Source organism: Uranotaenia lowii, chromosome 2 (genome assembly GCF_029784155.1).
Source record: "Uranotaenia lowii strain MFRU-FL chromosome 2, ASM2978415v1, whole genome shotgun sequence".
Classification (NCBI taxonomy): domain Eukaryota; kingdom Metazoa; phylum Arthropoda; class Insecta; order Diptera; family Culicidae; genus Uranotaenia; species Uranotaenia lowii.
The window spans coordinates 59,846,704-59,990,882 of record NC_073692.1 but is presented as its reverse complement, the minus strand read 5'-3'; the positions used below and the strand labels follow the sequence as shown (position 1 = coordinate 59,990,882).

General features: G+C 35.6%; 3 protein-coding genes and 1 long non-coding RNA gene across 6 annotated transcripts; 3 read left to right on the top strand and 1 right to left on the bottom strand.

The window, feature by feature from the left end:
- The first annotated feature begins 35,318 nt into the window (after positions 1-35,318).
- On the top strand, positions 35,319-36,408 carry LOC129747383 (uncharacterized). Its single transcript, XR_008737498.1, has 3 exons — positions 35,319-35,748; positions 35,842-35,945; positions 36,022-36,408. It is a non-coding gene; the product is annotated as an uncharacterized LOC129747383 (long non-coding RNA).
- A 2,743-nt stretch (positions 36,409-39,151) lies between these two features.
- On the top strand, positions 39,152-51,754 carry LOC129741452 (tyrosine-protein kinase Dnt). The gene is made up of 6 exons (XM_055733188.1): positions 39,152-39,161; positions 42,227-42,593; positions 42,660-43,397; positions 43,468-43,687; positions 43,752-43,828; positions 49,597-51,754. The coding sequence occupies exons 1-6, from the start codon at positions 39,152-39,154 to the stop codon at positions 49,706-49,708; spliced, it is 1,524 nt and encodes a 507-aa protein (XP_055589163.1). The 3' UTR covers positions 49,709-51,754.
- Positions 51,755-65,753: 13,999 nt separating this feature from the next.
- LOC129746058 (uncharacterized) lies at positions 65,754-67,956 on the top strand. Its single transcript, XM_055739488.1, has 4 exons — positions 65,754-65,959; positions 66,021-66,539; positions 66,603-67,040; positions 67,304-67,956. Exons 1-4 carry the CDS (start codon positions 65,861-65,863, stop codon positions 67,430-67,432), a joined length of 1,185 nt encoding a protein of 394 aa, XP_055595463.1. The 5' UTR covers positions 65,754-65,860; the 3' UTR covers positions 67,433-67,956.
- Positions 67,957-68,221: 265 nt separating this feature from the next.
- On the bottom strand, positions 68,222-131,625 carry LOC129746057 (sodium- and chloride-dependent GABA transporter ine). Of its 3 annotated transcripts, none has more exons than XM_055739485.1 (10): positions 130,944-131,625; positions 130,614-130,839; positions 94,763-94,950; positions 94,157-94,291; positions 82,048-82,270; positions 81,719-81,986; positions 81,312-81,653; positions 80,911-81,252; positions 68,953-69,129; positions 68,222-68,895 (listed from the first exon to the last, which is right to left on the bottom strand). In XM_055739485.1, the coding sequence occupies exons 1-10, from the start codon at positions 131,461-131,463 to the stop codon at positions 68,653-68,655; spliced, it is 2,664 nt and encodes an 887-aa protein (XP_055595460.1). In that variant the 5' UTR covers positions 131,464-131,625; the 3' UTR covers positions 68,222-68,652. The 3 variants fall into 3 exon arrangements, with proteins under 3 accessions (XP_055595460.1, XP_055595461.1, XP_055595462.1); XM_055739486.1 differs by having other exon boundaries at positions 130,954-131,092; XM_055739487.1 differs by lacking the exons at positions 130,614-130,839; positions 130,944-131,625 and adding an exon at positions 102,371-102,774.
- Between the last annotated feature and the right edge of the window lie 12,554 nt (positions 131,626-144,179).

The window sequence follows — 144,179 nt, the reverse complement described above, 5'->3', positions numbered from 1 at the left end:
GCCTGATTTTCCTGATTTTATAGTTTTCACGGAAAATTATTAATTTTCACGGAAAGCTGTATGTTTCAATAAGCAAAATAGTGTACATTTGAACCTAAATCCGTCCTAGAGTGTCAATATGACACTTTTGAAAGTTTGGAGGCTTGTAACTTGTTTTCAAAAGCAATCAAAAATTTAAAAAATCTTCTGGGACGCCCAAAGAATTCATGAACGCTTCCTGAAAGCCCTGACAAAAAAAAAACAAGATTCCTTAGGGATATAGAGTGGTAATTTAACACTGTTTCGCTTTAAATCGCTACATCTCGCTTTTTATCTGATATTCAAGGTCAATCGAATGAAACATACTTCGTAATAGTTCGTAAAAAAGCTGTAGGTCAGCTACCAATTGCCCGAAAAATGTTGCATAGTTCATATGAAATCTATTAAAAGTTTTATGAATGTATTTTTTTTAAGATTATAGCCACAAAAAAAGTAAAAAAATTGTGAAAAAAAAAATGAAAAAAAAATTGAAAAAGAACTTTTCAATCGATCAACCGCCGAAATTATTTCATTTACTGAAGAAAAAAATAATGGATGGTGACGTGATTTTAAACATTTTGATACCATTAAAAAATACGGAACAAAAAATTTTGACGATTTTTTTAAGGTAGCTGTTTTTTAAACTAATTGTTTGCGTTTTTTCTGATCATTCCATCACCTAAATTTATTTTTCATTCGATTTTGATTACATAATCGCAATATTTTTCCAACAAAATCAACTGTGTCTATCGAATTTACAAGTTGCAAACTTAATTTGTAATCTTAGTTTTATTTTCAAATTTCAAATTTCATATCTGCTCTCATATTGAGCTTTTAACATGAACTCAAGTCCAGTTCGGAATTTAAAATGTTTTGTAAAATATGAACTCCATCCCTAATATTAAATTTGCAGTTCGAATCCCATTTCTGATTCGTAACAGAAGAAAGTAAGGAAATTTAAGGATAACTGATGTTGTTTATTTTCCAATCCTCTAAGGCTAAGGTTGTCAGATTGCCCGGTTTAATTCGGGTTTGCCTGGGTATTCAATATGAAAATTGAGAAAAATCCGGCTCGGCTCAGTTGCCCGGATTTCATTGGAAAAGCCCGAAATTTTCCCTGGTCTATTCTCATTGTCATTCTCAAATCCTATGAAAAAAAAAACAAATAATATTTCAGAGTTTTTTTTATTTAAATTTTTCGACCAAGTTTCATAAAAAAATTCATGAAAAGTTTTTTGAAAGCCTATATATAATACGATATAAAATCTTCTAATGAACTTCAATGAAAAATTGTTTTTTTCAAGTTTTTTTTCTTAATTTTGGATGAGTAATTCCTAGGTTTTGACCAAACTTTCCCGGATATTGCCTGGATTTTGGTCGACAATTTTGAAATCAAAACCCCGAATTTTACCAGGTTTCTAGATAAAATAGCCCGAATTGTCCGGCCCGGATTCATGCTGAAAAAATTCTGGCAACCTTATCCATGGCTACGCATACAATGCTGATCCAATTTATTTTCATCCCAATCGTATAAAGCTCTAAATATATGGAAAATTTCCACCTTCAAAAGCAAAACCGAATTGGTGATATTTTATCACTACTGATCTCAGAAACAACATAACAATAATAATCTCAACAGTCCGAAATTTGCGGAAATTTAACCTTTTTTAGTATGAGCAAGGATTTGTCATAAGTAAGGTTGCCAGATTGCCCGGTTTTATCCGAGTTTGCACAGATACAAAATTTGGGAACAATCCAGCCCGGCCCGGTTGTCTGGATTCCATTGAAAGAAGCCCGGATTTTGCCCGGATTTTTAAACTTCATTTGGCATATCAAACCAAAAGAAAAAAATGTGTTCTAAAAAATTAATATTAATGCCTCCGAAACGATATGTTTTGAGCAAGTTTTGCAAAAATAATCACGAAAAAATTTTTGAAGCCAAAAATACGATTTCAAATTTGCCGATGAGTTTCGATGAAAAATATTTTTTTTCAATTTTTTTATCTTCATTTTTTTGAGTCATTTCTGGGTTTGATTAAATTTGCCCGGTATTGCTTGGATTTTGCAGTCAATGTAGAAATGCAATGCCCGAATTTTGTCAGGATTTTATATGAAATTGCCTCGAATTTGTCGGTCCGGATACGTGGTGAAAAAATCTGGTAACCTTATTCTTGTCCGTTCATAGTCTTTGGATAAGTTCTTAGGACTAGTGTGCTTGAAAACTTAGAGCGATGTTTAAATTATCCTTTTCCATATTACAAATTCTTTCTTACAATTGAATTGGTTTTCTTACATTTGATTCAAGTCTGATTTATCATGATTTTTATAGTCACGGTTGGCTACCCTGCTGGGCAACCATTCTGACTACACCCAGCAAACATGAAATTGTATCAGAAATGATAACTTAAGTCGTTAACAATGGTATTTCAAATCGCAATTCCAACTGAATAGTAAAAAGATCGTATTAACACTTAACAGTCGTTTGAAGTCGGTTTTAATCAGATTAGTTAGGAAATCCGCCATGTTTGTTAATTGTTTTCAATGGTTTTGCTCATTTTTTCCTCCCGAGCGGGCTTCGAGTGAGAAAATCATTGTCTTGTTCTCTCTGCGACCAGCAGTGCAACCAGAAGACTAAAATCAGATGGGGATTTGATAATATTGACTAATGAAAGAAAGTACTGCCGCTGGCCAGTGATGTCAACCTTCCAGATTTTGTCTGAATCTTCCAGACTTTTTGGACTTTTTTCAGACATCTTTTTAAGTTTCCAGACGCCAGACTTTTCCAGACATTTTTTCAAAATCTTCCAGACATTTCTGAAAAACAGTAGACATCACTGTCGCTGGAAACGATTTGAAGATAACGCCCAACTGGCGTAGTTTTCATCGTTTTAGAAAGAAGTGAAGTTTATGTATATAGGTTTGGCTTCCACTTTGGTAGGTAAAACCTGTTGTTGTAACTTATATACTTACATATTCATTTGGACTATTGTCAACTCGGCTTAACATCCATTTGGTCTAACATCATCTCGGCCAAACAAGCTGGATAACCTTCGGCCGAGTGGTAGTATTATACATATATTTACTTCAAAAATCAAAAGAAAAGTTAACCGATGGAGCCTTGAGTGTAAAATTGAATCCATCAAAATCTTTACAGTGTCATCCGGTACCACTTTCTCAGTTTTTTTTCCATTTTCTCAACATGTCCTTCTCATCTTTGACTGCCTTCTTGCTCTTCCTAAGTTCCCGCTATATTATTGCCCAGTACTGGCAGAACGGCAGAAGGCGCTTCTCGAGGCACTCAGATTTGTAGATCTCACCATTTACTGTACCCTTTGTCACGAAAGGCTCACTCCACAGTTCGCAAGAGCAGATGGAGGCAAACATCGACATTTTCTTCTTCTTAAATTTGTCGTCCTCATCGAACTTTCTCTTGTCGGGAAAAACTTCAGTCCTGGAATTTGCCCAAAATCGGCTTTTATACACGTTTCGTCGTCCATCACACAGCAGCCATATTTTGTCAGCATCTTCTCGTAAAGCTTCCGTGCCCGAGTTTTAGCCTTCGATTGTTGTCGCTCATCACGGTTTGAGAAGTTCTGTACCTTGTATGTATGTAGTCCAGCTCTCTTCTTTGCATTCTGGACCTAGCTCTGCAACATGCCGATCTTTTTAGCCAAATCACGGCTTGAGACGTTGGGATTTGCTTTAATCATCCGTTTCACCTTTCCCTCCGTCTTTTTGTTCTCCGGTTCCGGTTTTCTTCCAGCTCCTTCGCCGTGGTTCAACGTCAACCGCTCTTTGAACTCTGGAGACGGTTGAATGGTGAATGTTTCACATTTTTCTCAACTGCCGCCGGTGCGACAGATCAGGAAATTCCAGGTATTCGGAAAGAATTTGTTCTCTAGACTCTTGTTGGTTCACCTCCATTTTCGTTGAATCGAAAAACACGACTTCGAGTTTGACAGCATGTAAACAATACACGTCAAAGAGAAAGTGTGCAAAATTTGGTAGATTTTTACCTAATAATGGTAAAAAAGTTATGCCCTGTAGAATGTGTCGCAATAATTTCGTGTTCGCCCTTCAGTTTGGGCAATTTTTTATGCCGCAACCTTTAAATCCTTGTATACTTCTAAGAGCGGGAATACAAAAAGCTGTCAAAAGCGCTGAGAAGAATATCAAAAACACCATTAACTTTATCAATATGTCAAAAAACTTTTGCTGTATTTCCTAAAATCTTGTTGTTCGGTTCGAGATCAACCGAAGCGTTAATAGCTTAAAAACTTGCCATCATTTATTCCCAAAAGCATATTGTACCCTCGTCTAGACAGACCGGCCCCTTTGGAGCCGGAGCTTGCTCCCAATGAATGAATGAATGAAGCAGAAGAGAGGAGGCCACCCCATTTGGCACCACCACCTACTTAGCGGCGATAACCACGTACTATGGATGAGTACTGACTGGGGGTACCCACAACGTGCACTTGAATGATTTTTTTCGACACGGAAGGACGACGTCGATAACACTGGCTGGGATATTGGGACCAAAAATACAATATGATCGTTACCGGGGCCAATTAATGAGTGCATTTGATGTTGCCCGGCAACATCGGCCCAATTTGAACTTCCCCATCATTCCAGAGTAGGTACTTTCGGCGTTGTCAAAGGCAAATATTTGGGATGGGATTTTTTTTTTTGTTTTAATGGCTCGCGGCGGGAAAGCATCTTTGGCCAGCCTAGAGAGCGTATGTTGAAGGTATCATAAAGAGCATTGATGTTTTCACACCGCGGTCTGGCTTTTATTGGTGGTTTGTCGCCCCCCCTGACAAATTAGCCTATTTGTGCAAACTGGTCTTCTACAATGGACGGTGATTGTAAAGTAGAGACGATTTTTTAAAATAATTTTGAACAATATTTATTTTTTTTGTATAGCGTGTAACAACTTTAAAAAGCTGAAAAATACTGCTCAAAATCTGTTATCAAACATAAAACTTAGTAAGTGCCACATTGTTCAAATTTTTTTAACCATGTCACCAAACGAGGCCCAAAACATATGCCGGTACACTATTTGATCCTCACCATGTTTTTGGGTATTCGGCAACCCAAAATCATTTGGTCGTTTTTGCTATTTGCTATTGAAGGTCCAACAAATTCAACAACACCGAAAAACATCGGTCGGCTGACTAGAATTGCATTTCCGGTGCGGAATTTTGCCATCGATGCTAATCGCTCGACACGACACGACGCCAAAAATGCGGTTCGTTGAGCTGAAGCGGGCGATCAAAATTTGAATGCCCCGAAAATGGGACTGATGAAGTGCTATATCTGTAGAAAATCTCGGTTGGAATTTAGATCCCAGATGAATTTTTGCAAATTTAGCGGAGCAAGTTTATTCTATGTGTATGGATTGTTTTGCTGTTTGGTGGCAACAAATTTATAGTTGGATAGTTTTCAATTTGCTTTTTCTTTTATTCAAAATGAAAGTTATTTTTAATATTCGATTTTAAAATCCAAACAACAGTTTCAAATATTTCTACAAAAATCAGTTTCAATTTTTGTTTTTAAATTACAGATTTAGGCTGAGATTTCAGATTAAAAAAAACCTTCGAAGGTAAATTCGAAGATGAAAATTGATAAAAAAAATAATGAACCAACGATGTCGCGTGTCCTGGACTTCAAACACAAAAATAAAACAAAACACAAAAACAGAACACAGAACATCGCCTTAAGAGAGGTGACAAACGAAATGAGCAAAGCATGTTCCATCAACATCTCCCAATCGAAGAATGAAAAAAAAAGGGAAAAACGACGAACGAAAGTGACGGAAAAAACCAATGTTAATTAAACACTACACATTTTACTTCACCAGGCAGCCAGCAACCATCAGAAGAGGTACACATGAATGACAAATTCCTTGGCGAGAACATTTGGACCGTGTGTCGTTCCTCTTGAAATACTTCAAGAACCGTGCGGATGAATTTTATTTTCAACCAGGTTCTGAGATTGTTCCCTCCCAGAGCTGCTGTTGATGAAGATGATGGAAACCGATTGTTTCATCGCTTGTCGCACTCCAAAAACAAAACAAAAAAAAAACAACAGAAAAACGGGAAACTATTCTTCATCGAGAAGTTGTTTTCTGGGTCTGGGGCTTTGATTTTGTGTATTTAATTCGTTCGAGTGGTTTGTTTCAAAGAGGCAGCGTGTCTGTCGCGGGTTTTCAAAAATTTAACATATTTGGAATTGCTGGGCCGGGTTTATTTTCGGGCGACAGATGCTCGTGACTTTCGTCGGTCTGGTTGTGGTAAGGTTAGATTTTTCGAATTCCCGGTAATTGGCTAGGAATCGGAATCGCTTTCCTAATTTGGCGTGTCACTTAATTTGCAGTTAAACGAGCGAAATAACTATTTCAAGCGTTTTTTACTATAACAAAACTTTAATCTGGTTTTCGACAAAAATACTTCATAGTTACTATATTTCAGGTGAAAGAAAATTAGAGTTCGTGTTTCAAAACACCATACTCATATATTAAAAATTGTGAATTTATTTGAGTTTCTTTCCTTGATTCTCGACTCTCGACTCTGACTTTCGGCTCTCGACGGCTCTCAGCACTGCAAATCTCAACTCTCGACTTTCAACTCTGGACTCTGAACTCCGACTCTCGACGCCTGACTTCTGACTCTCGAATCTCGTCTCTCGACTCTCGGTTCTCAACTCTTAACTCTCAACTCTCGACTCTAAACTCTCGACTCTCGACTCTCGTTTCTCGATTCGTCACTCTCGAATCTTGTCTTTCAACTCTTGACTCTTGGCTCTTGGTTCTCAATTTTCGACCCTAGACTCTCAGCACTCAACTCTTAGCTCTCGACTCTCGGCACTCGACTCTCAACTCTTGATTCTCAACTTTCAAACCTCATTCTCGACTTTCGACTCTCCTTTTTCAATCTTGACTTTCACTCTCGACTTTCGACTCTCGACTTTCACTCTCGACTCTTGACTCTCGATTCTAGATTCATGACTCTCTAATCTCATCTCTCGACTTTCAACCCTCAACTGTTGACTCTTGACTTTCGACTTTCGACTCTCGACTCTCGAATCAACTCTCGACTCAGGACTCTCGACTCTCGACTCTCGACTCTTGACTCTCGACTCTCGACTCCCGACTCTCGACTCTCGACTTTCGACTCTCGACTCTCGACTCTCGACTCTTGACTCTCGACTTTCGACTCGACTCTCGACTCTCGACTCTCGACTCTCGACTCTCGACTCTCGACTCTCGACTCTCGACTCTCGACTCTCGACTCTCGACTCTCGACTCTCGACTCTCGACTCTCGACTCTCGACTCTCGACTCTCGACTCTCGACTCTCGACTCTCGACTCTCGACTCTCGACTCTCGACTCTCGACTCCCGACTCTCGACTCTCGACTCTCTACTCTTGACACTCGACACTCGACTATACGCTCTCGTCTCTCGTACTCTCGAAATTCGTCTCTCAACTCTCGGCTCTCGACTTTCGACTCTCGACTCTAGACCCTTGACTCTCGAATCTCAACTCCCGACTCCCGATTCTCGACTCTCGACTCTCGACTTTCCACTCTCGACTCTCGACTCTCAACTCTAGACTCTTGACTCTTCACTCTCGACTCTAGACTATCGACTCTCGTCTCTCGACTCTTGACTATCGACTCTCGACTCTCGACTCTTGACTTTCGACTCTCGCATATCCACTCTCGACTATCCACTCTTGACTCCCGACTCTCGACTCCAGATTCTCGACTCTCCACTCTTGACTCTCGCCTCTCGACTCTAGACTCTCGACTATCCACTCTCGACTGTCGACTCTCGACTCTCGACTCTCGACTTTCGACTCTCGACTCTAGACTGTCGACTTTCAACTCTCGACTCTAGACTCTAGACTCTCAACTCTCGACTCTTGACTCTCGACTTTAGATTATCGACTATCCACTCTCGACTCTCGACTCTAGACTCTCGGCTCTTGACTTTTGACTCTCGACTCTCGACTTTCCACTCTCGACTCTCGACTCTAGACTCTCGACTCTTGACTATCGACTCCCGACTCTCGGCTCCCGACTCTCCACTCTCACCTCTCCACTCTCGACTCTCGACTCTAGATTCTCGACTATCCACTCTCGTCTCTTGACTCTCGACTCTCCACTCTCGACTACCGACTCCTGACTCAAGACTCTCGACTCTCGACTCTCGACTCTTGACTCTTGACTCTCGACTCTCGATTCTCGACTCTCGACTCTCGACTCTGAACTCTCGACTCTCAGATCTCGACTCTCGACTATCCACTCTCGACTCTCGACTCTCGACTCAAGACTCTCGACTTTCGACTATCGACTCTCGACTATCGACTCTCGACTCTTGACTCTCGGCTCTCTTCCCTCTCCACTCTCGACTTTAGATTCTCGACTATCCACTCTCGACTCTCGACTCTAGACTCTAAGCTCGGCTCTAGACTCTCGACACTTGACTCTCGACTCTCCACTGTCGACTCTCGACTCTCGACTCTAGACTCTCGACTCTCGACTAACGACTCCCAACTCCCGACTCTCGACTCCAGACTCTCGGCTCTCGACTCTTGATTCTCGACTCTCGACTCTCGACTCTCGACTCTCGACTCTCGACTCTCGACTCTCGACTCTCGACTCTCGATTCTCGCCTCTCGACGCTCGACTCTCGACTCTCGAAGATCGACTCAAGACTCTCGACTCTTGATTCTCGACTCTCGACTCTCGACTCTGGATTCTCGACTCTCAGATCTCGACTCTCGACTATCCACTCTCGACTCAAGACTCTCGACTTTCAACTATTGACTCTCGACTCTCGACTCTTGACTCTCAACTCTTGACCCTCAACCCTCGGCTCTCGACTCTCGACTCTCGACTCTCGACCCTCGAATCTTGACTCTCGACTCTTGACTCTCGACTCTCGACTCTCGACTCTCGACTCTCAACTCTCGACTCTCGACTCTCGACTCTCGACTCTCGACTCTCGGCTCACGACTCTCGACTCTCGACTCTAGACCCTCGACCCTTGACTCTCGATTCTCCACTCTCAACTCTCGACTCTCGACTCTTGACTGTCGTTTCTCGATTCATGACTCTCTTATCTCGTCTCTCGACTTCCAAACCTCAACTCTCGACTCTTGACTCTCAACTCTCGATCCTCGACTATCGGTTTTTGACTTTCGACGTTCGACTCTCGTCTCGAGGCTCAAGACTCTTGACTATCGGCTCTCTAGTCCCCAACTCTCGACTCTCGACTCTCAACGCTCGACTCTCAAACCTTAACTATCAAATCTCGACTCTTGGCTCTCGATTCTCGATTTATGACTCTCGAATCTCGTCTCTCGACTCTCGGCTCTCAACTCTCACATCTCGACCCTCGACTCTCGACTCTCGACTCTCAAACCTAAACGCTCGATTCTCAACCCTCTACTATCAACTCTCAGCTCTCGATTCGATGTCTCGATTCATGAATCTTGAATCTCCCCTGTCTCTAGACTGTCGGCTCTCAACTCACTCTCGACCCTCTACTATCTACGCGCGACTCTCCTTTCAAACCTTAACTCTCGACTCGTAACTCTCAACTCTCCATCCTCGACTCTCAACCCTCGACTCTCAACACTCGACTCTCGAACTTCAGCTCGCCACTCGTGACTCTCGACTCTTGTCTCCCATTCTCGACTTTTGACTCTCGACCCTCGACTCTCGACTCTCGACTTCGAATCTTGACTCCCATTTCTAAATTATCTCATCCTTCGACTCTCGACTTTCATCTCTTAATTCTAGAACTATCGACTCCTAGTTCTCGATTCTTGAATTTCGAGTCTTTTGACTGCGCATTTTGCAATCGTTTTAAAGTCATCTTATTCGTAAGTGCAAAGTTAATTCAGCAGAAAACTTTCAAATCCCTTTGAATATAAGTTTGCCTTCAAAATTTGTACAAAAGCAGATTTCTTTTGTAAATACTTGAACACGAACTCAGACCGTTGACCCTCACTGCTAGGCGATGGCTTCTCGAGTTTGTTGCAACTCATTTTACCATATGGTAATGCTGCCACATCTATCTTTCTCACTTTCCGGGGACCCCAAAAGATGCCCACCAAGAAAGGCAAATGCAAGCGGTGAAGGTGCATCACTTTTGGTCCGGAAGCTTTGATGTCCACACAAAAAGATGACCCTTCCAGGCCGGGGATGATGTCTTCAGGAAGGCTTTTGAATAACAAACAAAAAAAAACCAAGACTCTCCGTTTGCATGTAAATTTAGCAAAAAGAGACGACAACGACGACGACGACTCATACATATTCCGTTTCGAAAATTTTACATATGACGACGACCTGCGAAACCCGGAACACATTCTGTTCGACTGTTGCATCGCTCCGTTGTTGTCGCCCAGAATTTAAATATAATGGGTCTAACAATGTGAAGCTTATAAATGATGCGTCGTAATCAGCATAAAATGAGAACTTGAAGCAGATGAAAGCTGCTGCCCACAAGGGATGATCTTGGGAAGAAAAACGGAAAGTTTTTGAAGAGTCACAAAAAACAGCTATCAGCCGACAACAATTCTTCAACTTCAACCCAGAACAAACATAATCTGATTGGGATATTTTTTCTTTTTTTTTTTTTTTTGCTGAAGGGAGCCTCGGATTATTTTCTGGTGAATGCATTTAATCTGCATAATAGGATGCGCTAACTATTATTGGGCTGCCCGGGAAAGCGCAAAAAATCAAGTCAACAAATTTTAGCTAAAAAAAGGGCATTACAACTGACCGGATGGAAACCGACAGGAACGGTCAATTTGCAAAGGGACTGGGAATGGGTTTTTTTTCCAACTGAAGATGGCAGTTTTTAAATTATAAATTAAAATCGTCTTCGGGAGTCGCGCCTTTTCTAGGGGTTTTTTTTTCCTTCGCCGCCTTTTCCTAACACTAACGATGAAGTGTGGCAGAGACAACAAACTTTTTATAGTCGTGCTAATGCAAGGAGGAAAAATCTGCAACTGAGACCGGGTGCAGATGAAAAGTGTGAAATATTATGAAAACCTAATTACTTAGAGGAGACTTACAGTTGGATTCTGCTATGGCCGAAACACATTACGGAAAAAAATCTAAAAAATCTTGAAACTAGGTAGAGTTTAGTGTTAACATTACGCAGGAAAGAGAATCAAGCGGATAGGGAGGGAGTTTAGTAAGACAAAAGAGTCATCAGAGAATCGAGTCGAGAGCGTCGAGAGAGTAAAGAGAGTCAAATGAGTCAAATGAGTCTTAAGAGTCTAAAGGGTCTGAAAAGTCAAATAAGTAAAAAATGTAAAAAAAAAAAGTCAAAAGAGTCAAAAGAGTCGAAAGCGTCAAAAAAATCGAAACAGCCAAAACAGTCGATAGAGTCAAAAGAGTCAAAAGAGTCAAAAGAGTCAGAAGAGTCAAAAGAGTCAAAAGAGTCAAAAGAGTCAAAAGAGTCAAAAGAGTCAAAAGAGTCAAAAGAGTCAAAAGAGTCAAAAGAGTCAAAAGAGTCAAAAGAGTCAAAAGAGTCAAAAGAGTCAAAAGAGTCAAAAGAGTCAAAAGAGTCAAAAGAGTCAAAAGAGTCAAAAGAGTCAAAAGAGTCAAAAGAGTCAAAAGAGTCAAAAGAGTCAAAAAAGACTCACGAGAGAGTAACAGTCAAGAGAGTCAAAACAGTCAGAAGAGTCAAAAGAGCCAAAAGAGTCAAAAGAGTCAAAATTATCAAAAGAGTCAAAAGAGTCAAATGAGTCAAAAGAGTCAAAAGAGTCAAAAGAGTCAAAAGAGTCATAAGAGTCAAAAGAGTCAAAAGAGTCAAAAGAGTCAAAAGAGTCAAAAGAGTCAAAAGAGTCAAAAGAGTCAAAAGAGTCAAAAGAGTCAAAAGAGTCAAAAGAGTCAAAAGAGTCAAAAGAGTCAAAAGAGTCAAAAGAGTCAAAAGAGTCAAAAGAGTCAAAAGAGTCAAAAGAGTCAAAAGAGCCGAAAAAGTCCAAAGAGTCAGAAGAGTCAAAAGAGTCGAAAAAGTCAAAAGAGTCAGAAGAGTCAAAAGAGTCAAATGAGTCAAAAGAGTCAAAAGAGTCAAAAGAGTCATAAGAGTCAAAAGAGTCAAAAGAGTCAAAAGAGTCAAAAGAGTCAGAAGAGTCGAAAGAGCCGAAAAAGTCAAAAGAGTCAGAAGAGTCAAAATAGCCAAAAGAGTCAAAAAGACAAAAGAATCAAAAGGGTCAAAAGAGTCAAAAGAGTCAAAAGAGTCAAAAGAGTCAAAAGAGTCAAAAGAGTCAGAAGAGTCGAAAGAGCCGAAAAAGTCAAAAGAGTCAGAAGAGTAAAAAGAGCTGAAAAAGTCAAAAGAGTCAGAAGAGTCAAGAGAGTCAAAAGAGTCAAAAGAGTCAAAAGAGTCAAAAGAGTAAAAAGAGTCAAAAGAGTCAAAAGAGTCAAAAGAGTCAAAAGTGTCAAAAGAGTCAAAAGAGTCAAAAGAGTCAAAAGAGTCAAAAGAGTCAAAAAAGACAAAAGAGTCAAAAGAGTCAAAAGAGTCAGAAGAGTCAAAAGAGCCGAAAAAGTCCAAAGAGTCAGAAGAGTCAAAAGAGTCGAAAAAGTCAAAAGAGTCAGAAGAGTCAAAAGAGTCAAAAGAGTCAAAAGAGTCAAAAGAGTCAAAAGAGTCAAAAGAGTCAAAAGAGTCAAAAGTGTCAAAAGAGTCAAAAGAGTCAAAAGAGTCAAAAAAGTCAAAAAAGTCAAAAGAGTCAAAAGAGTCAAAAGAGTCAAAAGAGTCAAAAGAGTCAAGAGAATCAAGAGAGTCAAATGAGTCGAGAAATTCAAGAGAGTCATAGGGTCAAAAAATTGATGGAAATGAAAGAGTTAAGACTAAAGAGCTTCAAGAGAGTACAAAATTAACTAAATCAAGAGAGTCGATATTTTCATGAGAATCATGAGAGTTGTCAGAACTAGGAAAATCAACATGGTCAAAAAAATCATGTCAGTCAAATTACTCAATAATTAAGAGATTCAAGAGAGTCAAGAGAGTCGAAAGAGCCAATAAAAATAATACAATGTGCCGAAAGATTTGAAAGAGTCAAGAGAATCAATAGATTTCAAAAAAACGAAGAGAATTCTGAGAGTTTGTAGAGCTTAAGAGTTGAGAAGTCTTAGAGTTAAATGTGTCAGGTTAGCCAACAAAGTTACGTTGGCTAAGAGGTCCCAGAGAGTCAAAGTGCCGTGAGAGACAAGAGAAAAATGAAAAAAAAAGTGAGAAATGAAAAGTATACGAAATAGAAAAGTATGCCTTTTTCGGACATCTTTTTAGGTCAAATCATCAATAAAATATTAATTTCAACGTATATATGTTTCTTATATATTTCAGTATGAATTTCAAAACTCCTGCAATCGCAGTTTAAGGTTTCAGGCTTTCAAAAAAATGGTCTGTATCGAAGCTTTAAGATATCAAGTTGCACATTTTGTCGACGGATCAAATAACAACTCTCATCTAGCCAGATTGCGTGTCAGTTCACCGTTTGGGTTTTGCGCCAACCGCCAAAACTATCACTCGCGCGTCCGCCGGACGAATTTCGTGGCAAATTTATACCGAGAAAAATCTCTCACTACTAAACGATCCATTGTGATAGTTCCAACCTTTGCTTTTCGCATTCCACCAGCCATTCATTTCTTGTAGCTCTATGATGGCCCTCGAAAATTGCTCTATTATTCTATTAATAATCGTTCTTTAACATGAAACTTGAGCTATCAGTCGAGAGCGTTCCAGTTTTTCGTCTTACCGTGCCCATTTCGTCTCGTTTAGTTTTTAAATTCATCGTTTCTGAAAGGTTCATCAAAAATTTCTTTGTTTTCCCGAGCTACAAGCTCTCTTATCGGGGCGCTTCTTGAACGAATTCAACTATACAGACAGCATCCAAATTACTCCTGAATGTTGGCAGCCAGCAAGAAATACGAGCCCAACAATTTCTTTTTTTGTTTTTCGTTTCTTGAACGCCATTATTCTTTGGCAGACCGACAAATCTATTGTTCGGTTAGCCTTCCAGAAAGCCGATGAAAAGCGTTATCTAAAAGGTGTGAAATGCGTTAGATTTAAAGCTGCCCGGAGAAACCGAAAAGAAGGTGGAAAATGGAGCCGTTTGTCGTTGTCGTTTGCTTTATTTTTTCATTCATTCAGATCGGGCGTCACACCATTCAATAAAAGATGAATTCATCTCCGCCGAAACTGTGCGATATTCATCACGCTCGAAATCGCCATCCGGAGATTTGCCGGCAAACAAACGACTATTACAAAAACATTTTTTTCCTTTTTTTTCGTTTCAAGCAAATCGTGCCCCATGAGTTTGGGAAATAAAAAGCCGGAAAAAAGACTTGCCCAAGGCCCTGGTTGAATTAAACAAACTTTGCAGCAATTCGAAAAATGAGGGGAAAAAATTGCGCCAGGTTTTTGAGAGAAGTCTTCAACCATTGCCCACAATCACAATTCGATTCCGGGCGAAAATAATTCGTCCTATAGAAGCAAAAAAAACATAACCTCGTGTCGGCAAGTTCTGAAGAACCACCACCACGAGTTTTCTCTCCTATTTTGAATTGGACCCTCGAGATTGGATTTGTTTGCCTGCTTGCTGCAGAAAATTGCAGAAAGCCGGGCCAGAAGTTTGAATTGCATTTCTGATGCCTTTATTTTGCTGCTTTTTCGGTTCTATTCGGGTGGAAGTTTGGGAAAAAGTCTTCCCCACCCGAAAATGGATTAATTTTCCACCGGAAAGTTTTATTGGCAGTGGAGTTCATTGCGTTTCTTTTAAACCTCAATTTTTTTGAGTAAATTTACAAATTAAAAAAACCAAATAAATATTCAAATTTTAACAAGAACATGATTCGAAAAAGAGCTGTTATTATTTTTGTTGAAACTCATCATTCGTAGCCTCCGACAGGGCAAAGTTTTGTGTATCGGAACTATATATCCACCAGCAGATATCTGTACCAACACGTGAAAAGGATCTATCTCCAAAAGTAAACAAAAACCATTTTCAGTACCTCATGATAGGCCAACAGTTGCCCTACTTAACGGTAAAACCCTTTTTAGAAAATAGTATTCCATTACATTGAAAACTCAATTTGAGTAAAGGATCTATAAACATTCTAAAACCAGAACTGCCATCACATGGATATACATCCTTTACTCCGGATCAAATTTTTGCTACTACTCCGCAAACAAACTCAAAAAAATCAATTCGACTCTTTATTTAACATGAAAACATAGTTGCAAATGATTGCAAGCTTATAACTAAAGCTAAAAATAAGAAAAAAGCAAAGGGTGTATAAACAGGTTAGACAAAATATTACGTGAGCTACGTTCTATCTACGATAGCGCGTTGTTTTTTCATGAAAATTGATATTTCTCTATTCTAACATGGGATGCTTCTTAAAAATCGTTTGTCTTTCATAAAAACCAAAAATTTGAAGTGATTTTAAATTAGGGATTTAAAATAGGTTGTATTTTTTTAAACGCGTTTTTCTTGATACGCCATATATGCACTGATAAGATATATGGACATAGATGCTTTTTATGTGTTGGTAAAGATTTGACACTTTATTCAACATAAAATCATAGTTACAAATGAACGCGAGCTTGAAACTATAGCTAGAAATGAGAAAATAGCAAAGGGTGTATAAACAAGGGAGACAAATAATACGCAAGCTAGGTTCAATCTACGATAGCGCGTCGTTTTTTCATAAAAATTGATATTCCTCTATTCTAACATATAGGAGATGCTTCTAAATATCGTTTGTCTTTCATAAAATGCAAACATTTCAAGTGATTTTTAATTAGCGATTTAAAATAGGTTGTATTTTCTTCAAACGCGTTTATCTCGATTCGCCATATATGGAGATACATCCTTTTCACGTGTTGGTACAGATATCACCTAGCAGAACCAAAACACTGTTTGTTTTGTTTTTCCGCATGCTTTGGTCAATTCGCAACTGAACAATAGATCGATGATTCTTGATGACAGGGACAGGTGATGATGATAAACACACCGGATCGGAAAATTGGACCGAAATCGGTTGGATTTCAGTCCGTTCAACCCGTGCATCGGTTAGAAATCTGACCAGAAATCCAACCGAATTCGGACAAATTCAGTGCTCTGGTGACACAACTTTCCTGACGACGCTAAGTTTTTGCGATTGAGCTGTCAAAATAACCAAATGGCCAGGAAAATCTAACAGAATTCCAATAAAAACCGGACAGATTTAAACTGACAACTAATATTTTGACAGTAATCGGTCCGGTTGCGAATTCGTTCCGATCCGGGACGGTACAAATGTTTACATCATCACACGATAAACCTGAACGACTCAAACTGAGTTCGAGGTAACTCAGTAGTGTTGCCAGATATTCTGAGTGGATAACTCAGAATATTAGAACAGAAATGAGTAGTTTCTCATTTACTCATTCATAAATGAGTACTTTGCCGAATAGGGAATATGATAAGAGGAGAGTGCGACAATAGCAATCGCTAATGAATTGTGTAGTTATGTAATCACTAGACTAACAAAACATGACTCTTTTCCACCACGGAAACTTGCGTTGTTTACTCATTTCAACAATTTTTTAAAAAAATTATAGGAAGACCTCGTTAAAGCTCTACAGATTAATTCCATCAGCAAACTCGCATATCAGATCGGAAAATCTTGACGTCTGCTCGTTGACACAATGCAAAGGGTTAATAAGATGTTGAAGTTTATCGTCAACTTTCAGTCGGCTTTAATCAGAAGGCACATTTTGCGCCCCCTCTCTCTGGGAATAGATAAGAACGGAGTGCTGCCGTCGCATCATGACAGTGACGTTTATGAGTGCTGATGGGGGCACCGATCCAAAAGATAATATGGGACGTGAAAGGTGTTCGGATGAATCATGTTTCGAGATGTTGTTGTACATGTAGATTGTAGGTATTTTCATTCATGTTTTAGGCACAAAAACGGAAAGTGTTTTGACGGAAAAAACTTGATACTAATTGAATTTCATGTTGCGTTTATTTCGATTTTCCAAAACAGCTAAATCTTTTATGTCACTTTAAACTTATCAAAATCGAATCAAGCCTTCTTATGTTTTTGATTGACCAAAAAAATTGATTCTCAAAACCCTGTTAAACAAATCAGCGAATTCTGAAGAGCAAAAACCAAAAACACCAAACATCGGTATCATATTTCCTACCACACGGGTTCGAAACGGTGCTGCAATCTGATAAAGCTGTTTAAAATCACACCCTAAGTGTTACTTGTTTTGCTCTTGAAGCCCCCCCGGTGGATACGTATGAAGTAATTTTTTTGTCCGACCTAAGCCAAGTTGCAATTTTATGGCTTCCATGAGGTATCAAATTCATTCGACAGCTCCTTTTTGTCTGATCACATCACACCTCGTCCAGTTCGTTAAGGCAGCAACGTTAAGGTTCAATTCACAGATTTGTCACCTAACTTAATTTTGAGTCATCGTTTATGATGTTTAGCTCATGTTGTTGTCAGATTGGAATTTATCTCAAATTTACCGTAATTAGAACTGAAAATGTTGTTGAAACTTGAAAGAGAATTAACAAGCAGATATCTAAATTTATAAAGAAATTCTCATTGTAGCTTTCACAATTGGTTTCTTGAGTTTTTTTTCACTTCATTTTTTCCACTAGGATGAATGATCTTGAGCAGAAGTAAATGGCTCAATTCGACGCAACTCGGAACAGTTGATTAAGCGGTATGGATATGGGTATATCCAAACGATTACTTTAGTTCAGAGGGTAGATCATGGTTTCTGCCACAGAGAACAGAAGTAAAAACTCGAAGAAAAAATCTTCAAAAAAGTGTGTAGAATTTCAAATGCGGAAATAAAAAAACGTTGAAAATCACTTTAAACAGTGCCATTTATTGCGCCGTTTAATCAAACCTTCAAGTGCCCAGTTTTCGAAAAGGCGTAATCGTAAATGAACTCATTAATAATTAAACTAATGTTGCTCTAAAATAGACGGGTTCAAATTATTGCTAAAAGAGTTACTTTTGACTGCACAGAATTTCACTCCCTTTATTTTTGCAGAATTTTTTTTTTAAATTTTTCTCGTCATCGTGAGAAGACGAATCAGCTATATTCAGTGAATATAAGGAACATTCTTGACGATCAGTCTTACCCATCAGAACTCATTCTAGACATTCCAAAGCGAGTTACTTTCAAGCATCACTTTTGCATCCCATTGTTCAAAATTCTTCAAAAAACTTATAGCTTGAAGGAAATAAAGATTAACTTTTAAGATATTTTTTCACTATGCAACGTGACGAAAGTATTACGAAACTTCAAAAAGCGATTTTCTCGAGAGATGCCAAACAGTTCATACGTCCTGTTCAAAACTGACCAAAATTTTGTTTTTTTTTTCTTTGTTTGGCTTTGACAGTTCTCTTTGGTGAGTTTGGAGACATCAGGTGGCCCATCCAAAATACAGAAATTGGTTAAAAACGGTCGTTGGAAATTTTACACAAGTTTCATGGGCTAGCTTGTACGTCTTGTGGTTTCTGCTTTCTAAATAATGATGATTTTTTGAATATTTTAGAGTAAATCCTACAAATTCTAGAGCTGTTTTACAGAAGGAAGAATCCTGATCTTGAGTGGGACTAAAACATGATCTTGAGTGGAACTAAAATATCATCTTGAGTGGAACCATTTTGTACTTTCAACACCTTTAACAAATTTTGTAAAAATGTTAGTTCCGTTAGCACTCAAATACTGGCAAAAAGATTAACAAAAAGTTTTTTTGAATAATGAAGTTAATGAAAAAAGTTTAATATTGTGAATTTTTATAAAAATTTTATAAACGTCGCTGGTGAACTGGCAACGAAACACAAGACTTTCTACAATCCAGTACTTCACTTTTCTTTGTCGGAAGTCTTTCGGAAGTCCGGACTTCCGAAGAAAAATTTATTGCTGGCGCTATTATAATAAAACATGGGTGGATAATTTTAGATACCTCATCGGCATGACCCAGCATAAAAAATTCTTGATTCCTGACAAAACAAATCTGTAATTCTGTGGTGTAGGAAATAATGAATTAACATTGAATTTGACAAACAATGGCATCACTTCATCATTGAAATGGGGGTACGAATACCAAAAAAAGAGAACTTAAGAAAATTAAAAGAGAGAGTTTCTCTTAACGCTTATTTCAATGACAAGCATCCTCATTCAGTTAAACAAATTTGGAGATTATAGACGCGCGAAGTTTCAAAGTAAAAAAATACGGTTTAGCAAGTTTAGGGAAGCTAAATATCTCAAAAAAATACTACATGTGGTTCTCCAAAAAGTCGACGGTCATTGTTGTTACGCTCTTTTAAAAAAAAATCCATAGAAACATCTTGCCAAAATTCGATCAATTTAAACATTTTACTTGAAAACTAAAAATTCACACTCTATCCATAGATCAGCTTTATAAATCCTGTCCTAAAGGTTTTTAAATCGTATTAAAAAAATCCTCGAAATCTGAAAAAAAAATCTAGAATCTAGAATGCTAACTGTATTTTCGATGAAATTTGCAAAAACTATGTTTTATTGTTTTTATTCGTTTGTAAATCGAAAGACCAGGACGTCGACGACAGATTTATATTGCAAAAGAACTTCTCGAAAATACTCACGGACAAAAGAAGTTAATATTCAATAACGATTCAATGTCCAACGCTTGAAACAGTGATTTCCATGAAATATATTTTTCTCACTATAAGCTCTAACTGTGATATCGTCCCAGAAAACTTTTAATGGAAGTGATGACAAATAGTCACAACGTTATGAGAAAACAAGGATCCAAACTTTTTTCTGAACCATATAAAGCCCTTCAAAAATTTTCGTTTTTAATATCAAAGGGAAGCGAATAATGTCTCTATTTGGAAGAACGAATGTTCCGAAGAAGTGCAAATCAATTTGAAAATTAAGATTAATATAAAGTGATTAAGATGTACCAAGTAATCTAGCTATTCAATTTTGGTTGGTATATTGTCCGCATTAAAACAAATCTTGCACTTAAAAAAATTGTTGTCAAATTTAAGCTTTCCCAAACCTTGTCGTTTCATCTTTCCATTATTAAATTTGATTTTGTCAAAAATTGTTTATAGGTTAAGCTCTGCTGGTTATTAATAAATTTTATTTTGAGTGCGGCCCGCCGCAAAAATTTCAAATTCAAATTGGCTCGTGGGTTCAAAAGGTTGCTCACCCCTGGGTTGCACTATTTTGTTACAGATTCGTTTGATGTTCTCATCATTCAACTACAAATTCCATTCCAATTTAGATTTTTTTTTTTTTTAAATCAGGAAAACTCAGGACAAATCTTGAAAAATTAGTACACCTCTGGGACCTCTGGTTTGGAAAGAAGCGTCTAATGTAGTTATGAAGCAAATACTAGTGGCACCATGTCCTCCATAGCAGAGCTTAAATTAGTTAGGAGTTTTTTTTAAGCTTTTGAAAAAGGCCATAAATTTGTGCTAACTACGAAATGTCAAACATTTTCCTGGCATCGCGGAACCTAAGATAAGAGCCAGGGCTGGAAAACAGAAAAAAGAGAACAAAAAATCGCTCAAATGTCAAATTGGTCTGATTAAATCACCGACCAGTGAGTAGGTAACAAATTTTGTTTCTTGAAAATGATGAATATATGTATAACAATTTTTAAAGCCTTGAAAAAAGTTTTTCATTGAACAGGTTTGCAAATTCTATCAAACTGAGCATGTCTTATACATAAAAGAATAGTTTTGTTGATTTTGTTTGGTTCCAGCATCAATTTTTATTTCAAACGATTACAACTCTTTTCAAACCCTTTTTCCTCATTTTTTTGTCGAAAAGTAAAAAAAATGCTGCAAAAATGCTGCAGCAAATTTCTGTTTGCCTCGCCCAGGCCAACACGCTCGAAATTCATTAACCAATTATCGTTCAAAAGTTACCATTTTTACACCTTTCCGGTAGCACCCTAGCAATATGGTCCACTGCTCGTGGAAAAGGTATTATTTCCGATATGAACATTCCGACTGGCGGAAAAATAAAATAAAATAGTTAAAATACCGGTTCCTTTTTTCTGCTTCTTAGCGCTAATGCACCTGGCAGGTTCCTGTTGAGGCAGCTGCAGCCCAGACTGTATGTTGACCGCAATTCCACTACGGCCGGTGGTGAAGCTTTCCGGACAGTCTGACTCGCCCCAGCTCCATCCATCCGAATGTCACGGCACGGATAATGATCAGGATGGTTAGTTTTGTAGCAAAAGGCACTCGATCCGGTAGTAAATCCGCGCTAGTCGTTGCCATTGTGGCACCGGAACTGAATCCGGATTGTTGCGGAATCACCCAGCTGGTGCACTGCAATTTTAATTTTATGTTTATTAGATTGGGTTTTCATTGGATAAAATTTATTTAACCTTACCTTTCAGAATTTCTCCACGCACATCAGTAGGCTCAAATTTACTCTGAAACTTATTTTATATCGGTGCGAAAAAATAAAATTGTATTAAAACGCGTTCGGTTTGGTAACTTCCAAAATGGCGAAGAAAAAACGTCAAGTTTTTTAACCGTACCAAAATGGTTGAATTTTGTCATAGAAAAATTCTTAAAAAATAACCATATTGATAGTTCTGGAGCAAAAACTATAAAATGGTTATTCTATAACTATAAATGGTTAAATAAAAATGAGCGTGAAGAGAAAACTTCGTTAGCTCTCACAGATATCTCCTCAATGCAGAGAAGCTAATGTGCTTGATTTTTCAGGATTTACCTTATTTTTCGAGGTTCTACCTGACAACCTGATAAGCCATTGGATTTCTTGTTTGTTTTCAAATAAGCCTGATTTTTGCGAATTTGTTGAAAAATACCATTTCGAAAGTGAATATGTAGATCGACAACCAAAAAAAGAGGTCATCACTTTGAGCGAAATTTCCGTATTACTTTGACGTAGCTCGATTTTTATTTAATCAGTAACTGATTTTTGAACAAAAATGTTGACAACCCTGCCTCATTGCAATGCGCAATAGATTTTTCCGGAGAAGGAAATTCTCTTCATCAGCGGATGTGAATGCTCTCGCTCACTCTTATGCGTTGAAAATCTCACTCTTGATTGTAGTGCGATTTATACTCTCTTTCACCAGACAAGCCGATCTGAGGAGTTCTGCAATAAATGCTAATGACCCTTACAGGGAATATCACCAAAGCCCCATGAACTGTAGATATTCATAAGTTTTTGAGGTTCCAAACATTGAGATTTTTTTACATATCTCAACGAAGAAGAATTTTTTTCGTCGAATATTGAATTGGTTCAGAGCACCAATATAAAAGTCAAATTCATGATTCACATTAAATTTGATAAATTTTGAAGTCTCTTTTGGGGAAATAAACTGTGAATTGTAACGTTATTATAATGTTCAGGATCTAAAATTCATTTTTCAGCTAACCTGTAAATTTTCCATCTAACCCGAATTGAACCCTCAAATTATCACATTTTTTTCTGTTATCTGTTTTATCCTTTCAACAGTAATTGAAACCCCAAATCAAACAAGCCCCCCGTTTCCGTGAATGTTAATTTACAAACGGGTAGCAGGAAGCTGCTATCTCCCGAAACCTCCGGAGAATCTCACATTATCGCCCCCACAGTTGGTTGGGGAAAAATCTGCAGTCAGTCAGTCGGTCGGTCGCATCATCTTCATCATCATCAGCATCCGCGATGTTACACGACCCGGTGTGATTAGGCTGTTCACGATTAACTTCTTTCGGTTTTTTTGTGTGCCTTCTGTGTGTTTGATTGCTCTCCTACGCTAAACCACAACCATCATCTTCATCATCCAGCCAAGCAGTTGGAGGCAGTTGAAGTTGGTTGGTCTTTGAAAAATCTCAAGTTGCTGCTGTTGTTGTTGTTGTTTGGCTTAATCGTAGGCAATTATGTTAATTTATTGGAGGGGCTTTCACGTTCTACATCTTCTGGTTCATTTTCATCTTAATAATTTGCCGAGGTTTTTTCTTGCCCTTCCTGCAGCAGCCCCGGAATCGCCTTACGGGTAGTTGTTGAGAATCTTTTTCTGTATTCAGATCAGATGAATGGGTAGAGTTCCCAGATTTATTTTTATTTTTTAAGACGTCATATCTACCTGGAGAGTCTTTCGTGGTTTACATTCTGGAGTCACGTTAGACTAAATGAAATCTCTCGTTTGATATTGGTCATTTCGAAGAATTTAAGAGTATAACCCTCGTGGAACCTTTATTCAGCCGATATGGAACCTCAAATGCATACATTGAGGTAAACACGAAACTTTCGATAGCTGTTTTTGAAAATAAATGGTCACCTCATTGGTCAAAATTTGACTTCGGAAGAGAAAAATAGTGAGGGAGAGGAAAGCTGTCGCAAGTGGGATGTTTTGGACCGCAAGTTTGCAACTCCCTTCGTTTTTCACGAGAAACCCGAACCGGGGTTTCTGTTTGTTGGCCGCCTTGGCCGGGTGTTTAGATAACTTCGCCGGATTGTTCAAATTCGAGCATCGATCCGTTTTGTCCGTGGCCTTCTCCCCGCTCGTATGGAATTTTGTTCCGTCGAAATTAGCCACAATTATGATGATTATAGTGGTTATTTATGGTATGTTTGTTTGTTTTATGTGAATTGGGACGTGAATTTTGTCCGGAGCGACCAGTCAGTCTCTCGATCTTATTTTGATGATATTGACTCCCCCGGAATTTGAATGTGGCTTTGTGGGAGTTCAGTTTATGGCACCTTGGAGAAAGGGTAATCCAAATTTTATGCTCCCTTCCAAATGGACTTGGTAAAAGTTGACCAAACAAAGTCTTAAACGATCCAAATTCGATTCGCGAACACCCAATGAGTTTCTGAACGACATTCGGCAAAGGAAAAAAAACTGGATCAGAAGAATCCATTAAACGGTTCGTAACTAAAATGGTCACAAACACTTCCGACGTGACTCGAATAATGCCAGGAATTCCAGGCTCATAATTAAAATTAAACACACCGAAAAAATATCTCCGCCATTCCATTCCAAAACAAGCACACAACTCAGACAGCTCACGTTTGCTCTCGGTCGAAGGAAAAAGCAATCTCGCTCAGGAACAAAAAACCAGTGTAATTAAAATTAATTTCTTAATTTTCGCAAATCATTTGGCATTCTCCCTCGATTTGCACCCGTCAAAACATGGCGCAAACGAGAGCTGATCTTGAAGTTTGGGAGCCCAAAAAAAAACGAGAGGAAAAAAATCACGCGTAAATTCCACTAATTTATGCAGCTCACATCATCGGGAGGAAATTCGACGACGACAAAGACGACGACCGAAGATATTCGCGGCAACGGATTATTTTTGTTCTTTTCGCTTGTTTCTAAAGATTATTTTCGCCTTTGCGATTTCGGTGATTTTTTGTTTCTGATGAGGAGAAATTCAAAACCAGAAGCTCCAGAAAGCCGTTAAATTTGGCTTATCTTCCCGACTGAAGTGCGTTGTTTAATGGCGAGTCATTTGCTGCGCGGACGACACCAATCAAATGATTTGTTTTAGCCTTCCTCTTTTTTTATTAGTGGTTTGTTATTGAAAGCTGACCATCTTATCTCGATGAGCGCCTGTTGGTAATCCTTATCCTAATTCGAATAAATACATACATATTTTGATTCCTAGTTTGTCTACTAAAAACTACACCCAAAATTCAGCCTTTACTCCAAACATGAGTTTTCAATACATCAATGTCATTGGCATAAGATGTGAACACCAGCGGTAATGATTCGTTTTGAGACCGCCGGCATTACCTTCCAGCGCAACCGCATTGCGTTTGAATTGTTCATCTGGTTGGAAATGTAGTTACGTAGAAAAATAAATTTTAAAAACGTGCGCCAAAAGCTGAAAATCAATCCCTGTGTGGGGCAAGTTGAGTACCCACTGCTGGGGCAATATAAGGCATTTTCTGCCGTAGAATCTAGCAGCGAATTCAAATCGAAAAAGTCAACTGAATTAGAGGGTTTTTTTTGTAATTTCTTTATTTTAAACGGCTCATACCTTTAAGCTTTAAGGAGCCAAACTCGTTTTGCACTCTTTATGTATTAGAGAGGTAATCCAGGCCAAATAGACAGATAAATTTTGTCAAGCTGTAGCTCTGTAATTGCGTTGACTTCATCGACTGGAGTTCGCTGCAAGGTTGCTGAAAAAAATTCTGTGGTTTGACCAAAAAAACTGTATTTTTGTGATTTCATCCAAAAATTCTGTGATGGTTTTCTGTGATTGAAGCAGCAGTCATGAAGAAATTATTCCTTTTCACATTTCACGTAATTCAATTAACATGGCCAATCTTAAGATGATTTCCCAAAACAAAGTTGGAAATTCTAAGTTTGTATTGACAAAATATTGATAATTTTGGAAAAACTAACAATTTATTTTTTTTAATCTTTGAAATCTGTGAATATTTCCAAAATTCTGTGTTCTGGGACACAGCTTCTGTTTTAAAAATATGCTCAAAATTCTGTGAAATTAGAGATTTTTCTTTGATTTCAGAAACATTGGTTTGCTGCTAGATTCGACGTTAGAAAATGCTCATCGTGCCCCGATCAATGGTGCTCTGTCCGCCTTGTGTCAACAAGTTAAATTAAAAACGCATTTTGAAATTGATCTTAGCGAAAATTAAAAAATTATCTGATGGAGAAATTTGAGGAATACATCAAGTAGCAGTGCATACATTAAAGATCAAGATGATTTAACGATAAGCTCTGATTATTTTCCGATGCTCAAAAATTCTATTATTTCCGTCAATTGAGAAGCTAGTTGGTTTTTTTTAAATATTTCTGTAAAGATGATAAGGAGATTTCTTTAAGACTAAAAAATTAATACTATAAGAACTACAAAACTGTTCATATTTCAGGTGGCGATGGAAATCCCGTGCATGTGTTTGTTCGTCACCTTTCTTTGTACCTCATTGGTTTCATACTACCGACAAACAACTTCCGGCCAAGCAGTCCGGCTGTGCGTGTGTATGCAAGCAGGCAGTAGCAAAAACAAAAATAAAGTTTCTCGTTTCCAATTCCCTTTTCTATCAATATTGGCAAACCTCCGGCCAAACGCCAGACGCTGTGCGTTTATTTTTGTGATGAGCCGTGTAGAAACATTATGACAATTAACCCTCGTTCTCCATCTGCTCCATCAAGCTATCGGATGGGCAAGATGAAAGTAGAAAATTGTTGTGAGTTCGATTCTCACCGACGGCAAAGCAAACATATAATTTTTGGCGCAAAGCACATTTCAACACATTTTCGGCACAAAGTTAGCTCCGACCGGCATTAAAATTTTGCAACCTTTTCTTTGGGTGTACAAGCTGTTATCCGACTTTCGTCAAACTGAATTTAGTAGTGTGATTAGAGTATGCTGAATTTCGCATCCTTCATTTTGAACCCTAATTCTTCAACATGACTTATAATTTCAGAATATGGGTTCTTTTTAACACTAAACGTACCGGAGGCGGTCAAATGACGGTTTTCAAACTTTGAAGGATGATTACGCCTTATATAATTTTTTTTTCGCCAATTTAGCGACAGGACTATTTTTATTTTCAAAAGTGCAAGTATTTTTGCGTTTTTAAATTTTTTCTTCGTGTTGTGGTTTTCGAAAAACGCATGTGGTATACCTATTCATACCGCGAGCGGTCAAATGACGGTTTACACTGTTTTCGCCAAAACTTTCTTGTTTCTCAACCGATTTCTTTAAAATTTATAGTTTTGAAAAGCCTATAATGTGACTCAAATATGTTTCTCAGACAGTTTTTAGCTACAATCAATTATTTCAAAGATATTTTAAGTCCAAAAATTTTCTTAGGAAAAAACATGCTTCAGAAAAATTGCTATAAATCAGTTATTTAGTGCTCGAAAAAAATTTCACTTAGTGCCTGAGAAAGCTGAAGGTAGAAGCTATATGCTACATATACGCAAATTTTTATCAAATTTTTTTTAAGATCATGCCCACAAAAAATGTAAAAAAGTTGTGTAAAACCCGTACTTTTCAATCAATCAACCGCCAACGCTGTTCCTGTTTTAGTAGAGAAAATTTAAAAGGTGAATTGGAAAGGGGACGTAATTTGTCACATTTTGGCATCTTTAGATTTTGTGAAATACGAAATACAGAATTTATGACGACTTTTCAAAGGTAGCTGTTTTTCAAACTTTTTATCAATTTGGATTTTTGATACAATTCCTACACCTAAGCTCAGCTTTGCACTGGATTTTGAGTACTTAAACGTAAGGTTTAGGCGATAAAACTATATGCAAAAGAAAGCTAATTTCATACCGATTCTAGTGGTGTAACTTCATTGGCGGTGCAATTCTTACCAAAAATATGATAAATAAAACAGTGAAGTAGTTTCAGAATTTTGAAAAGTCAGCACAAATTCTTGCTTGGCAGACGGGCGCAGTGGGTGGTAATATTTCAAAGCTATTTTGCACACGAAGACGGGTGAAAGGAAACGAAAAAACAAACGAGCATTCGCTCAAATTTTTTGGTTTTACTTTCAGAAATATATTTATTATATTTTTGTCAAGCATCGCACCGCCAATGTAGTTACACCACTAGAACCGGTATAAAATTTTCTTTCTTTTGCATATAATTTTTTTGCCTAAACCTCACGATAACATACTCAAAATCCAGTGCAAAGCTGAATTTAGGTGTAGGAATTGTATCAAAAATCCGATTTGATGAAATGTTTGAAAATCAGCTACCTTTGAAAATTCGTCATAAATTCTGTATTTCATATTTTACAAAATCTAAAGATGCCAAAATGTGACAAATTACGTCAACTTTCCAATTCATTTTTTGAAATTTTTCTACTGTAACAAGAACAGCTTTGGCGGTTGATTGATTGGAAAGTACGGGTTTTACACAACTTTTTTACATTTTTTGTGGGCATGATCTTAAAAAAAATTGAAAAAAATTTGCGTATGTGCAGCATATAGCTTCTAACTTCAGCTTTCTCAGGCACTAAGTGAAATTTTTTTCGAGCACTAAATAACTGATTTATAGCAATTTTCCTGAAGCATGTTTTTTCCTAAAAAATTTTTTGAACTTAAAATAACTTTGAAATTATTGATTGTAGCTAAAAACTGTCTGAGAAACATATTTGAGTCACATTATAGGCTTTTCAAAACTATAAATTTTAAAGAAATCGATTGAGAAACAAGAAAGTTTTAGCAAAACAGTGTAAACCGTCATTTGACCGCTCGCGGTATGAATAGGTATATACACCCAAAATTCAGCCTCTGTGCCAATGGCGTGTAGTCAATTACATAGCATCATTGGTACAAGAAGATAACGCGATCGGTGCTGATTCGATTTGCTCCCACCGGCATTAATCTCCCAAGTTAACCGAATTGCGTATGTCTGAAAGAAACAAAATAAAAACGCTTTCACGTCCCTCCCTATCGCATCACAAGACGAAGAAGGATGGAAATAAATACCGGCCAACACCAGGCAGCCAGCGAACCGAGCACTGTGCGTGTGAATGTAGCAAAAGCAACAACAAAAACATCCTTCTAATTCAATCCCTTCAATCCAACAACCACGGCCGAGCTGTGCGTGTGTATGCAGTAAAAGCAACAACAAAAAAAACATTCCTTCAATTCAATTCGCCGGCAAACAACCACGGCTAAGCTGTGCGTGTGTATGTAGCAAAAGCAACAAGAATATATTCCTTCAATTTACCGGCAAACAACACCGGCCAAGCTGCCCGGCTTTAGCAGCTGTGTATATGTAGCGTGTGTATGTAATAACAGGCAGTAAGCAAAGCACAGTTCTCATTCAATGGGTTTCCCGTTTCCTCCACTCCCGTTCCCTTTCCCGTTTCCATCACAAGACAAATGAATACCTTGAAAGGAGGCCAAACGCCGGGAAGCCACTGTCGTGCGTTTCTTTTGTGATTGATCGGTGGCAGAATGCCTATGGCAAATATCCCTCTTCCTGCATGAAGCTCAAATAGTACACTGGTTAAGATGACGGTCTGGCAAGACCATTTAGTTAGTGATTTGAGTTCGATTCTCCCTACGGGTGCTGTGTGGTTTATATTTTTATTTTCTTGTTTCTGGGATGAATTATCCAATAGGAACGAAATCCCATAAAATGTTTTTCTTGTTTTGCTTGAATGTAGTGGTCATGCATCATTTTAGTTGGGAGCCGAGTCCTTATGCCAGTTACGGTTTTTCAAAGATATCATCTTCGGCACAGTGCACATTTCAGCGCATTATCGGCACAGAGATGTGCTAAATAGGCATTGGATTTTTGCAACCTTTTCTATGGGTGTACAAAGTGTCGGTATGTTTAGTGTTAACTAAATTCTTAAATCGTTATCAAGTTTCTTTGAGTGATGCTAAAATTTTGAGCTTAAATTTTTTATTTCATTTTTTTATTTTGAAGAGAAGTAGAGGAATCAAGTGAAGTTTCGTTCGGTTTTTCCTGTGCTAATAAATTATACACAGCAAAAAAATCTGAATCCTTAAAAACACTGAAAATGAAAACCCTTAATATTACATGACATGGAACACGTTTTTGTTATGTAAATTTACCAAATCAAATACAATTGAACCATTGAAAGCACTGAAATTGAATGACACTAATTTTACATGACAGAGAACACGATTTCCTAATGTAATATTCCGTCTTATATGATGCTTCTTTTTATTTACATCATATGTGATGTAATTTTCCAAATGTTATTGATCACACAAAAACAATATGAATTCTTAATAGCACTGAATTAGAAATATCTTAAAATTAAACGACACGGAATGTTATAAGGACATTGAATTTGAATTCAATCAATATCACATTACACTGAACATGATGATGTCATGTAAAATAACAGGCTGTCTTAAACAGGCACAACCAAAGTAATAAGTCGAAAGTCTTGAAGGTTCCCGAAGGTTTCCTATAAGCCCAAGTTCAGATGCGGCTTAAATTACTATCTTTTGGTTCCGTTACATCGAAAGAGTAAATAATTTAAAAGTGATTGATTTGCTCTTAAGGAATTCGTTGCTTTACAGTGGCACTAATTAGTTTTGTTCTAGTTACAGCGGTACAGACGGACTTGCATGTCATTTTCAGTGTTTTTGTTTACTTTCATCAAGCTAACCCGGACCGGATCCGAGATAGGTAGATCAAGTAATCTAGCTATCCTGGACCGGATCCAGCTGCAGGAACTGCTGCTCGCATAGCGTCTCGAAGTGCCAAAATAAAATCGTGCTAGTATGACCAGCTGCTGCAAACAAGCCTCCGATGAACCATGTAGAGGCGCAGCAGTAGTGGATGGTATCGACTTGCTTGCCGTTTGATCGTCTCAATTGTGTAGTATCCAAGAGCTGGATCAGTCTCAAAAATAATTATGTTTATTTCAATAAATTAGGACTAGGTACGAGCGTGTAAAACAAAAGTTTGAAGTTGACAGAATCCAGTTGAAACCGACTTTTACCAACGATTGAACGAAGCTAATGAATATAGAGTTAATGAAATGAGAGCGAGATAAGTTTAGATGACACCGTATTCACTCTCAGAGAATGCAAAGGTGTAAACGAATAGGCATGTTTTAGGAAACGACGAGTCCGATGCATTCATTCTGTTTCGTCATTCAGTTAACGATTTTTGGGAATGAAAGTTGCGCGTCCTGTTCGCGGAAAAAATAAAAATTTAAAATAAGTTACGACAAATTGATTGGTAAGTTTTAGAATATTTGTTAAGCTAAAGCATTTTACCGCAGAATTCATTTGTTTCAATAGTGGATATTTTCGTTTTAGTGCAGCCTGGGAAACAAAACCGCTGAATGCGATAAACAACGAAGGATCCACACTGTAAAATCGATACCGTCCGTCACCTAGTTGAGGTTGTAATATAATGCTGTCGGACAAAAATGTAAGTACAATCAAAAATCTTATTTATGAACACTAAAAGAGTGCTAAAAGTTTGCTGTTGCGAACAGAAGTTAAAAAGCTTCACCTCAGGTGAAAGAACAATAAATACCAGATGTTAAAAAACTGTACACAAAGCTTATCTCATAATATGCTGTAATTTAAGAAACACTTCTTTTTACTTTTCCTCCCATATAGATGGTAACCCGAGCAGACTAATATGGCAAAATTATAGCAAATTTTGCTATCACGCCTTGAGAGCCAAATGTGCTCTCATTTTGCTTGACATAAGGTGGTACACAGCAAAAATGAGAGCACAATTTTTCATACTTGGTTAGCAAAGTGATGCCTAATTTTGCTAAAACTGAGACCCTAACTACACCTCATTTTCTGAGAGCTTGGAGAGCACAACGATGCCAATATAAGCCATCCATTAAAACACAATGATAGCTATATTTGACATCAATATGCTTTCAAAACTTTCGGATGGGACAGCAGAACGAGGACTGTGTAGACTTTTTTACAAGAAAAATTTGGCAATACTTTGCTACCCGTGTAGGAAAATTTTACTCATGTTTTTGCTATGTATCACTTTATATCAAGCAACATGAAAGCAAAATTGAAACTCGAGGCATGATAGCCAAAGTTGCTTTGTTGTTGTACTCGGGATGTTCAAATCGGGTGTGAAAGAAAACGTAAAATGATATATGTAAAAACTTACCTAAATACTCATTTCATTTGGTCGAATCACTCCTTCCTATCAACAAGCGCTCCTGGCTCACTCATGTCGCTTTTCAGTCGTTTCGACAAACTCTTGTTGTTACTATTGGCAGTATTTTATCCAGCCCCACCATCACCGCTAACTCCAGTTCGGATTCCTCAGTTCCCCGTAACGCTTTTCAGCAGACCATATGCGCCTCCTTTTTTGCACTTCTTCGTAACACCGCAGTAGCGAATCGTTTGTTTTTATGTTTCAAACCTAAAAAATAAGTTTTGTTTCAAATTCAATTTTTGCTCTCGGAGATTTCAATTTTAAAATTTATTGAGTTCACTCACAATAGAGATAAACCCCAGATTTTAGATATCTTTAGCTTTATAACCTTGTTTGCAGGTGTTAGCAATACCAGCGGCTTCCGTTGTGAAATTGATGAATTTTGAACACCGCCCTTTTCAGTTGGCACAACTTCATTTACATTTAGTCTGCACGACTTGAGGCTGACGTACTTGACGTTGATCTGGATCAGTTCTAGGCAGCATTTACAGAAAGATTCTGCAAATTCGACAATGTTCAATGTTCTTTTAAACTTGGAAAGGTAGTTTTCAATATTTTACATTCAATCATCAGCAACAAATATTCAGCCTACCACTACACAGCACGACAGTTACTCCGGTGGCCAATATCTTTTTAATTTTATCTTATGTAAAGTTCCAGTTACGGACACGGACATTTCTTTCACTTTTCACGGACCTGCAATCAAAAAATTAAATAGATTTCGAAATCTTTTTGGATATCAGGTGCGAAAAAGCATTATCTTGCACTAGTTGACTTTTCACGAACTATAGTTAAAAACGGATTGTTCACGAAAAGTTGTCCGTGGTTTTGCACCATAGTATTCGATTAATTTTACCGGATGCGAAAAGACACTTACCTAATACATTAAACTAGAAACAGCTGATGATTCTTGGAGAGGGCTGATGGTTAGTTTTCCATAGATTCATTCGGTTGTTCAAACGGAGCGTTTCTGGCTTCTACCCTTGCGAGCTTCAATATCCCGAGCATGGCATTACTCCCATCAGTTCTGCTTGAACCGTTTCCCGCGTATAGCTTGTCTGCAGTCCATCGCGTCAGCGGTTTTACTTTTTTTTCTCTGAAAAAAGGTTTTCTTTCAAATTTGATTCTTAAAACATACTTTTTTCTCACCTCCGGACGTGATCCATGGATAGGGTGAACATCTCACAATCGGTAGCCTCGGTTTGGCCGAGCAGATTGTACCGGGGCCACGCCTCCGGTTTTGGTCGATATTTCGGTTGCGGATAGAGAACGTTCCACTCATCGCACAGGGCTAATAAGTAATGATCATATGTAGATCCGGAACCGGAACTTGACCGACGGCTTTCGGGATGTGACGCATCTAGTTGCCGTTGACGAAGCGGACCAGGGCCATTGTGAGCGAATTCCGTAAAATAATGCCTAACTGGAACGGGGTCTTGCTCTTCTTGCGCAACTTTTTGATATGCTTATCGTCTGCATTCAGCTTTAGGGCTCCAGCCAGGAGGGAACCGAACGTCAATACGGCAATGTCGACTGGAAACTATCCTCTCCGGAAGTGTGTACGCGACCCATTTTGGCAATTTATTTTTTTCACTCGCGCCGATTCCGGAATGATATTAGACCACACGACTAACGGCACAAAAGCACGGACGAACGGGACAAAAATTTAGTTCTGCGCAAACAAAAACAAACACTCAAAAAATTGTCAACTTGTACGCTTCGTGAAAATGTACATGGATTTGACACCCTCAAAATCAGGTAGCAAACAGAGCTCGCGCAGCCAGAAGAATTTACATTATTTTTCGTTGAGCAATGGGATGTTTACATTATTTTCATATGGATTGTAAGGTGAGAATAACGTAGATCGAATGTGAATAAAAATTCGTAGCGCTACATGCAGAAGTGAATTTTTCGTAACTTCCAATCAGTTAGAAAAATATTTTGATTTTCTAGGAATATTTTATTGTTCCTAATAATTCACGCACATAACACGTACGCAAAACCGCTCTACACTACACTTAACTTCACTTATTAATAAAACTCAATTTCGTCGCGAAGATTTCATTCGGTTGATGACCAATAGATGACCATAGATGACCAATTCAATATTTTGTTGAAATAGCAAAAGATGTTAACAACAACCAGATAACAACATTTAATTACTTACGATAAGTCAGCTCCTCAATGACCCAAAATATCTCTTAACGCCACCACCAAATATTGGATAGAAGCCGTATTGAGTACTGTTTTGTCTATCATAGATTACATCTAGAGTTAGTTTTGATTAAGTCGTATGAGCCAATTCAAGAGTTATATCAACATCAAGAATGCACTAAATCGGTTTATTCTATTACTATTTACTATACATAAATTGAATTTGTCTTCGTTTTGACCGCATACAATTATGTGATCTTCACATAAGCTTCTAAGTGTTTCACATATATCTACCAAAATTTTACTTTTCTTTTTTTTTCTTTTGTGAAAGGAACCTAAAATTAACGTAATGAGCACCTACGTGAAAATCCAGTTAAGTTAAACGTTTCCTTTTTTTAGTGTAACAAATCGCGACCGACCGCGACCAGGGTGCTTACAGTTAGGGTGTTAGCATTTTGAGGAAAAGTGGGCAAGGGGTACCAAAAGTTTCTCAGTGGTGGAGGGTGGAGACGGAGCGCTTTTTGACAGCCAGTTGCTCACCTACCATGCCTAATATTACGATTGCCTGTCACTAGATGGTCGATTCCGTGTTTTAGTATATTAACCCACCCGTAGTTGTACTCGCCCTGACCGCGACCTGGCGACAGATTGATTATACACGCTCCCAATTTATTACTCAGCATTAATTACGAAAAGATCAAAATAAATTCAGTAAAGGCCCTTAATTTTGTGCTTGCTCATTCTAAAAAGTAAGCTTTATTAATTTTATTAGACTCCTCAAACCCCTTATAAAACCAATACCTGCTATAAAACTTTAAATATTACTTGGGATAAGTTTGATTTCCATCCTCAAAATAGCGCTCGACAGTGTTACTAAAAATACAGTTCGCCTGTTTGCGCGTGGCACGAAAAGTTGAGAAAATTTATGATGCATCAATGATGCTTAATTTCGCTATAGAATTTATATCTCAGGTTTGTTTTTTTTTTATTTAAATTAAATACGTACCTTAATAATGTCTAGTTTTGCTGTCAGATTAGTTCTAAATTAAAAAATGCTATATTTTATTTGGTCTCGAGTTTGTTTTCATAAAAGTTAAGAATGCCTTCAAGATGTCATGTTTTGAATAGAAAGATTCCTTAATAATGCCTAATCTTGCCATCATTGGTCTAAGATTTGTTAACAAACAAAGATAAATCTTAAAAATAACTAATGGTACCTCAACGATGCTTAATTTTGCTATCAGATTTATTTTTACATCAAATTGTGCTAGCAGCTTGCTGTTGTTACCTAAATTTGGTGTCAGCTTGCTGTCAAATCGAAATTATTGACACCATAATGATGCCTACTTTTGCTGTCACGAAAATGTCAATAGCACTTGATGCTATCAATTTGCTGTTGACACCTAATTTTGGTCTTAGTTTGCTGTCGATTCTGGTATCAAAGTCTGCTCGGGAATGTCTTTCATAAATGATTGTGCCAAGGTACCAGTCCCAATTGAGTTGACGAAAATTAGTAAAGATGTCATTTTTCCCATTTCGAAACATAAACACGCCGACGATGGTAAGTGGACAGATCCTCAAGGGGATGTAAGACTCTTCCATCACCACCAAAAGATGAAGCCTCCTCCCACCAGAAGGAACGATTTATGTCCTTTAGAAGCTTGAATCTGGCGCGAGCAACCAGCGATTTTCATGATAGTTAATGGCTCAGTCGTCCTTCTGGAGTAGCACCAACAACTGGAGCAGTATTGCTTAGCCCATCCTACGGAAAACCAGCAATCAATCCGAACAGGACTTTCATAAAAGTACCATTTTTTTACAACAACGTTCGTGAAGAGAGGATCAGAAATAAATTGAAAAAAGAAAAAAAAATCAAATCAAGAAACGAAAAGGTAAATAATACTATCCTGAAACATTCAAAACCTTTCACTAAGCATTTATTTGAATGTTTCACTAATAATAATTTAATGTTTTTCTTTTTGCAGCTCAAAACATGCTGAAGTGAACTAATTCAAAATAGAATTTGTTTTATTTGATAATCAACGGAGATATTATTGAGTCCTTAATTACGAATGTTCAGAAAGAAGTTGTTAGTTGAATTGGAATCTCAATTTCCTCTATATTTCAGTCGTTTTCTAATCTTTTTTCGTATCTAACTTTTCTAGATGTGTTGCACAACATTCGTGATCAATAGTCCTTGGTTCGTCGCAGTGCTATCAATGATGGGCTGAGTGTGTATAATGAAGTTGATGTTAACAACACTGCGCTTAGGGCCGCCCTGGCTATTGGGAATGGCCGAACATTACTCGTTGCCGAAAGGACAGCCACGGATAAAATTAGTTATGCCGCAGCTACCGAAAAATCAACAATGGATGACCCCTGATCAATCCTTTTTTTGTTTTTGCAGCATTGCAACGAACAAAGAAAACATCTGAATCGTGCTTCGCAATCGAAGTGTCAATATAATTTAAGATGGAGGTGAGAGATTCCAATTTTAATGAATTAAAGTTGAAACAATTGATAATAATAAATATTTCAAAAGATTTAAAAAATTCTTTTTCTATTTGTTTTCTTTTTAATTAAAAGAAAGGAAATTTTTATGCCGAATGAAAATTCATGGAAGAAATCTGTAAAATTACATCCTTTTTTATGTAAATAAAACGAAGCACCATATTTGACGGAATTTTCAGTGCGAATGGAATATTACACGTTTATAAAATTTCCACGTCTGTTAAATTTTACAGGCATGTAATATTCAAACCACATTGAAAATTCCGTCATATATGATGCTTCTTTTTATTTACATCACATGTGATGTAATATTACAGATTTTTTTCGTTGTGTGTAGTTTATTTTAACGTGAAATACATTTATTTTGTAGGCTAAATAGTTTTCTGTGCAGTGATAAATCTCAATGCCACCTGTCGCCATCGGATGACATCGAGCTATCACCGCGGAGAACAATTTCCGGGACAATAACAATATTATATTGTTCCATTTTGGGCAAGTATCATTTCTGTTGTTGTTGTTTTTTTTTTGTGATGTCCTGTAAGCTCGAACGTTATGAATTGTGACATAAGGGAGGGGGGAGTTATACTCATCGTTACGTAACGATTTTTTCTTTCAAAAAATTTCATGCAATTTTTCCAGGGAATGCAAACCAATTTGTTCAACATGATTCTAGTTGGTTTGTATCTTTTCCTTTTCTTCTTCTTCTAACACCAACATGGCCAAAACTTGTAGGCATCCTAGAAAATGATAAACTTGTTTTCCTCATTTTTCGTTTAAACGTAGTAGATATCTAATACATGGAACATGCATTGCAGATCCTAGTACTACGGCCAGGCCAACCATGAGATGTAAAATGCAACTGTTACTAAAATAAGAGGGAGATATGAAGCGTGGAGTTCCTTGCCTTCTTCATATGATTCTATAGAATTCGGGTTTGAAGTGATAATGTTCAATTTGCAAAGTTAAAAACGAAAAAAAAATATCAAAAAATGGATGGATCTTATTCTAAACTCACAGTTTGAGGCTTGTTCCACAGGTTATCCAATATTTGCCACCATTCGCCTTTTTCAGTTCTTCTCAGTAAATGTTTCACAATTTTCAGTAAACCTCACCAAAAGCTCTTGATCCTTTAAACTATGCTCAAGATTTTTTTTTATCTTCATGAAGATGTCTTTATCTTCATTTTCGGAAGCGACTGTTAAACACATCTTTGAACGATCGATGCCTTCTTTTATCCCTCTGGTTTGTATTATTCCCTTTCATAAAGATTCTGAGAGAGACTTTTTAAGATTCGTTTTGAATATCCATGAAATAACCGTTGGAAACCCGTATATTTGACACCCAAGATTTTAACATGCAAAGTTTAATAGTTCCGACGAATATTACTAAGTGAAGTATATTTTACATAACGTGATGCTCCTTGAGTAGAATAAATTAATAAAGACCGTCAGCTAACAAGCACATAAAAACTCGGAATAAGACAATCAATAAGTGTTTATAGAGAGTTATCATTATTGAGTTCTATGAAGCGATCTGAACAGATATTAACTCAGTTTATTTTGTTGTATATAATTTGAATGATTTAAAAAACTAAAAACCTAAAAAAAACCTTCAAAAATCAAAATTCAAAAATATGATAAGAGGGGGAGGGGTATTAATCAGCGATACGTAATTTTTTATAGGGGGATACGTCGCCGCGTTACGATTTGTGACATACGGGGGGGAGGGGGTAAAAAAAGTTATTTTTATTTTTGCTTTACGTAATTAATGGATGTCGCCTAAACCAACCAATTGATCATTTAACCGTAAAAAAATCATTTAACCCAGAGAAAAAGCTTAACAAACCGTAGTTTACGTATTCGATAATCTGCACTCTAACCATAACCAAAACTTGATATTTAATGCGAGCCGGAGAGTTCATAATACCCGTCAATCTCACCATCTTATGCGCAGCACAGCCTCTACCTGTCTTAGTCAACGTCGAATTTCTTTCATTGGTCCTACGAAGTTCAACAGCCTTCCAGAAGATATAAAAAACAGCTCTAATAGAAACATTTTTATGATCAAACTAATACAATACTTCAAAGTAAACCTAAACCATATCCAACCACTAATTTAGCATTTTTTATTTTTTTTTTTTTTTTGATAATTTTCTTAGCAGTAAATTTAGTTCTAATTATTTAGTTTTAGTTTTTTTAATCTATTCTTATAAATAAATAATTAATTTGTTAATCATTTAAATGGATCTCTTCAAAGGAATATTCTTCCACTGAGATTCATTGAGTAAAATTCTCTTTTGTTTTTTCATACTTCCTCGTAGTAAATAATATTTTTTACGTTCTCAGCATGATTAAAGTTTGTCCGCGTTTGAGTTTTTAATGTTATTTTCTTGTTTGCTGCCAGACATGCTGAGAACAGTTAGCGTCCATTACCAGGGGGCTCAAATGAGCTTTTTGGTATGGGGGAGTGTGGTGGGCCGCTAAGAAAAAAAATGGATCTTAAGATAAAACGGTAACTTAAACTGTATTTTTTGGTGTTTTGCGTGAAGAGAAAGAAATTTTATTTACTCAAAGAGGAGTATAACGCCGCAGGATTATTCGTATTTTGAACATATTGGCTAAGCCTAACAATTTTAAAAGCATCGAGGAAAAAATCGGTATTCAAGCCGATTTTTGGAACTTTTAACACCGAAAACCGATTTTGTCAGGCTTGAATATACCGATTTTAATGTGGCATCACTGTTCGTGTATGTTGCCACAGCTCTGGTAGTATGACCATCTCAGAATGTACGAACGTACGTTCCGAGCTAGGTCAGGCAAATAGAAATTCGGTGCAGCATTTTTGTACTTTTCGACAGAAAAATGAGCACTTTTTTAAAAGATTTTTAATCGTTTATGTTAAAAAATCTTGCCGGTACCAAACAAAATAAACAAAGCTATTGCTGAATAGATGAGGTATGCTCAGTTTGTTGAAACTTGTAAACTTATGTAAACTAATGATCATTCTAATAAAATAAAATTTGATACCTGCTCACTGGTCGGTGATTTAATCAGACCCATTTAATATTTGAGTGCTTTTTTGTTTTTTCTTTTGTTTTCCACCCCTGGGTACCGTGGAGCTCTTCCTTCATACCTCCTGCAGCTCTACGATGTCAGATTTGTTCTTTGAAATTATCGACGTTTTCTTGTGAATTTTAATAATAATAAAACAGAATTAGTAACAAATTGACCATACGTTTCTAGCTACATTATTAATAAAACTGACCGAAAAAAGTCGATGATTTCGAAAAACAAACAATCGTGGTGATAAATCCAAAATTTGATATCGAATTTGCAGCTCTCCAATTCGTTGGAGAGCACAAGGGTACTGCCCATGAAATTTAAGAGATCGGCAGTTCCTTATTCCAAGTTTCCAATCCCTGGTCCCTTTTCGTCGCGTGGGTCTGTGCCGATCTCCCTCCGAAATTCCTTATTCGTTGCTAGGTGAATAATAGCACAGTTCCTCTGACTCTTAATAATAAAAACCTTAACCCTCTACTGCATGGACTATGAATCCGTTGAGTAAAAACGTCAACGGAAATGACTTTATTGTCCTCTAACTAAGCAAATTATGCAAAAATAAAAACAAAATTTGTTTTTTCAATAGTTTCTATTGTTACCTTCGATTGTGAAAAGAAACTTTAAAAAAATGCCGATTTCTAAAATAATGCAAAAAAGTGTTCAAAACACTCCCAGATTACGATGATTCGTGAAATATTTAGTCAGATTAAGGGATTCTCTTGCGGCTAAATATTCAGCAGTAATCTGGTTTAATTACACGTTTTTTTTTTACATATTTTTTTTTTTAAATTTGCAAAACAATCTAAAGCGTACTAAACCAACTTTCAGAAATGACAAAAGCTTAGCTAGCTCTGATGAAAACATAAGGACACGAGACGGTTATTGTGTTGTGTTGAAGTGTAAAGTTTTAGCTGTTCAAACTTGTACTCTTTCTATTTACAAATTCAATACGGACTTTAAAATTCTATTTTTGCAAAAATATCCCTAAAGTTTTTCAATTTTTTATTTCTACTTTTTTTTTTTGCTTAAGTCAACCCAGAACCCCCATACATCCTTGAATTATGAACGTTCTTCATCATCTCACTTTGTAAATCCTTTTTCTGACCGGTGCTGTTTAACCGGTGTTATATTCAAACTACAGTCTAAAAGCCCATGAACACGCAAAGTTTCTTCATCATCTGTGACAGCCGACCGCAGTCTGATATGTGAGATTACCTTTTTTGAACCAGTCCTGAATGTTACTGTTCTGCTGCTGTCCAGGAATTCTTCCACCTTCCGGAATAATGTACCAGTAATTGAAGCCACCAGGATGCCAAACCGTCGCAGCCGTCGCCCTGGCTCGTGCCACCACAAACCTTGAATTTCCAGAAAAAGTAACAAGAAAGAGACAACTGAAAAAGGTTGGCAAAAAACCTTAGCTCGTCCCAGAGTCAGTGTGTGCTAAAATTTATTTATTTACCTTTGCTTTACCAACTGGTTGAAAAATGTGCAACACATACGTGTGATTTATTTCAAATTGCATTTCGCCCCCCATCCCTCCATCCCCTTTGCCCTGCCCGAGGTTGTAGTGCTGGCTGATGGTTGTTGGGCCGAGAAAAATCAGTTTATTCTGTCCTGGCTGCTGCCGGAGAAATTTTGCGCCATTTTTTTCGGGGTGTGTATTGGTACATGAAAAACGATTATTACTTGACCGAAGACATGAACTTTCAGCAGGACTGCTTCCCGATAAGGGGAGAAAATCCAAAGAAAATACATTGAAAGTGAGGAGAAACATTCAGGAAATTTGCAATTTTTTCGACTGAACGTAAATTCAAGTTAACGATTGATTAATTGTTCTCATTGGAAACCAACTTGCTTGAATTTGAGCTAAATCAGGTTTGAATTTCAGATTAAAATCTCGGATCCAGAATAAAAATGTCCTTTATAAGTATTCAAATTAAGGATTCAGATTCACAAATCTTCCTCTAGTCTAAGATAAAGATTTTAAAAATTTTGTGTGAAATTCAGTATAAAGATTCAACACTCACACTAAACTTTTCTGAGTAAAGTTTTATGTGAAGAAATCTTCTTAATGCATATTTGAACCATTACTCAGCGTTATGGCTTCAATTTTTATTCCCTTTACGTACTCCCATCCTAACGACTTTCCACTTTTTGGTGTGCCGCAATTTTCTAGCTAAACACTTTTCCTGACTTGCGGCTAAATAATGTTGCATTTAGTCATATTTCATGATGCTTTTTTTTCCTTTCAACCATCCTCCATCATCAGCTCGGACTAGCAACAACCCTAGCTGTAGAAAGATTGAGGATTTGAGTAAATTGAAAAATCAATAACGAACTGGCTCCCCGGAAGCTCGAAGGTTGGGCTAGTTGGGAAGGGGGACCTTTCAGAAATATGTTGATTTAGATGCTGTTTAGATCTTTCCCCGATATGGAATAAATTTGAAGCAGAACAGTTTAAGGCGGGAGGTCTCTGATTAAGATATTTGCATTCTTAACAGTATAGACTCGTTTCCGAAAAAAATCCTGAATGATTCCTGGAAAATTGATTTTTCCTGTGTTTCAAGGATGAATCTTACTTGTTTATCACATTTACCTAAAGATTTTTAATTAAAATTCATATTTTTCAAGGAAGCTTACGGACATTTTTTCCATTATCCAAAAAAAACGATACAGAAAATGCTACAATTTGAGTTTTATGCCAAAGCGTTCTCTCTTTTTTGTGAAATTGAGATCATCGCAGTCGAAGTCACGAAGAACTAACGAAAATATTTTTTTCAAATCTCTCCAATCCCTACAGGACTTTCCGCCGAGCTGTACTACATTCGTGAGGGTCAGGTGAACGAATACGCCCTAAACTTCATCATCCCGGTGCCGGCAACGGTTCAGGACATCAGCTTCACGTGGCAAAGTCTAACGGAAAAGCCGCTTCCCTACAAGATCAGCATAGTCACATCGGATCCGGCAACGCTTCCGAAACCTTCGATGAACATCTCCCGGGTCGGCGAGATTCCAACGCACATCGAGACGTTCTCGATTGCCCTCAAATGTGCCGGTCGAGATCCAGCCGAGATTGAGGTCACCATTACGATCGAAGTCACGTTGAATCGGGCTACCGGAAATGCCACTGAATTGGTTTTTCGAAGAAAGAAAATTTGCCTGAATTCGTAAGTTTTTTTTTGTATTAACCCAAAAAACAATTTCGAGTAACACATTCTTCCGACCTTTTGCAGAGACACCCCGGATGCAAACCAGCCGGATCCTTATCTCCTGGAAACAGTGACTCATTCACCGAACGGTCTGATAACGCTAATCGTTGGAGGAACCCTGGCGATCATCTTAGTCCTAGTTCTCATAGGGATTGCGTACTGTGCTCGAGGGTCGCTTAAACGTAAGCCCCATCACGCTCAGCCTATTCGTACATCCAGCTTCCAGCGCCTACAGACACATCCACCTTCAGCACCTTCATCGATCGCACCGACGATCGCAACTCTTTCCCGAAACAAAATCTACGCCAATGCTGAACCGGAAGAACTTCAACGTCGCATCACCGAGCTCACCGTCCAGAGATGTCGCGTCAGGCTGTCCTCCCTACTCCAGGAAGGAACCTTCGGCCGTGTCTATCGAGGTTCCTACAACGACAGCCAAGAAGTGCTGGTCAAAACCGTCGGTCAACATGCTTCCCAAGCTCAGGTTTCGCTGCTACTCCAGGAAGGAATGAGTCTCTACGGCGCTCAACACCCCGGAATCCTCTCGGTCTTAGGTGTCTCAATCGAAGATCACACCGCACCCTTTCTCCTGTATCTCGCTCCAGAAAACATGCGAAACCTCAAAATCTTCCTCCAGGAACCGATCGCTCGATCCCTTACCACCATTCAAATCGTTAAGATCCAACTTCAACTAGCTCAGGCCCTCGGACATCTGCATAGCCACGGAGTCATTCACAAGGACATTGCTGCTCGTAACTGCGTGTAAGTACTTCACTTTAATAACCCAACCTAACGCTTAGTAACGCCACCCTCTTTTTCGCCCTTGAAACAGAATCGACGATCAGCTCCGGGTGAAGTTGGCCGATAACTCGTTGTCGCGGGATCTGTTCCCCGGGGATTACTACTGTCTGGGGGATAGCGAAAATCGTCCGATCAAGTGGTTGGCCCTGGAAGCAATCCAGTATAAGCAGTTTGGCGAAGCCTCGGATACGTGGGCTTTCGGGGTGCTGATGTGGGAACTTTGTACCCTTGCTCGGCAGCCTTATGCTGAGGTGAGTTTTGCTGATAGATTTTTTGATCAAACCTTGATTCTAAAGAGATTTTCTTCTATCTCAGGTTGATCCCTTCGAAATGGAACACTACCTACGAGATGGATACCGATTGCAGCAACCAATCAACTGCCCAGACGAATTGTAAGTATTTTGATCAATTGTGTGAACATCGTTTCCAAAAATCGTCTATAGTAGAGATCTGGAAATTGGACCTTTATTAAAACCATCTAGGCAGTCTAGAAAGTTGGGATCACCTACAAACAATACCTCAAGTGATCTAAGGCTAGGGAAGACGCCTGCAGCATTTGCTTTAAATTACCCTGAAAAGTTTTTTGATCAATAGACACGTGATAGTAATCAGCACTCAGCACTTTGTACTTCAGCCTCTAACATTGATCCGATCCGTGAACTGCTTCAGAACGACAATATTCATTTTACTTACTTACTTAATGATCCCGCGCCGATCCCTCGGTGCATAGGGCCGTGGTAAAGACCTCCACTGTTGACGATCCGAAGCCAGCGTCTTCATCTGGTCCCAGTCATGATTCTCGTCGACAGTTCGGATTTCTGCGACTAGGCTTCGCCGCCACGAGTTTCTGGGTCTGCCTCTTCTTCGATGACCTTCTGGATTCCAATCTAGCGCCTCTCTGCAAATCTCGTTTTCATCTCTTCGCAGCGTGTGCCCATTCCATCTCCACCTACGTTCCCGAATCTCGATCTCTAGCGCCCTTTGATGACACCGGCGATCATTTGAGATCCAGTTGCCAGGCCACCAAGCGCGGATGATATTCCGCAGGTTCACGAATACTTGCAGTTTTCGCGTTGTTACCGCATATGTGCACCAAGTTTCGCACCCGTACAGCAATACGGATTTGACGTTTGAGTTGAAGATTCGGATTTTCGTTCGTAGAGAGATCTGGCGTGACCGCCAGATGTTTCGGAGACTCGCGAACGCAAATCGGGCCTTTCTGATCCGGGTTTCGATGTCCTTTCTAGTACCACCATCAGGCGTTATCTGGCTACCAAGATACTGGAAGCACTCAACTTTCTCAACTTGTTGCCCAGCTACCATGAAACTGGAGGGATTTCCTGTGTTAATCTCCATCGACTTGGTGTTTCCGACATTGACTTTGAGACCTGCTGCCTTGGAACTTTCGGTGAGGTCGTCGAGTTTGCTCTGCATATCTGGTTGTGTTTGGGAGAGCAAAACAATATCGTCAGCCAGGTCAAGGTCGTTCAGTTGCTCCATTGTTGAAGGATTCCACGGCAATCCTCGGTTCGGTGCACAGTCAATCGATCCAATCAGAATCTCATCCATTACGATTAGAAAAAGTAGCGGTGATAGAATACATCCTTGGCCATGAATACTAATAACGAACTGATTTGAGGTTGGTATGGAGAACTTACGCTAGAATGCGTGGCCAAGGCTAACTTATCAAAATTCCGCCTTTTTTCAATTATCCGAATGTTGGACCTCATTTAAAGATAAAGCGTATCATTAATTTAATTGCAATTAACAATCTTCAATAGAATCCGCCAATAAAACAACAAATGAATTTGCTTCCTCAAGCAAACTTTGCAAAAACTTTTCAAAGTCAATTTAAGTTTCCATAAATTATACATTTATCCTCCCACTTGCATGAATTGTAGAGTAAAGATCTTCTTCTATGCATTTTTGCTCTTTTTCAGTTTGAGCTCATGAGCAGGAAACAACATTTTATCATTTATCTTGATCGCTACTGAAATTGTCAAAGAGATTATGGCTCTCTCACATCCATTGCATAGGGCTTAACCAGCTATCATTTGTCCATTAAATATCCTGTTACAAAAAGTTTAGGGAATTTTTACCCATTATGTAATATCGTAGTTTTCTTTCATATACATATGTCGCCTTTCACTTTCAAGTTGTCAACGCAAATATATATATATTTTTTTAATTTTATTTCGCTTGTTTTTTTTCCATCAATTACTCCGGCTGTTCTCTCAACTCGCCTTTCGATTCCAAGCTGTCCTCTCAACTCGCGTGTTTTCTCATTAAAAACTCAGGTTGTGCTCTCAATTCCCCTTTCGATGTTAAGCTGTCTTCTCAACTCGCTTGTTTTTTTTTATCAATTATTCAGGCTATCCTTCCAACTCGTCTTTCGATTTCAAGCTGTCCTCACAACTCGCTTGATTTCTAATCAATTACTCAAGCTGTCCTTTCAACTCGCCTTCAAATTTTATGCTTTTCTCCCAACTCACATAATTGTTTCTAAAACATTCAGGCTCAACTTGCCTTCCAATTTCAAGTTGTCTTCTCAATCCGCTTGAAATTGTGAAAGTGTTCAAGCTGTCCTTAAGAATCGCTTTAAATTTAATTTTTGTTCTAATTTCGGCATTATTTCAGAAGCCGCTCATTTTCCAAAAAAAAAAACCTGTTATTTATCACTGAATGACTGGCACTAAATTTTTACATTAACTACTTCTCGCTTAAGGAGTATTTGAATAACTCATTTCACTATGTTTTTTGCGTAATGGGTAATTAATAAAGTGTTAGATTTTTAAGAAACTTTGATTATAATTATCTCATCGTGAACCGTTTGTTTTCCTTTTTGGTTCGATTTTTCTTCATAATTTCTCGTTTAACTGAGATTGCGAGAAACAACCTGTTACGGTCGCCAAATGTGCAGACCTGTCCGGAGCTCCGAAGCTCAGACGCAAAACCGGTAAACTGCCGAATCACGAACTACCAGGGGAACACACACACTGATTGACTCACTCGCTGGATCGCCGACTGACTGACTGACGTCCTGCACGCTAAAGGCGAATGCCGCGATATCGGTTTAATCCGTTCAAACATCTTTAAAATTCCTTGACCTACGAAAACATGATAGTATTCAGCACTTTGCACTTCACTGTTTTAGAGCGACAATACTCATGAACGAAACCATCTCCAGTGTTAGTGTACCAGCTTATTCATAACCTGCCTTCTTGATAAATCAAGGCCTGACCTCTTCCCTAGCTACTCAACTTCCGTCATCTACTCGCAATATTTCTAGATCCGGTGCCCGATCAAGTGGCACCTGGGCCTTTACTATAAGACTTCGTGGATTCCTGACGAATACGACTGCAAAAAAAAATTGAAAAGAATTTGTGGGAGACTCATCAACCCTCCAATTACTTGAATTACCTGGGTTCTCCAAATCGGCGTTTGTAGGTCGGCTACCCCATTCCTCACCCTGGCTTTAATGTCCCGGCGAAAACCATGGAACTCCTACCTGTGAGCTCCCCGACGATCTTATCAACCACAGTGCCAAACATTTCAAGGGAAGCACTTGGTGAAGCATAGAAGTTTCCAAGGAATATCCCATTAATTTTGGCTTTCATGAAGCCTCAATTTTCTGAGTTCACTATGCCTAACTATCAGCGCAGATGAGACATCGAGCAACATTTGCTATTGCAACCGTAAGCTTCATCAACCCGATTTGTTTCCTAGTTTTGAGAAGGCCTGCCTTTGCTAGATCCCCTTCTAATCCAATCAGATTTGGTTTTGTCCGCCCAATGCCACCCACAAATCGATCTCAGTTGTGTTCTCTTCCAGATTATCCTTAGCTAGAAGCCATTACTCATGATTGTTAAACTGCGCTACAACCACAACTCAAGGGTCTTCACACCTCCCTATATAGGATTTGCTCAAGACCAATTTATGTACACAGCTCCCTAATAAGGACTTGGCCTCAATTAGGTTGAACGGAGCTAATTTATCCTGAAGGGTATCCACGATAAAATTGCCACACACAAAATTGATTCGCAAAATTCGAGATTTTATCCGATTGCCATCAAATTTTCAGGGATTGAAAAATAACTATTAAACATCATTTTACCATTTTACTCGTATTTTATTTACAGTCCATACGCAAATGCCCACACATGGGCTTAACCCCGGCCATAAAATTCTGCACAACCTGTGAATCAACCGTAAACCCATACTTTCTTCAGATCCTCGACTGTCTTCCCTACCTTAGGTCGTTTAAGAAGGTGCTGCTTCATAATCACCCAGTATCTTCTTCTCGATGGGGCGCGATGGAGCTCTGGAGTGTTGAGAGGGTTGAACATTTTCCGCACGAAATTGACCTTATTGTTCGCGTACCACTTCAGCTCGGCCTTGGAGTAGTGGCATAAGGGCCATTCCGGCCAGAAGATTTTTGGGACGTTGTAGGCCTTTAGGAGAGGAAGCAGCCGCTTCTGGAGGCACTCTTTCAGGTACAACTGTCCGTCTATCATGTCATAGGTCACGAAAGGTGCATTCCGCTTCCCACACGTGCAGATGGCTTGCCAAACCAGGAATTTATTCGCAAATTTGGACATCTTCTGACTGCGAACATGCTCCCGAATGCTGAACTTATCCTTGGCCGTGAAAAAAAGGTTTCCGGGGATATGTTTGAAGTCGGCCTTCACATATGTTTCGTCGTCCATGATGCAGCATTCAACTTTCGTCAGCATTTTGAGGTACAACTTCCTGGCACGGGTTTTGGCGAACTAGTTCTGCTTCTCGTCGCGATTAGTGGCCTTTTGGACCTTGAACGTTCGAAGCTCAGCCTTTGTTTCGGTCTTCTGGACAAAACTTCGGCTTAAGTTGAAGGCCCCAACTACGCGGTTATGATTTTTGATGTTTTACGAAATATTTTTCCTTCACTTCTGAGCTTTCGATCACTGGTCAATAGTTCCTCGAACCGCTTAATCACTCGCGATACCGTGGGATTCGCGATTCCCTAAGTTTTAGCGATGGAACGATGCGAGAGATTCTAGTTCTCGTGTTGAATACGCAAGATTTTATCACGCACGAGCTGTTCTTTCGACTCCATTTCCGCGAATTTTGATCACAGATCACAGGACTTGCTACGTATCGGGAATCAACTGGCGAGATTTAAAGGCGCAAGAAAATCGAATAAAAATATATAAAATAAGTGGCAACACAACAGACTTTAAAACTTGCAGGATGTAAACAATGCACTATGAACTAAATCCACCCAAATTTTCATTAAATTCTACTCAACGGGTAAAAAGTTAGAGCAATTTCATAGTGTGACAATTTCATCTTGAACACCCTTTAATGAGCTCCACGTCGAACAGATAGACGAAACCACTTTAAACAATACCTCTCTCCATTATGATTCGAACCCTGAACCCTCTTCCAAGGACTCGAGAACCGACATCTCCTCAAAATAAATCAATGTTTCCGCACAAACTTCTCCGCTTGATGACACGATCTCCTAGATGCTAAACAAAACTTAACTCTTCTCTACCGGACTCGAGGCCTGATCTGTCCACACACGATTCGATATCTCACTTCTCCTCGTAAGGACTCGCGGTTAACTCACACACCCTTCATCTTGCTGACTTAACGCAAGAGCTCTACGCTCGCGATTCGAGATCTGACCTCTCCTCATGAAGACTCGGGATAAAACACACAAACCTTACCCTTTTGTCAACTGGAAGTCCGTCTTCTTATTACTGGGATTCAAGGTTCAACACCTGTTACAAGTCGTGTGTCGGTCAAAAGCAGCTACTCTGGACTCGCGCCTGTCACACACGACTCACGAGCGAGACTAAACGGTGCTGAACGGTAGACTCAAGTGAATTTGGCAACGACTTCAGGCAGGCTTCCCAAACCAGGAGCTCTCCACTGCCGAACGGATTTTGATTTGCAACTTATTCCATTTCCAACTCCATCTTCTGATTCGACGTTTTCGCAAATATCTGCTTTCTGTAAATGCACTATAAAAATCTGATGGTCCCATGGGTCGTAGTCTAGGTACACTATTGTTTTGAAAGTGTCTCCAGGCTTAAAGTCAACTTGGTAACGCTTAATGACGAAATATAACATTTCAAATCTGTTAATTTAATTATATTTTTTTTTCTTATTTCAGATTCGCCATCATGGCCTACTGTTGGACCATGCTCCCGATGGAACGGCCCTCGTTCGAGCAGCTGCAGGTCTGCCTGCAGGACTTCTACGCCCAGATAACCCGGTACGTCTAGGGTTTGCTTCCGTCGTCGGTGGCCAGCGGCCCTGCTGCCGGCACCGTCGATCGTCCTCAACTAGCCCCACCGGTTCCAGTTCCAGTTCCACCACCACCGCCACCACTCCCACCACTCTCGAACGAAGCGGCACTGGTGGCCAGCATGGCGCCACTCATTCCTCCCTTGCCACCCACTACTCAAATCAACAATCCGGATCAACATTTCTACATGCTTCCAACGCCGCGAGCCCTCTCGCTAAGCTTTAGATTTAGAGTTAAGAACCGGCATCAGCAGCTGGCAGCACTGGCAGCCGCCAAGGCGGACAACAACAACCACATCTACGAATGCCCGGACACCGTCATTCTGCCGGCAACGCAAACGCTTCCCCTCATCAACGGAAGTGCGGTTTCGTGACATAAGGCCAAAGGCGCCAGCACTGCAGTGAGAGCTCGCGCCAATGGACAACTGGCAACCATTCGGGAAGGAGGCCGAAAACGTTCCAAACACGCCAACAGGAATAGCATTCAAGCGGGCAAAGAGTCTAACCATGGCAACGGAAACGCCGCCGCCTTCGTTATTCCCTATAGTTGCGAGGTGATACCCAGTATCGTTGCCAATGCTGACGCTGCCAATGGGAATTGATGCCGGAGTAGATATGGAATCTCACTAATATAAACACACATGTTAACATACTCGTCGTAAGGAAACACACCAATACATCCAGGAAAAAAATATGTTCGTTCAGTCGCAGGGATGGTTGAAATTAGTTGTTTTTTTAATTGTCTCGCTTTACAGTGTACTTAACCCTTCTTTCAAAGAAGCAATAGAAGAGAAAGAATTAAGACCTGGAAAATGTGAAATTTACCTATGATGTCGGTAATCAAAAAAACTCACTGATCTGAACCATCTCTGCGATTCCAAGAAGCATCAGACTTACCACACACACATACACATGATTTGTGCCAAAAACTATTTGCTAGCTAACACGTAGGATAGAAACCATAACTCAACGCGAAAGTAAACTCCAATCTCGATTTTAGTGCAAGTAGTTGAATTTTAGATAACTACGCTATAAATACAAATAGATATAGACAGACGTATATGACAAATACTAGATTAGTTTGATGGGATCGTCAAACATATGATGTAGAAGTTGTCGAACTATATAGGATGTAGAAACATTGTACTCACAATCACAAACCTTCAAAGTGAACCATTCATATCCATTCCCGTGATTGCGAGCTATTCTTGGTCGAAAAATGTAAAAAGTCATTGTAAATATTTGTTTTTCAAGAAATATTTTATAAAAAAAAACACCACTATGTTTATGGTTGACCGGATGAGTGAAAACTAAATTTTATATTTATTGAATCTTTCATATTTACTTTTCAAGCGTTTTCTTGCATTTCTTACGGTAGTTAAGAACTAATCAAAACCAATGGATTGAAACAATTTTCCCCGATATCAATAAGAAATTTGTAGGTGTATCCAAATCACTGCCGGCTTCACTTAGAACTAAATATTGACATAAAATCCTACAGAACCTAATAAAACCACAATAAAGCATAGCTAAACAACAAAACCTACAGTAGAAATTCAATCATTGCCGTGTAAAAATAGATCTAAAACCTTAGCTCGATCTTAGCTGTACATAAATGAAGCATCATGCAATGATTCTTGTAGAGTGTTTATTCGTTAACAACGTTTAGTTAACTGATAATCGATTATCTATACAGAAGTTTTCTATTTTGGGTTAATGATTGACTACTTACAATTTTTTGGCTTTAAAAAACTGGATAAAAACAATAGAAGAGACAAAAACCTGTCACCAACACTCGATATTCGTGTAGAGTAGAGAGTAATTTGGAAAAAAAACTACCCTGTAAATCGATCGATAGGATTATTGGTAATGCCACGCTCTGTAACACAACGGAATCATGCAGAATATATTTAGCATTTATTACAGCCCAATGTTGACATATTTGTAGGAATCATATACATCAGGAAACAAAAGTGTAACGGTGAAATTCGTATCGAGAAGCCTAATAAAATTTGTATATTTTACATGGGATGTGTATTTTTTCTCTCTCCGAAACTTGGGTGTCTGAACGCGATAACAATTTCCATTTTTTTTTGCGCTAGTTTTTGCCATTTTTGGTGTAATTTTGTGTCGTTTTCGTAATTTTTGTCATTTTTGTCATTTTTGTCATTTTTGTCATTTTTGTCATTTTTGTCATTTTTGTCATTTTTGTCATTTTTGTCATTTTTGTCATTTTTGACATTTTTGTCATTTTAGTCATTTTTTACATTTTTGACATTTTTGTCAATTTTGTCATTTTTGTAATTTTTTTTATTTTTGATTATTTTCACTTTCAACATTTTTGCCATTTTTGTCATTTTTGTCAATTTTGTCATTTTTGTCATATTTGTGTTTGTAACTTTTGTAATTTTTGTAATTTTTGTCATTTTTGTCATTTTTGTCATTTTTGTCATTTTTGTCATTTTTGTCATTTTTGTCATTTTTGTCATATTTGTCATTTTTGTCATTTTGTCATTTTGTCATTTTTGTTATTTTTCGTCATTTTTGTCATATTTCGTCATTTTTGTCATTTTTCGTCATTTTTGTCATTTTTCGTCATTTTTGTCATTTTTCGTCATTTTTGTCATTTTTGTCATTTTCGTCATTTTTGTCATTTTTCGTCATTTTTGTCATTTTTCGTCATTTTTGTCATTTTTCGTCATTTTTGTTATTTTTCGTCATTTTTCGTCATTTTTGTCATTTTTCGTCATTTTTCGTCATTTTTGTCATTTTTGTCATTTTTGTCATTTTTGTCATTTTTGTCATTTTTGTCATTTTTGTCATTTTTGTCATTTTTGTCATTTTTGTCATTTTTGTCATTTTTGTCATTTTTGTCATTTTTTTTTTCTTTTTGTCATTTTTGTCAATTTTGTCATTTTTGTCAATTTTGTCATTTTTGTCATTTTTGTCAGTTTTGTCATTTTTGTCATTTTTGTCATTTTTGTCATTTTTGTCATTCTTGTCATTTTTGTCATTTTTGTCATTTTTGTCATTTTTGTCATTTTTGTCATTTTTGTCATTTTTGTCATTTTTGTCATTTTTGTCATTTTTGTCATTTTTGTCATTTTTGTCATTTTTGTCATTTTTGTCATTTTTGTCATTTTTGTCATTTTTGTCATTTTTGTCATTTTTGTCATTTTTGTCATTTTTGTCATTTTTGTCATTTTTGTCATTTTTGTCATTTTTGTCATTTTTGTCATTTTTGTCATTTTTTTCGTTTTCTTAGGTATGTTTTTCTTCGTTTCTGTCAGTTTTGTCATTATTTTTTTTTAATTTCTATTGTTACCTTATTGATTTTTTTGGTTTTGTCATAACCTTCATAACTTGTCTTTGTCATTTTTGTACCTTGCTCATGTTCAAAGATCTTTGTAATTTTACGATTAAGTCGTTTAGACTTGTTGCAAAATTATTGTTTAGAAATAACATGAAATAAAGCTAACAATTGTTTGTAAACCAAAACAATTCTTCAAACCAAGGTAGGTACCTATTTTCTCAAAAAATTTAATAGACTTAAATTATATAAGGAAAAGTTAGGATTGGGTGCTTCCTGCTTCTGAAAACATTAAACGCCTGTTTGTAGGCAAGCACTTTTGTTGTATTCAAGAACTTGGAAGCTTATGAAAACTCAAAGCGTTTTCATAAAAAAGCTTACACTGGAAAGCTGTTTTGAGGCGAAGGCAAAATTCGTAATTTTGTTAATAAATCCAATGTATGCTTTATTACAAAATTCCTACAAATATGCAGAGACAATTAATTTAACGAAATATCAAGAGAATGTTTCGCTTACGTTTAGTGAATTCGTGCCTCGCAAGGCCTCGCAACGATTTTGATACTCTGGCTAGAGCTGATGATTTACTTGGGACCTGTGGCGTTAATGATATAATTTGAGGTCAGCTTTAGGATGGAGTGTTGTTTCCTGATCACCTTACCGTAATATGAACTAACAATCAGAGTTCTGATAATAATAAATCCTTCGATTGTGTATAAATGCGACTTGTGTCGTGTAGCTATTTAATAGTAACTAATTAGATATGATATGACAATTGAATTCACGTATTCATAACCTACTCAGTGATACGCGGGAATGAGTTTAGCGAGGAGTTGTTTAGCTGAACTAGTACACAGCTCTTTTTGCCACCTAGACTTAAATTAATCAAATTAGCATTTGGACAGATGGATAAATTTACGTTAAGCTACCTCTGATAACTGATAACAACGTTAAATAATATTATAAAGAACACTTTATCTGAGCACACGCGCTTCGACTTTCGGCCAATCAAATCTCCTTCTTTCCTCCTAGCTCCGTCACTCCTCCAAACGCCCTGTCGTCTTCTGGCTTGACAGAAGCGAGTGACGAGCTCCCGGACTTGGCTTTGACGTTTCGGGAACTAAGGGCAAGGGGCTCGTTGATTTGGTTGGCGTTATCAACAGTCCCCCCCGTAGTGTACGGGAGACGTAGATTCTCGCGTACTCTATCCGTGTCGCCAACATCTAAAACAGCGAGCTTTGCTACCGGGCGTTCGTAAATTCCGCTTATAGTCTGCACCACTGCTTTCCGAGTTCTTCCATCCGGTGACGCTATCGTCCTTATAACTCGGCCCTTCGGCCAACAGTTTCTGGGAAGATTAGGATCTTCGATGACAGTTATGTCCCCCACTTCAATTGGTTTGACTTCAGAGAACCATTTTGAACGGCGAGTGAGAGTAGGTAGGTAGTCATGTACCCACATTTTCCAGAACACGTTAGCCATGAGCTGTGATAGCTGCCATCCTTTCTTCAACGCCAGGGCGCTGTCGTCAAAGGGAACAAATGGTTTCAATCCATTTGAGGATCCTAAAATAAAGTGGTTAGGAGTAAGCACCGGTGAGCTATCATCATCAGTCGGCACGTAAGTAAGGGGCCTTGAATTTATCACGTTTTCGATCTCGATGAGCATATTTTCGAGGATCTCTTCGGTCGGGGCGTGATTTGGTTTGAGCTTGGCTAAGTTCGTTTTCACGCTTCTAACGAGCCTTTCCCAGGCTCCCCCCATGTGGGGAGAGGCTGGTGGATTGAAGGACCACTGCGTCTCCGATGTTACAAATTCTTCCATAAGTCTGTCTTGGTTAACATTTTCTAGAGTGCGTTTTAACTCCTTATCGGCTCCGATGAAATTTGTCCCTCTATCGCTGTAAATGGTTATAGGGACGCCGCGCCTGCACATGATGTTGCGTATGGCTAAGATACAAGAATCAGTCGTCAATGAGCGTACTAGTTGAAGATGGACTGCTCGAATTGTCAGACAGGTAGCCAGAACGCCCCAGCGCTTTTCCTGTTTTCGACCGTTTTTAATAATCATTGGTCCGAAATAATCAATTCCTATAAGAGAACGGTCGATTGAACGCTGCAAGACGACATAATGGTAGGTCGCTCATCAACGGTGGCTGTGGAGTAGCGCTATCATTTTTGCACATCTGACAATTTTTACGTACTGTTTTATAAAGCGCTTTCAAGCCTCCAATGTGATAGCGTTGGCGAAGCTCATTTACAACGGTTTGATGGTTCTGGTGATGGTAGCGTACATGAAAGTAGCGAACGATGAGGGTAGTGATATGATCACTTCTCGGAAGAATTATTGGATTGCTAACATCAAAGGATGCAAACTCGCAAGCTAAGGTTCGTCCACTTACTCGAAGTACCAAATTATCGTCCAGAAACGCGTTTAGTTTATGAAGCGGGCTATTTTTAGGAATATTACGTTACAGAATAAGTAGATTTCGGACCTTTGAAGTTCAGCTTTGGTAAGCGGCCCGGTGGTGCACGATGCACGAAGCTCCGCGTCGGTCAGGGGTCCGGTAGAGCTCTTCCTGTTCAGTCGACAGCTATTTAGATTTGAAATATATCTGAATATGAAGGAGGTGCAACGGAGAAGTTTATTCCACGATGAAAATTTGTGTGTAGGAATAACATTTTTGTCCGGGGACGCTGCATGGCACAGTAAATGCGCACGTAGCTCGATCCCAAGCAACCAAAAGTCACATATTTACTTGAATGAAGGCATTGAAAGTTACATATTGGCTGACAAAGAGAAACAACTGCCCAATTCCCTTTAGTGAACTTTATGTACTCATTAATGAACTTGAAAGTTGCAAAAGTGATTAATATGTACGTTGTATGTGACTTGTTTTGCCCAATTCCCATTAGTGAACTATATGTGCTCATTAACGAACTTGAAAGCTGCAAAAGTGATCAATACGTACGTTATACGGGACTTAAGTCACATAAAGGGCACAAAAGTGCTCAGTACGGGATTTGGTAAATCACATAAAGGGCACAAAAGTGCTCAAACGGGATTTGATAAATCACAAAAAGTGCATTGATGTGCTTTCAAAATCAAATCATCTCTTCGAGTTTTAGTTTCAGTTAGAACAACATCTAGGCGTGGTCTCGTGGTAGCGTGTTCGATTCTCACCACGAAGGTCGGGGTTCGATCCTCAAGCCGGGCAAGTTTTTTTTCAATAAGTAATTTTGTACTTGAGTGACCATTCTGATGCGATATATGTAGGAAATGTAGCAAAGAAGAAATTGAGCAATTTGTCGAGTTTGAAATCCGGCGCGTGGCATCATGGCGGCACCGGTACAGAACACAGTAAATAATCAAGAGAAGGTGATATGAACCGAAGCCAACGGTTCAGTTGAGATAGAGAGAAATCTTTTTGCTCATTTTGCGATTTTTTGGAAGCTGAATTAAGAGGCCGCTGGAAGCTGAATAGAAAATCATTAATACTTGTTTTGGAACTTGAAAGTATCAATAAGAACTTAAATTTTCAGCTGCATAGAACATACTTCATATCAATGATGGGGCTGAGTAAGCGTTTTTGTACCTGTTTTATGGGACTTTTGGTTGCTTGGGATCTCTGTTTGCTCGATAGGTTCTTCAGGCAGCGGCCATTGGCTTGAAGGAAGCCGAAGAAAGGGTGGTCCTTGGAACCATCTACATGTGCTACTTAGGTCAGGATTTTTCTTCCATTTTGTTCCTTCATCTGCGACATTCAGTTTTGATGGTATCCAGTGCCATTCGGAGAGTTCAGATAATTCTAATATTTCGCTCACACGATGAGAAACGAATTGACTGTATCGTCTATGATCGGCTGACATCCAGCTAAGTACGTTTCTCGAGTCGGTCCAGAAGAAACGTTGATCTACTTTAAACGAAATATTTTCGCAAACAGTTTTGGCTAGTCTGGCTCCTATTAAGCTGGACTGTAGCTCAGATCTTGGAATGGATAGAAACTTGAGCGGGGATACTCTAGTCTTCGAGCAAGTAATCGTGCAGTCAATATTTCCATTCTTTTCGAATCTCAGATACACAACGGCTGCCATACCGTTTTCACTGGCATCGACTAGAGTGTGCAGCTGAACGTTTGTGTCAGGGCTTAGCGATACTACAGCGCGATAGCATCTAGGAATTTTAAGTGTAGTTATTTGTGGAAGAACATTTAGCCATCGAGTCCATTTCTGAAACTGTTCGTCCCCGATGGGATCGTCCCATCCGATAGATGTTCTCCAAATCTCTTGTAGGAGGCACTTTAAAAACATCAAAAAGTGTCCGACCAGTCCTAATGGGTCGAAAATTAACATCAGCGTTCGTAGCACTTCACGTTTGGTTGGCTTTCGTCGTCCTTCGAGTAGGTCTTCGTCGAAACGGGGCGATATCTTGAACATGAAGGAGTCGTTTGCGGTATTCCACCACATTCCAAGCACTTTTTCTGTTGTAGCCGCTATTCCGATGTTCATGTTTTTCTCGTCGCAAGTTTCTGGTGGATTGAGTTGCTCTAGTGTTGTAACCACCTTGCGAGAGTTGGAGACAAAATTCCGCGATTCAAACCCAGCGGAGGCGTGAATAGATTTCACTTCACTTGCCAGGGATATGCCTTCTTCTACAGTTTCGGTACTAATTAGCATATCATCGACGTAGTGTTTCTCGATAATAGCGGACACGGCTGCCGGATGTGTCTGCTTAAACTGCTGAGCGTGAGTGTTTTTTACGTACTGCGCCGTACTAGGAGATGACCGAGCGCCGAACGTCATAACTTGCATAACATAGGTGCGTGGAGGGACACCTAGTTCATCACTCCAAAAGAAGCGCTGACAATGTTGGTCAGATTCGCGAATGAGTATCTGATGATACATTTCGCGAATGTCCCCGGATATTCCTACTTTAAATTCCCGAAATTTCAGGAGAACTGAGATAAGAGATGCGAGTTGATCCGGTCCTTTCAGTAGCATGGAGTTAAGCGAGATCCCATGCGAGGTGGCCGCGGCATCCCATACCAGCCTTGTTTTGTTCGGCTTGTTGGGATTGGTGACGGGGAAGATTGGAAGGTACCATGTTCTATCGCGTTTAACATTGAGTTCTTCCTGGGTAAGTTCTCGTGCATATCCTTTTTGAATATAATCATTTATAGTACGCTGCATAGTATCATACAATGTTGGATCTTTAAGGAGTCTTTTTTCCAGGCAGTTCCATCGGTTCAGCGCCATTTTTTTGCTGTCTGGAACACGAATTTCGCTGTATTTCCATAACAAACTTGCTTCGTAACGTCCATTTTTGCGTTGAGTAGTATTGGAGAGTAACGTTAAGGCTTGTTGATCTTCCTGGGAACTGAATGGTTTATCCGGTTTGCAAATACCCATGCTTTCGATCGCAAAAAAATCTTTCATAGCGATGTGAAGGTTGCTGTCAGAAGAGGCGTTGCATGAGCATGCATGACAGGTGTGGTGATACATGTGGTGCGTTGAAGACGTTTCATCAGTGCAGTTACCGTAAACTGTCCATCCTAGCCGCGTTTTTGATGCTATCGGATCTTGCAATTTTCCCTCGCGACTTTTCAGAGGGTTTCCGAGATGTGCATGTTCCAAGCCGATGATTAATCTTGGACTAACGTTTTCGTACGAGTGCACTGGAACATTCCGAAGATGCTTGAAGCTTTTCCGCATTTGCTGCATGTTCAAGGTTTGTGGGCGGACTTGTAAGGATTTCACCGTTCGAATATTTCCAATACGATATCTTTTAGCTGCGTCGTATTTTCCCGAAATTTCTAGATTAATTTTTCGAGACCTGTTCTCCATTCTCTGAGTGCCACTTGTCCATTTAAGGCACAACGGTTGCCGAGGGCCATTTAGTTCAAGCTCGTCTACCAGATTGTCCTCCAGGAGTGTTAGCTCCGAACCATCATCGATGAACGCGTAAGTGCTGACAGTTTTAGTTGGACCGTAGAGCATTATTGGAAGGATTCTGAATAGCACTTCATTACCTGGGCTCTGATTTATGTTGCAACTTCCTTCTACCACATTTGAGTCGTTTGTACTATGCGGCGGTCGTTTGGCTTTGTTGTTATGCAGAAGAGGATGGTGTAGATAGTTACATCCATTGACACCACACTGTTTCTGCTGCCGGCATGATCCATTATGTCGGTTAAGGCATTTACGACATAAGTTTTTCTGTTTGATGGCATCCCATCTTTGATTTAATCGAAGAGCTTTGAATTTCTGACAATTTTCCAGTGCTGAGCAATTTCCAGCGCATATCATGCATCCATGACTCTCTACACTATCTTGATGGTAAAGCACTGTCGCTACGGGTAGATCTTCTTCGGGATCTTCTTCCATTTCATGGAAGTTAACGTATCCTGCATTTTTTCGCGATTTCATGTTGGCAGGGTTGGCAAATATAACTGTGCTTGCGTCTTCAGCTAGAGAGTAGAGCCAGGTACTGTATTCCACTAAACTAGGGTTAGAATGAGCCCTGGCGTGTTGAGCCCATGCCAGTTGGAGTATAGAAGGCAGTTTATTTACGAGCTCGTAACGTAGCGATGCATCGAATGCGAAATCCGGAATTTCGCAAGCCTGTATTGTTGCGCACAAATTTTCTACGGTTATTGCAAATGTTACTAACGTATCCAGCTTTTCGATGGTCGGTGACGGAAGGGAGCGGACTTTCATAATAATGGAGTGTATTATGGATTCGGGCTTCCCGAATAGCATCTTTAGTGTAGAAATCACACCAGAGACGTTGGTCGGATGAAGTAATCGGCTTCTCACTGCATCTAAGGCTTTTCCTGTCAGGCTTTTACGGAGTCGCAGCATATTTTCCTCATTGGAAAATCCACACATGTGAGTAGAAGAGTTAAATGTTGCCAGAAATAACGGCCAGTCCTCGGGATTACCACTGAATTCTGGGAGCTCCTTCGATACAGCTTGACGTGCACGGATTTGGCTCCTATTGAGAATACAAATGTCCTCGACGTCATTGTCCGTTTGTTGGTGATTGGAGCGACTAGCACCTGCCAATGGCGTAGAACGTTGACCGGGTGCAAATTCCTTCGGTCTAGGCAGCACTTCACGTCGTTCCTTTCGCAGTTGATTCGGCAAAACCAGTCCTTGTTCCATCGCTTTGCCTTTAGGTGCTACGTTTGATCTGAGATGCCTGAATGGTTGTGAGAGTTTTTCGTGGTGATGCGGCATGTTCTCCACTAGCTCTTCTGCTAGAGCGTTGTTGGTTCCTAGAAGATCTGCCTTTTCCAACCGCTTTTGAATATCGGATTCCCTATCTATTTCGCTGGTATCTATTTTGCTAGCCACGCTAGCAGCTTCACTTTCCAAATCTTCTAGGATAGCATATTTTTGCTCTAAATACTGCTCTTTTAGACGAGTCATTTCTTTCAATTTTTGTAGTCGACTTGTCTCCGACCGAGCGCTTTTAGGCTTCTCCTTTTCTTCGGATGCATTTCCAAATTCCTTGGCTGTGGTCTTTTGTTGAGCGGTAGAACCTTTATCACACCTTTCTGCATTCTGTGGATTCTTTTTGGCGATACATGCAGCACACGACCATGAAGGTTCATCCGCGACGTTAGAAGAGACCTCTGCGCACGTGAAGTGATACCAGGCTGAGCAGGAATCGCACATGACCATCCTGCTAGTGTCTCGCTCGTCACATGCCTTGCAGTGATGGTCGTTTCGTTTGCGAACGCGACGGACAGGATTCCTTTTTTGTTTGTGAACTGCCTTTTCCAAAATCTTCACGGATTTGTTCACTTTCTTAGGCTTCGGAACGGCGCCTGTTTGTTGTTTTGAACCGGAACTACCGGTTGGTGAAATAATTTTCTCCTCGACGATGTTCTTTTCTTCGGCCTTTTGTATGCTGTCCATGATTGTTAGGTCCGATCCGTTTGAGTCCACGCTCGCCATAAACGAATTTTGTAATGTTTTGAGGCGAAGGCAAAATTCGTAATTTTGTTAATAAATCCAATGTATGCTTTATTACAAAATTCCTACAAATATGCAGAGACAATTAATTTAAGGAAATATCAAGAGAATGTTGCGCTTACGTTTAGTGAATTCGTGCCTCGCAACGATTTTGATACTCTGGCTAGAGCTGATGATTTACTTGGGACCTGTGGCGTTAATGATATAATTTGAGGTCAGCTTTAGGATGGAGTGTTGTTTCCTGATCACCTTACCGTAATATGAACTAACAATCAGAGTTCTGATAATAATAAATCCTTCGATTGTGTATAAATGCGACTTGTGTCGTGTAGCTATTTAATAGTAACTAATTAGATATGATATGACAATTGAATTCACGTATTCATAACCTACTCAGTGATACGCGGGAATGAGTTTAGCGAGGAGTTGTTTAGCTGAACTAGTACACAGCTCTTTTTGCCACCTAGACTTAAATTAATCAAATTAGCATTTGGACAGATGGATAAATTTACGTTAAGCTACCTCTGATAACTGATAACAACGTTAAATCTATATATATAAAAATGAATTTCTGTCTGTCTGTCTGTCTGTCTGTCTGTCTGTCTTTCTGTCTGTTCCCTATAGACTCGGAAACTACTTAATCGATTTACGTGAAACTTGGCATGTGGGGGCATTGGAGGCCGGGGAAGGTTCCTATTCTGGTTTGGGACCCCTCCCCCTAACAGGAAGGGAGGGAGGGGTCTCCCAAATAAAAGACAATTTTTTGCATAACCCGAGAACCCATCAAGCAAATGGTATCAAATTTGGCATGAGGTGATATTTGGGAGCGGGGAATATTTCAATGAATATCAGGTACCCCTCTCACCTCTCAGTGGGGTGATAGGAAGGGGGGAGGGGGGCTACCTTACAATTTTTCATATAACTCGAAAACTAATCAAGATATTGGAACCAAATTTGGCATGGGAAGGTATTTGGATAAGAATAATATTTCAATGATTATTTGAGATCCCTCCCTCTTTCCAGTAGGGAGATATAAAGGGGGGAGGGGCCCTCTTTTTAATATTTTACATAACTCAAAAACTAATCAAGCAAACGGAATCAAATTTGGCATGGGAGGATGTTTGGGAACGTGACATGTTCTAATGATTGTTTGAGATTCCTTGCTTCTTCCAGCGAGGAGAAAGGAAAGGGAAAGAAGTTTCATAAAATTTTTATTGCATAACACAAGAACTACAACAACAAATGGAACCAAATTTGGCATGGAATGATATTTGGGTACGAGAAATGCTTCTATGAATATTTCGTATCCCTCACACCTTCAAAAAGGTGGATGAAAAGGGGGAGAAGAGGTCTCCCTTACAATTTTCAGTATAACTGGAGAGCTGATCGAGCAAATTGAACCATATTTGGCATGTGAAGGTATTTGGATACGAGAAATGTTTCTATTATAAATTGAAGCGCCACCTTTTTTTAACGGAAAGATAAAAAGGGAGAAAGGGGGCTTCCATACATTTTTTTTTGCATGACTCGAGAATTAACAGATTAATGAAATAAAGTAATTGAGAACAAAAAATACTATTGACACATTCCACGCGCTTGTACCGCTCAAAAGTGATTTTAATCCGTTCGCGTATCAAAAAATCTCAAAATTGTTTATAATTTTGATAATTCAAATCACACATCACCAACGGAAAAAGAAAAAAAAGTTGTTTTACACATGTGTTAGATGATTTTTAAAATCAGTTTTTTTGTTGAAAAAAGTGGTGTTTTTGACAACTTTTACAAAATCATGAATTTTAATATATGGATGATTTTTTTTTTTGGAAATATTTTTAGTATGTTCAGAAGCCAAAAATATCGGCTTCATTTTGTAGAAAAAAGAATTTGTTTATATCCAATGTAATTGGTTTGAAAAGCGATCAAAAACAGTCGCAAATGAGTGAATTCACGTCACAAAAAAAGGGAGGTTTTTAATTTTACGAGAAAACTCCGGCATTTTTTTAATTAAAAAAATGAGATTTTCTTTGAAAATGATAAGACGATTCTAAAACTCTAAAATTTATAGAAATCGGTTAGAACCTAGCTGAGTTACAACAGCGCGAATGAGTGAATTCACGTCACAAAATTTGATTTTTTGTTAAATTTTATATGAAAAATGGGCTCTGAGAGCTGTTTTGACCCTCCAGATGGTCGGATTTTTACAAATCGAGCATAATTTAGTTGATTTTTTTAATAAGTTCGTTATTTTCAAATAAAAATACAAAAAAGATTGACCTCTGAACAAAATTGATGGCCTCGGTCAATCACGGAGTAGCAACCATTGGCGATGTGGAACTTGTTCTACTGAGCCACACCAGCGATCGTGGAACTCGAACTGATTGTAATCATAATTTGATTTTGAAGGAAGTAATCCATTTTCTATAACTATGCATTTCGGGTTTAACGGTTTAAGGTGGATGTGAGTAGTTAATCAAGCTAAGCTAAGCTAAGCTAAGCTAAGCTAAGCTAAGCTAAGCTAAAAATACAAAAAAGATTGAAAAAAAAATAAATTTTTTTTTTGGTGAATCTTTATATGAAGACAGTAGTAATTTTAACATATGATCCCTCAATATGTTGCTATTAAAGTGCCAATCAAAATAAGGAAAATGTTAGGTGCAGATACCGAAAATTTATGATTGCAAAAGTCGGAACAACAAAATATCGTTTTTGAAAGTGTACAAAAAATTTGAAGACTCCAAAGAATGGTTCAGTATAATCCCAGTATAACTTTATATTTCGTGACGTGAATTCAGTCAACTACCTTGTACTGTTTGAACTGAGTGAATTCACGTCACAACTTCAAATAAGCATAACTTCGTTCGTTGTTAATTCTAGCGTGAATTCACGTCACAAAAGTAATTAATCACAACAATAACAACTTAAATTTTAAAATAACCAAATGATATTAAATTTGAAGGAAATTCAATTTGCGACCGTTTGCTACATTTTTTTTTTCATTTTCAAGTAAACTGGTCGACTTCTAGAATGATAACAGTGCAGAAAAGTCCGGAAAAGCGATTTCACGTCACGGTGGAATGTGTCTATTATGAATATTATGTTCTCACCCCTCCATTCAATGGGGAGAACGGAAGGGGGATGGTACTTCTTTTAAGTTTATGCATAACTCAAGAATTTACAACGCAAATAAAACCAAATTTGGCATGGGATGGTATTTTAAAACGAGAAATTTGTTTACGTCAAACAATTCCTTTCTTGCAGTGGGATGATAGAATTGGGAATAAAGGAAGGGAAGAGGAGAGAAATGGACAAAACTTAACATGGAAAATCATTTTGGTACGATTCTATGATTATCTGACACACCATGCTCTATTCAGTGAGTAGGTACATGGGAGGAGGGAGGTTTGCCCAATACAGTTTTGTTAGCATTAGTTCTCAATTTATGCTAACGAAGCCAACAAATGGAAACAAATGTGGCATGGAAAGGTACTTGGTTACGAGATATTTTTCTAAGATTGATATAGACCCTTTCGCTTTACAGTGTAGAGAGGAGAAGGAAGAAAGGGGTTCCATTTAAATTTGGTTGTGAAGCTTAAAACTTTTCAACCAAATTAACAATATTTGATACAAAAAGATTTTTGGGAATGAATAAAATGGGTATGATTATTAAAGATCACCCCCCATTCAGCAGGGCGAGAAAGAAGGACAGGGGGTGGGCGGGGGGCCTCTCTTATCAGTTTTCTAGCATAAATCCAGAATATATCAAGCAAAGAAAAACATATTTTATCAGTTGGATGATTTGCGTACGATTTATTTGAGACCCTTCATTTTTTAGGGCGAAGATTAAAGAAACAGATTAAAATAATCAGATCTTTCACACAAATTTATGGATCAATATTCAGAATATAAGTTTAAGTTATTTTTGGGTTGCCATCCGAAACTCCAGCTGCAGCTCTCAGTTTATAGCGGTTGCTTATGAATTATGTTATAATTTGACTTAAAATAAAGCCAACAAAACAGTAACAATCTGAGTAAATTCTGAAAATATCATTCGATTTTGAAAGGTGTAGCAAAGCACACCGGGTCAGCTAGTAATATTATAAAGAACACTTTATCTGAGCACACGCGCTTCGACTTTCGGCCAATCAAATCTCCTTCTTTCCTCCTAGCTCCGTCACTCCTCCAAACGCCCTGTCGTCTTCTGGCTTGACAGAAGCGAGTGACGAGCTCCCGGACTTGGCTTTGACGTTTCGGGAACTAAGGGCAAGGGGCTCGTTGATTTGGTTGGCGTTATCAACAAAAGCTTTTTTTTATGAAAACGCTTTGAGTTTTCATAAGCTGACTGTTTCTCTTATAACCTTCTGGTTGTTACTTTTAACAAAATTGTTCTAGAATAATTTTGTTTTACTTTATCTATTTTAAACAATAACGAAACTTAGCACATCTTAAATCTGACTAAAATATGAAATTTATGAATGAATTTTCAAATTGGAAAATTTACTACCGTTTTTCATTATATATTTTAAGCTTGTTGCACGCAAACATAAATGATTTCACATGAAATGAATGAAACAAAATTAATTATCGACATAATGATTGCTTTCTTAAGGATTTGTTTTCAACTGGCATCACGTTCTTCCATTTTCGAAAATTAAACTTTTAATTTTAACGCTCTTCCGAGTTATTCTGCCGCAGCGTGTATTTTCGAAATCGATTCGCCGAGAGCTGTCAAACTGATAAAGGATTTGTTTACATACAAACCGTTTTCGGCCGCGGATTTTGTTGCTTTTTCCGGAGCAGTTTTTTATCATCTGAAGAAAAAAGATCTGTTACGTGATACTATCCCGATGGCTGCCGGATGCAGCAAGTCGTTTACATCCAAATACGAGGAGGAGTTGCACTACGACGTGGAGTACGAGGATTTTTGCAAGAGCTTTGAATTTTCGGTAAGTTTTGTCTAGTGCGGTTTGTTTTGGTTTTTTAATTCATTTTTTTTTATCTATAAAGAATTCTTCAACCTGCTGGATATGTAACGGATATTACGGTCCCAGCTATGGAGAACCATTGTGTGGCACATGCCACGCTTTTATTTTTCCCAACCACTCGAACGAGGAAGCCGAAGGGCTTGTAACAAAACTTTCCGATGACGAAGATTCCGGTAATGACGAACCACCGGAGAATGGATCGGAGGCCAAAGATCGCACCGACGATGATGAACCGTCGGATTATGACTTGGTGGAACGTCCCCGCCCGGCTGCCCCTCGCAATCTGAATCAATACATTGACATGTTGTCTCAAGCGCGTGATACCGATGAGTCGCAGCAGAAAATTTGCTCACTTCCGGTTGAGGTGCTGCTCTCAATTTTCTCCCATCTGGACGATCTATCGTTATGGAACGTCAGTGAGGTGTGCAAACAATGGAAGCGGATTCTGGAAGTGCACACTCCGCAGCAGATGTGGAAAAAGTACACAAAGGAGAGGTGGCCCTTGTTCCAGCAGATCTCAACCATCCCGAACTGGTTACATGTTAGTCAATTTACATTTTTTAACTTACAAAAACAAATTTAATTTCCTTTTTTCTTCTTTAAGATGTACGGTGCACTGATGAATTCATGTTTCTGTCGGACATGTTTGATCCAGATGGCCCTGAAGACGCCGATGCGTGGTCGGGTCAATCATATGCGAGCCAACCGGCTTCGAAGCGACATCCGATCCCTGGATCTGGATGCCACCGAGGGTATCGATGCGGTAGCCCTCGATAACCAGCTCTTTCACTGGCAGGCGTCGATTCTCGGCCCCGCCGGAAGTCCCTACGAGGGAGGCAAATTTTTCCTCTACATAGTCATTCCCTGTTCGTATCCGATGCTGCCGCCACAGGTTCGGTTCCTTACCAAGATAGTGCACCCGAATGTGTCCCGCCATGGCGATGTCGGAATCGATATCATTCAGCACAATTGGTCCCTGGCTCTGACCATCTCGAAGCTGCTGCTTTCGGTGCAGAGTCTGCTAACCGATCCGTTTACTCAGGTGCGTAGATATAGAACAAAAATTGTAGATCTTAAGTTTAGGATGGAGTACAATTAAAAAAATCCTTTAGAAACGAAACATGATCTAAAAAACCTTTGACTTGTTCTATACATTTCATGATTTTAGTTGAGAAATGGTTAAATTTTTATTCTCAAATCTTATCATTCAGCAGACTCAAATCAAACCAAGCCAGATGTGTTTTTTTTACCTATCTTTTTTTAAGATGTTTCATTGCTTAAAAATATGCTTTTCTAACTTTACAGATCTGCATGGAACCGGAACTCGGCCGGATGTACGAGAACGAGCGGCCCAAATTCGAGGCCCTTGCCCGGAGATGGACCTGGAAGTATGCCATGTACGAAGTACTGCCCCCGCTAGAAGGTCTCTTCTAAGCCAAACTTGCTGAGTTGCTCTGGGAGAATAAATACGCAGAACAGGAGACACGAGAATTCAGAATATTAGTCATTGCGAATATCTATTTATACTTATATTTAACTCAAAAAACCAATGTATTTAATACTTACACACAACCACAACGCAACACAGAAAATCTTTACACTTCAGTAGAATGTATGATGTGTGTTTCCGCGAGACGGCGAAAGAAGATTGCGCTGATGAAATTAGCTCCTAAGTTTGCTCGACCAGTTGGTCGAATAATTTTGATTGAATACTTTTCGGTAGAACGTTTGAAAGCTCAACACGACGATATGGCGATTAAGACTCAGCATTAAGAACACTTTTTAGCAGTACACACAAATTTTGTAGATTTAGAACGCTTGAAAAAAAAACACAAATTATCGATAGAAGGAAATAGAATCCTGCTTTCATACATGTATACCGAGAGGCATTTCCTGCGGAAAATAATTCCTCGCTTCACATTTGGATTGTTTCTTAACGCTATTGTAGGCCATCAAGTGGTAGAGTTGATAAGTTGTTCAGTTAGTTTTTAGAGTAGGATTTTTGCAAGCGTACAACGACTAATTTTTGTTTTAAATCTCCCCTAAGTGGCAGAATATTTGTACTAGTTTTTGGTTTGGAAAGTGATTTAACGGAACCTGGTAAGGAAGTGCAACCAGAACTTATTGATGTGACTGAATAAAACAATTATTTGAAAGATGTGATGAAAATAAGGATTTTTTAGTCTTTTCAATTAGGGACATTCTCAGAAGCAAAAAACAACATCAACTCTAGAAGTATTTTATTCGACGAAAAGAAAATTTACAGCTGCGGTTTGTTATTCCTTATTTGAAAGTTTTACTGTCTTTTATATAACTTTTTTTTCTCTCTCTCTCTCTCTTGGCGGGAGTGATACATTTTTTACAACCATCTCTGGTTTTTAGCGTCGTCTTAACATGCTTTTAGAATTTGTTTTTGAAACCTACACATTTTGTATTGCTAAACACAAGTTTTTTTTTATTATTATTTTCTCGTTTTTTCGTGTTTGGCCTATGGTGAAATTGTGATGTCGTAATTGAGCTAGCTAATTGTCTTTTGTTCCTGGGGCACTACAACAGCCCTCGACTCAAACTGTGCCTCAATTAACTCTATAAGCGTCTTCTTATCGTTTTTGTTTCTTATGTCACCTATGTAGAAACTTTATTCCCTACAGAAATCATCGCCTAGCCGAATCGTCCTGTGATAGGCTTCGCTCTAGTAGATCGTTCCCTGCCTGCTGGTGCGAGTTGGCCTGATTGATCCCGGGAGGAGGAGCCTGCAGAATGAGTGGCGCTCCAGAGGTTGAATCGACTAGTGCCATTTCCTGACCGTAGTCTTCGTCCGGGAAGTCATGGTCACAGTGATGCTCACCGCAGATTTTACACTCGTACAGATTCGGCTTCAGGGTGTTCATGATTTTCTGCAAAAACGAAATTTGTTACTCGAGGTATGACTGTAAATTCATTCAGAAACCCACCTGTCCCAGAGTGTCTCCCTCGGCACGGGCAATCTGGTAGATGGCAAAGGCGGGAATGCAAATGAGAGAAGCAGCCGTGATGGTCCACCCGAGACCGTGAGCCCATCCCGGATAGTTATATTTGCCGTTGTGGTACGTCGGTGCTTCGTAATTGATCAAACTGAAGATCCAAAGGGACTGTGGAGAAAAAATGGGTAAGAAAGTTGAAATTTGATTTTGGTCAAATGTGGACATTCTCTTACAAGAAATAATGGGGCTTATTCTGCGACTCGAGTGACGTGACTTACGAAATTTCATATCGCTTTTCTGGCTTAAATAGCCACTCTAGCCTCAAAATTTTCGTACGGATGAGCTGTTATTGGTCTTTAGAGCTCATCGATACACAAATTTCTTTTCTGAAGCATTTTCTGAAGTCAGGACAAAGACGTGATATTTCGTGAGTCACGTCACTCGAGTCGCAGAATAAGCCCCAATGTTCTAATCATTTGATGGGATTAAAATGTCACCTGACTGAGCATGACAATGCGTATGAGAAAAACCCTTTTACAATCCGAATTTTAAACTTCGCTATGCCACGAGTTCATTTTTTCAACCGGTGTGTGAGTAACAATCATTGTAACAGCTTGATGAATAAACGTTTTTGCATGTACCTACAAAATGGTTGATCATACCAACAAAGGTCATAATCTCTTGCATTTTTTTGTTTTATACTATAAGGACGTTGACATCTTCGGGTCTGTTGATGGGCTGAAACAATTTTAAATCGTCGGCATACGCAAGTTTTGGTCTATCGAGAAGCAACAGCACGTCGTTGAAGTAGATCAGGAATATTATGGGTCCTAGGTGGCTGCCTTGAGGTACTCCAGAAGAGGCAGGGAATTGATTGGAAAATGATTCAGCTGTTTCGTCCTACCAGGTAGCTATGGAACCATTCCAGTAAAGAGCCGCAAATACTGATACGATCAAGTTTGGCGATGGCTATTTTGTGGTTTACCTTGTCGAAAACCGCGGACAGGTCAGTGTAGATGACGTCGGTTTGAGATCCTCGGGCAAAGCTGTCTTGTACAGTAGAGGTGAACGTTTGTTGTCGTAGAACGCTTAGCTATGTATGAATGCATGTTGTTCGTTAGAGAAATAAAATTTGCAATACGAGAAAAATAGATCTAATACAACCAGCTCAAACAGTTTGGCAATCGCACTTAAGGTGATCGCAGACAATGACACCAGCCGTGAGATCCGGCGGCGAATTATCAGCGGAAGTCGTGCCTACTATGGATTCCAAAAGCAACTGCGGTCGAGAAGACTTAGCCCTCGCACGAAGTGTAACCTGTATATGGCGCTCATTAGACCGGTTGTTCTCTACGGGCACGAGACATGGATATTGCTCGAGGAGGACCTGCGTACACTCGGAGTATTCGCGGCGCAACGAGCGAGGTGGTTAGACCAAGTGGAGCGTGATCTGGCGAACGTGGGGTGCCCGAGAAATAGGAGAACGGTTGCCATGGACCGAGTGAGTTATGGGAATTATGTTCGTCAAGTTATGTCGTGAGACGGAATACTATGTAAATAAAAAAATGAAATAAAAAAAGGCAGAAATACCGCAATAATTGTTAACATTCTTCCTGTCAACTTTTTGGGGAACCGAAAACGTGTAAACCTCTTTCTAAATGGAGAGGAATGTGGATTTCATAAGCGATGCTTAGAAGATGCGTAAGCAGATGCGGTATGTAACGCTTTAGGAAAGTCACTGGCATGCCATCCGGACCTGCACAAAGACTGTGTTTCAGCTTTGCAGTCATCTTCAAGTTGGTATCGTCATCGAATACGATGTGATGAAAGAAAGTACTCTGACGTACAGTTCGTGGACATATGTAAAACTGTTCCCGATGCGTAAATTGATTAATCTTCACCTGTTAAGGGTGTTCGGCTGATCTTCACCAGGTAAGTACGGTGATTCCGACCAGACCTTCAACAATGCATGTCTATGTCGTCTAGTGGCCATTAATACGTCTGCATAGGTTCGTGATCTTTTTGGCAACCAATATCTGTATTTCAAAATGGAATTCAATTGGAAGTTGGTTGAATTTAGGATAGTTTAGACGTAAGATGTGTTAGTAGTAAATTATTTTTTTTTTTTTTTTGTTCTTTTTTCTCCGGGATTTTAAACCAGGTAGGTTTATTCATCCCGAAGTGGAGCGTTTCATGGGTTTTTAGTAGATAGTTTTGTATTTCTCCCTGGTGTTATCTTTTCTGTTTCTTGGTCCTTGGGTTTTTCCATTAGCTTGGATTTATAGTTGGTGTAGAAGATTCGATTTCTTGAGGAAGCTGATCAACTTTTTCTCTTCGTCGGGGCAGGGGGCGAGGATTTGGCGGAGTGATGTTGAGAGGGAACATGAGGATCTGTGGGTGTGGTATAAGGAACAGTTGGTGAGGATATGCTTGATCGTGATCTGCACGTTGCATGATGGGCATGTGGGTGGATCATCTCTGGTTATTAGATGTAGTAAATTATTAAAATAAAGAAAATGTAATAAAAAAAAAAAAAAAAAAAATGTACACGCTCATTTTCATTTAAACATTTTCGGTTCAAAAATAACCATTTTATAGCTTTGGCCCAAAAACTGCCAATATGGTTATTTTTAAAGAATTTTTACTTCTCAAATTTTAACCATTTTTGTAGTTCTTGAGCATTAACCACAAAATGTTTGAATACTTTGGTTTTCCTATCGTAGCCATTTTGAAAATTGCCAATTTGCAGACAAACGCGTTTTTCGAAACTCCATTATTCCGCGTAACTGGATCGAGTTCCAGATTAAATCGGTCCTTGTAATTTCGGAACACATCAAATCTGTTGGTGGTGATCAAAGGTAAATATTTTAATATTCGTTATCTAAAAATTGCAACCTTACAATAAACAAATGAAATTAAATTTCAGGACATCGATGAAATATGACCCCGTACGAAAAGGAGAACTCGGATTACACTTCCGGTAAGCTTTAACATTCCTTAAAATACTTTTGAATCCTTCCAAGGATGGAAGGGTTGGGTACCTAATAAAGAATTTTTGTTTTAGGTATTGGTGCGAAAATGCGAGCTACTCTACTCTTCCGACTGTTTTTTCACCATCCGGAAGAAGCGGGAATGGGCTGGACTGCTTTAAAAACATCACCCGCCGGTCAAAAATTAATACCTCACCCCTCGTGAACGAACAGTACTGGAGTCAATGATATTTTGACCATTTTCATCTTCAAAATGTCACCAAAGTATATCGCCACTTCCGGCGATGTCCGGCACCGGCGTTATATTAATTTTTTTTATCATTTTAATTCGGTAGTAGTGGGAGGAGAGGGGCCTTTGATGCTACCGGGTGTTTCAACGGTATTCATCTAGCGATTTTGCCTTAAAATCTTGTTATAAAGTATCATCTCGGTATGAATAAAATTTACTTGCATGGGAAACAAAACATACCTAATTTAAAAAAAAAAAACAATTGTATCTTCTTGTTGAGGTCATGTGCATTTACGATTAACAGCGATAACTGTTTTAATATAGTGTATTGGTTTCAATTAATAAAAATACTAAATAGAAACCGGAAATTTTAATGAAATTTTTACTAGAAACTCTTCAAAATCTGCAAATTATCCAGGAGCTCCTTAAAAACGGTTAGAGAATAACCTTTTTTTCAACTTCTCCGCTAGAATCTCATTCGGTTGAAAAATAACCATATTCGAACTTCTCCCCTAGAAGTCATTTTATGACTTCTCATGGAGAACTCATAAAATGACATTTCCCGGGAAAAGGTCAAAAATGGTTATTTTTGAAACATAAACGGTTTAATTATTTCTAGCGTGTACATGCGCGGCCCGCGTAAACTGCGCTTCCCTCTTTTGACCCGTTCTTGCTTTCGTTCTACATAAAAGTCTTGATTGGAGTCTCCTTTGGATCTTGTGAGGCTTGGTCCAAAGTTAATCTTCCAGAATTCGATGGCAATTTTGATATGATACGGTATATTACATTCAGTCGCCAATTTAAGTGTCGCATTGCTGCAGTTTGACGACCTCCACCTTACTGTTTTTAGTACTTCTGATCTCCAGGTATCTTCCAAGTTTGCGAGGCGAGATAAAAAAAAATAAATACACGTATACTGGACAGCTCACGAAATATGTCTTTCTGTCGTTTCACACTAGTTTAGCACTGCTTTATGCTCGATGCCCAAATTTGATTACAAAATTAACAAATATATCCTCTGACAGCTTAGTAAGCTAAGCTACACTTAAAACTAACAAAGTGACAAGGTGTAATTAAATTAGGTTTTGTACGACTCGTAATAATCAGTGTTCAAGTTATGTAGCAGATCAATTCCGGTCCCTGTATATATTAAAAAAAAAACAACAACAACAATTTAGAAAAAAAAACGAGATCAAGTTAAAACGTTTCACGGTTTGTTCAATCTTGCTTAAATTTGGCATGTTACTGTCTTTTGATAGAATGATCATTGTATCCCTGGAGTCTTTTATTAAACGTTTTATTTTTATTTTTGAGCCCAATTCTAGAAACCCCATTTTTGGAATATTTCAATTTTATTCCAAAAGCCAGCATTACTGTCAAGGTTGAATAATCTTAGCTGCTAGAGTTTTCAACCCACTATATTATTATACCAACCTATTGAATTCTTCGTTTTAAATTAAATTTTTATTTTTTCTCTGGATTTTTTAACGGCTGAATTTAGTCTAAAACTGTGATTAATTTTAAACTATTCCAAAAATAAATGCATTTCAATCTTTTTTTCGATCTTAAACTAACAGAAAACAACAGTATTGTTGGCAAAAGTGAATTGCAAATAATCGATAGCAAACAAGCCTGAAGCGCGTTAGATTCATCATGTTTTGTTCTTCCCATACTTGTTTCAGTTATTTTACTGATGTACACTGCAGTTCTGCTTTGTTTATTTATTAGAACATTAATGAAGCATCAATGTTACAGTGAAACAATTACACTAGTTTACAAAATTTTAAAAAAATCGTGAACTCGATTAACTGAACAACATTTTTAATGTAAAATCGGGCGCTGAATCCGAAAATGAAATTCAAAAAAATCTCAGTAGAACCGTTTTTGAGTTATGCTCCAAATATGAAATTTCGAAAAAATTAAAAAAGTTCTTGTACTTAGATTGAAATATCTCGGACGACACAACAGTAATTTGAAATCTCTTTTTTGCATATTAAAGATGAATGAATTTTCTATCGATCATCTGAACACTGTTTTTGCGTTTGACCAACAGTATTGTTGATATTAGTGACTTTATGAGGAAGAAAATTATAAAAAACTAATTTTTTTACAGAAAATTTTGTTTCAACTAAAGTTTTTGACTCGATGGTAGCATTTAAAAAATCTGATTTTCTTTTGCGCTTAAATGTCAGTTTATAACAAAGATTTCAAGTGGTTATTTATCAAAATCGGTTGAAAATTGAAGAAGTTATGGCTACTTTACCATAACTGTAATTTTTGAAGTTTTTAATAATTTAACGAACCGCAGTACTCTTATCATAGTATAGGAAGAATGAAACATGATAAATCTCATTCGCTCCAAGCCAAAATTATTTATTAGCTTACCAAAAGGTCACATGCCAAGTTTCAGGAAGATCTGACCATACGGAGGGGTTGCTTGAGTCTCAAACGTGAATAAAATTTTGAGGTATTTTGCCCGGAAGGAACGAAAAATACTGGTTTTTCATCAATAACTTTTTTCATCACTAGCTGATTGTTTTTTATGGTTGATTTTCTTAAAGCCTAAAATGAGACAAATATTTCACCCGAAGACTGTAACTCGATTGGATTTGAAACAGAAAAGTTATTGCGGTTCAAAGGCCGCAAATTTTGTCCAACACGCAATGAGTACTTTTTACGCATTGCGTTTTATACGACAATTTTCGACCAAAATACAATCTTTGAACCGCAATAACTTTTCTGTTTCAAATCCAATCGAGTTACAGTCTTCGGGTGAAATATTTGTCTCATTTTAGGCTTTGAGAAAATCAACCATAAAAAACAATCAGCTAGTGATGAAAAAAGTTATTGATGAAAAACCAGTATTTTTCGCTCCTTCCGGGCAAAATACCTCAAAATTTTATTCACGTTTGATACTCAAGCAACCCCTCCGTATGGTCAGATCTTCTTGAAACTTGGCATGAGACCTTCTGGTAAGCTAATAAATAATTTTGACTTGGTGCGAGTGAGATTTATCATGTTTCATTCTTCCTATACTATGATAAGTGTTCTGCGGTTCGTTAAATTATGAAAAACTACAAAAAATACTATTATGGTAAAGTAGCCATAACTTCTTCAATTTTCAACCGATTTTGATAAGAAACCACTTGAAATCTTTGTTTTAAATTGAAATTTAAGTACAAAAGAAAATCAGATTTTTTAAATGCTACCATCGAGTCAAAAACTTTAGTTGAAACAAAATTTTCTCTAAAAAAATGCGTTTTTTATAATTTTTTTCCTCACAAAGTCACTAATATCATCAAAACTGTTGGTCAAACGCAAAAACAGTGTTCAGATGATCGATAGAAAATTCATTCACCTTTAATATGCAAAAAAAAGATTTCAAATTACTGTTATATCGTCCGAGATATTTCAATCTAAGTACAAGAACTTTTTTAATTTTTTCGAAATTTCATATTTGGAGCATAATTCAAAAACGGTTCTACTGAGATTTTTTTGAATTTCATTTTCGGATTCAGCGCCCGATTTTACATTGGAAATGACCTTCAGTTTACTGAGTTCAAAAATGCTGTAAACTAGTGTTATTATTTCAACAATTTTATACCAATTGTGGAAGCTTTTATATTTGTTGACTTTTCTATTTCGTTCATTTCAGTTAAAGCTTTTAGCACTGATAGTAAATCACAGTCAGTATCATTCGCGCTTTCAGAAAATTTGCAGCACTGTATCGGAATATAGACATGAATAAAAGAGTGCTATCACATCTTTTTATATTTTGTTATTTGTTATTTATTTCTAATCAACGGATTAATGATGAAATGATTTCTTAAAATTATAATTAATAAACAAAACATTTAACTCAAACTATGGGGTTCTCAAGGTCCTTATCACTTTTTTCGAAAAACATCCCTGGAAACGTCGAAGTCAAAATGCTCCGAAAAACGGTTGAACTGTTTTTAAATATTTAAACGATCTGTTAATTTTGTATTTTGATATGCATTCATTGAAATTACACTGAAAATTGATAAAGGTTTACTGATTACTCGAAAATAAAACAATACTGAAAAATCTGGCAATTGAATTAAAATAAAACATAAAACCCGTTTAAAAAAGCAAACATAATGCTTAGGTGATATTTTGAAGCAACACTGCTGGACCAAATGTGAAAATAAACAGACATTTAAACGTGAGTTTAAACAATTTTTTTTGCGATTCCTGAAGTGCTAGTTTAACTTTGATAATTTGAGCTTTTAGAAAACTCATAACTATAAAAAACTGTACTAGGTTTTTATGTTTGGTTCTGAAGAAAATATTCAGTTACCTTCCAAGAATAAACAGCAGTTAAGAATAATTTCATCGTGGTCCGATCTGACTCAATTTCTTTATGTTTCCCTGTTCACAAAAATAGGAGCAGTTTTATCCAGCATTGTATAAATCTGATGAAATTTTCTCTTACAAACGAAGTGGCTCCAGAGAGTGAATGACGGTCTTGACCCCAAAGAAAAGCAATAGTCGACTAATCACCAAATTTTTAATTAGCAAAATCGTGCTCAGCAATAATCACGAACCATTCGAGATAAAAATATGTCTCTTGAAATTACAAACCCTTAAAGGAGACATTTTAGAAAACTTGTGCGGGCACAACTGGCAGCCCTGTCCAGATTGTTAACAAGCAAGACCCAAGGTTGCCGAAATCACAGAAAAATCTGTAATTTCACAGAATTTTGATCAAATTTTCATCACAGAATCTGTGTCACAGAACACAGAATTTTGAAATATTCACAGATATCACAGAATTTTAGAATTTTTAATGGATTTTCAAAATTTTAATTTTTTGGTCAATATCAAATTGAGATTTCTTACTTCGAGTTAGAAAAATATGATAAGATTGGTAATGGTAATTGTTTTTGTCCTACAAAAATGTAAAAAAGACCCATTTTATCATGAATTTTCTATGAAATTCAAGGAAATAGCATCACAGAAAATCATCACAGAATTTTTGGGCGAAATCACAGAAAGGCAGTTTTTTTTTCTCAAAAACACTGAATTTTTTTCGGCAACCTTGGCAAGACCGTGTGTGTGACCACCGCTATATACAGATTTTTCTGTATTAAGCATACAGATTTTTCAACGTTAAAACAGATAAGATACAGATAAAGATTTTCATACAGATTTTCAAACCTCAATACAGATTTTAAAAGATTTAAAAAAATAATAATAATAAATAAAAATCATCTGTTGATAGAGTGCCAATGCATTGGCATTGCAATGGGTTAGTTCAGTAAAATCTACCGTAAATATTGTAATGTTTGCAACTAAAAAAAATTTCTTGTATGGTTTTATAATTTAAATCAATTTATTTAGGTCCATAATTTTACATGGTTTTTGGCCAAGTGTAACCATGTATCATTTTCTTCAAATGTCAACATGAAGGGGGACGTATGAGTCACGGCGACTCAAAATTTAGCATAATTAAAAAAAAGATTGGTAAGAGATTTACCAAGGGGTCACATTATAATACGTATTACGTTACATATTAATCTTGTCTAAGCAATGAATTCTCAAAAAGAGTAGAAAATTCTTACGCCGCACACAGGGGTAAATGCACCTAATAAGCGATCAAAATTATTTGCGGACGAACGGTAAACGGTAGACATTTGATGTCTTCGCAACATTTTTATATTTTTAAATGATCTATCAAATTCTTGAAAGAAAAAAGTGATTTTTTCACCTGGAAGGGAGATAAAAAAATTATTTCTTGAAACAATTAGTTTAGGGACTTGATGTCTTCACAAAAGTTGTAGATCTTATTATTTTAAGCAACTTTGTTGACGACACCATCAAGATCGCATGAAAAACATAAAAGTTACGAGCATTTTAAAAATAACGAGCATTTTAACAAGTAATTTTGAGTTTTTATTTAATATATTTTTTATTTTACGATTTACAAACTTGGTATATTTGAGAAAGTTGTTCAAATTGTTGAAACACACAATTTTGTGGAACATTTCAACTACATATTTCAACTAAGAAAGGAGATATACTACGAAGCATCCAAAATAATGCCTTTTTTAGTAAGTTATAACTTAGGAGTTCGGAGGGGTTCGGATAATTTTTTGAGTGGGTTTTGTAGGTCAAGTTATTGAATTTCCATTGATATATAAATTTAACATTAGTTTTTAGTAGATTTTCTACAAACTAGCAATCAAAAATGAGATTTTTCCTCTAAAAACAGGAAAAATTGGGGTTTTTTTCTTCGAATTTTAAGTGTTTCTAGAGGAAAAACGCTATGGCTATGAAGGTTAAGTTAAAATTCCGAAATGACAGAAATCTGATTCAGTCTGAATTCGGTTTCAAGTTCATTTTAAGAATTCACAATCATCTTTAAGGGCTAAATAAAAGTTTTTAATTTGTCAAACTTGTAGCCAATGTTGAAAATTCTTAGGTTGAAATACATACGAGATCATAATTTCATATTTTACATTTCGATTTTAAATAGGGGTTGCTCCAGGCTTTGAATCGCTTTACTTAAATTAGTAGCTATTATTTAAAAGATTTCTATTATTTTAAAATCATGATCGAAATGTTCAATAAATTTCAAACTTGATATCAAGGGTTATGTTAGGATGCAAATAATGCTTCTTGTCTATTATCTACATATAGATCCCTTAAGATTTCGGACATGTGGTTAAATTTTAGCACTTTTTTATACAACTTCACTTAAAATTTTTTGACTTCCACAGCACCAATAGAATTTAGAGGCAAAACTTAAAAGGGGTCATGGGGTTTAAGGTAGGCTTGCCAGATACTTTCAGAGAAAGGCGGAACATTTCACGAAAAAAAAGCGGGACACAGCGGAAAAAGCGGGACATTTAAGAAAATATTTAAAAAAAAACTATAATTGTGTAGCCAAACATAAACGTTTACCATCAGCAAACTTGTTCATAAAAAGTACACTAAGTACAGTTTTTAACGCAGATTGATTTTACTCAGTTTTTCTTACATGTCTTTTATTTACAGTGATTTTTGCCATATGCACCGTTTTTTTTTCACGGTTCTCGCAAATTAACACGTTATTTGAAAGAAAATATTTCAAGTCGTACATGTTAACGGCGGATTTGAAAGCGCGTTAAAAACCATTGTGTAATTTTCATAAAAATTAGTTTGTTTGGTAAAAAAAAATTGTTCTGAAGCTTGAAAAAATCAAGAAAACTTCCATCTTTATATGCTTTGGACAATTGAGTCAAAAAAGGTGGTGTATAATATTTGGAAACTTAACTAAGATTCCGGCGAAAAAGTTAATCTCTATAATTCTAAAATTTATAATTATCTGGAGGCAACTTTAACAATTTTTTTTTCATACATTACGTGCTGCAAGAACACCTGAATCAGAATCTTACTGTGATGCTAAGAGCTTTAGATTTATTCTGTATTGTTCTTATATAAACTTTGAAAAATGTTGCTTATTTTAAGAAAAAAGTTGATTTGAAAGATTTTCTGTTCATCATAGAATTCAAATTGAGACAAAGTTTGATTTTTTCCGGTGTCAGTCAGCTAACTTTGTAAAAGTTTTCCAGGAAAAAAAGCGGGACATTTTGAGGAAAAAGCGGGGCAGCGGGACATTCAACAAAAAAGCGTGACATGTCCCGCTTTTGCGGGACGGATGGCAACCCTAGTTTAAGGTTCTTAAATGTTGAAAAAATATAAAAAACTTATATAAAAATTATATAAATTCCATTAAGAGATCAAAAACGACAATTCTTTATATATAATATATGTTCGTCTCAAAGCGACGACGACGACAGTTGGATTAAAATTTTTATCTTAACACACATCTGAGATAATCGAGGTGGCACACGATACTCCACTCTCCCCTAATTATTACTTTAACGGCTGAAACTAATAAAAACATACATATTTAACAAAAACTGTTCACACGGAAAGAAAACAGCTTTGCGGTTGTGTCTTGTAGAAAGAATTATCCCGTATAAAAAAGTATTACTTGGTGAAGTTTAGGTGTTCATTTGAACGTAGATTCTTTTTACGTTTACCTAATTGAAAGTTAAATTAGATCTTAATAGTTATTTGTTTCATGCTAATGATTTTCCTATTTCAGCTTGGATAGACCTGAGTTCAAAACAGATCGATTAGTGGATCATAGGAAACTTTCTCGCTCTAAAAAGTAGATTGATAAAATGTGTAAACTTGTACTAAAACAAAACTGCATTTTAGCTTTGAGGTTGCGTAATAAAAACACTATTCTAGAAATTTAGTGCCGAGACCGAGATATAATTAGAGGTTTAAGCAAGTCATTGCACTGTATCGATTGGAATGCTAAAACTAAAACTTTTGCCTTAAGTGTGTGAGTGTGTTGGAAAACAACCGCTTTGCTTATTTAAAAAAAAGTCTTTATACAAAAAACTTCACCTAAACTTAAAATTCGTTTTGTGGCCAGGTCGAACTGAAATTCTATAAAAACCATCTATCAGTCCTAGACATAATTTCCGCCTGCAGTGCTTAAAACTTTCCAAACAAAACTCAAATACTTGATAAAGCCATCCTAATAAACAGGTTTTTAAAGTGGCTCCAGAGAGCTGATCACTGATAAATAAATTACCAGGGTGGCAGATCTTGAAGTGAAATAGATTCACTTTAGTGTTCCTGATTTTTTTTATTCATTAGAAATAGATTTGATTAAAGTCTATTTTCAAATTTTAAATAAAAACTTACGATTAATAGCGCCGGAACCGCAATCAGCAAACAGAACCGCAGATAAAGCGACGGATACCGGCCGGTCATCTGCTTCACATTCCTGGACAATCGATTGATCCCATAGAACCAGGCGATGGCAATGGTTTCGAAGAATGCCAGGAACATGATCGATACCGATGCCGCGTAATGGTCAATCAGCTGGAAGAAGTATATGCCCCCTTGTATAAGGTTCGGCAACCCGGCAAAGAACGACACCACACACACGATTAGCACCAACAGCTCGTGGTAGACGAGTTTCCGCTTAATCCACCGGGGGAATCCGTCCTGGATCGAAGTCACCACAACCTCCACGATGGCGAACTGAACGAAAAAATTCGGTAATTTTAAAAGATTTTTGTTAAAGTTTGATTCTATCTCACCTGACTGTTCAAACCCAGACAGAGCAGCATGAAGAAGAACAGAACGGCCCACATTTGAGCCGCAGGCATCTTTGCCAGCGCCTGAGGGTAGACTACGAAGATCAACCCCGGACCCCCGCTGATCACATCTTCAACGGTCGTATTCTGTTCCAGCGCTATGTTTCCGATGGTTGCAAAAGCGAAAATCCCTACCAACAAACTGGTGATTCCATTCACAAAAGACACGGCCAGCGTGTCGTGGAGTATATTATTGTTGTATTTGTTGTAACTGGCGAATGAGATCATCGACCCAAAGGCAATCCCAATGGAATTGAAGTTCTGGGCAGCTGCATTAATCCAGACCTGTAATGAAATAATTCTGTTTAAAAAAAAAAAGCGTGGTCGAAAATAAAAAAAGAAAATATTACATTAGCCCTTCCCAGCTCCTGCCAGTTCGGTCGGAAGAAGTAGTTGAGTCCTTTGTCGGCTCCCTCGAGTGTCAGAGATCGACCCAGAAAGACGATGATCAGCACAAACGGAAGGGTAGCGGTAAGATAGCGAACCTTGGCTGACGACTTGATCGACTTCCAAATCGCGAAGTAAACCAGAATCCAGGCACAGATCAGACAAGCCACCAGTTCCCATCGCATCCCCCCGGGATACTCAATGCCGTGGCTAATCTGCAGAACTTTGTTCCTGTTGAAAAAAAAACGTCATTAATACGGATAGTAAAATAAGAAAACGTCATGAAACCCACTCAAAAAACTCCTCCGTTGGGGTACGGGACATTTCCGGCCGGCTGATGTTGTGTTTCAACCTTTCGGGGACCCAACAGTCCGGGGTGTTCCATCGATGCGAGCAGTCGGTCCAGGGCAGATCCGGCCGGAAGGAGGTGAAAAAGTAGTATATGGCATACGCGATGATCACACTGTAGTACGTCGACATCAGAAAAGAAACCACCACGCTCGCTAGACCGGTTCCTGAAACGAGAAAAGAGAGACTCATTATCAAAATGTGTCGGAAAGCATAAAATGTGCTTTATCCTGATCCCTGTAAACCCAGTTTTATTGAGTTAGTCAAATTACAAAAATGACAAAAATGACAAATATGACAAAAATTACAAAAATGACAAAAATGACAAAAATGACAAATATGACAAAAATGACAAAAATGACAAAAATGACAAAAATGACAAAAATTACAAAAATTACAAAAATTACAAAAATGACAAAAATGACAAAAATGACAAAAATGACAAAAGAGACAAAAATGACAAAAATTACAAAAATTACAAAATTACAAAATGACAAAAATGACAAAAATGACAAAAATGATAAAAAATAACAGAAATGACAAAATCATTTATGGAAATTTCATTTCTGTCATTTTTGTCATTTTTGTCATTTTTGTCATTTTTGTCATTTTTGTCATTTTTGTCATTTTTGTCATTTTTGTCATTTTTGCCATTTTTGTCAAATTACAAATATGACAAAAATGACAAATGTGACAAAAATTACAAAAATTACAAAAATGACAAAAATGACAAAAATCACAGAAATGACAGCAATGACAAAAATATAAAAATGACAAAAATGGCAAAAATGACAAAAATGACAAAAATGACAAAAATGACAAAAAATGACAAAAATGACAACAATGACAAAAATGACAAAAATGACAAAAATTACAAAAATTACAAAAATGACAAAAATTACAAAAATGACAAAAATGACAAAAATGACAAAAATGACAAAAATGACAAAAATGACAAAAATGACAAAAATGACAAAAATGACAAAAATGACAAAAATGACAAAAATGACAAAAATGACAAAAATGACAAAAATTACAAAAATGACAAAAATGACAAAAATTACAAAAATTACAAAATTACAAAATGACAAAAATGTCATTTTTGTCATTTTTGTCATTTTTGTCATTTTTGTCATCTTTGTCATTTTTGTCATTTTTGTCATTTTTGTCATTTTTGTCATTTTTGTCATTTTTGTCATTTTTGTCATTTTTGTCATTTTTGTCATTTTTGTCATTTTTGTCATTTTTGTCATTTTTGTCATTTTTGTCATTTTTGTCATTTTTGTCATTTTTGTCATTTTTGTCATTTTTGTCATTTTTGTCATTTTTGTCATTTTTGTCATTTTTGTCATTTTTGTCATTTTTGTCATTTTTGTCATTTTTGTCATTTTTGTCATTTTTGTCATTTTTGTCATTTTTGTCATTTTTGTCATTTTTGTCATTTTTGTCATTTTTGTCATTTTTGTCATTTTTGTCATTTTTGTCATTTTTGTCATTTTTGTCATTTTTGTCATTTTTGTCATTTTTGTCATTTTTGTCATTTTTGTCATTTTTGTCATTTTTGTCATTTTTGTCATTTTTGTCATTTTTGTCATTTTTGTCATTTTTGTCATTTTTGTCATTTTTGTCATTTTTGTCATTTTTGTCATTTTTGTCATTTTTGTCATTTTTGTCATTTTTGTCATTTTTGTCATTTTTGTCATTTTTGTCATTTTTGTCATTTTTGTCATTTTTGTCATTTTTGTCATTTTTGTCATTTTTGTCATTTTTGTCATTTTTGTCATTTTTGTAATTTTTTGTCTTTTTTTTCATATTTGGCATATTTGTCAGTTTTTGTCATTTTTGTCATTTTTTTAGAATTTTGTTTACATACTTTTAGGTTTGAAAGATAAATAAAGATTATTTAAAAATTCACTGACATACCCTTTGGTTCCAAGGGCCTGTAAACTGTTGGAAATTAAATCAAAACGGTTGTATGTACATACAAAAAACTATTATCCCAGTATTCTTAATCAAAGTAAATGAATATTAACGTTTTTAAAGCGATCATGTCAACAGTAAGAATTTAATTAATGCTGCTAAGCCAATTTTGTAGCGAACCGTTTATGCAAAACAGTTGCGTGTGCTTGCCCCGGTTCACATTGCATCGGGCCTCTTGAATGCAAAATTAAACGATTTACAAATTCTGCGTGATTTATGATGACACTTAGCACTCCATAAAAATTGTCATCCACATACCACATTCTTGAGCCCCTGCTGGCCTATTAATAGGAAAAGGTAGCTAGAGGTGTTGAATTATTAATATTTTTTTTAAGCTCTCAAGCTTAGAATCAATGGAAGGTATGTATGTCTATTTTGCTTTGTTATAAATAAACAGAACCCTCAGCTGTTCCAGGTTGCTAATGAATGATTCTGTAGTGAAAATACCAGTAATGATCACACCCGAGCTGAGCTTCTAACGATAGGAAAACCGGCCGGCAGCGATTTGCCGCCGTAAAGTCTGTCAGACCAACTGTAGGTGTCAAACAAAATTGTTCCGATCGAGAACGAAGCTTTGACAAAATTTTAATTATATTCACATCGACTGTCAATACATCAACTGCCAATGGTTTTAATTGCGTTGTGCAACTAAAAAAAAAGTCATCAACAGCCAATATCAATTAGCATGCACGATCACCCTAATTAGGCCCCCACCAAATGCTGTGGAAACACTTTTATCGTGACATTTTTTTTGTTAGTTGATTAAGTTCCTGATCCACGAGTAAACTCGCGTTGTTTTCTGAGTGTATTCTACAATTCTAATTATCACTATCGAGACACTCCGCCCCCTCATCTCCGATAGTTACGGTTTGTTCTATGATTTACGACTCCAGTGACCTTCAAAGTCACAATTAAACAAATCATGCCAGCCAGCCGCCGTCGGCCGTTCATTCAACGTTCCGCACAACAACAGCTACAAAAAAAGACACGTGCCATAAATCTGGAGCTCATTCATAAAACCGAAATAAACCAACTAGTCAATCATTCACACATGGGCTTCATGGGCAATTCGCGGTTAGACCAGCCTTTGCCGAATGTTTGGCATTTTTATTTTTGGTTTTGTTTTTGTGCATCTTTTGAGCTTTTCCACTAGGCCAGCAGCCGCCGCGATGTGACGATCATTGATTTATGCATATAAGCTCCGGTTTTACGAGCTGTCGTACATATGTACATTCTACATCTCCGGTGTTCTTTGGCGGCTTCCAGTGTTTGTGTTTTTAGAGGTTTATGCTAATTATCCGATTTGGGCATTAAATTACACCGCGAACGAACATAGGCCAGCGGCTGCTCCGAGATTGCGAGAGTTGCAAAGGGCAGTGTCCGGTGTTGCGGTTTATTTTTGCGCGCAAACTCGACTTCAATGCTTTCTTTACCGGTCGGGATGATAAGCGACGAACCTTTTTTCAATAAAAGTGGTTTTTCACAATTCTTATCAGTTGATAGATATCAATTTCGAACAGAATGATAACTATTACAACTTTTTTCGTATAAATTGCCAAAGTTTGAATTGAGACATTTTCATTCGAAATAAATAGCATTGCACAATGTCCCAGGACGAAACTTTATTATGAAAAAAATAATAACGAAAATACTAGATAGCCAAATGGTGTCTTCAGCAAAAATTATCATCAAACAATGCGCTTTAATAATCTTAAATTGGATATAAGGACGTGCTATTTTTTTAATGATTTACACATAAAAACTTTCTTTAGTGAACAGATAAAGCCAAATGGCGAAACAAATGCTTTGAAATAATTATTTTTAAGTTCCTAGAAAGATTAGCTTGAACTACACAAAAATCTGTAATTTTACAGAACTTTGAGCAAATTTTCATCACAGAATCTGTGTCACAGAACACAGAATTTAGAAATATTCACAGATTTCACAGAATTTTTGAATTTGAAATTTATTTCCTAAATTTTAATGTTTTTGGTCAATATAAAATTTACATTTCTTACTTTGAATTATAAAATTATGATAAGATAATAAGGTAATTTCAATTGATTTTTCTCAACTAAAATGAAAAAAATATATAATTTATCATGATTTCTCAATGAAATCAAAGGAAATTGCATCATAGAAAACCATGACAGAATTTTTGGGTAAAATCGCAGAAATTCAGATTTTTTTTTCAAAAATATAGAATTATTTTCGGCAACCTTGCTACTACACATTGTCGTTTCCCAAGCAGACACGGGATGAAGTTCGAAAAAAGTTGAATTTATCCCTGTATATAAAAGTTAATTGCTGTCTGTCTGTGCTGTCTGTGGCTGACGAGGTTTTAAACCCCTCCCTCTCATTGAAATGGGAAAGGGGGTCTCTCAAATAAAAGAAACAAGTTTGAATAACTCGAGAACTGATGAGGCAAATGGAACCAAATTAGCCATAGAAATGTATTTGGGTACGAAGAATGTTTTTATGTTGGTTTGACACCCCTCCCTTTTTCCATTAGGGAGTTAGGAAGGGGAGAGGGGCCTCATACAACTTTTCGTGTAAGTCACAAATAGATCCAGCAAATGGAACCAAATCTGGAATGGGAGTATGGGAGTTTAATTGGATACAAGAAACCCCTCTTTCCTCCCAGTCCACAGTGGTTTATAACTCGGAAAACGTAATCATAGGCCTTTTGAAAGCTTAAATATCAGAATAGGTTGATGGTGTTTTCTGATTTGTTTGATTATTTCTAAATGCGCATATTTTGTTTTAATTTTTTCCAGATTAATTCACCTAAAAGTCAGGTAATTTTTCTATTTTTTGTATTTATCATTTAATCAGAATAACGCCTTTATAAAAGTTGTAGATCATTCAATTAAAAAAAACTTTTGTTGAAGACATCAAAGCTCTTTTTTTTTAAACAACATGGTTCAGAGACATTTTTTTAAACTTACCTCAATAACTAAAAATTCGTTTAACTCTTTTTAGAGCGAATTATTAGAGCTACTTTGTATGAGAAAGTTGTGGCAATTGTAAAACTGCATTTCATTGAAGGTGTCAAGTATCAATTTTGAAGTTCAATAGTGCTTTCCGAGTGATTTCATTTTGATATAGCATGTCTTCAGGCTAAAATATCTCTGATAGTTCAAATTATTTAAAACAAAAATGTATGCATTTAAAAGGGCAACTTTTCAACTTATACATTGAGCATATAATTTCATTTATATAAACAGTAGAACCCCGCTTATCCAACCTCCAGTTATCCGAGCTTCCTCTCGATCGGAGCCGAAAATTGCCAATCTACCGTCTTTTAGTAAAGTAAATCCATAAGTTAAACCTTATACATACAAATGATATTATATGCTTATGAAAGCTGAAGAATTGCCCGTTACGACGAAAATTCTTGATAGAAGAATTAAAGATTGAAATTAAATTACTGAAAGATAAAGCAGATGCTTAGTAGAAAAAAATTTATAGATGTTGAAAATGAGCCAAAAGCATATTTTTTGCATTCATAAGTTTGCAACTTTCAGAGATATTGTAGCCTGAAAACATTCTATTTTAAAATGAAATCACTCGCAAAGTACTATTTAACATCAAGGTAATGGCTTTATATTTTCAAAAAAGTTGTAGAATTTTATAATTGTCACACAACTCTCTCATAAAAAGTAGTCCTCAAAACTCGCTCTTTTTTTTGTAGCGGCCCACCACACTCCCCCGCACCAAAAGGCTCAATTGAGCCCCCTGGTAATGGATGCTACTGTTCTCAGCATGTCTGGCAGCAAAATGATAGTAGAAGTAAACGCGAGCAAATTTTAATCATGCTGAGAACACAAATATTTATAATGTCGTGCGAGGAAATGTATTATTAACACGTTCGTCGCCACGCTCATTTTGGTAGTTTTGCTAGCCGGGCCCAAAGAAATTTTCAGAGAGAGAAAGCAAAGAGGGAAAACTCCCATATTTGAAACGTGTGGCGAAGCTGAGCGGTAAACTGAAGTAAGAGAGCGTCACCTGCTTTTTGATGTGACGGGCCCCCCAGGAAATACACCCGTCTGCCGAATATGGGTGACGTGGCGACGAACGTGTTAAACTAAATTGACTACAATATGAATCTCAATGGAACATTATGTCTTTTGAAGAGATTTATTTCTTAAAATAGTTAATGGAATTTTTCGTTTTTTGAGGTTAGTATTAAAAAATGTCTTTAAAACATGTTGTATCAAAAGATCGAGCTTTCATGTCTTCAACAAAATTTTTTTAATGTATGATCTACAACTTTTATGAAGACATTATTGTGATTAGATGATAAATACAACAGATTAAAAAAAATTATCGAACTGACATTAAAGCTTTCAAAAGCCTATGATCACGTTTTCCGAGTTATAAACCACTGGGCAGTGGTAAGTTAGAAAGGAGGAAGGAGGGCTTCCATACATTTTTTTTCAATATCTCGAAGAATAATCGAGCAAATCGAACCAAACTTGCCACGAAAAGGTAGTTGGATACAATAAATGTTTCTATGATTCTTTGAGACCCTCCGGTGTTTTATTTGACAAATTTTCAAAAATATTTAGTGTTATCTTATTTTAATCGCCGCTGGGATATATTCTTATTTAATTTTTGGCATTTCGGCGAGTTGTGAAAATTCAAGGTAGAATATTTAGAAAGAACATGAAAGTATTATAGGTGGAAAGATCAAAGCTAGAGCGCTTTGGGTAGAAGAAATTGAATAGTTGGTGAAAATGTGAGCAGGGCTTTTGTTGTGTGAACAGCTTTTGAACTACTTGCGTGATTCTTTGCCGCGCGCCGTTTCAATGTTGATAGGAAGCGATGAAGAAACCCATCGCATTCCTACCCACATTGAAACACGGACGGGTCGAACACATGTGAGATTGTGTCCGACCGGGCAAAAAATCACCCAAGCAGCGCTCACATGTGCTGTTCTATTGCTAAGCCAATTCTATCGATGCGTGCTACTTTTTTAGGTACATCGGATGGTTGCTACTTTTGTTTTCGCATATTATGGGATGGGATGGGATAACAAAAATTACAACACAATTCACCACGATGCATTTGGCAAAAAAGTAAGGCATCGGATGGATAATATGCGAAAACAAAAGTAGCAACCATCCGATGTACCTAAAAAAGTAGCACGCATCGATAGAATTGGCTTAGCAATAGAACAGCACATGTGAGCGCTGCTTGGGTGATTTTTTGCCCGGTCGGACACAATCTCACATGTGTTCGACCCGTCCGTGTTTCAATGTGGGTAGGAATGCGATGGGTTTCTTCATCGCTTCCTATCAACATTGAAACGGCGCGCGGCAAAGAATCACGCAAGTAGTTCAAAAGCTGTTCACACAACAAAAGCCCTGCTCACATTTTCACCAACTATTCAATTTCTTCTACCCAAAGCGCTCTAGCTTTGATCTTTCCACCTATAATACTTTCATGTTCTTTCTAAATATTCTACCTTGAATTTTCACAACTCGCCGAAATGCCAAAAATTAAATAAGAAAAATATTTAGTGAAAAAAACTTTCATAATATAAAGAGTTATGAGGGGAGGTGTTTGCTTACTGCCCCTTCTCCTCAAATTTGAACTCATTGAACTAAATCAGAGGTATTTTGAAAAATTTCAAAATTAGAGAAGAAGTTTTTAAACTATTTTCTATATACACTTTTTTGGTATCCTTTGGCACAACTTCGATATGATTTTTTTTTCTGCGTTGTGATTTGAAAATCTCGTGATATTTTATTTATTCGGAAATTCATTCCTAATTGTGAATTGTGGTCGAAGAATTTTATTTCTTAATCTAAACTTAGTTCTGAGAATAAAGTGAACAATTGTTGTTTATTCCTTGAAAAACATAAATTCCCATTTTTTAAAATAGTTTTTAAGAAATAATTGAAAAATCATAAAATGAAGGTTCAATTTGAGATAGCACAAGGCAACGAAATTCCCATTTTTTGGAGGCGCAAATATATTTAGAGCTGATTTTTTATGAGATTCTATGCTTACATATGAAAATAGGTAAAAATTGATTAAATAAATTTGTGCACTTTATTTAAACGACTTTGAAGTGTTTTGAAGAAATTGAAAATAGAGGTTTTTATTCAATGAATAATTTTCTCTAAGACTGCGAGTAATTTTTACTCCAGAGAAATAGTTAGATAAGATTTCGTTTGGATTTTGTTTTCAGATCTACAAAAATCCAGGAATTTGACGAAATTTTAAAAAAATCAAACCGAAATGACGTTTGCAATCTTCAAAAAAGTAAATTTAAATCTTCAATATTAATCATTTTAAAACGCCTTTTTGTAATGTCAGAAATTTTTATAATCTTAGCAATGAAATTTTCTAAAAATTTTAGAACTATATTTATTTTCTAAAGCATTATATATCTATGTTAAACTAAAATCTCTAGGCAATGTGGATCTCTCAATTAATAAAAAATAATAAAAAGATTTTAAAACAATTTTTGATTTTTATATAGGTTTATCAGGAATTCAGTTATCAATGAATTCTGCAATATAATTGGTGAATTTTAAAATTTTCACAAGCCATAGCACAAAAAGGAGTGATAGACAAAATCTGACGAAATATTCGAATTTATGATGCCAAAACTTTTAAAATCATTTCTCGCGTGAGCTTTCATTACGTCGTATGAAACATCTTAAGTATTCACAGAAAACTGCTGCAAAAGTTATCAAAACAACTTTAAAATTTGTAATTCACACATAGAATATGTTTTCCAGACTACAAATTGCAAGTAGTTTATGTCAGTTTTTATATTTTTTCGTACTAAAACTCTTTGTTTACATTTTGTTTCATACGACGTAATGAAAGCTCACGCGAGACTTATTAAAACATATGCACGAAAATACAGTTCTCTTATGTAGTTAATAATATTTATTAATATAGTCTCAATCAATTGAAATGAAAACAATCAACTTTTTTATTACAAATCTGAAACTGGATAATAATTTTTAATTTGATTTATTATTGTGTGAATGATCTGGAACGATATGATTGATGTGAATCTTGAAACATTAAGATCTTTAGGGTAACTGTCTCGTTGCTGAGAAAAAAGTGGACTGATAACAGAATAGTTCAAATTTGGAGTGAGCAACCTTTCCAACCAAGAGGGCCAATTCAAATAATAATTCTATCCGGCGGGCCGCAGTCAAGATGACACTTTTTGATGATTGACAGTATTTTCTGCATAACTTACATAACAATAAAATAATATGAAAATAAAACCTCTAACTTTCATAACTAAATTAGTTTTACGAAAAAAAAACTTCAAATAGAAAAAAAGGAAACGACTTTAGATTCAGATATTTCATATTGTTTAAAATGAAAACAATTATAATTTATTTGGTACTTCACTAAATCATAGTCAGTTTGTATGGTGATTTTCGGATAATTTAAATTTTTTAAATTAATTTGAGCTTCTTTGCAAACAATCGTTCTCCAGACAGAGACATCATTTGGTTGGCTTTTTTACCAAACACTGGAATTTTCAAGATTTTTTTTTTATGATTCATTAAAATATTTGATGTGTTTCCTGTTCAAATGCTTTTTATTTGAATCAGTGTCGAGAGATTTTAAATTAAATTAGGAGCTCAGAGATTTGTTATTTTCTTCTTGTAAGCGGGTAATAAACTGTTTCATTTGAAGTTCTGTATATGAAAATTTGATTCAGATGAATTTTGAGCAAAGTTGTTGAATCAATAGAAAATTCATAATTTCACAGATTTTTCATCAAATTTCGTCAACGTTCGTCGTTCGTTTACGTACTTGATGCTTGAAACTATTGACATTTTTCAAGGATTTTTAATATTTAATTTACTGAGATTCGATTTCTAACGCTGTTTTAATAAAAATCTTATGATATTGGTGATGTAAATCTTCAAACTAAAATGACTCAAGTAGTTGTTGTTTGATATGGTTTTCCGATGAAATTCATTTAAAAAAACATTAGATATAAGTTGCCGTTACAGACATTGAAAGTCAAATCACAAAATTGCATGCATATATTGTTTTGTTAGACACACAGAATGTTTGTCGGAAACTTTGGTACTGAGCCACATCGGGCAATATTATATAATTGAGGAAAATCATAACCGTTAATATTCAAGAACAAAAGATTACACTTGATTATTTTTTTGTTTTCGATATTTAAAGCCAAAGAAATAAGTAATCTTGCTAAATTCGATTTTTTTTTAAATCGTTAAATTTTATCTTTCTTTAAATAAAATAACTAATGACATTATCAATGGACTTAAAAATGTCCATGTTCATCTATAGTGTAGCCTACCGGTTGTGTCGCTTGTGAAACCCACTTTCATTTCTTAATTTTAAATCATTTTTAATAATTATAAAAAATGTTATCTGAATAAGTAAAATCCAATAATACGCGTTTGGCAATAATACAGTTACACCTATGAATGAACAAAATAAATGCTTGAAATACTAGAATTTATATGTTATACATGTCTGTTTTTAATTTGTTACATACTTTATGAAAAAAAAAATTAAAACCGCCTTTAAACCAAGGTTGCCGAAATCACAGAAAAATCTGTAATTGCAAATTTTCATCACAGAATGTGTGTCACAGAACACAGTATTTTAGGAATATTCAAAGATTTCACAGATTGTTTAAACTTTGTTCATGTTTCCAATATTTTAATGTATACGTATTTATACATTTCGGATTTATAAGTTTAGATTGGGAACATATGATAAGGTTAGAAAGGTTAATTGATTTTGCTCAAGTAAAATGTAAAAAGAACCATTTTTTCAGAAATTTTCATTGACACTAAAGAAAATAGCGTCACAGAAATTGAATTTATTGTTTATCAATACCAAAAGACATACACCTGTTAACCAGCTAATAACTTTTTTGCTTAATGAGATACGAAGTTAACATCTTCGACAAAGTTGTTCAGCGGAAAATTTCCTTTAGAGAATTTATAAATTGGCACCAAAAACCATTAGCAGGCACGGTTCCACAGAAGAAACAAAAATGATGTTGGTTTTTTAATACAAAAATATTCAATTTTCCCATACAAACCTAATAGTCCAAATTTACTCATGTAAACATTACTTAAAAATTCTGCAAAAAATCATAGATGAGTTTTGAACCAAAACGAAGCTTTTAAGACCCCAGGATTCGAGAAATTCAATAATGACCCCAAATCGACTCAGTCTAGTACCACATGAGAGTCTCTTGGTACACCTTCTTTTTATAACTGTTATGAGCGATTTTCCTGGATTGCTGTCTAATGTATTCGTTCGATAATTGTCGACGGTTTAAAGACTTTTTTCCTTTTAGTCACCCAAAAGACAATGCTGCTCAACGAAATGCCTTATACAGGTTCACGGAATGTTGCAGTAAATTTGAATTAAAAATCAACACTTGAAGGTTACAATGTGATAACTTTTTCTCAGAACAATAAATATCATCATTTGTATGTGTATTTGTATTCGAAATTTCCATCTGACAGTATTGTCTTCATTAATTGAAAACGAATGTACGAAAAATACTAGAAAAATAACTTAAGGAACAGTTTTCCCGTATTTACGGCAAACTTGCCACTATTAAGCCTACCCCTTTTCTGATAACTTCTCGAAATATATAGAAAAATTGATTTTTATAACAAAAAAAAATATTCATAGAGTTTTTAATGTTATTTGAGGGATTTGAAGCCACAGGTCGTGACTGTCCTGCAAAACAAATGTATGCTACGAAACTGGTAGGAGCAAGACGAGCACGTGCGCGATGAGCGAGGTGGTCAGACCAAGTGGAGTGTTATGGCGAATGAAGGATGTCCGAGAAATTTGAGAACGGTTGCCATGGACTGAGTGAATTTTAGGAATTACGTCCATCAAGTTATGCTGTGAGACGGAAAACTACGTAAATAAAAAATTGGAGCCACAAAACAACAACTTTTCGAAAAACGTTGAAAATGAAAATGTTGAAGTTCGTTTGCTCGAAATCAGGATTTATGCATTAGGATCTAGATAAAGAAAAACAAATCTACTAATAACAGATTAAGAATACTTCTTACCTTTGAAAAGTGGACACAGCTGCCCGAGGGCTCCGATCGGTCCACGTCCTGTGTACTGTCCTACCGAAAGTTCCATAAACAGCATTGGAATACCACAGATCAGCAGTATAATGTAGTACGGCACTAGAAAAACACCTGTAGGAAAGAAAGGATAGCCAAAAGCCTACATTAAGATTATGAAACGAGAAGTTATACCAAATTCACTGTCTCAGAACTGCCCATACTGACTGGACACTCGATTTCGTTTGTTGGATAGTTTTTCCAGTAGTACGCAATATCGATTCTAGAGTGCGCATCGATCGCTTTTGATGAAATGCTATCCCAGTTGGAAAGTGCCACCCAACTTTCAAGGAAAAATAGGCTATTTCAACGATACAATGATACTAAACAGGTAAATTTTTCCTACAGGGAATTTTCTGTAAGTTTTTGCATGGTACGCAAAACCGACGGTAGGTGGCAAACTTTTTTTGTAGTGTCATATCAGTGTGATCAGTGATTTCAGGATGATGCATCTTATATAACATCTTACATACAACTGTCGTTAAGGATTCAGGAAGCAAAAGTGGCTGAACGAGGGATTTGTAGAGACATAAAAAAGAAACTCACCTCCACCGCTTTTGTAACACAGATACGGAAATCGCCAAACATTGCCAAGCCCCACGGAATACCCGATACAGGCCAGCACGAACTGCATCTTGTTGGCCCAGTGCTGTTTCCGCGGCTTGAGGTTATCGATATCCGAATCGTCCGAAATGCCCGTGTAGCTGTCATTCTCATACGGCTCGTCAGGTGGTCTGAAATTTTATTAATCAAAAACGAAAAAAAATTTGTGAGCCAAAATTTTCCTTCACACACGAATTACAAACAAATGACGACAAAATTTGCACGCATTTTCATTCCCATATTGGCACCGTTCGTGTTGTTTCCTATTCTAAATTTATGGCCCGTGTGGCGATGCCGAGACGTTGTTGTATATAAATAAAATAATTATCATCCGAATAAAAAATGTGACAATGAGCTGTGCAAATAGATATTTGAATAAAATATAGAAAACTCCCCAGCATTCCGCGCCTGTGGCTTATGATGTGGTTCAATTGTTAAGGCAATAATAACACAAGTCTTGCCAGGCTATCAACGCTCTAGCAAACTTCTGATTCCTTCCTCCGCAGCTAACGAAAGATTTATTATCATCAACAGACGCGATGTTTATGTGGTCCGACAGAAAGCAAGAAAAAAAAATCCTACAAGCCACTGTTGAAAGCTGATCGTGTCACGTATTTGAATTCAAAACCGAATTACAATAGAAGACGCGGTTTAGCAACAGAACAGCAAAAGCAGCGTTTCCGTATCACAAAAATCCGGCAGATACATAACTTCGCGGGGGGATGATTTAGATCGGCTGGCCCCTTACCTGGCCTGTTGTCGGTTGTCACTCAGTCAACAACAATCAACGGGGCTCGTTTGCCGATCGAATTAGAGACATGTGAAATTGATATACCTTCGTATTGGCTGAATAGTTTGAATGCGGTTGACGAACAAGTTCAATCTCTTGGCTCGGTACATATAGGAAAAGATTGGATTAGGAATTATCCGTCAAATTTCCTTATTCTCGGAAATTTAGCAGACGTGTGGTAAACAAAATTTTTATTTCTGAATGTTGGACCAATATCTTTATATCGAAACCCTTCTGGATTTACATGTTCTGAACGGCTATGTGTATCCGCATGGCGGTTGAACCACCCCTAATCAACTGCATCGTAGAACGTAATAGTGGCATAGGTACTGGCTCTATTCGGTATGAAGGACAAAAAATTCAGTACATATATGTTCAAGCTTCTAAATTCAAAATTCTCATCGCTCTTTCCAACAACAACAAGCAGGTCTCAAAGTCAATGTCGGAACGACCAAGTCGATGGAAATCAACAATGAAAATCCTTCCAATTTCTTGGTAGCTGGGCAACAGGTTGAGAAAGTGGAGTGCTTCCAGTATCTTGGTAGCCGGATACAGCCTGATGGCGGTACCAAGAAAGACTTCGAAACCCGGATCAGAAAGGCCCGATTTGCGTTTGCGAGTCTCCGAAAGAACTCAAACGTCAAATCCGTATTGTTGTGAGGGTGTGAAACTTGGTGCACATATGCGGTGACGACGTGAAAACTGCATGTATTTGTAAATCGTTGCCAGAACGTAAGTGTTGATGGATTGGGCACACACAGTGATGCCAATGAGCCTGGTTTTTCAGGATTTGCCTGGTTTTTCGAGGCTCAGCCTGACAACCTCATAAACCATTTGATTTCCCTGAGTTTTGAAAGTACCGTCGAAATCCGATCTGTTGACGAGAATCTTGACTGGCTCCGGATCGCCAACAGGTCTTTTACCACGGCCCTTTCACCTGAGAATCGACGCGGGACCATTAAGTTAAGTAAGTTACCAAAAAAATGGTAGGTTGGCATTGAAATATTTTATTATATTTACTGATGCCGATGTTGAAAAAAAAAGCGCCGATGTGGTCTAGCGGATAGTTTGGCGAGAGTCTGGTTTTGGTATGCCAGGCGTACTGGATTCGATCCCCGGTATCGGCAAGAAATCTTTTGGGTTCAAATCCCAGAAGTGGCCGACATGTAAGATGTGATTTCTCTTATAACTGAATATAGATAGGTATAATAAGAATGTTCAATCAGTTGCCAGCTGGCCAGATATATATGTACACGAGTGCGGAATACCTGTCGTAGATTCAGAACACTGAAAATGTGATGAATCTTTTACGGTTGCGAAACTGATTGTCTAATTCTCCAAATAAGATGTGTATGTGGTGGTTTGTATTGAAGAATAGCCGAACTCATGATCTAAAGAATGTAATTCAGCGTAAACGTTGGCGGAACTGCGATGAATCCGTGCACCCATGGTGGATTATCTACATACATTTACTGATGCCGATGATGAAAAAAAAGTTTTCAAATGAAAAATAATAGCAGACTAAACTAAGCTGACTATCTAGCAACCCAAGGACGTGGGTCTCGGAATGATAACAGTACTCCCAGTTTGAACTGTATAAATACCAAGGAATCTTTTCAATATTCTTAAAAACAAATATATCTCACATGGGTCTTCAAAATTCACCATCCCTATTGCTTCAAGAATTTATGAGCTGAAATTGACTATTTGGTGGGCCTTGAATCCAATTTTTCAAAAAGTTATTTTCTTTCTGCTTCAATTTGATAGTTTTGAGAATTAACTTTTAAAGATAAGTAAAAATTCTTTATTATAATTTTCCTCAGTTTACAATGGGCATTTTGGTAATTTTAGATAAGCTTACGTATTGGAAGCTTTAAAAAATCTGGAGTCCATGTAAAATAGATGAACAAGTTATTGATGATGGTGTGAAAGTTTTAGGTCGATAAAATAAACATATCCCTCAAACTCATCGATTTTCTTTTTACACTTTTCTACAAGCTGGGATACCAGCTTTCTATAAGGAAATATCAAATGCATATTTTTGAAGATTTTTCAATACATAGATTTTGTGAATTTCCTCGCTTATAATTTAGAACGAATTAAACGGTTAATGGTTCAAGTTTACCCAATCTTATTTTGTATTTATCAGAAAACGAAATCATGTAGAAAGGTACGAGATGCAAATTGAACTCAATATTTCCAACATTAAATTTTATCAACATCATATATGATAAATGAATTTCCGTTTAAAAGTTATAAAATACTTAAAACGAACCACAGTAACACCGAGCCTAGATTCTTAAAGAAAATTTAAAAAAAGCGGAAGAGAATTCATTCGGATTGAGATTCAGAAGCGTCATGCTGGTATACGGAATAAGAAAAAGTTGGAAATTAGAGATAATTCAAATTCATGGCAAGTTAATAGAATTGTTTATTAATAATTTTAAGTGAAACGAATACATATATCTCAGGTAATTCCTTATTTTGAAAAAAGTTAATGTAGCGGACATGTTTTAAATTGGTTGGATTCTAGATTATTCTCTGAAAACAATTGGCCCAGCGAATATTTTCTTTTATTCCTTGAACGTAGTGCTTTTAAAAATCTTTTTCATAAGTCTTATTTGTTTTAAAAGATATTAATTTTCATAATTTTGGGAATTTTTAAATTTTCAAACCGTTTTAAAATGAATAAAACAAGCTGTCAAATATTACTCGATTTAACTTTTTATAAATATCCACTTATAAAGGCAAGGAAATGAAAAATTAACTAAAATTTATTTCATAGTAACTTTAACTGCTTAGACTTTTTCACGTGTCGTATAAGATGAGATAATCGAAAGAATGTTTACATATTGAAATAGAAATATTTTTTCTGTATTGTTTTCAAAACACAAAAACCCAAGAAGTCCCAGAAATGACTGATAGTGGATATGCACAGGAAAACCAACAAAAAGAATATTTTTCTTTATATTTCAAATGAAAAACAGAATAGGCCTTTAGAAATTTTTTCATAAAACCAGAGAATTCTAAAACAAATCAAAAGTCATTTTATTATGTTCTTACAGTTTTTAGGAAGAAATTGAAATGAACAAAAAAAAATACTCAACATTAATTTTATTTTCCGAAGTTCGAACGTTGAATAAAAAAAAAAGATTAAAAAAGGCAGCCAAGCAAGTTCGGTAGAGAAGGGAAAAAATAAAACAAATCTAAATTCCATTTTCCATTAAATATCGCACTATTTTTGGCTACTGTGCTGGAACAAAAAATACAATTTTATGAACCAATTTTATCAAAAAGTATTGAAGTTGATACAATCAAACCAAGTCTCAAGGTATCGAAAGGTTATCAGTATGTAAACCTAACTTCCTGATAAATTTGAAAATGACCTCTTCAGAAATATAGAAGATTCAGTAGAGAGCTCAGGTCATTCAGAGAAGAAATTTGTCATGTCATGCTTTAAAGATAGAAAAAATAGGATTCTGACAGTAAACAAAAGAAGCATAGGGAAATAGGTGTCAAAAATAATATTTTTTCACTTGTCAAAAGTGTCTCCTAATCATATCCCTTTTCCGTACATCCGCACCAAAATTGTTTTGCTAGGATGCAGAGGTGACCTCGGTCCTAAAGCATAAATTAATTTTCTTTCATAATATTCTCTTATTTTCCTCTCTATCTATTGAGTACTAGGACGAGGCCGGCGCCGTTATTGATGTAGAAAGAGAGAGCATCAGTTTTGTTCATTGAGAATACGCTGTCAATCCCAGACACGATTCATTAGACCTCTTTACTAAACTGATGGCCTCGGTCAATCACGGAGTAGCAACCATTGGCGATGTGGAATTCGTTCTACTTAGCCACGCCTGCTGTTATGGAATCCGAAATGTTTAAGTTTTAATGATTACGGAATAAAGTCGAACACAAAAGTATCAAATCAGTTTCAGAAATAGTTGAAGGTGGCATTTCGGGTTCAATGACTTAAGGTGAATGTGATAATCATGTGTCAATCAAGCTAAGCTAACTTTTTTAAAATAAGTAAATAAGTACCCATAAACACTGCAAAAGTAGTTGATTGTAAGCCGGCAAATTACTCAAATAATTCTTAGATAGAATTTGAAATTAAAGGCTTTTAATCAATGATCAACGTTAAGAAAAACATTTTAGTTTTAAGGACATTTAAATCATAATTATCGAAAATTTAAAATCGCCTTCCAGTTTATATTTTTATACAAGTTTTTTTGATCATCTGCAGGGCCGGATTAAGCCATCGGGGGGGCCGGGGCAATTTTTCTCGGGGGGCCCCTGTTATGATTCGTGTAAAAGAACTGGAGATGAGTTCAGTATACTGTCTTCGAATAGCCATGTTGTCTGCCTAGAAGATAGTTTATGGTACCTTCAAATAAAAATTGTTAATTAATCACGTGCAAACATCGCGGAAGTGTTTGGAAATTAAAAAAAAAATTAATGCTCTGATATGAGCTGAAAATGCAAAATTTATTTCTCATTTTTGTTTCATCGAGAAATATTTACCTCATGACAATTGGGAAGTAAAATTAAAAAAAAAATAAACAAAATAATTAAACTCAAATTCTATAGAGATACAGACATAAGAGTATAAGAATTCAAAAATAAAAATCAGGTTATATTCCGAACCAGGAGTCAGTGTCTCAAATCTAAATCATAATTTCGGATCATGTTTTGAGAAAAAAAATGTGAATTAAGTTTAAAAAAAAAGATTCAAAATTACAATCAGAGCTAAAGCAGAAATTTCACCACATGTAAACTTCAATTTTATATCTTTGAAACACAAAAAAAAATTATGAATATGTTTATGAATATGATTCTCATCAGATAAAAATAGTTATCAAATTGTTATTCTAAATGCGACAAAAATTTAATTGGATGCCCTCAAAGCTCAAGTGCAAAAATGATCGATTGAAAATAAAATCGGAATAGAGATTAATGTATAAACCACAGAATCAGTTATCATAGAAAAAAGGAACCCAAATGAGTATATTACCCGATCCCGAGTTCTCAAAATTCAGAAAAACCATGAAACTGAACTTCAGTAACTGAAGAAACACCACAAGACTTGAAAATCTCAATGAATTGAATCTGGATAAAGATAAGATTACAAACATAGAAATATTCATGTTAAGAAAATCACTCAATGATATTGACAACTCAACTATAAGATCGTTTTTATAATAGTTTGAGAATGATCATTTGGAAAATGGTATACTGAATCCAGGATATTTACTTCAGTAGGCAGAATTTGGGATGGAAATTCAATAAAGAAACTTTGTACTGTCGATCGGTCCAATTTAAGCAACTACAGTTTTTTATGCATTTATTTTCAAAAATAGGAAGGGAAAACGGTTTAGAATTTATAAACCAACGGAAAGTTCAATAATAATGATTGAAAAGTGAAAATTTACAATAATACCCGGTACAATCTAGACCTAGATACTGCCCGGGTAAAATTCTGAAATGTTTATCACAAAGCTCCTCTGTTTTCTCTTAGCACTGTGAGCTAACATGATTCGATAAAAATAATGAAAATTGGAGGTATTTTGCCTCATATCCTTCTTTATTTTTTTCGAATTTGGTTTATAATATGTTTGTCCAGATTTTGAGTTGAAAATTTTGATATTAAATACCAAAATTTTGAAATTATCAGCCCGCAAAATGCGGGAGAACTTCTTCACTACTTACTCTAGGGGGCCCCCTTAACGTGAAAAACTTTTCTAGATATTATTTCACGGAGGCCCCTTGTTGTTAAATTAAATCTTCTAGTTTTCATTCCGATTTTCTAGTTTTGATTTCTTTCCATAGATTTGTAGAAATTGAAGTTATATGATTTAAGTAATGTAAAACTTTTTTCCCTCGGGGGGCCCCCCTGTGCCGGGGGGCCCGGGGCAATTGCCCCTTTTGCCCCTCCCTTAACCCGGCCTTGATCATCAGTTATCGATGAATGTATATCTGATATACAATATCTTAAAAAAAAATCAATTCAAGATGCGAAACTTTCCATAAATCAGTTTTTTTTTTAAATAAAATAACAGAACCGCTTTTCGCGGAAACACAATTGAAAAAACAAGGTAACCAAATTCACAATTTTTCCGAGATTCAAAGAATTTAATATCTGATTTTTTGGAACTGAATCCAAAAATGCAAAAAAAAATTCTAGCACGACGTTTTTTGATATTCAAGGGTTAGCTTTTGAAAATAAGCAAAAATTCACTTAAAAATAATTTGCACATTTTTGGCAAAACTTTAGAATATTTAAAAGATATTGAGAATAAATGATTAACTTTTACGAATACATACCGGGTAAAATTTCGTCTTCTGAGAAAAAAAAGTTCCAGTTTCTGTTTGTTTTTTCCCCGTTTCAAGCATGCGAGTTTTGACAAAATTTTAGATATTTTTCTAAAGTATAAGTCAAAATGTTTGACAATCTTCAGTAAAGTTGTACCAAAGATCTAAATCTTCCATATCAAAAACTCAATCAATCTTCAGTTAAGTTGTACCAAAGATTAAAATCTTCCATATCAAAAACTCAAAAACGTTCTTTGTCTACGCTATAATTTTTATGAAATTCAGGATGCCGAAATCTTCTTAAATTAATTATTATAATATAAGAACCAAAAATAACTTGGATTTTCGGTTCATCGGGCTAATATTATCACTTCAGATTTATCAGTTCAAAATATGATTTAAAAATGTATTCTACACATACATATATGGACTTTATTTTAACTTACGCTCCCTGAAATTTCCTCGCGAGCACAGGACTGTTTGGATAGCTCCCAATAGGACTCAATGGCTCCGCATCTTCGATTTCCTCCATATGGCCATAGTGAAGCGTTCGTTTCACACCATTCCCCGCCATCACAGGAATCGTACGGATTTGCACAGTCGGTTTCTTTTCCATACTTTCTTTAGGACACTTCTTAATTTACCCGAAGATTTACACAATCCCTGACACAACAATCAGCATTGTCACCACATTTGAAGATAATCCTAGAGCACTCAGGAAAAAAAGCCGAACCAAAGTCGATCACGTGATTTTTCCACCCAGTTTTCCCACCGAGATAAATCCCGGATTTTGTGTGGCACCGATCCGCTGCTTAGTGGCTCGAAGCCAGTCGACGTACTGACGACCGGAGGCCTCGCGATCGAGATTTGGTCCAGCTTTGGGCTTGGAATTTTCATAGATTGCAAATCTAGAATATAGCAGCGAATAGAGCAGAGGAATACACAAGGCCATTGACGGACTACGGTTGGTACATACACGATTCACCTATAGCTCAGCAGACCAGGTAAGAGCAAACGAACACAATGGCCATCCGACGTCATATCACGGTGATAATCCCAAAGGAAAACAAATTTCTATAATTGTGATATGGAATTAGATTTGCTCGTCTGTATTGTGGCACCTTTCAGTCCCATTCAGCGGAAAGCCAGAAAGAAACGCGAGGAATGATCTATCTCATGGGTGGGATAAATAGGTACATAACGACTTATCAAACATCTCTTATCTGTCTCTGTAGATCCAAACTGGAATAAAATGGACTGTTTTTGATGTTTGACTTGCTAAAACCGTTGGATTAACGCAGCGGATTTTATTGTTGGATGATGAGGGTGTTGAAAGATGTAGAGGCCTTTCAATCTCAAACTGTTATCCGGATAACACAGTTTGTGATTCACAATTGTTGCGCTATTTAAAAAAAATCATACTTTCAAAAAGATATCTGAGGCCCTTGAAGCCTAAGAGGTAGAAGTGCATAAATGACAAAAAACGCCTTAGTAGGTTCGGTTTCACAGAAGAAACAAAAATGATGGTGACTTTTCAGTACAAATATTCAATTTTCCCATGCAAACCTAAAAGTTCAAATTTACTCATGTAAACGTTACTTAACAATTCTGCAAAAAAAACATAGATAAGTTTTGAGCCCAAACAGCTTTTTAGACCTCAGCATTTGAGAAATTCAAAAATGACCCCAAATCGACACAGTCTAATGCCCAACCATATTTTTTCAAATAATTTAACGTTTGTCCGGATTGATCCCTTAAGTAAAGAAAACGAGTATATTGAAATCATAATGGGATAAATTACAATCGTTGGAGTAAAATACGATGCGATAAGGTAGGGTAAAAAAATCGGTCGAATTAACAATTTATTTTTGAAATTTTTAAAAATAAGTACAATTTTGAAAGTTGGGCCAATTATTTCAACTTTGTTGTTTTGGCATTAATGTTAATTTAGTTAAGTATTTAATTGGGTAATTTTAGCCAATTTAGTTGTCATTGGCAGTTTTGTCAATTTTATATTTTTATTTCAATTTTATCACTTTTGTGAATTGCATGAGTATTGTTAATATTGACAGATTTGAACAAAATTTAAAAACAACAAAAAAAGACATATTAAGAAATCCCAACAAAAATTTCAATAAAATTACAAATTTGACAAATAGATTTTTTTTTTAAATGACAAAATTAATATCAATGACAAAATTGACGCGATTAAAAAATATGACGACATTGAAAGAATGGATAAAATTTGAAAAAATGATAAAAATTTAAAAAATTAACAAAACAGGAGAAAATGCAAAGAATTGTTGAAAATTACCAAATGGAAAAAAATCGACAAAATAAAAAAAAATTACAAAAGGAAGAAAACTGACGAAATAAACAACCAACCAAATTAAAAAAAAAAAACAAATGAAAAAATAAACCAAATTGACCAAAAAACAAAATTGACAAATTTAAAAAAAATGCCAAATTTTAAGAAATAACAAAATTGACCAAATTGACGAAATTGACGAAATTGAAAAAAAATATAAAGTTGACAAAATTGAAGAAATCGACCGAACTGACAAAATTGACAAAATCGACAAATATGAGAAAACTGACAAAATTGACAAAATTAACAAAATAGAAAAAAATTGAAAAATTGAGAAAATCGACAAAATTGACAAAATTGACAAAATTGACAAAATTGAAAAAATTGACAAAATTGACAAAATTGACAAAATTGACAAAATTGACAAAATTGACAAAATTGACAAAATTGACAAAATTGACAAAATTGACAAAATTGACAAAATTGACAAAATTGACAAAATTGACCAAATTGACCAAATTGACAAAATTGACAAAATTGACAAAATTGACAAAATTGACAAAATTGACAAAATTGACAAAATTGACAAAATTGACAAAATTGACAAAATTGACAAAATTGACAAAGTTGACAAAATTTACAAAATTTACAAAATTGACAAAATTGACAAAATTGACAAAATTGACAAAATTGACAAAATTGACAAAATTGACAAAATTGACAAAATTGACAAAATTGACAAAATTGACAAAATTGACAAAATTGACAAAATTGACAAAATTGACAAAATTGACAAAATTGACAAAATTGACAAAATTGACAAAATTGACAAAATTGACAAAATTGACAAAATTGACAAAATTGACAAAATTGACAAAATTGACAAAATTGACAAAATTGACAAAATTGACAAAATTGACAAAATTGACAAAATTGACAAAATTGACAAAATTGACAAAATTGACAAAATTGACAAAATTGACAAAATTGACAAAATTGACAAAATTGACAAAATTGACAAAATTGACAAAATTGACAAAATTGACAAAATTGACAAAATTGACAAAATAGACAAAATTGACAAAATTGACAAAATTGACAAAATTGACAAAATTGACAAAATTGACAAAATTGACAAAATTGACAAAATTAACAAAATTGACAAAATTGACAAAATTGACAAAATTGAAAAAACTGACAAAATTGACAAAATTGACAAAATTGACAAAATTGACAAAATTGACAAAATTGACAAAATTGACAAAATTGACAAAATTGACAAAATTGACAAAATTGACAAAATTGACAAAATTGACAAAATTGACAAAATTGACAAAATTGACAAAATTGACAAAATTGACAAAATTGACAAAATTGACAAAATTGACAAAATTGACAAAATTGACAAAATTGACAAAATTGACAAAATTGACAAAATTGACAAAATTGACAAAATTGACAAAATTGACAAAATTGACAAAATTGACAAAATTGACAAAATTGACAAAATTGACAAAATTGACAAAATTGACAAAATTGACAAAATTGACAAAATTGACAAAATTGACAAAATTGCCAAAATTTACAAAATTGACAAAATTGACAAAAATGACAAAAATGACAAAAATGACAAAAATGACAAAAATGACAAAAATGACAAAAATGACAAAAATGACAAAAATGACAAAAATGACAAAAATGACAAAAATGACAAAAATGACAAAAATCACAAAAATCACAAAAATGACAAAAATGACAAAAATGACAAAAATCACAAAAATCACAAAAATGACAAAAATGACAAAAATGACAAAAATGACAAAAATGACAAAAATGACAAAAAGACAAAAATGACAAAAATGACAAAATTGACAAAATTGACAAAATTGACAAAATTGACAAAATTGACAAAATTGACAAAATTGACGAAATTGACAAAATTGACAAAATTGACAAAATTGACAAAATTGACAAAATTGACAAAATTGACAAAATTGACAAAATTGACAAAATTGACAAAATTGACAAAATTGACAAAATTGACAAAATTGACAAAATTGACAAAATTGACAAAATTGACAAAATTGACAAAATTGACAAAATTGACAAAATTGACAAAATTGACAAAATTGACAAAATTGACAAAATTGACAAAATTGACAAAATTGACAAAATTGACAAAATTGACAAAATTGACAAAATTGACAAAATTGACAAAATTGACAAAATTGACAAAATTGACAAAATTGACAAAATAGACAAAATTGACAAAATTGACAAAATTGACAAAATTGACAAAATTGACAAAATTGACAAAATTGACAAAATTGACAAAATTGACAAAATTGACAAAATTGAAAAAACTGACAAAATTGACAAAATTTACAAAATTGACAAAATTGACAAAATTGACAAAATTGACAAAATTGACAAAATTGACAAAATTGACAAAATTGACAAAATTGACAAAATTGACAAAATTGACAAAATTGACAAAATTGACAAAATTGACAAAATTGACAAAATTGACAAAATTGACAAAATTGACAAAATTGACAAAATTGACAAAATTGACAAAATTGACAAAATAGACAAAATTGACAAAATTGACAAAATTGACAAAATTGACAAAATTGACAAAATTGACAAAATTGACAAAATTGACAAAATTGACAAAATTAACAAAATTGACAAAATTGACAAAATTGAAAAAACTGACAAAATTGACAAAATTAACAAAAATTGACAAAATTGACAAAATTGACAAAATTGACAAAATTGACAAAATTGACAAAATTGACAAAATTGACAAAATTGACAAAATTGACAAAATTGACAAAATTGACAAAATTGACAAAATTGACAAAATTGACAAAATTGACAAAATTGACAAAATTGACAAAATTGACAAAATTGTCAAAATTGACAAAATTGACAAAAATGACAAAAATGACAAAAATGACAAAAATGACAAAAATGACAAAAATGACAAAAATGACAAAAATCACAAAAATCACAAAAATCACAAAAATGACAAAAATCACAAAAATCACAAAAATGACAAAAATGACAAAAATGACAAAAATGACAAAAATGACAAAAATGACAAAAAGACAAAAATGACAAAAATGACAAAATTGACAAAATTGACAAAATTGACAAAATTGACAAAATTGACAAAATTGACAAAATTGACAAAATTGACAAAATTGACAAAATTGACAAAATTGACAAAATTGACAAAATTGACAAAATTGACAAAATTGACAAAATTGACGAAATTGACAAAATTGACAAAATTGACAAAATTGACAAAATTGACAAAATTGACAAAATTGACAAAATTGACAAAGTTGACAAAATTTACAAAATTTACAAAATTGACAAAATTGACAAAATTGACAAAATTGACAAAATTGACAAAATTGACAAAATTGACAAAATTGACAAAATTGACAAAATTGACAAAATTGACAAAATTGACAAAATTTACAAAATTGACAAAATTGACAAAATTGACAAAATTGACAAAATTGACAAAATTGACAAAATTGACAAAATTGACAAAATTGACAAAATTGACAAAATTGACAAAATTGACAAAATTGACAAAATTGACAAAATTGACAAAATTGACAAAATTGACAAAATTGACAAAATTGACAAAATTGACAAAATTGACAAAATTGAAAAAATTGACAAAATTGACAAAATTGACAAAATTGACAAAATTGACAAAATTGACAAAATTGACAAAATTGACAAAATTGACAAAATTAACAAAATTGACAAAATTGAAAAAACTGACAAAATTGACAAAATTGACAAAATTGACAAAATTGACAAAATTGACAAAATTGACAAAATTGACAAAATTGACAAAATTGACAAAATTGACAAAATTGACAAAATTGACAAAATTGACAAAATTGACAAAATTGACAAAATTGACAAAATTGACAAAATTGACAAAATTGACAAAATTGACAAAATTGACAAAATTGACAAAATTGACAAAATTGACAAAATTGACAAAATTGACAAAATTGACAAAATTGACAAAATTGACAAAATTGACAAAATTGACAAAATTGACAAAATTGACAAAATTGACAAAATTGACAAAATTGACAAAATTGACAAAATTGACAAAATTGACAAAATTGACAAAATTGACAAAATTTACAAAATTGACAAAATTGACAAAAATGACATTTTTGTCTTATTTGTCATTTTTGTCATTATTGTCATTTTTGTCATTTTTGTCATTTTTGTCATTTTTGTCATTTTTGTCATTTTTGTCATTTTTGTCATTTTTGTCATTTTTGTCATTTTTGTCATTTTTGTCATTTTTGTCATTTTTGTCATTTTTGTCATTTTTGTCATTTTTGTCATTTTTGTCATTTTTGTCATTTTTGTCATTTTTGTCATTTTTGTCATTTTTGTCATTTTTGTCATTTTTGTCATTTTTGTCATTTTTGTCATTTTTGTCATTTTTGTCATTTTTGTCATTTTTGTCATTTTTGTCATTTTTGTCATTTTTGTCATTTTTGTCATTTTTGTCATTTTTGTCATTTTTGTCATTTTTGTCATTTTTGTCATTTTTGTCATTTTTGTCATTTTTGTCATTTTTGTCATTTTTGTCATTTTTGTCATTTTTGTCATTTTTGTCATTTTTGTCATTTTTGTCATTTTTGTCATTTTTGTCATTTTTGTCATTTTTGTCATTTTTGTCATTTTTGTCATTTTTGTCATTTTTGTCATTTTTGTCATTTTTGTCATTTTTGTCATTTTTGTCATTTTTGTCATTTTTGTCATTTTTGTCATTTTTGTCATTTTTGTCATTTTTGTCATTTTTGTCATTTTTGTCATTTTTGTCATTTTTGTCATTTTTGTCATTTTTGTCATTTTTGTCATTTTTGTCATTTTTGTCATTTTTGTCATTTTTGTCATTTTTGTCATTTTTGTCATTTTTGTCATTTTTGTCATTTTTGTCATTTTTGTCATTTTTGTCATTTTTGTCATTTTTGTCATTTTTGTCATTTTTGTCATTTTTGTCATTTTTGTGATTTTTGTGATTTTTGTGATTTTTGTCATTTTTGTCATTTTTGGCATTTTTGTCATTTTTGTCATTTTGTCATTTTTGTCATTTTTGTCATTTTTGTCACTTGTGTTATTTTTGTCATTTTTGTCATTTTTGTCATTTTTGTCATTTTTGTCATTTTTGTCATTTTTGTCATTTTTGTCATTTTTGTCATTTTTGTCATTTTTGTCATTTTTGTCATTTTTGTCATTTTTGTCATTTTTGTCATTTTTGTCATTTTTGTCATTTTTGTCATTTTTGTCATTTTTGTCATTTTTGTCATTTTTGTCATTTTTGTCATTTTTGTCATTTTTGTCATTTTTGTCATTTTTGTCATTTTTGTCATTTTTGTCATTTTTGTCATTTTTGTCATTTTTGTCATTTTTGTCATTTTTGTCATTTTTGTCATTTTTGTCATTTTTGTCATTTTTGTCTTTTTGTCATTTTTGTCATTTTTGTCATTTTTGTCATTTTTGTCATTTTTGTGATTTTTGTGATTTTTGTGATTTTTGTCATTTTTGTCATTTTTGTCATTTTTGTCATTTTTGTCATTTTTGTCATTTTTGTCATTTTTGTCATTTTTGTCATTTTTGTCATTTTTGTCATTTTTGTCATTTTTGTCATTTTTGTCATTTTTGTCATTTTTGTCATTTTTGTCATTTTTGTCATTTTTGTCATTTTTGTCATTTTTGTCATTTTTGTCATTTTTGTCATTTTTGTCATTTTTGTCATTTTTGTCATTTTTGTCATTTTTGTCATTTTTGTCATTTTTGTCATTTTTGTCATTTTTGTCATTTTTGTCATTTTTGTCATTTTTGTCATTTTTGTCATTTTTGTCATTTTTGTCATTTTTGTCATTTTTGTCATTTTTGTCATTTTTGTCATTTTTGTCATTTTTGTCATTTTTGTCATTTTTGTCATTTTTGTCATTTTTGTCATTTTTGTCATTTTTGTCATTTTTGTCATTTTTGTCATTTTTGTCATTTTTGTCATTTTTGTCAGTTTTGTCATTTTTGTCATTTTTTCATTTTTGGCATTTTTGTCATTTTTGTCATTTTTGTCATTTTTGTCATTTTTGTCATTTTTGTCATTTTGTCAATTTTGTCAATTTTGTCAATTTTGTCAATTTTGTCAATTTTGTCAATTTTGTCAATTTTGTCAATTTTGTCAATTTTGTCAATTTTGTTAATTTTGTCATTTTTGTGATTTTTGTCATTTTTGTCATTTTTGTCATTTTTGTCATTTTTGTCATTTTTGTCATTTTTGTCATTTTTGTCATTTTTGTCATTTTTGTCATTTTTGTCATTTTTGTCATTTTTGTCATTTTTGTCATTTTTGTCATTTTTGTCATTTTTGTCATTTTTGTCATTTTTGTCATTTTTGTCATTTTTGTGATTTTTGTGATTTTTGTCATTTTTGTCACTTTTGTCATTTTTGTCATTTTTGTCATTTTTGTCATTTTTGTCATTTTTGTCATTTTTGTCATTTTTGTCATTTTTGTCATTTTTGTCATTTTTGTCATTTTTGTCATTTTTGTCATTTTTGTCATTTTTGTCATTTTTGTCATTTTTGTCATTTTTGTCATTTTTGTCATTTTTGTCATTTTTGTCATTTTTGTCATTTTTGTCATTTTTGTCATTTTTGTCATTTTTGTCATTTTTGTCATTTTTGTCATTTTTGTCATTTTTGTCATTTTTGTCATTTTTGTCATTTTTGTCATTTTTGTCATTTTTGTCATTTTTGTCATTTTTGTCATTTTTGTCATTTTTGTCATTTTTGTCATTTTTGTCATTTTTGTCATTTTTGTCATTTTTGTCATTTTTGTCATTTTTGTCATTTTTGTCATTTTTGTCATTTTTGTCATTTTTGTCATTTTTGTCATTTTTGTCATTTTTGTCATTTTTGTCATTTTTGTCATTTTTGTCATTTTTGTCATTTTTGTCATTTTTGTCATTTTTGTCATTTTTGTCATTTTTGTCATTTTTGTCATTTTTGTCATTTTTGTCATTTTTGTCATTTTTGTCATTTTTGTGATTTTTGTCATTTTTGTCATTTTTGTCATTTTTGTCATTTTTGTCATTTTTGTCATTTTTGTCATTTTTGTCATTTTTGTCATTTTTGTCATTTTTGTCATTTTTGTCATTTTTGTCATTTTTGTCATTTTTGTCATTTTTGTCATTTTTGTCATTTTTGTCATTTTTGTCATTTTTGTCATTTTTGTCATTTTTGTCATTTTTGTCATTTTTGTCATTTTTGTCATTTTTGTCATTTTTGTCATTTTTGTCATTTTTGTCATTTTTGTCATTTTTGTCATTTTTGTCATTTTTGTCATTTTGTCATTTTTGTCATTTTTGGCAATTTTGGCATTTTTGTCATTTTTGTCATTTTTGTCATTTTTGTCATTTTTGTCATTTTTGTCATTTTTGTCATTTTTGTCATTTTTGTCATTTTTGTCATTTTTGTCATTTTTGTCATTTTTGTCATTTTTGTCATTTTTGTCATTTTTGTCATTTTTGTCATTTTTGTCATTTTTGTCATTTTTGTCATTTTTGTCATTTTTGTCATTTTTGTCATTTTTGTCATTTTTGTCATTTTTGTCATTTTTGTCATTTTTGTCATTTTTGTCATTTTTGTCATTTTTGTCATTTTTGTCATTTTTGTCATTTTTGTCATTTTTGTCATTTTTGTCATTTTTGTCATTTTTGTCATTTTTGTCATTTTTGTCATTTTTGTCATTTTTGTCATTTTTGTCATTTTTGTCATTTTTGTCATTTTTGTCATTTTTGTCATTTTTGTCATTTTTGTCATTTTTGTCATTTTTGTCATTTTTGTCATTTTTGTCATTTTTGTCATTTTTGTCATTTTTGTCATTTTTGTCATTTTTGTCATTTTTGTCATTTTTGTCATTTTTGTCATTTTTGTCATTTTTGTCATTTTTGTCATTTTTGTCATTTTTGTCATTTTTGTCATTTTTGTCATTTTTGTCATTTTTGTCATTTTTGTCATTTTTGTCATTTTTGTCATTTTTGTCATTTTTGTCATTTTTGTCATTTTTGTCATTTTTGTCATTTTTGTCATTTTTGTCATTTTTGTCATTTTTGTCATTTTTGTCATTTTTGTCATTTTTGTCATTTTTGTCATTTTTGTCATTTTTGTCATTTTTGTCATTTTTGTCATTTTTGTCATTTTTGTCATTTTTGTCATTTTTGTCATTTTTGTCATTTTTGTCATTTTTGTCATTTTTGTCATTTTTGTCATTTTTGTCATTTTTGTCATTTTTGTCATTTTTGTCATTTTTGTCATTTTTGTCATTTTTGTCATTTTTGTCATTTTTGTCATTTTTGTCATTTTTGTCATTTTTGTCATTTTTGTCATTTTTGTCATTTTTGTCATTTTTGTCATTTTTGTCATTTTTGTCATTTTTGTCATTTTTGTCATTTTTGTCATTTTTGTCATTTTTGTCATTTTTGTCATTTTTGTCATTTTTGTCATTTTTGTCATTTTTGTCATTTTTGTCATTTTTATCATTTTTGTCAATTTTGTCATTTTTGTCATTTTTGTCATTTTTGTCATTTTTGTCATTTTTGTCATTTTTGTCATTTTTGTCATTTTTGTCATTTTTGTCATTTTTGTCATTTTTGTCATTTTTGTCATTTTTGTCATTTTTGTCATTTTTGTCATTTTTGTCATTTTTGTCATTTTTGTCATTTTTGTCATTTTTGTCATTTTTGTCATTTTTGTCATTTTTGTCATTTTTGTCATTTTTGTCATTTTTGTCATTTTTGTCATTTTTGTCATTTTTGTCATTTTTGTCATTTTTGTCATTTTTGTCATTTTTGTCATTTTTGTCATTTTTGTCATTTTTGTCATTTTTGTCATTTTTGTCATTTTTGTGATTTTTGTGATTTTTGTGATTTTTGTCATTTTTGTCACTTTTGTCATTTTTGTCATTTTTGTCATTTTTGTCATATTTGTCATTTTTGTCATTTTTGTCATTTTTGTCATTTTTGTCATTTTTGTCATTTTTGTCATTTTTGTCATTTTTGTCATTTTTGTCATTTTTGTCATTTTTGTCATTTTTGTCATTTTTGTCATTTTTGTCATTTTTGTCATTTTTGTGATTTTTGTGATTTTTGTGATTTTTGTGATTTTTGTGATTTTTGTGATTTTTGTGATTTTTGTGATTTTTGTGATTTTTGTGATTTTTGTGATTTTTGTGATTTTTGTGATTTTTGTGATTTTTGTGATTTTTGTCATTTTTGTGATTTTTGTCATTTTTGTCATTTTTGTCATTTTTGTGATTTTTGTGATTTTTGTGATTTTTGTGATTTTTGTCATTTTTGTCATTTTTGTCATTTTTGTCATTTTTGTGATTTTTGTCATTTTTGTCATTTTTGTCATTTTTGTCATTTTTGTCATTTTTGTCATTTTTGTCATTTTTGTCATTTTTGTCATTTTTGTCATTTTTGTCATTTTTGTCATTTTTGTCATTTTTGTCATTTTTGTCATTTTTGTCATTTTTGTCATTTTTGTCATTATTGTCATTTTTGTCATTTTTGTCATTTTTGTCATTTTTGTCATTTTTGTCATTTTTGTCATTTTTGTCATTTTTGTCATTTTTGTCATTTTTGTCATTTTTGTCATTTTTGTCATTTTTGTCATTTTTGTCATTTTTGTCATTTTTGTCATTTTTGTCATTTTTGTCATTTTTGTCATTTTTGTCATTTTTGTCATTTTTGTCATTTTTGTCATTTTTGTCATTTTTGTCATTTTTGTCATTTTTGTCATTTTTGTCATTTTTGTCTTTTTTGTCTTTTTTGTCATTTTTGTCATTTTTGTCATTTTTGTCATTTTTGTCTTTTTTGTCATTTTTGTCATTTTTGTCATTTTTGACATTTTTGTCATTTTTGTCATTTTTGTCATTTTTGTCATTTTTGTCATTTTTGTCATTTTTGTCATTTTTGTCATTTTTGTCATTTTTGTCATTTTTGTCATTTTTGTCATTTTTGTCATTTTTGTCATTTTTGTCATTTTTGTCATTTTTGTCATTTTTGTCATTTTTGTCATTTTTGTCATTTTTGTCATTTTTGTCATTTTTGACATTTTTGTCATTTTTGTCATTTTTGTCATTTTTGTCATTTTTGTCATTTTTGTCATTTTTGTCATTTTTGTCATTTTTGTCATTTTTGTTATTTTTGTCATTTTTGTCATTTTTGTCATTTTTGTCATTTTTGTCATTTTTGTCATTTTTGTCATTGTTGTCATTTTTGTCATTTTTGTCATTGTTGTCATTTTTGTCATTTTTGTCATTTTTGTCATTTTTGTCATTTTTGTCATTTTTGTCATTTTTGTCATTTTTGTCATTTTTGTCATTTTTGTCATTTTTGTCATTTTTGTCATTTTTGTCATTTTTGTCATTTTTGTCATTTTTGTCATTTTTGTCATTTTTGTCATTTTTGTCATTTTTGTCATTTTTGTCATTTTTGTCATTTTTGTCATTTTTGTCATTTTTGTCATTTTTGTCATTTTTGTCATTTTTGTCATTTTTGTCATTTTTGTCATTTTTGTCATTTTTGTCACTTTTGTCATTTTTGTCATTTTTGTCATTTTTGTCATTTTTGTCATTTTTGTCATTTTTGTCATTTTTGTCATTTTTGTCATTTTTGTCATTTTTGTCATTTTTGTCATTTTTGTCATTTTTGTCATTTTTGTCATTTTTGTCATTTTTGTCATTTTTGTCATTTTTGTCATTTTTGTCATTTTTGTCATTTTTGTCATTTTTATCATTTTTGTCAATTTTGTCATTTTTGTCATTTTTGTCTTTTTGTCATTTTTGTCATTTTTGTCATTTTTGTCATTTTTGTCATTTTTGTCATTTTTGTCATTTTTGTCATTTTTGTCATTTTTGTCATTTTTGTCATTTTTGTCATTTTTGTCATTTTTGTCATTTTTGTCATTTTTGTCATTTTTGTCATTTTTGTCATTTTTGTCATTTTTGTCATTTTTGTCATTTTTGTCATTTTTGTCATTTTTGTCATTTTTGTCATTTTTGTCATTTTTGTCATTTTTGTCATTTTTGTCATTTTTGTCATTTTTGTCATTTTTGTCATTTTTGTCATTTTTGTCATTTTTGTCATTTTTGTCATTTTTGTCATTTTTGTGATTTTTGTCATTTTTGTCACTTTTGTCATTTTTGTCATTTTTGTCATTTTTGTCATATTTGTCATTTTTGTCATATTTGTCATTTTTGTCATTTTTGTCATTTTTGTCATTTTTGTCATTTTTGTCATTTTTGTCATTTTTGTCATTTTTGTCATTTTTGTCATTTTTGTCATTTTTGTCATTTTTGTCATTTTTGTCATTTTTGTCATTTTTGTGATTTTTGTGATTTTTGTGATTTTTGTGATTTTTGTGATTTTTGTGATTTTTGTGATTTTTGTGATTTTTGTGATTTTTGTGATTTTTGTGATTTTTGTGATTTTTGTGATTTTTGTGATTTTTGTGATTTTTGTGATTTTTGTGATTTTTGTCATTTTTGTGATTTTTGTCATTTTTGTCATTTTTGTCATTTTTGTGATTTTTGTGATTTTTGTGATTTTTGTCATTTTTGTCATTTTTGTCATTTTTGTCATTTTTGTGATTTTTGTCATTTTTGTCATTTTTGTCATTTTTGTCATTTTTGTCATTTTTGTCATTTTTGTCATTTATGTCATTTTTGTCATTTTTGTCATTTTTGTCATTTTTGTCATTTTTGTCATTTTTGTCATTTTTGTCATTTTTGTCATTTTTGTCATTTTTGTCATTTTTGTCATTTTTGTCATTTTTGTCATTATTGTCATTTTTGTCATTTTTGTCATTTTTGTCATTTTTGTCATTTTTGTCATTTTTGTCATTTTTGTCATTTTTGTCATTTTTGTCATTTTTGTCATTTTTGTCATTTTTGTCATTTTTGTCATTTTTGTCATTTTTGTCATTTTTGTCATTTTTGTCATTTTTGTCATTTTTGTCATTTTTGTCATTTTTGTCATTTTTGTCATTTTTGTCATTTTTGTCATTTTTGTCATTTTTGTCATTTTTGTCATTTTTGTCATTTTTGTCATTTTTGTCATTTTTGTCATTTTTGTCATTTTTGTCATTTTTGTCATTTTTGTCATTTTTGTCATTTTTGTCATTTTTGTCATTTTTGTCATTTTTGTCATTTTTGTCATTTTTGTCATTTTTGTCATTTTTGTCATTTTCGTCTTTTTTGTCTTTTTTGTCATTTTTGTCATTTTTGTCATTTTTGTCATTTTTGTCTTTTTTGTCATTTTTGTCATTTTTGTCATTTTTGACATTTTTGTCATTTTTGTCATTTTTGTCATTTTTGTCATTTTTGTCATTTTTGTCATTTTTGTCATTTTTGTCATTTTTGTCATTTTTGTCATTTTTGTCATTTTTGTCATTTTTGTCATTTTTGTCATTTTTGTCATTTTTGTCATTTTTGTCATTTTTGTCATTTTTGTCATTTTTGTCATTTTTGACATTTTTGTCATTTTTGTCATTTTTGTCATTTTTGTCATTTTTGTCATTTTTGTCATTTTTGTCATTTTTGTCATTTTTGTTATTTTTGTCATTTTTGTCATTTTTGTCATTTTTGTCATTTTTGTCATTTTTGTCATTGTTGTCATTTTTGTCATTTTTGTCATTGTTGTCATTTTTGTCATTTTTGTCATTTTTGTCATTTTTGTCATTTTTGTCATTTTTGTCATTTTTGTCATTTTTGTCATTTTTGTCATTTTTGTCATTTTTGTCATTTTTGTCATTTTTGTCATTTTTGTCATTTTTGTCATTTTTGTCATTTTTGTCATTTTTGTCATTTTTGTCATTTTTGTCATTTTTGTCATTTTTGTCATTTTTGTCATTTTTGTCATTTTTGTCATTTTTGTCATTTATGTCATTTTTGTCATTTTTGTCATTTTTGTCATTTTTGTCATTTTTGTCATTTTTGTCATTTTTGTCATTTTTGTCATTTTTGTCATTTTTGTCATTTTTGTCATTTTTGTCATTTTTGTTGTAGTTTTTTTAGCTTAAAAACGAATTTAAATGTCGGCTTCCCAATTTTTCGGTGAAGATCTGAAATTGTTTTCTTGTATTTGAAATCTGAACTTAAACCAACATATATGGGTTAAAACTGAACGGCTAAAAAATAACAATAAAATATACTCCACCGCATTGATGGCTGCTTTTATTGCAGATCAAGTGATCTGCAAAAGTAAAATGTAAAATGAGTAAAAAAAACCACCTACTCCAGACCACGGCGTGAAAAATTGTCAATTTCAATTAAATTGAACCGACTTGGCCTTTCAGGGGTTGACGTCTCGCGTCGCTTAAGGCTTTGCGGTGCGAAAAATTAACTCAAACCATATTCAAGTGATTATTCATTCATCAACTGTAAGTCAAACTCGTGAAACATTATACGATCAGCCAGCATCCAGCACAAATTAGCACGGGAACTTACCGCAGAATGAATCTCTCAGAGCCAGTTTTAGAAAAAAAAATTAAATGAGCCAATGTTACGTTTCGGATGACAGTTTGCGTTTTTACATAACAGCGCCGCATAGATATGAGCCCACACGACGCGCAGCGTTTGAGATAATTTGCATTCTCAAACATCATCAATGGCCGGCTGACTGACCGCCAAAATGCTGCAATTGTTTCATGTTACCTACTACATATATCCATCAAAATCATCTCGCTCTGACTGATAGCCGGAGAAACGTAAAAAACAGGCCTAGCCAAAGTTGATTGTGTGTCATAATATTCGTCCACGAATGATAATCCATAATCATATCGTGCAGGTAAGGCACAATGGAGAACAGACTCTGGCCGTTTTAGCCGGTTAAACTCAATAGAGAAGTCAGCCAGTCAGTCAGTCAGTCATCCAGCAAAACGGCAGCAAACAGCTCTCTGATGACAATTTCCTCAATTGACAGCACGTTGTTGTGAGCTGCATTTGAATGTTAAGTGTTCAAATCCGCAGTAGTTGAGACACATTTTACTGCCCTGTGGTAGGTGGGCAAAAAACCTACTGCCAGCAATTTGTGTATTTTGAAGAACCGCTCGTTGGAAAGGTTGCAATAATCTTTCCAAATAGAGGCTAATCTTTCTCGGGGCCGGCCGCCGCCGTGACTAGTAAATATGATTAGCCTTCGCCCAGAAGATGTCCTCTGTAGTAAATCTTGCCATCAACAAAAGTACAATTTATTTTTATTAATTTGAGGACAACGATATTGGCTTAACTGGGTCACCTACATGAGGATGTTGGACAGATTTATGAAAGCTCAAAGACTTTAATTTTTTATTTCCAAAATAACTTCTTCTTCAATCTTTTTGAAATCTGAAGAATTTTTATTCTTTAAAATTTTAAAATGAATTTTAATTTTTTTTAATTTTTATTTTTATTATTTTAATTTTTTTAATATTTTTTTTTGTTTTACGGAGGTATGTTTTGTGAAATGAACAAAGCGGATCGAACCGTCCTGAAGAGCGCAAAAGTGCTGCTGCTAGAGTTTTACGGCAGATATCGTGTACGATCTGGCTCGAAGGACCAGGTTCAGGATTGTCTCTGATAACATGACTGTTAAACATTAAATTTTCTTTTGAGGATGAATGAAACACATACACATTTACAAAACATTAACTAAGAAGTGTGTATTATACCGAAAAAAGCTGAACTATTATAGGTATACCGAAAAAAGCTGAAAAGATGGATGCTCAATAAATGGGGATGTCCTCTGGCAAGGGTCTTAATATGTGTGAATTTGTGTTGAAAATTAACTAACTTCCGAATTTTTTTCTCGTGTTTAAAAAACAATCTATCTCCAAACAAATATTTGATATTTGAACTAAGTTATACAGCTATTATCTAACTATTTTTTTCGTTTGCACATATCCCAGATATCAGTATCAACACGTGAAAAGGGTGTTCATTTATAACGTTTCGAGAAAAACGCGTTTTAAAATTTTGAAACCTTTTAAAATCGTTGTTAAAAATTCACGTGAAATCTTTCTTTTTTTATATGACCAAAACGGTGCGTAGGAGCATTCTTGATATGTTTTTATCGGTTAAAAGGCGTCTGGTTGGAAAAATAGCTCGCAGATGTTTATAAAACCTAGCTGGAGTATGAATTTCTTCTAAATAGTTTATACACCCTTTGCTTTGTACAGTATGTCTCATATGTGTAAGTGAGACGTAGATAAAATTTCCCCTATTTTTGACAAACGCTAATGGGTCTTTTTTTTAGGAGTGAGTGAACAGCTTTCCGCATTCTTCCCCTTTTAATGTTTTGTATCTAGACCGTTTGCTTAGTTGTAAAGGGTACGTAAAACAATGTGTGTGGGGATAATGTTTATATTATGGCTCTACATATTTTAGATCCTTTGCTGAAACTGCATTATAAATCTTACGGAAAATGATCAACTAAAACGGTTTTTGCGATTTGAATCTACTGAGATGAATCACTAACCAAGCAGACTAAAAATCGCCACTCACCTCTCTTACCGAAGCGAGTGGCTGTCACTTTGAAACTCCCGGAGTCCACGATTTATCTTTGTGGTATCTACATACCCGAGCAGACTTTGATGCCCGAATTGATAGCAAACTGAGATCATAATAAGGTGTCAAAAGCAAACTGATAGCATTTTTTGCTGTAGAATTTTGTGCGAGAGCAAAATTAGGCATAATTAAGGTTTCATATAATTTTATTTGACAGCAAATCGAGACCACATTTAGGTATCAACAGCAAACAATGAGCACAATTTGGTGTAGAATTTTATATGATAGCAAAACTAGGCATAATTAAGGTATTCATATATTTTCATGAATAGAAACCTGAGACCAAAATTAAAGCATAATTTGCTGTACAACTAAGCCAACAGCAAAATTCAGCATAATTGAGGAACACTTAATTTAAAAAAAAAATCAAAGTTGTAGCCTCATCTGGCAAATAAATTATTAATAATTTTCTTCATAGAAAGAAAACATTAATAAAGCAAAAGTAGGCAATGATAAGCTATCCATAATTTATGTATTTTTCACAGCAAAAACTAAATCATTTAATTTCGACCATCGCTCAACACACAAATTTATGTTGTGTTTGGAATACACAACGTGGTTTGTAAAATTGCAAACCATGAAATTGACTATGCGATGCGAATTTTTTTTTAATAATCCATATTAAAAGAAGGGGGACTCTTCTTGAACGGGGCTAAATAGTAAGAAAATTTACTAAGGAAAGGGAATGCTTTGAAAATGAGTCACTTTCTATTACAGTTTTCCAAAAGGCTCATCTAGAGATAATTAAAATTCATTCTAGGTACATATTATTTTATAAAAAATAATTCAATTAATTGATTTTAATTAGTGTTTCATAAAAAATTCAAAATTTCTTTTTGGATAACGAGCACATTTCTTGTCAATGTAAATGAGTTGAAATTAACTTAAAATTTATATTTATACAGTCAAATTGAGGAAAGAACGTTTTATAAGCTGGAGTAATGACTTCAAAATAAGTTGAATTTGTAACTTTTCAAAAAAGAAAAACGAATTGCACCTGATTTTCAAATAACATTAAAAAAAATGAATGTGTATAAAAGTATCGCTGATTTCTTTATCGAATGTAACATTGATATGTGAAAACGAATAATTTTTAATAGTCAACACTTGGCTGGCTATGTATTACAGGTTATGCCAATTGTAGAATTAATAATTAAAAAAAAAGAATGTTAATAACGTAACACAAAAACTGAAATTTGCGCCCCGAAGCTGATAATCGAACTTTCGAATAGTAGTTAAAAATAATATACATTATTTTCCATTGCTTTCATCGAAAATTTTATCATTTAAATTTGGATTCTATAATTATTAAGTTAAGCATTTTTTTATATATATTTTTTTACAATATCTTTTCATCTTTAACAAAATTATGTGATTATCGTTTGGACATTTTAAGTTATACTGCACTATGCTTAGAAAAGTAAAGGCATATATTTGATGTTACTGATCCAAGCATTCATGCAACAAACCAGGGCGAGTAAAGCTTCGGGTGTGTTCTCATACCAATTCACGGAATCGTCCATCTTGTGACAGGCTATCGTAATCGTAGGTATAGTAGGCGAACAATAGGCTGTCAAAAAGCGCTCCGTCTCCAACCCACACCACTGAGAAACTTTTTGTACCCGTTTCCTACTTTTCCTCAATATGCATCCACCCGTAGCTGTAGGCACTCTGGCAACAAACAAAACACAAAACAAATGTAAACAACTTTTAAGTGATTTCTAGAGTTAAGATTTTAGATTCCGGTAGTTCTTCGGTTTCGCGGTAGTTCAAGGTGCCTCTTCAGTTTCTCCGAACTTATGAGCGATGGAAGACGGAGGTCTTCTCGAAGGATTTGGAATCAGCCAGTCTCCGTTCGAAAAGAGGGAAAAAGATAGGAAAAATGGCAAGTAAGTTTGAATTGAATTGTTTTCAGAACCAATTGTTAGTTTTGCTTAATTTTCATTGCAGCTGCAATTTCCTCAGGCCAGCGATTCCAAGCTTTTCTACTTTGGAACCTCTTTCCCGGCGGTTGAACGGATTTAAAGAGTTTCTTCTAAACTGCCGGATGTTGAACTTTGAAACCACAGCTAGGCCAGACGCACCATGGGCGTCACCAGTCAACATAACTCTGCAGGAAGTGGGGTTTCTGTTCGTCAATGTACTGGTGTGTGGTATCAACGAATCCTTTTAAGCTTTGGACAAATATTAAGCCATTATAAACATACCACAGATTTAGCTGTTCCGGGTCCGTGTCCAGCAAGAAGCTAGTGGAATAGGGTCAGCTAAGGAAACAAAGCTCTGAAAACCTATGGCGCTGTCTGTTTATTTATTTTATAAGTTTTCAATGTCGTCCTGTGTTCCTAAGGTATGTTTTTTTATAATTTTTACTATCACTATTTTTTTTGCGTAGTAAAAATCGGTTTGCCAAATGAGTAGTAGATTTACCAAATCCATACTTTATTGAAATTAAATTATTGTTGCGGTTGGATAGAGGGCTATTTTCAGAACAAAATATGTTCAATTTCTATGAAAGCAAATTTTAATCGCCTGTAAACAATCTTCGGGCATAACAGATATTGAATACTTCATGAAACAGCAATACAATGCCTGTCCAATGGCGTTTGAACTAATGGGATTGTAATCCCCAATACGAATTGTTGAATATTATTACATTCATTAAGGTATTTAGCTGAATAGAATTGTGTACTAAATGGAGAAAAAACTTGTCTTATGATTTGAATTGCTAACTAAAGCCATAGTAATTTAAATGAAATTGGTTAAGTTTTTGAATCTAAATCTGAATTTCTGCCTTCTAATTAAAATCTGAAATTCGACCGCTAGTGAAACCAAATCAAATTGCAAAATATCTAAATAAGAATCTAAATGGCCAAAAAACTTTGTTTTTGGGAAAAATTAAGTTCAATGTTGAATTCTTCATAAAAACATGGAACTTTTAGTTCTAATTTTTCTGGGAATTCAAAAGGTTATGTTTTTTTTTTCTCGAATGTAATTGCTTAGAATCTTTGAAAGACTTTATTTTACCTGATTCCTTGATGCAATAATTGGCGTTTATAATCAAATCTTCTATTGACAAGTTTCTGGAAATTAGTTTTTCTTCAACAGATGCGTCTGAGAAATAAACGCCCCTAGTCGTACTTCAAATATGAGGTATGACAATAAGTATTCTATCTGAAATTTACATGTACCTGAATATAGATATAACGTTCAAATTAATTGAGGATGTGAGTTTGTTCGGCTTTTTAAACTGAAAGATTCTACCTAATCAACCAAAAAGCCATTTATTGCATAAATTAATCAGATAAAATAAAATATTCCATAGATTTCAATAAGTACTAACTTTTTCATGTTTTTTTTTAAATTAGATTCCATGTTATAATATTCAACAATTTCGTATTGATGTTCGCAATCCCATTAGTTTAAACACTCGAGGAGGGCATTATTTTAATAATCCATAAAGTACACAAAACTTGTTATACCCGGAAATTGCCTACACAAAGGCGATTAAAATTTTGTTTTACAGAAATTGAACAAATTTTGTTCTGAGGACGAAACGAAATGATAATATGTGAATCATAAAGTATTCGTTTTTTAACAAATGTTTACAGTATGAAATTCAGGTATTCAGGTAACAGAACGGTGCAAAATAAGTTTATTTGAGTAATTCATTCTTATTTCCATATTAAGATTTTTTTTAAATTTTCATCCAAAAATTAAACTTTGTTTTCTCTAAAGTAGGTTTTATTAACTTTAACCTGTTTATTTGGCTCAAATGTCTGATTGGTATAGTTTTTTCAAATCTTCATATTATAAACGCCTGAATGTATACAATGAATGATGAACATAAAAGTTTTTTTTCTTTTGTTAATCGTTCATTGCATACAATGAGGCGTTTAAAATGTGCGCCAAACGCTGATGTATAATGAACATGTCTTTGAAAAAAAGTTGCAGAAACAAAGCCGACATTATTATCACCAAAATGTATCATGAATATCGATCCTAATTTTGTTTGCATAACTGATGGCAATTTCATTATACATTGGCATTTTTACTTCCGTAGTTACTTAAAAGAAGACGATGTTCATAAACCGAAACCTTTTACGGCAAATTTAAAGCAAATTTTGCTATCACACCTCGAGTTTCAAATTTGCTCTAATTTTGTTTTATATATATAGGGTGGTCCAATGCAAAAAGGAGCACAATATTTTCGTACATGAATAGCAACGTATTCATGTCAAGTTTTGCTTGTTCTGAAGCCTAACGATGCCTCGTTTTACAAAAGTTTTGAGAGCATATTTATGCCAAATTTTGCTGTCGATGAAATGTTTTTGATGCCTTGCATTGGCATGATTTTGCTCTCCAAGCTCTCAAAAACGAGGTGTAGTTAAGGTCTCAGTTTTAGCAAAAAGAGGCATCACTTTGGTAACCATATATGGAAATCCGTGCTCTCATTTTTGCTGTGTACCACCTTATGTCAAGCAAAATGAGAGCAAGTTGAGCTCTCGGGGCGTGATAGCAAAATTTGCTATAATTTTGCCATAAAAGTCTGCTCGGGTACCGCCTTCTTCTCCTGCTGGAGTTTACTCTTTGCACGCTTCGGCTGTTCAGCAGATTTGCAATCTTTCATCTGAAAACGACACAATCGTTGTTCTGAGGGACTATAATCTACCGGGACTTGTTTGGGTTTATGACGAGGAACTAAACTGTTATATACTCACCAATTGCAATGCATCGACCGAAGCAGAGTCAACATTCTCCGAAACGATGTTGGTTACTGGACTTAGTCAAGTTAATTTTCTATGGAACGCAAACGACCGTATTCTTGATCTCGCTTTCGTTAGTGACACTTGTGACATTGAAGTAATTGAACCCCCCTCAAGTCTTTTAGGCCAGAGCCTTTCGTGCTCTGTGTTACCATTAATAATAACTGTGACGCACACTCTCCAACAAACTACGGTGAATTAGAGCTCGACTTTGCAAGGTGTGACTTTATTATGTTGAATCAAAGTCTGTCTTCGATCAACTGGCTTGAGTTACTAGGTGACAAATCAACGGATGACGCAACGGTGCTGTTTTACGGAAAGCTTTTTGATGTCATGAATAGGATCATCCCACGTAAGCGGAGACGTCTCAACACAACCAAACTTCCGTGGTGGTCTTCTGAACTTCGTCATCTTCGAAATATTGTACACAAGGCTCGAAACCGTTTCTTACGTTCCAAGTCCCAACAGGATAAAGAAAGTCTAAAACAACTCGAAACTCGATACAACGATTGCCAAGCCGCATCATTTCGTAGCTACATCGACCGAATGGAATTAAACCCGAAGGGCGTTTGTGAAGAACCGCAAGTTAAGCAACTGTATACCTGAGCAAATGAAGTACCACGAATTGTCCGCAGATTCTATTGAGGAATCGGCCAATCTGTTTGCCAACTTCTTCAGCAGCGTGAACAATCCCAATTTACCTGAGCTTTCTGATGCGGGGTATTCCTACGCATGACATTACGCTACCATCCTTTAACTTTACGCAACGTAGGACATCACGCTGGACATCTGAGCTGGAAAAGCTGAACGTCAAAAAAAGTCCTGGAACTGATCTACTTTCACCAGTATTCTTGAGGGAATGTGCAGAATCATTGAAGGTGCCTATCTGTCTGCTTTTCAATCGTTCTCTTCATGAACGGAAGTTTCCTGCGGTATGGAAGACCGCCTCAATAACTCCGATACATAAATCCGGTTGTCGTAATTCCGTGGAAAATTACCGAGGAATTTCAATCCTGTGTTGCATAGCCAAAGTCTTTGAGAGCATGGTCCACTCGGTGCTTTATAACGCCACTCGTCACTTGATCTCTAACTATCAACAAGGATTCGTTAAGAAGCGATCCACAGTGTCAAACCTGATGTGTTACACCAACTTCCTATCGATCGAAATCGAGAAGCGTCGACAAGTGGATGCAGTCTACTTTGACTTCAGTAAGGCTTTCGACAAAGTTCCTCATCGACTTGCCATTGAAAAGCTGGTTCACATGGGTCTTCCCCGTTGGATGACCGAATGGCTTCAATCGTATTTGACCGATCGAAAAGCGTTTGTCAAGATCAATACATCACGTTCGCGTATTTTTGATTTGACCTCAGGTGTCCCGCAAGGCAGTATTCTAGGCCCTTTGATATATGTTCTTTTTGTTAAGACCTGGTTTTCCGTCTGAAATCCTGTATGCTGCTATATGCTGATGATCTTAAGATCTACAAAATAATCTCATCGGTTCTAGATTGCCACGCTCTTCAATCTGACATCGACGAGCTTTTCCTGTGGTGCTTGGAAAATGGGATGCAGTTGAACATAAAAAAAATGCAAGTCCATAACTTTTAGTCGCCGTCAGTCCAATGTCTGCTTCGAGTATAATATCAACGGTACCAGCATCGATCAAGTCAGCTCCATGAACGATCTGGGCATCATCGTTGATAAAAAACTAACGTTCAGCGACCATATCAGTGCCATCACAGCGAAGGCTTTCTCTGATCTTGGATTCGTGAGGCGCAATTCACAATCTTTTCAGGATGTATACACTCTTAAAGCTGTGTTCTGTTCCTTGGTGAGAAGTGTATTGGAGTACGTGTGTGTGTGGGCTCCTTACCATACATCTTGGAGTCCTCGAATCGAAAGAGTGCAGCGATCATTCATTCGTTACGCTCTCAGGTCACTTCCGTGGAACGACCCCATCAATCTTCCGGATTATGAGATTGATCAATTTAGAAACCCTCTCTTCCAGACGTGTAAAACTAAAAAGGCTTTTGATGTTTGAACTAGTTACCGGCAACGTGGATTGTGCAGCTCTACTCATGAAGTATGCTTTCTTGCACCATCCAGACATCTGCGAGGAAGACAACTTTTAGCACTAGGCATGCACCGCATTACTTACGGACAGAATAATTCTCTGACCAACTGTTTTCAGTGTTTTAATGTTGTGAACAATATGATTGATTTTACAGTGTCCAGAACGATGTTTAAACATAGGATTAAGAACCTTAGATATTAAGATCAGTCTGTTGGACATTTGAATCCAAGACGGTGTGTGAAATGAATAAAAAAATAAAACAAAAAATATTCAACCGATGTTCATAAAGTATACTATTATCGTCTATATGTTCCATGTCTATTTATGAAGAAAAAAAAAGATTTTAATTTTGTTGATGATTGCAAATTGATCCGAAGGATAAAATGGTAAAAAATATGGCGTTTTTTAGCAAAGAAATGATAAAATTCAACTATGTCAACTAAACTTTTGCTGATTTGAAGGTTCATGTAAAGTAAAAAGAAAAGGTTTTTCGTTTCCGATATCATATGTCATGAATGAAAATATAAGAAAAAATGAAAAACCATTGATTTTCTTCATGCAATTCATTGATTTTTAAGCTTATACACAGACAATTTTTTGACTATTACGTGTCACTGAAAACTGCAACCTTTAAAATAAATCACCTGTAATTAACAAAACCTGTAATTTTAAATTGTTTTCCTTAAAAGTTAACGAAGATTCATTTATTATTACAGCAAATGTCCTGTAACAAAGTTGTACACTAAAAATTAAATGTCACGTAATCATGTTTTCGGCCTGTAAAATAACGGTAAATGTCCTGCTCCTGCTGGAAATAATTTTTTCTGGGTATTTATAAAACTGAGGTGATAAATCATTCAATCTATAAAAACATGAAAACCAATGGAAACTACAAGAGTTTAATTTTTTGTAATATTTTTATCACATTGCGAACCGCGAAAAACATAGAACGGAAGATTTTAGAAATATTATGAGTAAAATAGATTAAATAAGCAGATTCCAAATTCGTAATTTTATTGATGTGTCGTTTTCGATTTCTTATAATATTATTTAAAAATAAATTTAACATATCAGAGTAATTATGCACAGGGTAACTAAACCTTGCTGAAATTAAATTCGTAGAAACCAAGGGTTTTTCAATACGACTTCAACAAAATGAGTTATCTTTGATGCAAAACACCCATTTTTTAAGGACATTTTGCCTTTAAGATCGTTTTCTGAGGACCATAAAAATCTAAACTTAAGTTTTTAAGGAGTATCTGAAAACAGACTTGAACGATTCCAAAATGGTATAGTTTCTGAAAATCGGTTCAGTAGTTTTGATTTTATAACCAAAACAATAATCCGGGTTTATAAGACCCTAACCTAAGGTTGCCAGATTGCCCGGTTTTATCCGGGATTGCCCGGATATTTCATCCTAATTTTGTGAAATGTCCGGTCCGGCCCGGTTGCTCGGATGGTATTGGAAAAGCTCATCTTTTACCTGGATTTATTCATTTTATTTGTCAAATCAAACAAAAAAAAATAAATTCTGTTGTAAAATAAGTTTTAATGAAAAAAAAATTTTTTTCAAGTTTTTTTTTCTTGTTTTTTGTTGAATAATTCCTGGATTTTGACCAAATTTGCCTGGATTTTTCGTCGAAAATTTTGAAATCAACTGAACGGATTTTGCCAGATTTTCAGATAAAACAGCCCGGATTTGTCCGGCCCGGAGACGTGCTGGAAAAATTTTGAAAACCTTACCCCAGAATTTTTTCCGTACGTATCCGTACCCAAAACAAGAAAAAAAAATGGATACAAAATTTTTCATCAAAATTTATCCACAGATTTTATTACTATTTAAGCTTCCAAAAAACCTCTCATGATTATTTTTATAAAACTTAAAAAAAATCGTTTTCCTGGTAGAAATTGAAATTTTTACAACACAATATGTTTTTTTTAAGAATATTTAATAAAGTAAATGAATCCGGGCCAAATTCAGATATTTTTCAATGAAATCTGGGCAACCGTGCTGGACCGAACTGTTCTTAAATTTTGTTTTATATATCCGGGCAAACCCGGATAGACCCGGGCAATCTGGCAACCTTACTCTAATTGGTTATTTGTCCCTTTTCTTGTTGGGTAACTCTTGCAACCCTATTAAAAAATCTAAAAAAGAGAAATTGTTAAGCTGCTCATTTGAGGAAAAGACATATAATATCATGAATCTAGCTTTAACCATTCTTGAGATATCGCTTCGAGTAATTACAGTTTGGGTCATATAGATCCTAACCCAGGCTTACTAATGTTCGCTTCATTTACTTCTAAATTTGCAATCGTTACCAACGCAACCAGAGGAACGACGCTGTTAGCATTGACTCGTGAATGAATAAAAACATTCAACAGAAAAGCGCCGTCTTAGTGAACTTTTTACAATGATTTTTCTTCCATTAGAGCAAGTTCACCCGTGTTGGGAAAAATGGTAGAAAATTTGACACTTTTAACATATTTTGAAAACTCATCATCAGCAACCGTGCCCAAAACGCAAAGGAAGGTTAAACTGACTAAGCTGTGTTAGAACTGGAAGAGACTACTAATTGTTTTTGTGCTTATTTATAAATTCTTTAAAGGAATTTTTTGAATTTCGTTTTTTTAGACAAAAAAGTGTTTACAGACATGTTGAATGTAGACATATCTTTCGGTATTGAAAAATAATAAATTCATTTGGCATCATTCCTGGGTACCTAGCGGGCTATTGCATGACTACTTTTCATGCAATAAATACTTCGCTTGGCACCAGCAGTGATGTCAATCAAATTTATTGTCTATCAAGGCTAAAATACATACCCCTACAGCTAATAACTATTTGGCCTAATAAGATACGAAGTTGTGGTCTACGAGAAAGTTTTCGTAAATTGGCACAAAAACCATTAACATGATGTTGATTTTTCAGAACAAAATAATCAGTTTTCCCATATAAACCTGAAAGTTTAAATTTATTTTAGCCGTTGTATCTTTTTCGAAAAATTCATGACATTTACGGCTTATGTACTTTCTTTTTTTGATACCTCAAGTTTCTCTAATTCTTTCAAATTTGATTATTTTTTCAAGTACAGAGATGTACCAAGACGAATTCATCACATTAGTATTGTTTTAAATGCACCCATATAAACGTCACTTGAAAACTCTACAAAAAAATCATGAATGAGTTTAAACTAAAATGAAGCTTTTTGGACCCCAGGGTATGAGAAATTTGAAAATGACCCCAAATCGACTCAGTCTAATAAGCAATGCTTTTTTTAACCAACACATAAATTAATGTAGGTATCTGCAAATTATTATCATTTGTCTAAAAGGTTTATCTTAATCACATCTTTTGAAGATCGTCAGATGGTACCAGCAACCGAAAAAAACTGATTGGCTTACAAATAAATGTAATTCAAATTTCATGTTATCACAAACACACAAATGTTACTTGTTTCCATTTTCAGTATTATGAAATCATTCCCGACAGGGGTAGAACCGTTCCAAGCCATTGAAACATTACAAAATTGTTCTCATGCAATCGCTCTGACATCGTAACGATCTAATTGTACAAATCTAATAATGCATGGACGACAGCATGGATTACCCAGAATCTTGTGTTTTGTGTAACTGAATTACTGAATTCCGCGGAACTTCAACGGCTGACGGCGTTGCATGTCAAAGAAAATTGCCGCTTGTTGGGGTATATTTTTCGATAATTTCCCAGAGACAACAATCTCAATGGGGCTGAACTAATTAAATAATTCTCTTGTGCGATTGTAGGAGCGAAATAATCTGATCTAGATATGCTGTTATTCTATGTGAGGGGGAGTGGAATCAATTTAAATTACATAGGGGACACTTACGTCGGTGGGTTGATGATCGTTAATAGTTCGGTGGGTGAGTTGGGAACTCGACGAATCACCATCCTCCGGCCATCGGTGGACCCAACGCCAATGGATGCCAACGATCGGATGGAAGTGGCATCGGAGAACAGCCGGGGACTTCCACCGGATTCGCTGAAGATGTACGATCCGGTTCGTACGATTGCAGGATTCATGTGAGCATCCGATATGCCGGAACGATCATGAGCTGTGTGGAGGAATCCCAGAGAAGACAACATTCAGTATCAAATCTAACCAGAATCTCAATATCTGAATAATCTTATCTTGATTTTGTCACCAACATTTACCTACCGGAACGTACCGATCTCAGACTGTGGAATTGTTTCGCCTTGGCCACTCCCGGGGCCAGTGGGTAGGCCGGATTGAGCACGGAACTGGGACCACTCGAGGAGCTTTCCCCGACTTCGAACTTGGCCACTGGTTGACTAGCCTGAGAGCCAACATTGGCGACATGCTGGCTGGGATTGTTATTACTACTACTGTACTGATTACTAGTGTCATTATTATTGTTGTTGGCATTTTTACTACTACTATTACTGCTATTGTTAAGCGCTTGCGGGGAGCTGGATCCGGATGCCGGGAGGCTGCCCGGTTGTGACGGAACGATTATGAACTTACGATGATTCGATGGCAGCAGCAAAACTTTCGAGTCATCGTTCTGCGCCACAACCGAGTTGTTGTTTTGCTTGTTTTGATTCTTATAATTGGTGTTAACGGCGTTGAAATGCAAATCGCTGATGGCCCTCCGATTGGGAACCGGGTTAACCGATTGCGTTTCCAGCTGATTCTGCTGATCCTGGGGAAGATCCATCTTGGCCGCCACGTCAGTACTTCACGATGCCGTGAAGCGTGTGCCCGGGAAATCGGGATTATATCACAGTCACTAGGATTGTCGCTTCGGTGAGATCACATGGCTTCCAAATGGGTATTCATTCGGAATTGAAATCGGAACGACGTGCTAAATCGAGTGTGAGCATCTGAAATTTGAAAAAAAAAAATTAAATAAAATGAGTTATTTGAATAACATAAAAATTTCTATACATCAATGTCTTCAAATATTTAAAGTATATGTTATTTGAGTTATGAGTCATGGTCTTCAAAATAAGTCTTCACTACCCTAATTAAATCCCAAATGTGAGCTGCTTGAGAACATCTACAGGGGTAAAATTATTTGCCTGCAGCCGCCTTGAAAAAATCGCATGAGGTTGTCCAAAAGTTTGGCATAATCTTGACATGTCCAATGAAGATACCGGTGCCCGGATACAAACCTTGTTTGAGGCAGTTTTAGGAAAATTTTCCATCACAGCTGATAAAGCTTAGTTCTTTTAGAAATGGGACAGTTACGAAGGCGTGTATCTCAAAAACCTTTCGTTTGATCTAAATACTTTCTATGAAGGAAACGATGGTAATTTTATGATAATTCATGAAAAAATTAAAAAAAAAATATTTAGCGTTTTTTTGTAAGAATAAATACTACTTCATTCTTGGTACCTCCCTTCGGCCAGCGCACACTTTTTTCAGTCATGAAAATGATCAGTTTTTCAAACTAATACTTCGTCTAATTTGTATTTTAGGTGGCTACATCCCCCTCCTTCAATTTCTGATACTTGTCGAACCAATACTTCTCTTTTAAAAGAAACTGAGGCCATTTTAGTGGATACATCTTTTTCAAAATTAACAAATTTGATTATTTTTGAGCCACTTTTTGAACGTTTTTAAAGGAATTTCTGCTGGCAAAATCTGGCAATAACGAAATGAATCCATGAGGAGATTGAACTTAAAGTATAATCGGTTAGTGTAGATCGTAGGTTGCGAAGGGTACATAAAAGATTACTCTTTTTAGGCTTTTGAAAAGAGTGAAAACCATAGTTTTCGTTTTGAAAATGTTGTTTTTTTTTTCCACAGGAGCAGAATTTTGGCAAATCATTATATTTTATACAAAAAAATAAGCAAATACATACTTTAATACACTCGGGACCTTGCCACGAGCAGAAGTGGTATAGGGTTCAAACGCTGGAATTTGTTTAAAATAGGGTATTTCATAAGTTTTGTCGTTCATCAGAAATCATCTGTCCCATAGCCTCGGAACCAGATATACAGCTTACGAGCTGTGGATCTGGCAAAAAATTTGTGTTTTAGGTTAGGTTTGAATGACTCATTTAGAGGCAACACTTTCAGCTTATCGGAAAATTTTTTTTTGCAAATTTCAGCGATCTACCCTTAGTTTTTCGCTTATTGAAAATTAAAAATGCTGGTATGAGACTTGACTTCCCTGATGACCCTCAGCCGAAGTTGCTGATCATATGCTTCACTCCAATGGTTGATTTGAACTTTGTGGACATTTTTGACAGTATTTGCATACTTTTCCACCACTCACACACAGTAGTTCTTTGAATAATCAACGGTTTTGTCGGCTATCAACTTGATAATGATGGATTTTGAATGAAATTGTGCAAAATTATTTTTTCCTTTTTCTCCTGCATCGTAAATATCCCTAAAACGCGTAAATTTAAAATTTTGAAAAAAATAGGTCGGATAGTACTTTTTACAGGCAACGAAATGCTGTAAAAATTTTGAATTTCCGATTACTAGTAAACGAGCTATTAGCAAAACAAAGTGTCCCATTTCTAAAAGAACTAAGCTTTAAGAGCGAAATCGACTGTGAATCGGTTTTGTAGAAAATCGAAGCCAAATCACCCGCTTGGCCACCTTAAGCGTGGTGATGAAGAGGATGTGAATTTATAATTACTAACAAAAATTGATTTCTCTCTGGAACTACAGAACCGATTTTTGTGAAACTTGACAGGTGTATGCTTTTAAGATCGGGGAAGGTTCCTATAATTGTTTGGGTTTGGGTATTGGAGTACGAGAAACGTTTTTAAAGTCGTTTGAAACGTTTTTAAAGTCGTTTGATTTCCAGTGGGGAGATAGAAACGAGAGAGGAGATCTCTCATATTTCGACCATTCGACCATGATGTCCTTTGGCTCTGAGGGCCTCATTTGTATTGTTGTCATCATCATTGATGATCATCAACTGTCAATCGCTATAGTTCTCAATTAGCGAATTGACGAAAGGAGAACGAAACCAAAACAATCTGTTTTGGTTTTCTGGAATCGGCAGCCATCCGGAACGGTCCAATCCTGATGCGAAAACGGAGTTTCAGGAGGTTCCGAAAAAACGTAAGTCTCAAAACCTCCTCCCCTCAATACGGAAATTGAGAACGCCGAACAGCTTCAACTGCCTTGCCCTCGGTAACGCCTTCGTGAACGCATCAGCATCGCAAAGAGAGCTGACCGCTTCTTATGATCTCTCTGATGAACGCGTTCTTGACATCCAAGTGTTTCATCCGCATAGGATGTTGTCCTCCATCGATGTGGAAGGTGTGCTAAACACACCCAATTTATCAAGGAAATTTGTTAGCCACAAACCTTCCTTCACCGCATGGCACAGCGCTCCAATTTCAGCCTCGGTCAATGAGAGACTGCTGACGTTTCGTTGACCACGAAATTAAATTCCCAAAGCTCATGTATGCCTAGCCCGATACAGATCTTCAATCATCGGAATCGTTAGCGAAATCTGTGTCTGCATATCCGATGAGTATTTTCGGTTCGCGTTTCTAAGGTATACACACGCTGTGTCGCGGTGTCGCAAAATACACTTTAGGCCTTGCCAGTGCTTAACTGCCAGCCTGGCCTAGTACTTACTTAGTGCGCTCACCGTTGCGCTGATAGGTGGTCTCCAATATTAGACAACCGATCATTTCCTTCAACGGCTGCTCGGTGGTAACCAGCAGATCCATCGTTCGGAATAACCCTCCAAGCTCGGTTTGTATCCAAATAACCTCTGATAAATTCAACAAGTCGGCTGGGAAGGATGACATTGAAGCTGAACTTATCAAAATGAGCCCGGACAAATTGGCCAATTGCCTACACCGGATCTGGGACACAGAACAGCTACCGGTGGAATGAAAGGAGGGGGTAATATGCCCCATCTACAAGAAAGACGACAAATTGGACTGTGCTAACTGCCGAGCTATCATTGTCCTAAATGCACCTACAAAGTGCTGTCCCGAATCCTACTCCGCCGCCTAACGCCTCCTGCGAACAGATTCGTGGGAAATCATCACGTCGGTTTCATAGCGGAACGATCTACGACGGACCAGATCTTCACATTACACATTGTTATAGTTGGCAGATCATCAGCGGCGTTGGAGGCAATCTACCGCAAACTGAAACGCGAAGCCAGAAGGATTGGGTTTATGATTATACGTCCAAGATGAAGTATATACTGGCCTGCGGATCCGAGACCGACCGAACCCGCTTGTCAAGTAATAACAAGGTCACGATCGACGGCGACGAGTTGGAGATAGTCGAAGACTTTGTCTATCTCGGCTCACTGGTGATCGCAGAAAATGACACCAGCCGTGAGATCTGACGGCGAATGATCAGCGGAAGTCGTGCCTACTATGGACTCCACGAGGAACGGCTGTCTAGAAGATTGAGCCCTCATACGAAGCGTAATCTGTACATGACGCTCATTAGACCGGTTGTTCTCTACGGGCACGAGACATGGATATTGCTCGAGAAAAATCTGCATACACTCGGAGTATTCGAGCGACGAGTGTGAAGTACCATCCTTGGCGGCGTGCAGGAGAACGGAGTGTTTAGTGTAGACGAAGGATGAATCACGAGCTCGCGCGACTCTACGCGAACCTATTATACAGAAGGTGGTAAAGGCTGGCAAGATATACCGGGCAGGACATGTTGCGAAAATGCCGAACGACTGTCCTAAGAGTTCGCTACGAATTCGGTAGGAACGAGACGAGCAGGGGCGCAACAAGCGAGGTGGTTAAACAAAGAAGAGCGTGATCTGGTGAATGTGGGATGTCCGAGAAATCGGAGAACGATCGCCATGAACAGAGTAAATTTTAGGAATAAGGTTCGTCAAGTTATGTTGGAAATAATGAAAATAAAAAAATAATAATTCTCTGATAAATCTTTGCCGGCAATCAAAATGTTATCCACGTACAGAATGAGAATAAGTTTTGACGTCGATCTGATGAACGAGCATGTGGAGTTCGTTAGCCAATGTTAAGACGGTACGAATACTTTCCATTTTGGCCATCGTGGGGCACCGGAGCGAAGGTTTCTCAGTAGTCTAGTCCTGGCTGGTCTTTGAGTATTTACACCCTTCTGCGACCAATCGTGGCTTGTAGCGATCATCAGGCTTCATGGTGAACATCTACTTTCATAGAAGGGGATTTTTGAACCGGGGGTAAGCTTACCGCTTCCCAAGTCTTGTTTTCTTCTAAAGCAGCCATTTTTTCGACAATTGCGGTCTTCCAGCATTCCCAGCCGTCTTGGCGCTTCAGCTCGTAGGGGTTTTGAAGTACCTCCTTATCAATACAGCAGTTACGTTAGCCACGTACCGTTGAGTAACTTCTCTAGCTCGTTGACTTCGTCTCAGCGCAGATTCCGGACCGACGGTATTTTGTACATCATCGTCGTTCTCATCTTTTGGGAATTCTGCAATGCTCTCATAGTCGTTTCGGTGGATTTTAATGGCTCGACTCGACCCGTCCGAAAGCCATGTACCCACCAACGGCGGAGTGCACAAGCTCGATTGGTCTAACCGACCGAGGGAGCTCAGCATTGTGGAAATTGTTGGCTATCTGTTTTCATGCCATGCAGCTTTCGTAGACAGCTTTGTTTTGCAATTTGCCTCCCCTGAATACTTATTCGAACCGAACTTGCATGCCCATGAAAATCACCCTTTTCCCGTTTTTGATACATTTTTGAACTAAAAGTAAATTCTCTTACAGCTCGGGTATAGAAAGAACGTTGTAGAGTATTACAACTCTCCCAGTATTTGTAGCTTTAGCCGTTTCTATGACTACGGGCTCGGCAAGATCTCTGACGTCCTGGATGTCGTGGACTATGTGCTGAATGGCACTGGAATCGACCACAAACCTGACCCTGCGCTCTTTTCTTCCGCTGGTAACCCCACCAGTTGAGCGCCACGCTTCGACAGCCACCATGATTTTTCCGCGTCGGCCTTTACGTTGGGCTGGGCAAACTTTTGTTGTAATGCCCCGGTTCGCCACACGGATTACGGTGCTAAACTTCTGGATGGTAGGTCAACTCGACTTTGGAATGCCAGCTCTGCGATCAGGAACATTCTTTTCAGCTCCAGTATCGATTTCGCGCCAAGGTTCGCAATCGGTAGAACGGTCAAATCCCATTTTACGTGATTGCAATCGTTAATAATCGCAGAGATCAGCGCGTGGACCTTTTCATCCGCCGGAATGTTCCATTAACTTTACGACCTGTAACTGAAAGACCGATCAGGTCAGTTGTTGACGGACAGTACAGATCAGCTCAAACGTTGGACTGAGCATTGTGAACTTAGACTCTTCCGAGTCACAAATAGCAATGCCCAACAGAACCCGCTGCTCTACAGGGTGACAAAAAAAATTCGATCACACAGAAAAATCTCAATATTTCAAAGAATAAGATGAAAATCAGAATCTGACTTTCATAGCTTTATTCAGTAACTCATCAAGATACTTCAAAGATCGTGTCTTGTCCTCGGTGCCTTTGGTCTTTAGGTATCGATTTATGGTCTGGTACACGAATTTCCGGTTGATTACGAGAGGTTTTAGGTGTTTGAATATGTTGAATATGTGTCCGGGTTTGTACCCTCTCACATATTCAGCGATAACAGCTGCTTTCAACTCTGCCACTCACAACTTAATGTACACAAACTGCACAGAAACGAAACTCTGCCACTGTGGGTAGCAAAGTTAGCACTTTCATTTGACATATAGATGGCACCAGAGAGATGCAACGTATAGGTTACAGGCGACCCCAAAAAAAAGTGTGAAAGTGTGAGAGGTATTGAGAGGTATTTAAAATTGGCTCCATAAATTGAACTTCGGTTTGAGCTCAGTTTTCAGAATACTCGCTTTCCGGACTAATGTCCACGAATCCTATACAAAGATTAAACATTAAACATCATTGATAAAAAGATGCGAATGATACAAAACAGCAAAAAGCGATCACAAACTTCTACTGTCATGTAAAAAAATATAAGACGACAAAACTGTTATGCACAAGAAGTCGTTACACTTCAATGACATGTTTTGCCTTTCTTTCAGAAAGGTATAGTTATCGGTCGATTTGGGAGATCATTAATTATGGGTCTTAGATATACCTTTATAGGTACCTATCGAATCAGCTCGTCGAGTTCAGACGATGTCTGTGTATTTGTGTGTATTGGTGTAATTTTTTGTAAACTTTGTTCTCGACGTTTTTGTGAAACTGAGCAGTACAATAAAAATGATTTTTATCTTGAAAAATTTGATTTTTTTTCTTCTTCAACCTATAAAAGAAAGAAAAAAATACAAAATAGTTTGAAATTTTTTTTTTCATAGTAAATATCAAAAATCATCACTCCAAAAAACGTGGCCATTTGGCTTGCTAGCCACAACCAGCAATCACTAAAATCAAGATTATCGATAATATGACGTCAAATTATACGTGACGTCATAGATACGCGCTTGCTATCTAAAAGTATAAATATGTCGATGTGTGGAAGGGAGAACAGATAGGCTTCACTCCCACTCAGGTTTGATGTCATCGTGACAGAAACCATGTGGGAGAAGGACGATAGTTCAAAACTTCCCGGCTAATGATGAAATTTCTTAATTTTAATGGTTCAGTTTAAAACCGAACCATTTCAAAAATTTCGGAACCGAGGCTCCGAATTGTTATACATAAAAATGGTTTTCACCAAGGGGTACGACCCCGAAATTATTGAAGTAGTTGATGAGTACGTCATGCCCACACTGCATGGTACGAAAGCGATAGTAACTTCGAGGCTTCAGTGACAGATTGCTTTGAGAAGGGGAAAACAACGAGGGTACGCGGACGATGTATGCACATCCTCTCATCTTCTCACGTGCCGTTCGTGCTTACGAAGCTTTTTCTTAAGCAGCAACGACAGGAGAGTATTTCGCCCGTGGAAGCAAATTAAATCCAATAAGACAAATGCTACTGAATCCTCTCGAGCATTAAGCTCTCGGGCTTGTTTTTTTGTTCCCTTTTCTCTTCCTCTCTTCAGATCTAACGTTGCGTTGTTGTTGTTGGGGTTGGTGTCTATCAAAAACGATGACGGCTTGGAGGTCAATCTGAACAGTAGCGCCACCAAACCTCCATAGTAGAGTTTTAAGCATTTGGGATTTTTTTTGGAACATGCATATAAAGCTAAAAAGCTAATAATTATTATTGACAAAGATAAAGAAACAGGAAAAAACTTCGAATTAACCGTTTTCGCCAGGTTGACGAAATACAAAAATGACAAAATCGACAAAATTGACGAAATTGACAAACTTGACATAATTAATTGATTTGACAAAATAAACTTAGTTGAAAAAATCATAACATTGATAAACTATATAAAATTGATAAAATCGAGAAAGTTGGCAGAATTGACCAAATTGACGATGACAAAATGAACAAAATTCACTGAATTGACTAAATTGACAAGATTGAAAAAACTGACCATATTAACAAAATTGAAAAAATTGTCAAAATTGACAAAATTAACAAAATTGACAAAAGAGATGACAAAATCGACAAAATTCACTTAATTGACAAAATTGACAAGATTAATAAAACTGAAAAAATTGACAAAATTGAAAAAATGACTAAATTAACGATGACAAAATCGACGAAATTCACTAAATTGACAAAATTGACAAGATTGATAAAACTGACAAAAATCGACAAAATTGACATTGTAATTGACCAATTTGACGAAATTGACAAACTTGGCTTATTCATTGATTTGACAAAATTCTCTTAGCTGAAAAAATCATAAAAATTGATAATATTTATAAAATTGACAAAATCGAGAAAATTGGCAGAATGGACAAAATCGACAAAATTCACTGAATTGACAAAATTGACAAGATTGATAAAACTGACAAAATTGACCAAATTGAAAAAAAACTAAATTAACGATGACAAAATTCACTAAATTGACAAATTGACAAGATTGATAAAACTGACAAAAATCGACAAAATTGACAAAATTGACAAAATTGACCAAAATGACCAAATTGTCAAAATTCACAAAATTGACAAAGACAAAATCGACCAAATTCTTTTTATTTTCAAAATTGACAAAATTGAAAAGATTGACAAAATTGACTGGCGAAATTTACAAAATTGACCCAATTGACCAAATTGACAAAATTGGCGAGATTGACAAATTGACAAACTTGACAAAATCGAAGAAAATTGACAAAATTGAGAAAATTGGCCAAATTGACAATGACAAAATGCACTTAATTGACAAAATTGACAAAGCTGACAAAATTGACAAGATTGACAAAATTGACTTATTTGATAAAACTGACAAAATTGACAAAATTAACAAAACTGCCAAAATTGACAAATTTGACAAAACTGAGAAATTTTACAAGAATGACAAATTAGACAATGTTGACAAAAATGACGAAATTGACAAAAATGATCAAATTGACTAAATTGACCAAACTGACAGAATCGACGATATTGACAAGATGGAAAAAATTTAAAAAATTGCAAAGGTAGACAAAACTGAAAAAATTGTAAAAATTGACCAAACTAAAAAGTAGACAAAATTGACAAACTTTACAAAACTGGCAGAATTGAGCATATTGAAAAATTGACACATTAGAAAACTGACAAAATTGACAAAATATACTTGATTGACTCAACTGACCAAATTTACAAAATTGACGAAATTGACAAAATTGCCAAAATTGACAAGATTGACAATGTTTACAAAATGAACGAAATTTACAAAATTCAAAAAATTATAAATAATTGACTAAATTGACAAAATTCACAAAAATGACAAAATCGGCAAAACTCACAGACTTGACAAAACTGAGAAATTTGACAAGAATGACAAAATAGACAATGACGGAATAGTTCAAATCGATAAAATTGGCTAGAAAAAAAATTGACAAAATCGAAAAAAAAAATACAAAATAGACAATTTCAAAAAAATAGAAAAAAGCTGACAAAATTGCCAAATTAAAAAAAAAATTGACTAAATCGACAAAATTCAATGCATTGGGCAGATAAGCTGTCTAGTCAGACATTTCATCAGGAAACCTTTTCCCTACAGCAAGCGACCAAACTCGGACATAAAAACATTTTGATGCTTCAGTCCGCAGCTTTAACTCTCAATTGGAAATGCATTGATTTAATCGGTGCCGAAAGCATAGGGGCTTAACTATCACATCGTAATATTTCGATAGTGATTGTAAGTCTCATCCTTCCTTCGCCCAACGATAGATCCTCAAGCATAAATTTCTCAGAGAAGGGTACACACAACATCTCATCTTCTCACGTGCCGATCGTGCTCAGGAAGCTTTTTCTAAGCACAAACGACAGGAGAGAATTTCGCCCGTGGAAGCAAATTGCATCCAATAAGACAAATTTTCTCGAGCTTTACGCTCTTGGGCTAGTTTTTTGTTCCCTTTTCTCTTTTTCTCTTGAGATTCTACGTTGCGCGATCAAAGCTTTTCGTTCGCATTGAGAAACCTGTGCAATTGTTGCGTTGTTGTTGTTGGGGTTGGTGTCTAGCGAAGACGATGACGGCTTGAGAGTCTATTCAAACTCTCACTTGCTGAAGCCAATAAAAGATAATAAACAAACAGTAGCGCCACCAAATCCTTCAGAGTAGAGTGGAAAGCATTTGGGAATTTTTGTTTTGAACATGCGTATAGATCAGAATTAATCGTTTTGACCACGATAACCAAAAACAAAATTGACAAAATAAACAAAATCGACAAAATTGACAAAATCGACGAAATTCACAAAGTTCACAATACTGACAAAATTGACAAAACTTACAAAATGGGCAAGATTAACAAAATTGATCAAATTGACAAAATTGAAAAAATTAACAAAAATGACAAAATTCACAACATTGAAATGAATGACAAAACTGACAAAATAAAAAAAAAATCACAAATTCGCAAAATTGACAAAATTGACAAAATTGTCTGAATTGACCAAACAAGATTGACAAAATGTATAAAATTGACAAAAATGACAAAATGAAAAAATCCTACAGCTACAATCCACTGTTAAGTGTATTAAATCGGGTTTTTCAATAAGGGGGCATCCATTAATTACGCAACGCTCCTAGGGGGGGGAGGGAGTAAGCTCGAGCGTTACGAATTGTTACATAGGGGAGGGGGGGGAGGTATGCTCATCGTTACGTAACGATTTTTTCCTTAAAAATTTCAGTTTAATCTCAGCTATTATGATGTCATGCAATTTTTGCTGAATGATAAGCCCACCAGAATCAGTTTAAAATTGGTAAGCTTCAATATGATTAAACTGGTTTGTAACCTACCCTTTTTAATGATTCTGAGATAGACTCCTTAAACTGTGTATTGGATATCCAAGAAATAATCGCTAGAAAACCGAATATTAGATATGTACATTTACCCCCAAGAATTCTATTCAACCTTAAGACGGAAATTTTACTATTTTTTCTCAATTAATTAAAAAAAAATGCAATTTTGGTTATTCCAACGAATATTACTTAGTGGAGTATATTTCACAAAATTGTTTGATATAGGGTGCTCCTTGAACAAAAAAAAATTAAACAAGGTAGATCATCAGTTAACAAGCACAGATCAACTAGTAATAAGACAATCATATTATTTTATCAGAGAGTTATCATCAATGAGTACTAAAAAGCGATTTGAATAGATATTAATTCCGTTTCGAAGAACGTTAATAAATTTTATATTAAAATCTTTTCTTACCATCGAAAACCATTATTCAAAAAAAATAAAAGATGGGGGGGGGGGGGGGTAATTATCAGAGTTACGTAATTTTCATAGGGGGGTATGAATAATTTTCATTTATTTATTTTTGAAAAAAAATGACCAAAGCGACATAATCGACAAAAATTAAAGTTATACCTTTCATTTTTAGACCTCTTCTAATTTATAGATATAAGATCATAATGTCATAGAAACGGGATCATACAAGATACTCCAGAATTCAATCATTCAAAAATATTCAATTAGTTTACAATTATGCTATTCTTTATGTGAAAATTATAATTATTTCAAAATACTCTTGTCTTATAAACAATTTTGAATCTTAATTTTTTGAATTCATTTAGGATTTACTACGTTCGATATATTTTAATCATTACGCACAATTTATAAATCTATCATTTATTTATTATTTGGTGTCATGTGTATCCAAATATAGTTTATAGACTGTAAGAAAGGCTATAATCCACTGTTCAGTGTATTAGATCGGGTTTTTTCTTTTGGAGTTGATGGAGTGTTGCAAGTATTCATTGTTTCGCATGATTTCAGTTTAATCAGCATCTGCTTGTTTGAAATTTAGCTTTCATTACAATCACAAAGCGTATTGTTTTCGAATTCCAACTTATTGATTATTTTACGTTAACGTTTCACGGTTCCCCGCTCGAATCGTTCTGGTATCTTCATCATTAATTCATCTCGATTATGTTGTGACAAACAGCTCTAAGCTCCCCATCCATGCGAGATGGTCATTGTCAGAGTAGATCAGCTCGGCAGAATATTCCTCGTTAATAGCTAGCCGTTCCATGACTGATATGTTTGGTAAACAACGACGAAGATGATGGAAGCTGCGCGAATGCTGTTCTGTTTACAAATCACAAAATACCTCCTACCTGGGAACGGAATCGGAAAAGACCAAGTGCCGATCACATGTTTTACAAGCTATGAAATTGGTGTCTTAACATGTTGTTATCTGTCACGTTTCGTACATTCTGAGCGGCAGAAGATGCACTGCAGTGTAGCTTGAATATATAGTCGTTTTATTGGAAAGATTAAAGTATTTCTTTTATAGGTTGCAAGAAAAATTATGATATTAAATGAACATATATGTCTAATCATAAAACAATCTATTTAGGTAAAAATCATTTGTACGAATTTCCTGTAACAAACGCGAAACAATTGCATTTTACAAGACTGTTCCCAGAATTGGTCGTATTCTTCCTCGGAACCTGGAAAGTGTAATTAAAATAATCAATCAACTGATAAGCTCCTATAAAGTCAGTCGACTGTCGCTCGAGATGGGTTTTTATAGGTCGACGTAGTGTGAAATAATCAGCTCTTGTTGTGAACTTCGGTCGGAATTGCACCATCAAAGGGCTCTGCCGGGCTGTGGCGGCTCCAGTAGCTTAACTTACTAATTAGTTGACATAATTTTTCACGTCGTCCCGTGTAGGGTGAGAAGCAATGACATTTTTTTATTTGTTCTAGTTCAGTTTTGAAAATTTTTGGATTTTTTTTTAATTTTTTCTATTGTAAATTAATATTTAGTCTTCTTTTGAAGAGTTGTGATTACTTTGTTTAAAAAAATCGTTACAGTCTTTATTATTTCAGTCCGTTTCAAATACGAGTACAATCTTTTAATTCAATTAACAAAACTTATTCCCACATGGAAGAT

Coding starts and splice junctions, on each gene's coding strand:
- LOC129741452 (XM_055733188.1), top strand. Junction 43,688..43,751: donor CTCGGCAGCCTTATGCTGAG/GTGAGTTTTGCT, acceptor CTTCTATCTCAG/GTTGATCCCTTCGAAATGGA. Junction 43,829..49,596: donor ATCAACTGCCCAGACGAATT/GTAAGTATTTTG, acceptor TTCTTATTTCAG/ATTCGCCATCATGGCCTACT.
- LOC129746058 (XM_055739488.1), top strand. CDS start 65,861: ATGGCTGCCGGATGCAGCAAGTCGTTTACATCCAAATACGAGGAGGAG. Junction 65,960..66,020: donor GCAAGAGCTTTGAATTTTCG/GTAAGTTTTGTC, acceptor TTATCTATAAAG/AATTCTTCAACCTGCTGGAT. Junction 67,041..67,303: donor TAACCGATCCGTTTACTCAG/GTGCGTAGATAT, acceptor CTAACTTTACAG/ATCTGCATGGAACCGGAACT.
- LOC129746057 (XM_055739485.1), bottom strand. CDS start 131,463: ATGGATCTTCCCCAGGATCAGCAGAATCAGCTGGAAACGCAATCGGTT. Junction 94,292..94,762: donor GTGTTACAAAAGCGGTGGAG/GTGAGTTTCTTT, acceptor TCTTTCCTACAG/GTGTTTTTCTAGTGCCGTAC. Junction 81,654..81,718: donor AGGAGCTGGGAAGGGCTAAT/GTAATATTTTCT, acceptor ATTTCATTACAG/GTCTGGATTAATGCAGCTGC.